The sequence below is a fragment of the Rhineura floridana genome, chromosome 6 (genome assembly GCF_030035675.1).
Source record: "Rhineura floridana isolate rRhiFlo1 chromosome 6, rRhiFlo1.hap2, whole genome shotgun sequence".
Taxonomy (NCBI): Eukaryota; Metazoa; Chordata; class Lepidosauria; order Squamata; family Rhineuridae; genus Rhineura; species Rhineura floridana.
Genome location: NC_084485.1, coordinates 269,113 through 407,237, shown reverse-complemented (window position 1 = coordinate 407,237; position 138,125 = coordinate 269,113). Strand labels below are relative to the sequence as shown.

The window sequence follows — 138,125 nt, the reverse complement described above, 5'->3', positions numbered from 1 at the left end:
AAAGGTCTTGCTCTTCGCCCACATCCCTCCCAAGGCACATTTCTGCAACTTACTCCTCAGCCCTGGCTACCAAACTGGCAGCCAATGACTCCAGTCTCAACGGCCTGGAGCTCAAGGGTCATCTTAAAGTGTCCCTTTTCAAAAACCACTGTGACATCAACTCTCCACCAGCTTCAAGGACCACTGCAAAATCCAGCAGCAGATGAAAGCAAAATGCCCCCCCACAGCCAACTTCAGCCCAGCTGGTCCATCACACCAACTGCCTTTCCGTGCATTGGCACATCTGCACGCAACATGCACAGCTGCCGACCCTAAGCCAAAGAAAGGTGCACACAGGGCAGAGAAGGATGGGTCCAGACATGAGGTGCCCCCACTGCCCCCCTACACAAGGCCAAGGGAGCACTCAGCATGGCACATTCAGCTTAGTTTCACAATCGGCACCAAGTGTGCTATCTGGGCCAGTCACGCCCCCTCAGTGCCTGCACCCCATTCCCTCTCCCCAAGCATCCTATGACCTGGCCCCCAAGACCCTTCCTGTAACACCAATTGTTTCAGCCTCTCCCCATCTTTCCTTTGGGACACTGCCCCACCATAAGCCCCACAGACCCCAGCATGAGCTCCCAGGCCACACAAGAGGGCTGCCACACTCCTGCCTTGTGATTGCCAGGCCCATCCAGGCTGAGCTGCTGGAGTGGTTCAGCGTTGGGGGAAACCCACGGGATCCTCTTGCTCCTGGCGATGCAGCAGCAGCAGCTCCAAGTCAGGGCTGGAGCCAGGCTCCTTGGGTTGATGAGTGCCCTTTTGCCCTGGGTAGAGAAGGAGGCATCTATCAGGTAAGCCCAAGCACCAGGCAGGACTCTGGAAGCAAATGGGCTTATTCCAGCAATCCCACCCCCTGCCACAAAAAAAGACTGGGTAGGCAGGGAGTACAAGACCAAAGAGGGTGCCCCACCCTGCCTTCCCACGCTCACCACACGTTACCTGTGGCACTGAGGGCCTTCAGGGCAACATGAAGGGAAAGACCCAGGAGGCACACGACAAAACCCAGCCAGTTCAAGAGGCTCAGGTGGTCTCCCATGAGATGTGTGGCCAGCAGCAGAGTGCAGACTTCCTGAGAACAAGGGAGTAGGAGAGGTCACAGCAACAGCAGCAGAGAGCATTTCCTAGATGAGAGTTCTCAGAAGCTAGCTAGATATTTTATATTGGGAAGGAAGTGGGTCAAATGCTTCCCACAGATGCATAAGAGACCTCAGACACTCTTAGGGCAACGGAGGATTTGCCAAGTATTTGTGCGCTCCCACCAAGGCCAAAGAAGCAGCTGAAGCCTTGGGCTGTCTAGACAGGCAACGCCCTAAGGAGGAAATGCTACCAAATACCTTGAAAATTCCAGAGATGGACAAGGCAAGGCTGGAGGTCTTTGACACCAAGAGAAACTCAGAGAAGCCCAGCCCAAACGCCAGCATCCCCCCAAGGGTGAGTTTTCCCAAGAGGACCAGCAGCAGCTCCACCTCGTAGAAGCGGAACATCTTCTCCGATGCAGACAAGGGCAGGCCTGGAGAAGAGGGGAAGGACTTGTGCTCCATCAAGGGCCAACGGGGGTCCCCCCATCTTCTAGGTTGGACTTCCTAGTTACGATGCTCAGAGCTACACCCAGAGCCCCTGGGCCCAACAGCGAGGCCAAAACACCCTCAGGGCTCCTCCTGCCTCCCAGGGGCCAAGGAAAGCAAAGCCCAGTTACAGGGATGTTGACGTAGATAAAATAAAAATACATGTGAAAATATTCTTTCCAAATGACCAGTAAAGTTATTTTATTAACTTAGGGGTTTGTCACTTCCGAGCTTTTTCTGTAGGACAATGAGCAACTCCTGTTACTGCATGACCATGATGAGGCCTACTAATGATTTCTGAGTCCAAATATCTACCTTTGGGTGCAGCTACTTTGTACGGCTCAGGCTCTGAATTTGTCATTGCTATTTGACTAGCACTAAAGAACTAACTAACAGCTTCTACTTCATTAAATATATTCAACTGATGCAATGTTTTTCTACTAGCTGTCCTCTTCCCTTATATCCTATGGCTTGTAACACTCAGAGCAGAGGTAGGGAAATTAAGGCAGCTAAGTTAGACAGCCACCTGTTGGGGATGCTTTAATTTGGATTCCTGCATTGAGCAGGGGGTTGGGCTCGACGGCCTTATAGGCTCCTTCCAACTCTACAATTCTATACCCATTTATTTATTTATTTATTTTAATGGGGCTGTTCTGAGCATGGCTTATACCTGCTACAACCCAATATGCTTACCTCCTTACTGTAACAAAGTCAAGGTCTGATCAACTGATTTTGTATATATTCCCATTTTCCACAGAATCTGTTGTTTTTTTTTTTTAATCATGACTTCCACCACCCTATAGCTCAGAACATGCCAGCCAAAAACTTCAGGGCTTGCATCCAAGCTGACACCCTGACGGTGGCAGCATTTTGGAACAGGAACCCCACAGATAAGCACACTTTGGGGGAACAGCGCAAGAGGGCAGTTTGCACCAGGATTCCCTCCTCCACAACCGCTCTCTCCCCACCCTTCCCCTTTCTGCTCAGGGACCACTTGCTTGCCCACCTTATCCAAGCAACTTACCCTCAAACGCAGCAAAGAGGGGAAAGAGGCCCAGGAACATGGCCGGCTGCAGGTGGAACATGGTGTCTATGGGATTCTGGAGCCCTGTGGGGTGAGAGAAAGGGGAGCCCGTCAAGAGGAAGGAGCTAAGGCTCCCCCCCAGCCCCCTAAGATGTGCACGCACCCAGCTCATCCTTCTGCAGAAGCATCTGTGTCAAGGTCCAGCGGATGCCTCCCAGGAAAGAGGCGCCTAGCACCATGGCAAAGCCTTCGGTGTCGAACTGGGTGGCCTTGTAGGTGAACAGGAAGAGCCCCCCGGCAATGAGCAGCACCACCACCACCAGCGCGGCTCTCTGGCAAGAAAAACACAGCACTGGTTGGCCGAGGCCACCTAGGCCCGATGCTTGGGCCCCATCGCTAGGCCCTGGGGAGGGGGTGGGGTTGGGAGTCTTACTGGCTCCTCCAGTTTGAAGATGAGAGAGAAGAACAAGATGAACAGGACGGCTGAGGACTTGGTCATGGTGTAGCTGCAAAGTCAGACAGGAAAGCGGCCGTTAGGCAGGGCGGGAGCAAGACAGGTAAACAGGCTGTCTACCTAGCAAACCCCCATTACTTACAGGGAGACAGTGATGTAGAGGAAGCTCCAGTTGCTGAGCCCCACATCCAAGGCTGTTGACAGTGCTAAGAGGCAAAGTGAGGAGGACATGAGAAGAGACCAACTAGAACATCAGCCAAGAAGCCTCCAGGAAGCCCCCAAGCAGAGGAGGAGCACAGCCATAGCCCTTCCAAATTGCCCCCCCCCGCCAGCAACTGGCATTCAGTGGTAGACTGCCTCTGCACACCGAGGCTCGTCAGTCAGTCAGTCATCCTGACTAGGAGCCCCCTTCCTCCTCTGTGACTACTACTACTAGCCATCACTGCCTCGTCTGCCAGGGAACTACAAAATTAAATTATACATTCTGTGAAAACATATTTTTCCTCCCTGTTTCCTGTATCTCCTTCTGGTTTTACTAGATGACTCCAAGTCTGAGGATTAGGAGGGGAAAAAGCTGTCAATTGCATTCTGTTGATCTCAATTTCTCCATCACCCAGAAAACATGATTAATTGGGCTGTGTATCAATGCCACTAAGCCAGCCAGGTCAGCAGAGATCCATCTTTGGATGCCTACTTTGTGGTGTCAACTTGGCTATGGAATGCTCCCTCAGGTGAGGCCACCCAGAGCCTACCCTGACACCATTTCTGTACCAGGCAAGACCTTTTTATTTTCCCAGGTTTTTTAATCTTGTACAAGCTATTTTAATACTAAGCAACATTTTCTACTGAGTACTCACCTGTTACAGCATATCAATGTTTTTGCTTGAATGTGTTTCATTGCAATTTGAAGTTTTTGCCAGACGCTACACTAGGAACCCGCTGAAGAGCAGGGCAGGCATCAAGGAGAGCCAGTGACCTTTCACCCTACTCCTCTCCTTGCTGATCCCAAGCAGCAGATCAGCCCTTTCACCGCTTCACCCGACCGACCCACGCATGGGAGAAAGGGAGCTGGGTGTCGCCAGCAGCAGCAGGCGGGCAGAGGCTGTCAGCCAAAGCCCGGCCGGTGCCCCCAGCAAGAGGCTCGCTCCTTACTTCCTCACCTGCGGGGGCCACCTGGCGCAGGTAGGCGGCCCAGGGGAGGAGGGGGCGGGCGGGCCGCTTGGCGCAGCGCCGGGCCAGGCCAGAGAGCAGGAAGATGACCAACAGGTGCAGGAGCGTCATGAAGAGCGGGAAGCCGAAACTCTGCCGAGAGAGAGAGAAGAAAGGTGGCGAGGCGAGGCGAGGCTGAGTGGGCCCGTGGCGGCCGCGCGGGCGTCTCCCTCCCTCCCTCCGCCCGCGGAGGCGCCCCTCTCTTTCTTCCCCTCCCCCACCTTCATGATCCACTTGTTGTAGAAGGTGATGCCGATGGAGAAGGCGTAGTAGAGAAGCACCAGCCCCGCCGCGAGGGCCACGGACGACGCGCCGGGGACGCGCCGGTGCTGCCGCTGCCGCCGGCCGGAGGAGGGAGAGAGCGAAGACGGCCGCATCCCGGCGGGCCCGAGAGGCCGCCTCTTCTCGCCGAAGGAGCGGAGCAAGCGGAGGGCCCTGGCCCCGCCCACCAAGCGAGTACTTCCGGAGTCCGGCCGTGCCTCTTCTCATTGGGCCACGCAGTCCCCGCCCCTCCTGCCGTTAGCCATGCGACCCTCCCCCGCGCGAGGCATCTTGGGAGGAGCGGCTTCCCCCCACGCCAGCACCCCTAGACTCACAGCACAAGAGTCGCGCGTTCCCTACCCACCTTCCGGGCCTCCGAGTACCACAGCCCTCGGCATCCCGGGAGGGACCGGGAAGCCCCTCGAGCCCCAGACCCGGCTTGCCCCGAGCTTCCTGCCGCCGTCGCCCGAGCAGCCAACACGCTGCCCGTCCCCCCCCAGCCTCTTGCAGCCGAAAGAGCGAACGGGGGAGAGATGGAGGGGGAGGAAAAACGCGCGGGGTGCCCTGGAGGCGCGCGGGACCCGAGGACCCCACACGGCCATGGGGGGGGGAGACCCGAGCCAGCCCCCGCCCCAACCCTCGCGGCTGCGGCTGGCCGTCCCTCAGGGCCGAATACGCTGAAGGTGCCGTCTGCGTACACTGGGTCCCGAGGATCCAGGGCGGTCCGCACACCGGCATTCTCCTGGCTCCAAAGCGCCCCGGCCCTGGCGCTGCCTGGAGCAGGAACAGGGCCTGTCAGCGGTCTCTCTTGAGACGTTGCCCTCTGCGGGCCTGCAAGAGCCAGCATGGGTTTGTCAAGAAAAAATCCTGTCAAACTAATCTCATCTCTTTTTTTGATCGGGTCACTAGGTTAGTAGATGGTGGAAATGCTGTAGATGTCATCTATCTAGATTTCAGCAAGGCGTTTGACAAAGTCCCCCATGACCTTTTGATTAGCAAACTAGTCAAATGCGGACTAGATGGAAATACTGTCAGGTGGATTCACAACTGGTTGGAAACCCGTACTCAAAGGGTGGTCGTTGGTGGCTCTGCTTCGGACTGGAAGGAGGTTTCGAGTGGAGTGCCACAGGGTTCTGTCCTGGGGCCGATACTCTTCAACACTTTATCAATGACTTAGATGATGGGGTGGAGGGAAGCCTTATGAAGTTTGTGGATGATACGAAACTGGGAGGGATAGCTAACACAATGGAAGACAGGAATAAAATCCAAAGGGACCTGGATAGACTAGAAAATTGGGCTGAAATTAATAAAATGAAATTCAATAAAGACAAACGCAAGATTCTGCATTTAGGCCACAAAAACAAAATGCATGGGTACAGGATGGGAAATACCCAGCTTAGCAGTAGTGCGTGTGAGAAGGACCTTGGAATTGTAGTGGATTGCAAGTTGAACATGACCCAGCAGTGTGATGCTGCGGCAAAAAAGGCAAACGCGGTTTTGGGCTGCATAAACAGAGCTATAGTTTCCAGGTCAAGAGAAGTAATAGTCCCACTATATTCTGCATTAGTCAGGCCTCATCTGGAATACTGCGTTCAGTTCTGGGCGCCTCATTTTAAGAAAGATACAGACAAGTTGGAGCGGGTTCAGAAGAGGATGATAGCCGGTATGGAGAACAAGTCTTATGAGGAAAGGTTGAAGGAACTTGGCATGTTCAGTCTGGTGAAGAGAAGGCTGAGGGGTGACATGATTGCACTCTTTAAGTACCTGAAGGTCTGTCACATAGAGAAGGGTACAGATTTGTTCACTGCTGCCCCAGAGGGTAGGACTCGGTCTAATGGTTTTAAGTTGCAGGAGCGTAGATTCAGATTGGACATTAGAAGGAACTTCTTGACAGTAAGGGCAGTTCGGCAATGGAACCGACTGCTTAAGGAGGTGGTGGGATCCCCTTCACTGGATGTCTTCAAGTAGAGGCTGGACAGCTATCTGCGGGAGATGCTCTAGCTGTGGATTTCCTGCTGTGAGCAGGGGGTTGGACTCGATGGCCTACAAGGCCCCTTCCAACTCTATGATTCTATGAATTCTAATTCGGTGTTCAGTGACAGACGAAGAGTCTTCCTCCAAGACGAGTCCTCCCAGACGGGGAAGACAGAGCCCGACAGAGGCTGCCGAGCCCCCCCTCCCCCAGAGAGAGCCCACCCGAGAGAGGTCTTCCATCACTTCCACGTGGGGTTTTAGAGTTGAAAGGGGCCACGCCATTCAGGGTTGTTTTTTTCAGTTTAATTACGGCTTTTTTAAATTCAATCCTGGGAAGGCGGCCAAGCTTGGAGGATGTAACATAAACAAGATAAGGTTGACAGCCCATACATGGCCTTCCTGCTTCAATTCCTTTTATGGCTTTTCCCGGCAATTGCTGACTGACACCTGCAAATGCTGTGTATCTCCGTGAGAATTTAGAGATGGCCAGACTGATACGTGGGAGAACTTCCCAGGGCACCATGTAATGTGCCCTGCAATTCCCTGTCATTTGTTCTTCAGTTCTTCTTATAAAAGAAGAGTGTTCAGCCTCCCAATTTACCAGTCTTTTTGGACTTGGTCCCTCACCCTTCACTTGCTGCTTCTGGAGAGTCCAAGACTTGTTTTGCCTTGGGACCTAGTAGATGAGGAACATTCATTCTTTCCCAGGTAGATGCTTAGGTTTTACAGGATGTCTAGACTCTATCATTATATAACATTATGCTCTAAAGCTTGAATGCTATCAAATATTTAGCAGAACAGACTTTGTGCAACAGCCTGACATATTCTATTATATTGCTTTACCTTAAAAATTGAACTCTGTTGATTGGTTAGAGCCAGGAATGTATGTTTCCTATGTAATTTTTTTTATTTTTTTAAGTGTGTATGCAACAAACATTATTAGTCATTCTGTTGTGAAGGTCCCACTATTTTGCTGATATCCCTAGTCCTCAGAGAATCCTTTGTGGGACTTTCTGCTTTTGATCTGTCCCTGTGGATATCTCCTATGTTCAGAGACAGTGCACACTTAGGTTAGCACAGCATTTGGCAAGTGGAGCTCTGCAGGGCCACAAGGTTAAAAGGGAATTTTTATGAATCCCGATCATGTGCATTCACTAGAGTGAAGTAGTCCTGGCTGTTTCATGGCAAATGGGAACAAAGCTCCAGGAATCCTGGGAACTGTAGCATGACACAACAGAGACCTGTGCTATGCTGCAGCTTCTGTTATAATGGAGAAAAGAAAACAGTAGAGTGGAGATGGAAGAACCAGTAGCCTGCACGAAGCTGAAAGAAGGATCGGGTCTGTCCTGTGATTTTCCAACCTGCCTGTTGAAAGAGAGATAACTAACTGTGCTCCCAGGCCTACTGAAGGGCTGAGCAGGAAGGAGGCACCCCAAAGCCTGAGGAGAACTGTAGCTGCCGGAGCCAGTTTTTGGACACAGGATGCTGAACACTAAATTGTACCACTTTGCCTTTGGAAAGAGTTCCTTGCTGACTAGGGCAAGAACAAAGTTTGGGTCTATAGGGATGCTTAGATAGGGACAGAATGGATACATTGTTTTATTGCTTTCTTTTAATCCATACGTTCTATTCAGCCACTTTAGTTGCTAATATTTTGTATAGCCTTTCAACCGAAAAGCTCCTTTCCCCAAGTATCAGATGAAAAAACATCAAGATTGCTGATGCAAAACCAACTCCCCTGTGGCACTGGCTAGCAGCAACGAACAGTTCACCACAACTACTACCTACAGTGGCTGTGCTAGCTGCTGTACCTCATGCACCACCTGCCAACACAGTGTTTGTAGCTATGTTCTCATTTGCACCTGCCGATGAACATCAGGAATCTACTGCTGCACCCACTACTGTCCCCATCAACAATTAGGAAGTTGGGCAAGCTCAGACTGCTGGAGATGCTGAAAGCACCAAGTCAAACCACATCTGGTTGAACACCTGGGACATAAGGGCGTTATGAAATCAAGGTGGCTTTCTCTGAAATGCTACCGGTTCCACGCGCAGGACCAGCCAGACAGGCCCAGCTTCGCAGTCTCAATGCCTGGATGAGACGATGGTGTCGGGTGGAAGGGTTTGGATTTGTTAGGCACTGGGGAACATTTTGGTACAAGCCGGGCCTGTACAAAAGGGACGGGCTCCACTTGAACCAGAATGGAACCAGACTGCTGGCACTTAAAATTAAATTAAAAAATTAAAAAGGTGGCAGAGCAGCTTTTAAACTGACTGAGGGGGGAAACCCGACAGGAGCTGAGAAAGGTCCGGTTCGGAATAAACCTCCCCCCTGGGATAAAAACCAAAGAAATGATGAAATTTTAAAAGGGGTAGGTCTAGAAGTAGGCATTGTGAGAGCAGGGGCACAGGATATAAATTCAGAAGAGCAAAATTACCACAGGCCTAACCACAAGTGCCAAAGACACTTGAAGAGAGACACTGCTTACAAGTGCCTGTACGCTAATGCTAGGAGCCTGCGAACCAAGATGGGAGAACTGGAGTGCCTTGTCTTAGAGAAGAGCATTGATATAGTGAGCATAACGGAGACCTGGTGGAATGGAGAAAACCAGTGGGATACGGTTATCCCTGGATATAAACTATATCGGAAGGACAGGGAAGGACGTATTGGTGGCGGAGTCGCTCTATACGTGAAAAAAGGCATTGAATCCAGCAAGCTCGAAACCCCAAAAGAGGCAGACTCCTCCACAGAATTGTTGTGGGTGGTGATACCATGCCCCAGGAGGGACTTAATACTGGGAATGATCTATCGTCCCCCTGATCAAAATGCTCAGGGAGACCTTGAGATGAGATATGAAATTGAGGAAGCATCCAAACTAGGAAATGTGGTAGTAATGGGTGACTTCAACTACCCGGACATAGACTGGCTGCATAGGTGTTCCAGTCATGACAAAGAAGCAAAGTTTCTAGATATTCTAAATGACTATTCCCTAGACCAGTTGGTCATGGAACCGACCAGAGGGACGGCAACCCTGGACTTAATCCTCAGTGGGGACCGGGACCTGGTGCGAGATGTAAGTGTTGTTGAACCGATTGGGAGCAGTGACCACAGTGCTATTAAATTAAACATACATGTAACTGGCTGTCGGAAGGCAGAGCTGGGGTCCCAATCCCGGGGAGCTGGATCCCGGAGAGTTGGGAGAAGAGTATTCGGATGGATGGCAGAGGGAAGGGGGAGGAACTTCCCCCCTTTGGAGCGAAGACGAAACAGAGGAACTGCCAGTGATAAGGTCGCTTAGCAATGGGGAGCCTGAGCCCTCCCTGGACATTCTCACAGCTCCCCCTCTTTCAGGCTCAGAGCAAGAGGGGAAAGAGGGAGGGCTGCTCACAGCCGAAAAGCAGGGAGGCAGTTTACCATCAGCCCCTCCCCTATCCCCCATCCTGGAATCGGAAACTTCAGAAGAGGAGGGGGTGATGCTTCCCCCCTCACCGCGCACACGCAGATAGCTGAAAAGACAGGAGAGAAGGGGGGAAGGCGGGCAGTACCTGAGGGGCAGTTAAGGAGGAGCGAAAGATTGCGCGCCCGTTTGGCCCCTTCTTAAAGAACAGGCGGGAAGAAGTCCCTTGCTCTGTCAACTTTCTCCCAATGCCGCAGGACCTGTATCCCTGTATTGCTTCATGAGAAAACGCAGCCTTTGTTTGGACATTACCCTAATAAAACACGAATTAACTACAGCCGTTGGTCTGGTTCCTGAGTCACATCCTGGGCCTGACAGCTTGACAGAGCCACCTAAATCACCCTCAACGCTCTCTTCACTTGACTGGGACAAGATGTCAAAGGGAGCAGTGGGGGGGACGAACCCCACTTCTGAGACGGAAGAAGTGGAACTCTTGAGGACTAAGGTAGCTGATTTGCAGACGGATGTTCAAGCCCTGCTAGCAGCAGTCAAGGCGCTGAAGACGGATAATCAAACCTTGAAGGCCACGATAGACCAGATGCGAACAGCCCCTCCAGCTGCCGTAGTAAAGGTTCCCATTGGATTGCCCCCAAAATACGCGGGACAAAGTGATCAGTTGGCAAACTTCGTGGCTCAATGTGAGTTATATCTGGATGTCAGGCACACGGAATTTCCAGACGTTGGGGCTAAAGTAGCTTTCGTGATTAGCCTCCTGGAGGGAGAAGCTGCAAAATGGGTGACTCCGTATCTCGTGAGAAAGGATACTGTCTTAGGAAGGTACAGAGGATTTATACAGGAGATGACCGAGATGTTTCAAGACCCGCAAAGGGCTGAAACAGTAGCGCGGCAACTAGGCGCTCTGAAGCAAGCTAAAGGGACTGTTTCCAAGTACACTAACGTTTTAAAATTCTGTCCCAGGAAACTGGTTACAATGATGCTGCCCTGATGTTTATGTACCGGAGTGGATTAAATGCTGAAATCCTGGATGAGTTGGCCAGAACCTCCCCCCCCGCTGACCTACCAGGGCTCATCCGGCTATGCCTACAGATAGATCACCGGATGGAAGGAAGGCGCCTGGAAAGGAAGCAGGAGGTCCCGAGATACTCAGTCTCGGCATCCCGCAACAAGACCCTTCCCACTGCAGGGATGGCAGGTAATGCAACTGAGGTACAGGGAGGGGCTAGGCCAAGACTGTCGGAAGAAGAAAAGGAAAGACGACGCCGGGAACGTTTATGCTTTTATTGTTCAAAGCCGGGCCATGTGGCCAGAGACTGTGGACTGAAAGGGGGGAAAGCCGAGCCGTCGGGAAACTAGAACACCCAGTCCACGTGCAGGCCGGTGGACTGGGGGCAGCATTGTATAAAGGCCCCCCAACGATCCAACCTCCCTCAAAGGGGGTGTTGGTCTTGCCTATTCGGATTACAACTTCCAGAGGAGTGGTGTTTAATTCCACTGCCTTAATTGACAGTGGAGCCTCCACAAATTTTATTGATGCAAAGTTAGTCAAGCGTCATGGAATTTCCCGGTGGAAACTGGACGCTCCCCTAGCTGTGGAGACTATCGATGGGAGACCCCTGAAGTCAGGAGGGGTGACACAAGCCACGGAGGAAGTGAAACTTCAAATCCCTGGGCACGAAGAGTTCATTTCGCTATACGTGTCAGATCTCTCGAACTTCGAGGTGATTCTGGGAATGCCCTGGCTAGCAAAGCATGAACCCAAAATAAGTTGGAAGGAGGCGGTGGTGTGGTTCACCTCACAGTATTGCCAGGAGAACTGTCAACCTGAAGGAATCAAGAACACCCTAGCGGGGGCAGTGCAACACATCGAGCAAGTGACCCTGCCGCCAAAGTATGAAGAATTCAAAGATGTGTTTGATGAAAAAGAGGCAGAGACTTTACCCCCCCACCGCCCTTACGACTGTACGATTGACCTAGTGCCAGGAGCCAGCATCCCATCAGGGAGAATCTACTCTCTCACAGAGAATGAGAGGGAGGCCCTGAAGGAATTCCTGGATAAAAACCTGAGGCGAGGATTCATACGCCCCTCACAATCCCCTGCTGGAGCGCCACTATTGTTTGTGAAAAAGAAGGGGGGGGGACTCAGACCCTGTAACGACTATCGCGCATTGAACCAGATCACCATCCCCAACAGCTACCCGCTGCCCCTGATCTCAGAGTTGCTGGACCGACTGCGCTCTGCAAAAATCTTCACGAAGTTGGATTTGAGAGGAGCGTACAATCTGATCAGAATGAAGGAGGGAGATGAATGGAAAACAGGATTCTTGACCGCTTACGGACAGTATGAATACCTGGTCATGCCGTTCGGGCTTTGTGAAAGTCCAGGAATTTTTCAAAAATTCATGAACGACGTGTTTAGAGACTTGTTGGACACGTATGTAATCTGTTACTTAGATGATATCCTGGTGTTCTCAAAGAACCAGGAAGACCACGACCAGCATGTGAAGACGGTGTTGAAGAGACTGAGAGAAAATCACCTGTATGCTGAATTAGAGAAATGTGGATTTGACCTCAAGTCTCTAGACTTCCTTGGATATCAAATCTCAGAGGAAGGCATGGAGATGGACCCAGGGAACGTAAGCTGCATATTGGACTGGGGCCAACCTGTCACCAAAAAGGATGTACAACGGTTTTTGGGGTTTGCCAATTATTACAGAAAGTTCATTCCAGGGTTTTCCAAATTAACAGCTCCTCTGACTGACTGTTTAAGGGGGAAGAAGAAGTTTCAATGGACAGAGAATGCCACCGAGGCCTTTGAGGAGCTGAAGAGAAGGTTTGCTACTGAGCCCATTCTGCGCTTTGCTGATCCGAACCGCCCTTTCGTAGTGGAAGCAGATGCTTCAGATTTTGCCATCGGGGGGGTCCTGCTACAATTAGACCAAGAAGGGAAGGAGCTGCACCCCTGTGCGTACTTCTCTCGGAAGTTAAAGCCTGCAGAGAAGAACTACACAGTTTGGGAGAAGGAGCTGCTGGCCATCAAGGACTCTTTTGAAAACTGGAGACAATACCTAGAGGGGACCTCTCATCGAATTGAAGTGCGCTCCGACCACAAGAATCTTGAAAGCCTCCAAACCGCCAGAAAGCTGAACCAGAGACAGATAAGATGGTCCCAGTTCTTCACTAGGTTTAACTTCCAGATTACTTACCATGCCCAAGCCAAAAACCAGAGAGCAGATGCCTTATCCAGACAGCCACAATACAAAGAAAGTGAATCCGAGGACCAGCCTCAGTACGTAATCCCGCCAGAGAAATTAACGTTGGGAGTATGCCAGCCTTCATGGGAAGAGGAACTCAAAAAGGCACAACAAGAAGATGCAGACATGCTAAAATATCAGCAGAAGACGGGACAAGGTCAAGACTCAGAAGTAACCTTTCACTGGAGAAATGGACTGTTATGGTTCAAAACCGCCAGATATGTGCCAGAAGGGGAATTAAGGCTCAGAATCCTACGCGCCAGTGTCATGATTCCATCACAGCGGGACACTTTGGGATTTATAAGACCATTCAGAACGTGGCCAAGGACTTCTGGTGGCCTAAAATGCGTCAGGATATTGAGAGTTATGTAAAGTCCTGCTCTGTCTGTCTGCGGACAAAAACACAAACAGGGACACCAGCAGGACTGTTACAACCGTTGCCTGTCTCACACGAACCCTGGAAGGACCTCTCCATGGATTTTATAACTGATCTACCCAAGTCCCAAGGAATGACAGCCATCTTAGTAGTGGTGGATCTACTTACCAAAATGGCACACTTTCTTCCTTGTGCAGGGGCCTTAGAGGCTAAAGAAACGGCCAAGTTATTCATAAAAGAAGTCTACCGGCTGCATGGATTGCCAAACAGCGTAGTCTCAGACCGAGGAACTCAGTTCACAGCCAAATTTTGGAGAGCAATGTGGAAACAGTTGCAGACGGAATTAAAACTCTCCTCCGCCCATCACCCCCAGACAGATGGGCAGACGGAACGCTTGAATGCCGTTTTGGAAAGATATTTACGAAGTTATGTGTCCTACCAACAGACTGACTGGGTATCATATTTGCATTTTGCAGAGTTCACCTACAACAATTCTTTGCACTCCAGCACTCAACAAACCCCGTTCTTCGCTAATTATGGATTCCATCCTAAAGTCTTTCCAAGCAGCTCAGAAGGAATGCTGGTACCGGCAGCTGAGAACTTCCTTAAGGAATTGCAAGCGGCGCAACAGACACTGAAACAGCAGTTAAACGAAGCCAAAACGGAGTACAAGCGAGTTGCTGACCTGCACAGGAAGGAGGGCCCCCCCTTCAACCGGGAGACCAGGTATGGCTGTCCACCCGCTTCCTCCAGATGCCGGGCAAATGTAGAAAATTACAAGACAAGAGGGTGGGTCCTTTCGAAATAGAAACTCAAATCAATCCCGTGGCGTACCGACTGAAGCTGCCTGACACGTTTAAAATACATCCTGTGTTCCATCGATCCCTCTTAACGAAAGCCGCCCCTCCCAGTGAGTTACGGCCGGAGGAACCTCCCGGAGCTCCACTCCTGGTAAATGAGCAGCTTGAGTTTGAAGTTGAGGAGATCTTAGATTCCAGGATCAGACGCCACAAGCTGCAGTACTTGATTCACTGGAAAGGCTATGGGGTGGCTGACAGATCATGGGAAGATGCAGCTGATGTGCATGCTCCAGAATTGGTAAAACGTTTCCATCAACGTTTGTCCCACCGTCCCAAGCCAGACAAGGGGAGGGGGGCACAGCCTGGGAGGGGGGATGGTGTCGGAAGGCAGAGCTGGGGTCCCAATCCTGGGGAGCTGGATCCCGGAGAGTTGGGAGAAGAGTATTCGGACGGATGGCAGAGGGAAGGGGGAGGAACTTCCCCCCTTTGGAGCGAAGACGAAACAGAGGAACTGCCAGTGATAAGGTCGCTTAGCAACGGGGAGCCTGAGCCCTCCCTGGACATTCTCACGCCTCCCCCTCTTTCAGGCTCAGAGCAAGAGGGGAAAGAGGGAGGGCTGCTCACAGCCGAAAAGCAGGGAGGCAGTTTACCATCAGCTCCTCCCCTATCCCCCATCCTGGAATCGGAAACTTCAGAAGAGGAGGGGGTGATGCTTCCCCCCTCACCGTGCACACGCAGACAGCTGAAAAGACAGGAGAGAAGGGGGGGAAGGCAGGCAGTACCTGAGGGGCAGTTAAGGAGGAGCGAAAGATTGCGCGCCCGTTTGGCCCCTTCTTAAAGAACAGGCGGGAAGAAGTCCCTTGCTCTGTCAACTTTCTCCCAATGCCGCAGGACCTGTATCCCTGTATTGCTTCATGAGAAAACGCAGTCTTTGTTTGGACATTACCCTAATAAAACACGAATTAACTACAGCCGTTGGTCTGGTTCCTGAGTCACATCCTGGGCCTGACACTGGCCAATTGCCAAGAAAATCCAACACGGTCACATTTGACTTCAAAAGAGGAAACTTCACAAAAATGAGTGGATTGGTAAATGAGGCACATTGCTAAGAACATAAAAACCAACAACAAAAAATTCTATAAATACATTCAAAGCAGGAGACCATCTAGGGAGGCGATTGGACCCTTGGATGATAAGGGAGTCAAAGGTGTACTAAAGAATGATAAGGAGATTGCAGAGAAGCTAAATGAATTCTTTGCATCTGTCTTCACAGTGGAAGATATAGGGCAGATCCCTGAACCTGAACTAACATTTGCAGGAAGGGATTCTGAGGAACTGAGACAAATAGTGGTAACGAGAGAGGAAGTTCTAGGCTTAATGGACAATATAAAAACTGACAAATCAGTGGGCCCGGATGGCATCCACCCGAGAGTTCTCAAAGAACTCAAAGGTGAAATTGCTGATCTGCTAACTAAAATATGTAACTTGTCCCTTGGGTCCTCCTCCGTGTCTGAGGACTGGAAAGTGGCAAATGTAACGCCAATCTTCAAAAAGGGATCCAGAGGGGATCCCGGAAATTACAGGCCAGTTAGCTTAACTTCTGTCCCTGGAAAACTGGTAGAAAGTATTATTAAAGCTAGATTAACTAAGCACATAGAAGAACAAGCCTTGCTGAAGCAGAGCCAGCATGGCTTCTGCAAGGGAAAGTCCTGTCTCAGTAACCTATTAGAATTCTTTGAGAGTGTCAACAAGCATATAGATAGAGGTGATCCAGTGGACATAGTGTACTTAGACTTTCAAAAAGCGTTTGACAAGGTACCTCACCAAAGGCTTCTGAGGAAGCTTAGCAGTCATGGAATAAGAGGAGAGGTCCTCTTGTGGATAAGAAATTGGTTAAGAAGCGGAAAGCAGAGAGTAGTAATAAACGGACAGTTCTCTCAATGGAGGGCTGTAGAAAGTGGAGTCCCTCAAGGATCGGTATTGGGACCTGTACTTTTCAACTTGTTCATTAATGACCTAGAATTAGGAGTGAGCAGTCAAGTGGCCAAGTTTGCTGACGACACTAAATTGTTCAGGGTTGTTAAAACAAAAAGGGATTGCGAAGAGCTCCAAAAAGACCTCTCCAACTGAGTGAATGGGCGGAAAAATGGCAAATGCAATTCAATATAAACAAGTGTAAAATTATCCATATTGGAGCAAAAAATCTTAATTTCACATATACGCTCATGGGGTCTGAACTGGTGGTGACCAACCAGGAGAGAGACCTCGGGGTTGTAGTGGACAGCACGATGAAAATGTCAACCCAGTGTGCGGCAGCTGTGAAAAAGGCAAATTCCATGCTAGCGATAATTAGGAAAGGTATTGAAAATAAAACAGCCGATATCATAATGCCGTTGTATAAATCTATGGTGCGGCCACATTTGGAATACTGTGTACAGTTCTGGTCGCCTCATCTCAAAAAGGATATTATAGAGTTGGAAAAGGTTCAGAAGAGGGCAACCAGAATGATCAAGGGGATGGAGCGACTCCCTTACGAGGAAAGGTTGCAGCATTTGGGGCTTTTTAGTTTAGAGAAAAGGCGGGTCAGAGGAGACATGATAGAAGTGTATAAAATTATGCATGGCATTGAGAAAGTGGATACAGAAAAGTTCTTCTCCCTCTCTCATAATACTAGAACTCGTGGACATTCAAAAAAGCTGAATGTTGGAAGATTCAGGACAGACAAAAGGAAGTACTTCTTTACTCAGCGCATAGTTAAACTATGGAATTTGCTCCCACAAGATGCAGTAATGGCCACCAGCTTGGATGGTTTTAAAAGAAGATTAGACAAATTCATGGAGGACAGGGCTATCAATGGCTACTAGCCATGATGGCTGTGCTGTGCCACCCTAGTCAGAGGCAGCATGCTTCTGAAAACCAGTTGCCGGAAGCCTCAGGAGGGGAGAGTGTTGTTGCACTCGGGTCCTGCTTGTGGGCTTCCCCCGGGCACCTGGTTGGCCACTGTGAGAACAGGATGCTGGACTAGATGGGCCACTGGCCTGATCCAGCAGGCTCTTCTTATGTTCTTAATGACCCACCTCCTTCTAGGGCCCAAGAACCTTTAATTAATTCTGTGAACACACAGCTGGGAAATGAATGGAACGTAGCACACCCTCTCTCTGCCAAACTGCACACGATCTTCCCAGCTGCCAAAAGCCTTGCTGAGGAGCTGCAGGACGCAGGTTTAAACTTCTCCTCGAGAGTAACAAACGAGCTGTCTTCAGAAATTAATTTAAACTTTTCCTTGAGTGTAACAAACGATGAGTTGCCTTCAGAAATCCTTACCATTGACTCTTACTGCCCTCTTAAAAGACAATCAATGACCTTACTTGAGAGCGAAAAGGAGAAGGAAGAACCCTCTTTATCAGATTCTGATCAAGACTGGCACCTCCTTCTGTTCGAGGAAATGAAACTGATCAAGGCATACATCTCAGAAACAAACAAATTACTTACCACGCTGGTGGAAGCGTTAGCGACTCCAAGAGCTGAAAAAATAGGAGTAGAAAATTCTACACACAGCTCTGAACCGCCTCGCATCGAGACTACAGCCATGGATAAGAACAGAGACAGAAGGAGGAAGAAAAAATCTTCAATAGCCCCAAACATTAACCAACCCAAGAAATCGAAAAATATCAAGAACAGTAAGCTCAACAAACCAAAAAAGATGAACTTTGAGCCTTTGTTTAGACAGTTGGAGGTTCCAATGAAGAAGAACCCTCCAGGAGTCTGCTGTCAGGTTGAGCAGGGAGGATCCTCCTCGCCGCTTACGGAGTCTTTTTCAGACTCTCAGAGTTCTGTTCCTGATGAGGACATGGCAGAGAGTGTGCGCACTCCGAGGAACTACTTAGAACACAGGACTGTGACAATTGAAAGGCATCCAATGAGGTGGAACTTAACATTGCAATCGAATAAATTGGTCATTTCCTATAAACACAATGCCGGGGAGCGGCGCCCCTCATTTCCGAGCATTTCGTTCTTGGACAACTGCTTTCATCAGTCCATGCACGCCCTGTGGCGACAAATTATATCAGATCAATGATTAATATTTCTAACAATCCACGTGACTGGCGTTTGATTATGACGTGTCACTCCAGTAAGGTAGCTAACCAAATTCTAAGAGCAAGGGACGGTCTAAATAGAAGGGGGATATCCGTACAAAGATATTATACCAACGCTGTAGCTCCAATGCCGTTAGCCAGTCTTCACACGCAAAATCTGTCTATTAGCACGGTTGTATCTGAAGCATCTTCAAGGACTAATAATTACAAGAACCCCGACCAGCCGGACCCTGATCCATCGAATTTGCAATACTCCTCTACAGTCATGACACCACTGATGCCTGCTCTTTTACAGGAATTAGAACCAGAGGAGGTACAACTTACGGAGCTTTATGTCCAACTCCCAGAGTCGGAGAGATTGGCACATGTCACTAAGTTGCGTCTTCTGATTCAACGACTCAGAGCTGCAGACTGTAACGAGACATCGATAGCTTCACCCGCTCCTTTAAATGATGCTGGAGGAAACCTTTGTACCACTAATACAGGAACCCCCATTAGGCAAAGTCCGACTCCAACAGAAGAAATGATTCCTAGTATTGTTAAATCCAATTGTTGCAAAAGCGGCGCAGTTTTTCAGGATGACATGGGAGTTTTAAATAGAATCTCAGAATCCAACTGACATGTACCTCCCGCTGCCCTGCATTTTCTTTCTTGGAACATAGCTGGCTGGAAAAGCAAACAAAGCGATCCAGAGCTGATCTCCTATTTTAACAACTTTGATGATTTGATAGTGGCAGCAAAATATCATTTTTTTGCTGCCCTCACTGCCCCTAAATACAGCTTACCATAGGCACTTACCAGTGTATAATTGCATCCATTAGGAGTTCGTCTCCATTTGCACTCAAGCCATTTCCAATATTGTTTCATTGCTCTCAGCTCTGGGGTATACCATGGAGCTGTACGAGCTCTACACAGGAGAGGGTGCTCAGGAGCAATCATGTCAACCGCCCGGGTCCCCCACCTTTGCAGAGGGGAAAAGACGCTGTAAGTCTAAACTTCAGCAAGCAGTGATCTGTCCATGACAGAGGGACTGATTTAAGCCCCCCCACATTCAGATCACCAACTCCATGTCCACATGCAAAAACTAAATCTAGAGCATGCCCTGCTACATGTGTTGGGCCAATGGCATATTGGGACAGTCCCATGGTTGTCATGGAGACCATGAAATCCTGAGCCGCCCCGGATAAGGTGGCCCCGGCATGGATGTTGACATCCCCCAGAACCAACAGTCTGGGGGATCTCAACAGTACACCCGAGACCACCTCCATCAGCTCAGCTAGGGAGTCTGTTGGGCAGCGGGGTGGGCGGTACACCAACAGAATCCCCAGTCTGTCCCGCTGACCCAACATAAGGTGCAAACACTCCAGACCAGTAGTCACATGGACAGGGTGCCTGCAGAGGAAGATGGAGCTCCTATAGACCACAGCAACCCCCCTCCCCGACCCTCAGGTCTACCCTGATGCTGGACCAGGTACCCTGGTGGACATAGCTGGGAGAGACTGACTCCCCCATGCTCACCCACCCAGGTCTCGGTTATACATGCCAGATCGGCTGCCTCATCCACAATTAAATTGTGAATGAGGGAGATCTTATTATGCATCGATCTGGCATTTAGCAGCAGCATCCGGAGGCCTGAGAGCTGGCTGATAGGGCAACCAACAAACCTGCGGGTGTGGGGAGGACCGGAACAAGGCACAGCCATTAACTGCCTGGGCCGCGTTCCCCTTACCTGGCAAGTCCTCCTCGCAATGCCATATCTCCCTCTACCCATCACTACACTAATTGGGGGCCCCTCAAATCTCCCCACTTGGCTCCGAGTCCTTTCTCCCAGGCACATGACTGAAGACCCAGAAAAAAACACACACATTGGCACTGCCCCTGACATGTGATGGCACTGGACCAAGTCAGAACTGACTAAATTTATGTAATGATGAAAGTCATTACAAATCTGTGATGAGCTGTACTTTCTAAGTGCCAGAGAAATCTGCAGTCATGGTACAAAGGAAGTACTGGATGCAGTTGAAGGTGCATGCAGCAAGAGTGTTGGCTCTGTGGTAGCTAGGCATATCTTCCTGCCTGCATCCTCCTAGATTGCACATGGAGTATCCATCAATATGGGCAAAAAGCCTGGTTTGTGGACTTTCTTCCAATCCAAAATGAGGAGTGATGATTAAAGTGTTCTGTCCCTCTGTTGAAGAGCTGGCATGGAGTCCACAGATCTAATCTTGCATGAAGGTCAACAAATAACTCAGTAAAGTTGGGCACATGTTCCAGCAGCTTGTAGAGCTGAGCACATATTTGTTGGGATAATGAATTAATGAATGGAATCTATTGGTCAGAGCCATAGGCTACCACAATTTGTTGGGATAAGCAAGCTTGCATGCCTTTAATAGGGAGATGTCCCTTCTAGCCAGAATTTGGGGACACCTCTATGCTTGTTTACTGTGATGTGACTTCCTACTTATAGGTGTTCATTTCCTTCTTCATTTCCACTTGTTTGTTAAGAGATCTCTTATTAGCACAATTCTCCATTAAGCCACAGGAGAGAGAAGCCTCTACAGGCTTCTCTGCCAGATGATCCCAATCATGGACTAAATCAACTACCTACTTCTGTCTTTTCTCTCCAAGCTAGAGCCTATGTTTGCTGAACATATGAAAGGTTGTGAGTAAACATTCTTAATACTTTTTACCAAAGAAGACTGTCTCTGTTCATTTATTCAGCTAGTCTGTATGAGGGGAAGGTGGGCTGGTTAATTCTCATTCCGCTTTTGCGAAATATATAGTTTGCTAAGAAATAGAACTACTATACTGTTTCCATTTCATTTAAACCAAATAGGTTATGGGTCCCAGAATAAGCTGAGAATTAAACCAGATTTTGGGGGGATTTTATTTTGTGTATTTTTAGCCTCTGTATCAGACACTAGCTTAAAGAAGCTTTTTTGCTGCTGTTTTTCTGAGTTGTTTTTGCAACCAAACACTTCTCAGTCCAGCAATAAAAAATGTATTTTCAAGCGGCTTTCGATACCATCGACCATGGTATCCTTCTGGGCCGCCTTGCTGGGATGGAACTTGGGGGCACTGTTTTGCAGTGGCTCTGTTCCTTCCTGGAGGGACGAACCCAGAAAGTGGTGCTGGGGGATTCCTGTTCGACTCCTTGGCCGTTGGTGTCCCTCAGGGCTCAGTTTTGTCCCCTGTGCTATTTAACATCTACATGAAACTGCTGGGAGAGGTTGTCCAGGGGTTTGGGGTTCGGTGCCATCAGTATGCTGATGACACCCAACTCTACTTCTCCTTTCCACCTAACTCCAAGGAAGCTGTCTTGGTTTTAAACCGGTGTCTGACATCAGTGGTGGACTGGATGAGGGCGAACAAATTGAAGCTTAATCCAGACAAGACAGAGGTGCTCCTGGTCAGTCGAAAGGCAAACCAGGGAATAGGGATTCAGCCTGTGCTGGATGGGTGTATTGGCCCATGGGCAAGTTCAGCAGCTATATTAGCAGAATAGCTGCCTGTAGGCAAGGGGGGGCTTGTATTCCCCCCCCCAGCCTTAGTTCTCTAGTTTAGCATTCAGTATCTAAGCATGAGGAAGATGGTTCAAGGAACGGTCCATAAATTAGCTCAGAGCCACCTGGAGTCTAATCTGGGGTTCCTACAACCATTCCGTGTGATGCTGTGCCAAGAGTGATTCTGGGATGCTAGGAAGGTGCCTCATGAAGTAGATAACATAGATTTTAGAGCAGTTAATGCCCTGCTAGGCAATTAGGGGCATGCAGCTTATCAGTTGTTGTTATGTAGCCTTTCCTAGTAATTAATGCTTGTTTGAAGTTGCCTTGTTATTAATAGAATAGATGCAATGATTTAATGCTTCATATTAATTAATGCTTATGTAACCTCATTATTGAGCTGGTAAACATGTATGCTATAAAAAGGGGTCTGGGCTGCTTGGTTCAGTGTTCAGCCTGGTCCATGTTCGTGCAGAGCCTGGCAGCCTGTCCCATTGTGTATTGGGTATACCTGTGGGTTGAAAGCTACTCAATAAACACTTTGTCTCCTTTTAAGTAAACCTGCGACTCAGTCTGCCTTCTTCATCTCTCTGGTGCCTTGAAAACCTGAATGCCCAGGAAGGGGGTATACAAAGGGGTTACACTCCCCCTGAAGACGCAGGTTCACAGTTTGGGTGTGCTCCTGGACTCAGCTTTAAATTTGGAGTCCCAGGTTTCTGCGGTGGCCAGGAGTGCTTTTGCACAATTAAGATTAGTGCATATTTTACCTGATCATAACAAAAGACCTCAGAAAGCAGGACCCAAAGGGAGCAATTTCCTTTTAACGCATAAGGGTCTAATTGCAAATAACTACAAGCCAAAATCAAGCAACTGCATAATTGACAGTGGCTGCACAAGCATTGTACTTTTACTGATGCTTTCCTTGATAACATAGACAGAAATACTCAAGGAGAAATCCAAACTGCAAATGGCCAACACATGGAGATTCATGGAGCTGGTGCCGTTGTTCTAAAATGCAAATTACCTGATAAAACTAGTAAACATAGCAAACAATGTTTTCTTTGTTCCTGAGTTGAGTTGCAACATGCTGAGTGTATCCACATTAGACAAGAAAGGATTCGCAATACATTTCCAGAATGGAAAGTGTACACTAACCCAAAATACTACTTTGTTTGCACAAGCTTTTGAAAATGATGGTGTTTATGAATTGAGTCTTTCAGCTGAACAAGCAAATGCAACCATAGTGCATAAGGATGAGACCAGCCAAGATCTGTGGCACCAGCGTCTGGGACATCGCAATCCAAAGGCAATCCTGCAACTACAAAAACCTTGCAACAGGTATCAAGGTAAACCAAGAGTACCATGATAGCACAAACAGGTGCGTAAACTGTATTGAAGAAAAGGGAGTTAGGCCCTCATTTCCACAAAGGACTGAAAAGAGAAGCACCAAGGTGCTAGATCTCATACACAATTACCTCTGTGGACCATTTAATGTACCCTCACTTGGGAAGAATAGATACGTTCTAATTTTTGTGGATGATTTTTTGAGGTATTGTGTCACCTACCTACTAAAGGAGAAGAAACACATGAGATGCTCAAGAAATACATTTCGATGGTCAGTACGAAGTTTGAGAGAAAACCAAAAGCTCTACAGACAATGGCAGTGAGTTTATATCGCACCACAGTTTTCTGGATGAGCAAGGCATTTTGCACAGGACTGTCAGCCATACTCCTGAGCAGAATGGAATTTCTGAAACACAGATCTCTTCTGGAAATAACTAAATTTGGGGACGCATCTCTATGCTTGTTTACTGTGATGTAACTTCCTATTTATAGGTGTTATTCTCTTCCTCTTCTTTAAGAAATCTTCTCTTATTAGCATAATTCTCCATTAAGCCACAGGAAAGAGGAGCATCCATAGGCTTCTCTCCCAGATGATCCCAATCATGGACTAAATCTACTGCCTATCATTTCTGTCCAAGTTAGATCCTATGTTTTTCTGAACATATGAAAGGTTGTGAGTAAACATTCTTAATACTTTTTACCAAAGAAGACTGTCTCTGTTGTTCTTTTATTCAGCTAGTCTGTATGAGGGGAAGGTGGGCTGGTTAATTCTCATTCCGCTTTTGCGAAATATATACTCTGCTAAAGAATAGAACAAGGTACCTCACCAAAGACTTCTGAGGAAGCTTAGCAGTCATGGAATAAGAGGAGAGGTCCTCTTGTGGATAAGGAATTGGTTAAGAAGCAGAAAGCAGAGAGTAGGAATAAACAGACAGTTCTCCCAATGGAGGGCTGTAGAAAGTGGAGTCCCTCAAGGATCGGTATTGGGACCTTTACTTTTCAACTTGTTCATTAATGACCTAGAATTAGGAGTGAGCAGTGAAGTGGCCAAGTTTGCTGACAACACTAAATTGTTCAGGGTTGTTAAAACAAAAAGGGATTGTGAAGAGCTCCAAAAAGATCTCTCCAAACTGAGTGAATGGGCAGAAAAATGGCAAATGCAATTCAATATAAACAAGTGTAAAATTATGCATATTGGATCAAAAAATCTGAATTTCACATATACGCTCATGGGGTCTGAACTGGCGGTGACCGACCAGGAGAGAGACCTCGGGGCTGTAGTGGACAGCACGATGAAAATGTCGACCCAGTGTGCGGCAGCTGTGAAAAAGGCAAATTCCATGCTAGCGATAATTAGGAAAGGTATTGAAAATAAAACAGCCGATATCATAATGCCGTTGTATAAATCTATGGTGCGGCCGCATTTGGAATACTGTGTACAGTTCTGGTCGCCTCATCTCAAAAAGGATATTATAGAGTTGGAAAAGGTTCAGAAGAGGGCAACCAGAATGATCAAGGGGATGGAGCGACTCCCTTATGAGGAAAGGTTGCAGCATTTGGGGCTTTTTAGTTTAGAGAAAAGGCGGGTCAGAGGAGACATGATAGAAGTGTATAAAATTATGCATGGCATTGAGAAAGTGGATAGAGAAAAGTTCTTCTCCCTCTCTCATAATACTAGAACTTGTGGACATTCAAAGAAGCTGAATGTTGGAAGATTCAGGACAGACAAAAGGAAGTACTTCTTTACTCAGCGCATAGTTAAACTGTGGAATTTGCTCCCACAAGATGCAGTAATGGCCACCAGCTTGGACGGCTTTAAAAGAAGATTAGACAAATTCATGGAGGACAGGGCTATCAATGGCTACTAGCCGTGATGGCTGTGCTGTGCCACCCTAGTCAGAGGCAGCATGCTTCTGAAAACCAGTTGCCGGAAGCCTCAGGAGGGGAGAGTGTTCTTGCACTCGGGTCCTGATTGCGGGCTTCCCCCAGGCACCTGGTTGGCCACTGTGAGAACAGGATGCTGGACTAGATGGGCCACTGGCCTGATCCAGCAGGCTCTTCTTATGTTCTTATGTACTAAACTGTTTCTATTTCATTTAAACCGAGTAATATCTCCACACATCAGGCCTGAGATCCAGAGGTACCAGAAACAGCTAAATGGAGATGGGATCATCATCCTTGATATAGAGAAACTGACTCCATCAGTAAAATCAAAGTTCTGAGCATTGAAAGAACAGCATTTGATTTGCGGGTGGGTCAGTGCTTTCAAGGATGAAGCCATTGCATAGCCATATGGAGCCGTGCTGCTGAAAGGAATTCTGCTGATGAGAAAGTGCACAAACCGATGCAAGGAACACCACTAGTATGTACATGATAGGAAAGATACTGGTGCTGTCTGTAATGATGTGATTGATTCTCTTGCTGAGTTTTTGAGTAAATGTTTTGAAGCTGATGCTGATATATTGCTCAGTATGAACCCTTTTGTTCACAAGGTGCTAGGTGCAGATCTTGATCTGGTAGAAATTTCACTAGAGAGTAGAGAGATACTTCAAGCTTGACAACATCAGTGATGTTTGCAAGATGGCATTGACCCATTTGGACCATTTTCTTTGATACATACAGAACACTCAATAGCACGTCTTCTGGCAGCTAAGCCTTAGTGCTGATGCTGAATGTCTCACCAGCACAAGTGTCACCTTCAAGTCTATCAACAGAAACAAACTCTTGATTCAGAAAATGAATCTCTATATCACAATGCGACACCATTCATTGAATAGGATCCTTGGGCATCAGTGCTCCTACGAATAAAAAAAATGAGAGCCCAAAACCAAAGACCTGGCTAAAGCAAGAGAGATGATGTGGTTTAAGGGAGTTTTTTCCAGAGGCTTTCAAGCGAAACACCTCACAACGCCCAGTCCCAGATGGAGACAATCTGACATCTAAAAGAGAAATTTTCACATGCTGAGCATGTGAGAGGAGGCACCACGGCACAACTGTGTAATATTCTGTGTTTGTTTTATACTTGTAACAATTGTATACAAACAGACTGTTGGGTTCAATATGAATCAATAAATGCCTTTGATTAATCAAGTAATTAGTCCCATAATATAGTATTAACATAGGGTTAGGAAAATTTGAACAGAATCAGTATTCATCTTCATTTTCTGTTTTTCATCTTTTCTCATCTATTTCTTTTTTAGAAACTATCTAGCTCCTTATTCTATGCCCAACTGCACAAATATCACACTGCACAATTCTTTTCGACACTACACAAAATGTGTCTAGTTGCATGTTAAGAATAAATCTTGGCCCAAGGCATTGCCTGTGCAGGAAATGCACTGCTGTAGTGCCCCTCCTTGTGATCTGGAGAGCCTGTCTTCCTAGTGCTGCAACATAATTAGCCCTTTTATGTTGGCGCATCATGTGGAACCCCTGGATCCCTTACACTGTTGCTGCAGCCAGCCAGATTTGTGCCTCTGACTCTTCCTACCAAGTGCAGAGCTTAATGTTTGTGTGTGTTGAACTTCCCCCTGGCAAGCTCATCTTAGGTCCTCTTTCTATTAAGGCAGATGGACAACCTATGGCCCTCCAGCCATTACTGTACTACCACCAGCCCTGTGCATTGGTCAAGCTGATGGGAAGTGGCGTACATCTGGAAGGTCCTAAGGATGTCAGCTAACTCACCTAGCTTGGTATCAATTGCAAATTCAGTGGAGCAATGGTTACCAATCTGTATGGCTTTAAACAAGAAGTAAGCCACAGTTGTGGAGGATAAGACTATCAATGGCAGCTAGTCACAATGGCCATGTTCTTTTCCCACTGTCAGAAGCACTATGCCTCTGAATACCAGTTGCTGGGAATCACAGGTGCAGTAAGAGGGATTCTGTTGTGTTCAGTTCCTGCTTGCGAGCCTCTCAGAAGAGGCATCTGGTTGGCCACCATGAGAAGAGGATGCTAGATTAGATGAGCCTTTAGTCTCATCACACAGGCCTCTTCGCTGTTATTATAGCAACGGGAATACTCAAGTCATTTATAAAGATGTTAAACAATACTGGACTTAGGACAGAACCACTTACCACTTCTTTCCAAGTTGGTGAGAAGCCACCGATTAGGACTCTTTGGTTCTGGGCTATCAACCAGCTACAAAGCTAGTCAAGCAGCATCACCGAGCCATTTCATATCAGTTTATGGCTGCAATGCTCTATCCACAGTATTTCCCTGAAGTACAAGATAGTCATTGTCCAAGCAGCTCAGTTTAGTCTGGCATGACTTGTTCTTGAGAAACCACTACTAGCTCTTTGCAAACACAGCATGCTTAGTGAACTATTCTAGAACCTTTTCCGGTATCTGCACTCAAGCTGAGCAGTCAATCCTCGCCTGGCTCCTCCTCTTTTTCAAGGTAGGGGGATGAGCAGATATCGCCTGTTCTCCAAGGGCTCGCTCAGAAGTATAGGCAGGAGAGCTTTGAGTGGAACCTTCTCTATGGACCACTTGGACACGGCCAAGGGTCCTGGCAGACCAATTAGACGACACTTCTGCCTGTTGCAGCAATGTAATGTCCTGTGCAAGACGCTGTAGGGTTTTGAATTGTATTTGCTTCTTTATTTCTTGTGTTTTATTCCTATCTGCACTCTTTAGGATCCAAACAGTTAACACAATAAAAATACAACAAAAGAAATAAAAGGAGGAATAAAAATACAATTAACATCAATATGGATATTTAACATAGGCATGCCATGGACCACCTGGATGAAGCTCGCTGAACGACATTCAGGAAGCCCTGGTATGCGGCATGTGCGTGCGCTCTGGCCGGCTAGGACTCCCGTTATTGGCAGGGCCGGCTTTCCGCTGGAATGCAACTGGCCGCCCGGGAGGGGAATTACTGCCTCTGCACCATGTCAGCTACAGAAAGAACACTCCCCCGCCAGGAGCTCCCTCCCTGCAATTTTAACCCTTTACGATGAGAAAAATTCATGGAGGAAAAGGCTATCAGTGGCTACTAGCCATGATGGCTGTGCTCTGCCACCCTAGTCAAAGGCAGCATGCTTCTGAAAACCAGTTGCCGGAAGCCCCAGGAGGGGAGAAATGGAGGGGTGGGTGGTAAGCACAAATCAGGGAGACAGACCACCCCCAAACTACAGTGCAGGCTCACGGGCACAGCTACAGGGAGAGAGAATGCATTTTTGACAGTCTTGTTTAATTCTTTTTTGTAAAGGGCACTAAGACTGAAAGGTGGTATAAAAACCATTCATAATAATCTCTGGCTGCCCCCTCCCTTCCACATGGGTGTAACATGAGGCTGCTGTGCCAAGGTGACACAAGCAACACTCTCTTGGGCACTGCATCTTCCTCCTCAAACCTGACAAACAAGGTTATGCTGCACTTAAAACTGCAGGGCAATTTTTCCATTGCTTACAACCTCACAAAATGCCCATGTTTACTGCTCACTTTCAGAAGAGGGGGACATGCTGTTGCCCACTCAACATCTGTACGGAAATCCTTGCATTGGGGCATTGTGTTCTGTGGGCGGCTCCATCTTCTGCCCTTTGCATCAGCAAGAAGCAGGACGTCCCTTCTCCCTCCAATGGGACGGTCCTGTTTCTGCTTCACCGCAGTCGGCAGCAGGCACTGCCTGGCCCCAAGCTGCACCTGCGCTGGCTGTACCATGCGCTGGCTGCCTGTGGGAGGAAAGAGGAAGCAGGAACCCCCCATAGGAGGAAAAGAGCCTTTAATGGAAAGAGTGTGTGTGTGTGTGTGTGTGTGTGCGCATGGGGGGTGGGTGACAGGTCCAGCCTGCGCCCTACTGCTGAGAGGCAGCAGCCCAATCCTGCCCTCCCCAGCCCCTCTCCCGAGAGACAGAGGCTGGCCAGGCAGCGTGCAGCTTTCCTTATGCCACAGAAGACATGGCAGAGGTGGGGGGTACTCAGTGCCCTCCTCCTCCAGCGGCGCACACTGGGGCCAAAGGCTCCAGGATCAGCTGCGTCCCACCTCCCACTCTGGGACCCACTCGGCCACTGCAGCTGTGGTCGCTGGCCCACAGGGGAAGCACCAGCTCTGAAGAAAGGGCTGCAAGTCTCCCTCAGAGGCCACCACAGGGAAGAGGAGGAACCTCCTTAGCTGCCTCAGGTCAAGCACAGTGGGGGGGGGGGGAGTGGCAAGCAAAGGCATGCCCAGGACTGCTCTGCCACACGCAACAGGAAAGGCCACACCCCTGGGGGGTGTCTGCAATGCTCAGGCTAACTCCGGGCACTGCCCTCGAGTGGCTTGTGGTTGCCTCTATGGGCCATACAAAGCAACGTGGGGGGAGGGCCTGCCACAGGGAGCAGGTCTCATGGCAAACAACAAAACAAACCAAAACACCCCCCCAGCATGGCAGGATTCTTCCCTGCAGTCCAAGAGGAGAATGGTTCCTTCCTCCCTCGCCAGCCAGCCAGCCAGGAATGGCCAGCTCAAGTCCTGCACCAGCGGGAGAGCAGGGGCTCCCGTCAGGCACTGCTGGGGTCAGCCGTAGTGGTAGACGAAATCGTAGCTGCTGGGCTCCTTGGGGACGGGCGGAGGCACCTCCGGGATCTGGATGTTCTCCAAGTCCAGCAGGCGCAGCTTCACCTCCATGCTCAGCAGTGTGTCGAGGTCACTCTTGGTTAGGTCGCTGGCCATGTCCTTCCCCAGGAGGGCGTTGAGGCCGTCAATCCAGACGCAGTACTGGGGGGAAGGGAGCCCTGAGATCAAGGAGGAGGTCATGCTGCCCCACCCCTTGCGTGCCATGGGGAGAACCCCAGCTGGCCTGCAGAGCCTTGCATCTCCCCTGGCAGCCCCTCTTCTTGGCTCCCCCGGCAGCCCCCTTCAAAGGAGGAAGGCAGGCGTGGCGGCCGTCCCACATTCCCGGCTCCCCGCTTTGGCCACTGAGAGGGGCTCCCCTGTCCCTCCATTGTGGCTCCTTCTCTGGCCCACTCAGGCCTCCTCCTGGCCTCTCTGCGGACTGAGCTAGCAGCTTATGTGCAACATGCATATATATGCATGGGGGGATTGAGTTGGTGAGCAGCTCTACGGCAGCCGTTGAGGGTTTGGAAAAAGCCACTTTATGTTGAGGTGGGGGACAAAGAAGCAGAGGGTAACCGAGGAAGGGATGAGGTTGGAAAAAGCAGGGTTAAAACAAATCAGGTGACTGGGCAGAAAGAGGAAGAGGAGAAACAGTGGAGAAAGCAGCCCAAATGGGTGAACAGAAACACAGGCCAGGCCGGCTCCGAGTCTCTCCAAGCGTCAGCCACAGGCCAGGGATGGCTCCCTTGCCTGGGCTACTAAAGCCCCTCTCCTTTCTTAATTGCAGGGCCAGGAAGCATCTCTTCCCCTCTCTGTGCCAAGGCAGGAGGAGAAAGTCCCAGAAACACTCCAATGGGGCTTGATTTGCACTGTCTTCCTTTTGCCACCTCTCAGGTTGTGTGGCTGCACTGACAGGGAGGCTGTTGCTTTCGGGTGACCAGGCTTGTTTATTTTACTACATTTATATGCCACCTTTTCTCAAAGGAGCTCAAAGAGGCACACCTCGTCCCCCTTCCATCTTATGCTCACAAGCCTGCGGTTTGTGAGGCTGAGTGACGGACACTGGCTTGCGGTCACCCAGTGAGTTTCACAGCAGGGTAAGCCCAGGTCTTCCTGGCCATGGACAGACACGCTGGGCCTGGCACCCCACTGGCTCTGTGCAGGCTCCCACCTTCCAAGGCTGCTGCACTTCCCGTGGGGATGTTTTATAAAGTAAGGGCCAAAGACTCGCCCTGCTGCCCATGTTCTCTGACGGCAGCAGAAGGCAGGCAGGCAACAGCTCAAGCTTCAGGGAGACTCACAACAGAGCCGAACGGGGCTCAACAGCACTGGGCGTTTGGCCCAGCACCATTCATTACCTGCTGGGATCAGAAGTGTCGCTGGCTCTGAACAGAGAGGCTCAGCGCTGAGGTGTCATGGAGAACCAGCCCCGGAATGACACCCCCCCCCCACACACACAGCATTTATCTAATCCCCCAGTAAAAACTACTGGCCACCTATTGGTCCCTGGCCATGGTCTGAAGGCACGTGAGGCCAGCTCCCTGCTGAAGCTAAGCAGGGCCAGGTCTGGTCAGCGCCTGGATGGGAGACCGCCTGGGAACCACATGTAAGCCGCCTTGGGTTTCTATCATGGGAACAAAGGCGGGGTAGAAATGTAATAAATAAATAATAAATAATCCACATTTTATCCCAGTTAGTTTCATAAGCTGATGATGTGCGATAGGAAGAAGCACAGCCTTTTGCCACCTTGAAGAATGCACTGCCAATCTATTTCACCAGACCAGCCCAAATTCAAGCATCATGAGAGGACTAATTTCTGTCTGTTCCTCCTGCAGCCCATCAACTTATTTTTTAAAGCCCCAAATGCCCTAGCCTTTCTTCAGAGAAGACAGCCTTGATCGTTTCAGTAATGATACTTTTCTATATCTTTCTCAGCTCTGTAGTGTCCTTTCTGAAATGGGGAGGCCAAAGGAACTTAGAATTTCCCATGTGGGCCCCCCAGAGACACAACTAGGACGAGGATGATCTCGTCTTAAGATGCAGCCTCAGCCTGGGGGAGCAGCCGAGTTAAGGGGCAAGAGCAGCAGCAGCAGCTCAGCACTCGGGAGGCAGAGGAGCACAGCGGTGAAGGGGAAAGCAGCCCACCCGCTCCGCTCCAGCCGCAGGAGGGAAGGGAGTTTGCACTGTGCTGCTCCCTCAGGAGACCTGGCAGGGGAGAAGTGGAACCGAAGGGGGGCGAGGTGAGCAGGGAGGCAATGCACTCAGGGAGAAAGGCTACTCCGCCAGCTCCTCCCAACCACCACCTTGCTCACCTCATATTTATTGGGTGCGATGAAGTTCAGGGTCTCATCTGGGTCATAGAGGATGGAGAAGGCCAACTCCAGGGCCTCCTACAGCAAAGAGAGAAGGAAAGAAGCTAGCTAGCAAGAGAGGCCAGGCCCCGCCCACAGGACAACCCCCCCTCCCCGCCAATGGCCCGCACCCCCCCCCCAAACACACATCCTTCCTCTGCGGCTACCTTGTTCTGCTTCAGGGCTCCCTTCTCTTTCATGTGGGGACAGTCTTTCCCAGTGACAACGGCCTTGATGTCTGCAACAGGGACTAGGGAACAAACAGGGTGGGGCTGCTGGTCAGGCTGGGTAAAAACAGCTAGGGAAGCCCCCTCCCCCCCTCCCTGGACAGAGAGAGCTCCTGCCTTTGGATTTCTTCTCAGTGGAGGCCCCGGAGGGCTGGTTGCTGTACTCTGCCCCCCACTCCCTCATGGGTCCAGCCTGAAACACCCTCCCACACACACACCACACACGTACTTTTCTCCTGCAGGGACTCCAAGGTCACCTCCCCTTGGGCGTTATCCTCCAGATCCCCGTAGTGGAGCATCTTGTGGTTCAAGGCCAGGCGGCAGTGCCAGAAGCGCTCTGCAACAACACACAGCCACAGCCCCCACCCCCAGGAGCAACTCAGGGGGTCTGGCCCACTGCTGCTCCCTCCCACCCGCTCGGTTGCCACGAGTCTTTCGAGGCCCCACCAGGAGCCTCCCTCTGGCACAGTCCATCCCTGGCAGCCAGCCACATGCTGCCGCCCCCGCCGCCCCCACCTCTCGCCCCGCTGCCCCCACCTTGCCTCCTCCGGTTCCCAATCTTGCGGAAGCTGCTCCCTTCACAGAGCCGGTTCAGACGCTGCTGCTTGATAAGCTCCACGATCTCGGGCTGGATCTTCTCCCGCAGTTCCCTGCGCAACGGCCACACAGCAGGAGAGTGACCATCAGCACCACCAGGAAGCCCCCCAAAAGAGAGCTCCTTGCTGCCTCCTCCCCCTCCCCGGAGGCACTCACATGATGGGCGGGGACTGGAAATCGTCCTGGCTCATCCGCTCCGACTGGCGTAAGCGCAGGATCTCCGAGTAGCTCAGGCCACGCAGTTTGCTCTTGAACTGGTCCAGGGAGCTGGGCTTGGAGGGCAGGGCCCGGGTGATCTGCTCCCGCACCACCTGCATCACCTGGCAGAGCAGCGGAGAGGAGGGGAGAGAGAGTGTCCCTGCTGGCCTGGACAGGAAGAGTGCAGGAGCCCGCAGGCGCAGGGGCCACACTGCAGCCAGCCCACAGCCCCCTTCCCTCCTGGTGCGTCCACCTTGTTGAAATCCTCGGCTGTGGCTCTCATCTCCTTCCACGTCTTGTTGAGGAGTTGGATGCAGATGGCAAAGAGCTCTTCAAAGGCGCGGTCGTGTGTGAAGAACATGGGGTGATAGTCGTCCCGGCCCTCGTTAGCTTTTCAGAGAAAGGAGGGTGGGGGAAGAGGGCAGTTAGAGCAGCCAAGGGGTGCAGCCTGCAATTCGGGGGAGGGGGGTGCCAGGGTGCAAGTGTCATCAAAATGCTTTGAAGAGACAGCAGCAGAAACATTAGCCACTTCAAACCTGTGTGTGAATTGAGAACTGCACAGAAATACCATGAAAATGGTTTTACCTATGATATTATATATGCATTAAACATTTTAGTACTAGGCCTAGAACTTTTTACATATAAAAAGTTACACATTTTAGTACTAGGCCTAGAATTCAACTTACTGAGAATTATAGAAAACTTTTTTTCTTTTTCTTTTAAGATCAAGGTTCTAGTCCTTTGGATCAGGATTCCAAAATACATGCTTATGTGGGCAATGCCTGTGCCACCTCAGAAGCCTGGAAGGTAGTTGGAAGACTTCTAAAAGGATGGCTCCAGTAACTTGCTGAGCTCCTGGCCTCACCATGGTGAGAAAACCAGAATACAATTACACAAAGCTAGATGAAGTAAAAGGGGCAAGATGAGAACCAGCAAGTGGAAACTGCAGGGAAACTTCTAAAAGGAAGAGATGTTGAAACGTGGAACAGATGGCTGCCTCAAGAGGTGGGACGGGCTCTCTTTTGCTGGAGGTATTTAAGCAGAGGCTCGCCTGCCCAACTTGGCAACGATGCTGTGGTTGCAAGATCCTGCACTGAGTGGGGGTTGGGCTAGATGACCTCCAGGGTACTCTACAACTTAGGATTCTGTTATAAAAATACAGGCCACAGAAGAGTTTGGATTGTGTCTGAATCCATGTTGGTACAGATTAAAAGGATGGATTAATTCTTCAGCAAGTTTTAAAAAAGCATTCCAATAAATGAAATTTACAAGCACAAATGAGTCCATACTGATGGCAGCCTGGTTAGAAATCAAAAGTCAAGGATACAACAAGGAGCACTCTTTTTACTGAAGTGGAAATCTCGACTCTTTTCTCTTTTTTTAAGGGCAGAAACTCTTGCAAGACAAGTGGCAACAAAACAAAGGAGGAATTGGAGGAGCAAATTCCTAAAAGACAACAAAGCATTTCTTTATAGAGAACTTCAAAAGCAGTTAAAGAGAATTCAGCCAGACATAATCACGAAAAGGTGGCAAGAGAGAAAGTTTTATAACTGACAACTAGAATCTGGACAGTTCCTGGGGCCAAAGGCCTAAAAAGGAAAAACCATTAATCTTTTCACTAAAAAGCATTCCCCCTCCCCTAAGAGCACAGCTCGGGGGGGGGCAGAAAAGGGGTACAGAACCTCCAGGTCCAGCAATAGAGAGATCCTGCAAATTGCGACCAACCCACCCACCTGCACCTCTGGGCTTCTCAAGGGCTGCTGCTGCTGCTGAGACCAGACTGGCCTTGGCTGAACCAAGCTTGCAATGAGCATTCTCTGCAAGCATGGAGAGCCTGTTTCAACCAATTGGCAACCTTCAGGGGCCACAATGCCGCTTCTGGAAAGGGCCAGAGGCAGGAGAGTTTGGAGCAACAGATGCCACGCTGTCTTTTGTATGGTAGGGGAAATTCCAGCCACACAGAAGTCAAAGGTTTTGACATACAGCCCACCCCCACAGCTCTCCACAAAGGCAAGCCATAGGCATTGCCACGGTTTAGTCTTAGATTCAGAGACGGTGTCTGGCTTCATCTTGTGGGAGTAAATTTCACATATGCCATTCGATTCTGCATCACTAGAGCATTAATTTTTGATATATTTTAAAATTTTTGGTAGCTTTTGGCAGATGCTAAATTGAGAAATCAGAAATGCACCACCAGTCTGCAACTTCATAAGAGTTTTGTATGTGAGCTTATGCGTGTCTGCTGCGTGGTAGTAATGCTTGCTTTGCAAAATACTGGAGATGGACCCTTCATCAGCAACCCGATTCTAAAAGCAGTTCTGGCAGTCTAGAATCATCGAAGCGTTTGCCAGTCATTTCCATTGTATGGGGTCCTCCAAGGTTTAGAACTACAGGCTGAAATTGTTCAGGATGCTTCCACACAATTTTGGCTGCTTTTGCATAAATAGGTTGATCAACAGTAACGACTACTGAGTTGTGTTCTGATTTTTCTTTGATGGCTACTGATTGGTGGAGCATTTCTAATTTCTCAATTTAGCATCTGCCATATTTGTGACATCACACAAACTGCCCTTCCTCCCAGTAGGAGCCCAGATATGGACTCAGATAATGAGTAAAGTGGTAAAATGCCTGTTATGCAGAACTGTTTGTGCAGTCACCATTTTCTATCACTGTTAACTCTCATTTCCTTACTTTTTTCAGTACAATGATTGCTGTAACCGTTTCTTATTTTTTCCTCAAAATATTATTTAATAAAGTAACTTTTAAACAAAAGAACAAAATAAAAATATTGTTATTACCAGATGTGTAAGAAATATATTTTCCCCCCGATATATTTTCTGGGAAATATTTTGGGAAGTCCATTTCTTTTTTCATTCCAAAAATAAACCACTTACCCAAGCTAATGGTAAATGAAATGTCAAAATCAGTGCAAAACAACCCAAACATTTGCAATGACATCTCACTTGACATGTTTTGAAAAAACCCCAAATATCCCCCTCCCCCCCTTATCTTGGGAATTTGTGCAACGTTTTCTGCATTCCACTAGGCTGTTAAAAAGTTCCCATGTGAAAACTATTTGTCAGAACAGTTAGCAAGTAAAACAAATGAGATGCTTTCTAATTTCTTTGTTTAGCATCTGCCATATTTGTGATGTCACACAAACCAAAAGCTACCAAAATTAAAGTAGTATCATAACAAAAATTAATGTTCTAGTGAAGCAGAATCAAATGGCATATGTGAAATTTACTCCCTTGAGATAAAACTGACCCCTCCCCCCCTGTCTTCAGCTGTCTGGCTCTAGGACCGAGTTGGAAAGACACACTCCAGCCAGGGGAATGCACTCAGAGAGGCATGAAGCGCGGCTGAGAGGGCCAGGCACAGCAACGTCTCGGCCTTCAGGCCCAAAATTCTGTCCCCCATCACCACCCCTGTTCTAATGCTCAAGAACAGCTCTCCAGCAGTCCTGAAAGCAGCAGGATCTTTGTAAGCCCAGGGAGAAGCCTGGGCCCAGTCTTAGCGAACAGGAGGGCCCTCTTCCTGGAACTGGTTCCAGCTTCCAAGATGAGAGTCAGCTCCCCCCTTCACTTACGAAGTTCTCCGACCTGCAGGATCTCACAAAGCATCTTGGTGAGCTCGATGGCGCTGCGTCCAAAGGGGCACTCGTGCTTGTCCTCCCGGCTGGAGTTCTCCAGGACAATCTGCCAGCAGGAAGAGGAGACCGTGAGGGAGGGCAGGGGACTGGCACAGAAGGCTTGCCCTCAATGGGGAGAGAGGCCCCTTCCTTCCCCACTTACCCTGACATAGGTATCCCGGTGGCATTTGGCCAGGTATAGCATGTTGTCCAAGGCCAGCATCCCTGGTGGGGTCTGGGTGAAGTCCAGAGCAGGGTTGACGTGGTTCTGTGCACGAAAGAAGCCACACAGATCAGCCCTGTCCTCTGGCCTCCAATACATCCTCTGGCCTGGGTTCATCCTCACGGGCAAGGGTGTCCCTACCGTGAAGCCAAGCATCTTGTAGTCCTTGGTGTACATGGCTTTGCGCTTCTCTGTCCCGCCCCCAGCAATGCTGCTGCCCTCCGACTCGGCATCAAAGGCGATTCTTCGCAGCTCAAAAATGATGTCTCTTTGGGCCTGGCAAACAGGAAGTGGGGGGCAGAGAAAGGGCAGAGAGTGAGCCCAACAGGCAGGCAGCTGCTGTGCACCCAGCGCAGGAAGGAGCAGCCCCTCCAGTCACCTGATCACTGGGGTCCATCTTGGTCATCATCCGCTCTTCCAGGAGGTTAAAGGTCAGGACCTGAAGCACATACAGCTGATGGGCCATCTCCGTTTTGATTGGGCGGTTACCTCTGATTACATGCTGTGGGATGAGGGTAGGGAAAGTGACAAGGGAGAAGAGCCCCTCCCCTCCCCACTCTGACACAGCTAATACCCCCTTGCAGCCACTGACCAAGGTTGGATGTGTTTGGCCAGGGGAAAACAGAAGGTCCTCTGCACCCAGCACAAGCCACTCCTTGCACCAGTGTGTCATCTGCCTTGCTGGGCCAGAGATCAGGCAACGGGAGGGCTATTGAGACTGAGCTCCCTGATGGGTCTACCGAGGTAACGTATGTGGATCGCTTCAAATGCCCCCGTTCTGCTACATAAATGCCAACTATTGGTCGCACCTTTGGCCCAGAGTCCGATACTCACTGCCAAGATGATGGAGCGCAGGTGCTTCTGGGCAAAGATGTTTGCCATCTCCTGTTAGGAATGTACAGACAAAAGGACAAGCTGATGAGAGACAGACAGACAGCCATCCAATCTTGCCCCGTCTCCAGGAGGCAGAGGTGTGCTGAGCAGGACAGCCATTCCTGGTGAGTCTGCTCCAAGCACAGCCAACTCTGCCTTCCAGCCAGCCTGCCCAGTCAAGGGGCCAGTCCTACCTCGAGCATTCTGGCTGCCTATTACCTGCAGGAGGAGAAAAGCCACACCAGTGGGTACCACTGGGCACACTTAGAAGCACCACATGGAGGCCTGAACCCTCACTGAGGAGCCCAGGCCTTCTCCACTCCCGTAGAAGCAGCGCTCTAGCAAAAGGCTGTTTCTGGGCTCTTCTGTCTCGTACCCCCCTCCTGTGTGCCTGCAGAGCACCGTCCTGCTACCTCCCAAACACGACGCAGCAGCGACAAAGCAAAGAAGGGGTGGGGAGAAACAGTGACTTGGTTCACATGCCACGCTAAGCCAAACCATGGTTTAGCTCTCTCAGGACTAACTATGAGCTGTAATCATGGTTTGCCCTATGGTTTACCGCCCATGGTTTGTCTGGGAGAACTAAACCACGGGGCAGAGTTCAGAAAACACCCTAAGCCAAACCACAGCTTAGCCGAGTGTCACGTAGCAGCAACGCGCCCACGATCTCCTCTCCCAGAGTCCACGTGCTGGTCGTGCTATGCCACAGCTGGGCTTAGCACCACGGCGAGCTGGGCCCCGGAAAGGCAGAGTGGGAGGGAGCGGGAAACAGCTGGTCCACTCCGCCACTCCCGGGGAGGAGCAGGGCTGCCTCCAGGGCACTCATTTATTCATAGAAGACCACCATTCCTTCACCTTCTCTAGCAGAGGAAGGTTTACTTACAGTGCAAGGCAGGTCTAGTGGGTGAAGAAGCTTCTCCTGCTGCTGACAGAAAGCACAAAGGCAGGAAGAGAAGCAGACAGCAGAGTTAGCAACGAGCCCCTTGGGGGGGCGCATGGGCAGACGGGCAGACAGAGAGAAGCAGCACCACACGGCACATCAAGGGACTGGCCAGCTACCAACACAGCGGCAGCATCAGCTGGGAAGGCAGGCCTTCTCTCTCCCCACTTGGGGCCCCACACAACAGTGAAGGCCTCCAACAGCTGGTGCCCTTCCCCGTGCCCAGCCACAGCACCAGCTGGCCAGTGCAGGGGGCTTGCCACCAACCTGTCTCTTGTCCTCAGGTGCCTTCAGAAAGAGGGCGTTGATCAAGGCAATGGCATACGTCTGGATCTCCTGGTTTGAACTGCAGGAGGAGGGCAAAGACAGAGAAAGAGGGCAGGGACGAGGTGACTGACAGGCCGCTTCCATCGCCCTCTTAGCTCAGAGGTCCTTTGTGCCAACAGGAGGTCCAGCGCTCAGAGCCACAGGGACACGCAGAGGGCTGCAAAGGGGAACCGCAAGGATTGCGATACTCACACCTGCAGGTGGGAGATAAGCTGCCCCACAGTGATCTCTTCTGCAATCTTCTGGTACAGGCTCTGGCTGTTCAGCACCACGCTTTCCAGGATGGCCAAGGAGCGCTGCAAGATGGAGACATCCACCGTTGGCTGGCTCACATACCCTGCAATCTGCAGGTGGAGAGAGAAGGTGTTGAGAGCAGAGCCTAGAGTCTACAAAACTCCCACTGCAACCCCCAAACACTACCACTTTGCCTGCCATTTACTCCCAAGGAGACTGTACCTGTCTGATGAAGGTGAGGGGCACCATATCCCAAGAGATAATGCCATGGTCCATGAGCTCCAGGAAGGCTGTCAGGGTGAATGCCAGCATCTCACTGTAGCTGCAAGGGGCGGGGAGGGTGGAGGGGGAGACAGACAACCTGAGCAGCAGGAGAGTTCAGCCAGGGGGAGGCATCCTGAGGACTCCCTTCCCCACTTGCCAGCTCCCAACCACAGAATCATTCCACAGGAATACCAGCTGTGGCCCAACAATGTCTTGGCAACTCCACATCAGCCCAAAGTGGGCAATGAGAAAGGAAGGTTCCTCGTGCCTCCTCAGACCTCAAAGGCCAGAGGCAGACCTTTGCCGCTCTGCTGTGGCTTCATGAGCCACCTGCAGGAAGTGGCACAGAATGTGGAACCCAAACGTCTGTGGTCTGAGGAAGCCAGGGAGGGGCTGCGAAAAACTTCCAAGTGGTCAGGAGACGAGGGCCCTGCCTGGACTCCCCTGCTGAAATCTGTTGCTTCTCCTACTTCATCTCTGCACCATTCCTTCCTTGCCAGGAAGTTCCACTTTCTGTGAAAGTCCAAATATTGATGAAAAAAATATACAAGTGTGTTTGCTTCTACAATTGAAATTGGCACACTGCCCTGGCGAAGGGCAAGTCACCCACGGCGCTCAGAACAATCGAAAAAACAATGAATGGCAGAAACGGAGGATTCATTCACATCACCGACAAGCTCGCTGGGATAATCACCAGAACTCCCAGCTATGCTAGCTCAAGCCCTCTCACCAAAAGCCAACGTGAATTTTTATATATTTTATCATTTAGAAAAATGTTATGTGCCTTCAAGTCAATTACAACTTATGGCAACCCTATGCATCTGTGACCTCCAAGAGCATCTGTTGTGAACCACCCTGTCCAGATCTTGTAAGTTTAAGTCTGTGGCTTCCTTGATGGAATCAATCCATCTCTTGTTTGGCCTTCCTCTTTTTCTACTCCCTTCTGTTTTCCCCTGCATCATTGTCTTTTATAGTGAATCATGTCTTCTCATGATGTGTCCAAAGTAGGATAACCTCAGTTTCATCATTTTAGCTTCTAGTGACAGTTCTGGTTTAATTTGTTCTAACACCCAATTATTTGTCTTTTTTGCAGTCCATGGTATCTTCAAAGCTCTCCTCCAACACTACATTTCAAATGTTGATCTTTCTCTTATCCTTTTTTCACTGTCCTCACATCCATACATAGAGATCGGGAATACCATGGTCTGATCCTGACTTTAGTGTTCAATGATACATCTTTGCATTTGAGGATCTTTTCTAGTTCTCTCACAGCTGCCCTCCCCAGTCCTAGCCTTCTGATTTCTTGACTATTCTCTCCATTGTGGTTAATGACTATGCCAAGGTATTGATAATCCTTAACAAGTTCAATGTCCTCATTGTCAACTTTAAAGTTACATAAATCTTCTGTTGTCATTATTTTAGTCTTCTTGACATTCAGCTGTAGTCCTGCTTTTGTGCTTTCCTCTTGAACTTTCATCAGCATTCGTTTCAAATCATTACTGGTTTCTGCTGAGAGTATGGTATCGTCTGCATATCTTAAATTAAAATGTATATACCACTTAATAAAAAAACCTTAGGCAATTTACATAATACAATAAAATATTAATTAAAATAGCAATAAAACAGACTTTAAAAAAATTAAACATAATAACATTACCAAAATATTTAAGAAATCAACAATTTAAAAAACATAATAAAATTACAAGCCTGGGTTGGCTTGCCTAAACAAAAATGTTTTTAGCAGGTACTGAAAACAATGCAGCAAAGGCACTTGCTTCATATGAATGGGTTGGGAGTTCCAGAGTTTCCGTGAGGACACGCCAAAGGAACGGCTCCTTCCTGGTGCAGAACAAGCTTGACGTGGCACTTCTGAAGTGCCCAGTTTGAAGACTGAAGTGGCCACATTTGGAGCAAGGCGATCCTTCAGGTCAGCTTGTCCCAAGCTGTTAAGGATTGTATATACGAAAAGTAACACCTTGAATTTGTCCCAGAAATGAACTGGCAGGCAGCGCACATCTTTTGAGCAGGGGTGTCACATGCTGAGAGGATCTTACAGCCACTTGCAATCATGCTGCAGCATTCTGCACTAACCAGACACAAGGGAAGCCCCATGTAGAATGCACTGCAGTAGTCCAATCCGGAAGTCTATTATAAAATAGTTTATAATTTTTTATAATTATATTTTATAACAATTTAAAATGTCATAATGTTTATGTTATCAAAATGAGTTATTAGGATTACTTTATATTTTGAAGTGATGTTGTGTTTGAGTGACAGTTATCGTAATTATTGTAATGATATTTCAATTTTTGTTGTGTTGAGAACCGTTTCAGGGATATTTACATGGAAAAGCAGCATACAAATTGAAATAATAAGTAATAGCAAATAAATAAGTCATCAATGCCTAAAGTCTTGCGATCAGGCTATCCTGGCCCAGGAATGGCTGTGGTTGTTGCACCAGTTTCAGCTGGCAGAAGGCACTCCTAGCCACAGGCCTCCAGTGACAAAGCTGGACGCAGAAGCACCCCCCCACCGGGACTGTTCACCTGCTCCTCCACAGAATGCACAACCCCATCTGGGGCAGGCAACAGGCCTTCTCTTCTCTTTTCTGCAACATGGGAATTACGCACCTGTCTTGCAGTCTATTTAACCCTAATCCAGCCCCCACCACATCCATGGACCAGTCCACAGCCTGGGTGGGTTCTCCTAACTCAGCTCTATTTCTCCATAACCTCTGAGTGCCATCAGCATACTGATGACAGCCTGCCCCAAATCTTTTACATGACTGCTCCCAGCAGCCTCAGACAGTAAATAGTACCAGGATAAAACAGTAGCCTACCTGCCAGGGACTGAAGAGCCCTCTCCCAGTCCTCCTCTCTGACTTGGCCACGTAGGTAAGGCCAAAGTGGCTGTAAACTCACACAGGGCCCCCAACTCCCGTTCCATGGAGATGGCCCAGGAGGATGCCACGGTGGATGGATTAACTTGGATTTCTGCACTGAGCAGGGGGCTGGAATCGATTGCCTTATAGGCCCCTTCCAACACTACTCTTCTACAATTCTATGGCTTCAAACGCTAACAAGAATGTTCTGCACCACTTCCGGAAGACCCCAAAGAGATCCGAGTGTGGTTTCTGACATTTGCTAATGTTGCTGCACTGAGTAATGAAGAGAATCCCCAGCCCCGCAAGGACTGCCTTCGGGGTGACATCCTCTTTTCTATCTGCAGGCCTTTCACTTCCCTGAACATCCCAGACAGTGAACAGTCTCAGATCCCAACTGCCTGCTGCTAACTCTGCCCCCCGGAGGAGGAGCAAAGCACTCAAATGGGGCTGTGGAAGAGGAGAAGCTGCAGCTGAAGAGAAAAGGGTGGAGCGGACAGAGCGGCAGGGCCCAACTGCCTTCTCCACTCAGCGGTCGGCTCCGCACTGCAATAGCCCCTGCCCAAGGAGGACAGGCCACCAGGCCCAACAAACGGCTGGGGAGGGACCCACCTGCCTCCAGATGGAAGGCCACTGGAATGCCCAGGCGTGAGGGGAACACAAAGCAACCACCCCCTTCTGCCCCCCAAAAAGATGGCATGTGCTGCTGCTGCACGTCCCGCTTCAGGGGCAGCCGGGCACTTACTGGGAGAGGAGCTTGGTGCCACTTTCCATGAGGCGGGTGAGCACTGCGATGCCATCCATGTTGATGAACTCGGTGGCAAAGGTCACATCCGCAGAGAGTTTGGCCAGCTCCTTCATGGCCTCCAGTCGGGCCTCCATGCTGTGCGACTGGGTCCGATCCATCAACTGCCGGGCAGCCCTGGACTGGGAGACGGGCAAGAGCTAATCCCCTGTAGACACACACACACCCAGCACCCCCACCTCAGCCTGGCAGAAGGCTGGTTGCCAGGGAGTAAGGGGTGGTGATCTCATTCCACTAACCCCAGCCAGCCGGGCCAAACCCCAAGAAAGGAGGTTCCCCCCAAGGAAACAAGCAGGCAGCCCTGCCCACACCTACCGGGGAAACCGCCAGCTGAAGGATGGTCCCATTTCTGATGTCACATCGAGTCTGTTAGTCAAAAAAGAGAGGCTCCTCTCAGCATCACCGGGAGGGGGGGGAGTGGAGATGGGCAGGACTCCTGGACTGCTCCGCCTCCTTAGCAGGCCTCCCGTGTACTTCCTTACCCCCACCCACAAGCCATGGAGTCCTGCTGTCCCCTCTCCACTGCCAGCACACACCAACCTGCTCCGTGATGTACAGCTGCGGCCCATCAGCATAGCGGAGCGTGTAGTACGCAGGGTTGGGCAGTGACCACCTAGAAGCGGGGAAAGACCACACCAGCCTTCTCACCCAGGAATCACGCATGTGTGCGTGCATGCGTGTACGTGGGGTGGGGACAAGCAGCGACACCCAGGAGCAGCAAGACGGTTGAAGGGCCTCTAGAGGCACAGCAGGGCCAGGACTCTCTTTGGACCCCAGCCAAGGGGGGTTATTTGGTAGGAGGCAGGCAGGGAGGGACAGGCCAGCCAGCATTCACTCAGACTCACCCATCGCACACTTCCTTGATGATGGACGACAGGGGCCGCTTCTGAGAGGTCGGGGGGCAAGAAAGAAAAAGAGAACCCTGAACTGCAACACACACTTGGACCGAGTTCTACCTATCCTCCCCCCCAACTCCAGGACGTTCCTCCCAAAGGCTCCCGTTGGGTCCACAGCAAAGCTCCGGCCCACACTTCGCCCACTCACCATTCAAGGCCTGCCTGTAACCTCACCTGATCTATCTCCAGCAGCTGGGCATTGGCACCAGGCCACTCCACGGCCACCTTGACAATGTCTGAGGGAGGTGGCATCTCCCCAGACTTTTGAGTATCTCACAGATGGGGAGAGGAGTGGGCCTCCCAAACCTGTCAAGAGGGCAAAGGACTGTGAGCCTTTGGGAACCGGCTCTGCCAGAGACCAGTCCACTCAAGCGGGCACTCCACCTTTCCCTGTGCCATGATCCAAGCAGCAGCAGCAGCCACTGCTGGAGCCCCCTCCCAAGGGCAAGGAAGGGCCTGAGGCACTCCACTCCTCGCTCATATTGGCCGCTCATGTCAAGACCTCCCCAGCAAGGGAGAGACCAGGCTCCAGGTCCCAGGTCCCCTCCATCATCCCTGGGCTCAGCAGCGGTGAGGGCTGCTCAAGATGAGCCACGCACCACCTCTTGGTGCACTCGCAGGTCCGATTCAGAGCAACCCTCCTTAACCCAGGAGAGCAAAGAACGTCACAGCCTGTGGGGTCCCCGTATAGAGAGGGTAGAACACCTGCCTTCCCCAAGGACCAGCGGATGCCAGAAGTAAGGACGCTGCCTGACTCACGGCCAGAACAGTCGGAAGCTCAGAGCAAGCCACAGCTCGCCCAATGAATGACAGCCCCACCTTCCTACTACAGGACCCAACTGGCAAGGGCCTGAGAACAAGGCAGGGCAGAGCTGCCCAGATGCCCCAGCTCTGCTATTTTGTTCCTGGTGCCAAGGCGAAAGCGCGGAGCAGGAAAGTCCCCTCCTCTCCCCACTCTGGGAACCTGCAACACACCTAGCCATGGAGTGTCCCTACCAAGAGATGCCAACCACCTGGACAATCCAGCAATAACAATAGATCCAGGCAGATAGCCCTGCCTGGCTCCAAGGCCAGAAGATGTGGCCCCGGCAACTCTTTGCCTTGGAGGGGCTGCAGCAGCAACGGCCGCCGCCACTGCACTACCAGCCTGCTATTCAAGGCCAGGCTGCTTTAATCCTCTCACGGGCGGTGGCTGCTCTGAGAGGGGAGGATGCAGCCATAGGATGCCACTGCCTTCCTCTCTGCTCAGAATGACAACCACAATACAGGGTTTTCCAGGACAGTCCCTGCTGCTCCAACTTGTCGGAGATCTGAGTTACCCGTTCATCTGATGAACTTTCATAGCTTTGCTACTAGACGTATGCCGTTGTGTGCTGTTTACGTTTTTGAACAATTTTTCCAGCAGCCAGAAGCAGTTTGAAATATGTGACCATTGTTGTTATGTGCCTTTAAGTCGATTATGACTTATGACAACCCTATGAATCATTGACCTCCAATAGCGTCTGTTATAAACCACCCTGTCCAGATCCTGTAAATGCACACTCTGGCTTATATAGGACACCCAAACAAAACTGCTTGTACCTGAATAATGGAAAATATTTTAAATATCAGGGCACTAAAACTGTTCACATACTAATTTTAGTGTGCCTACACAGCTACACACGTTTCCCAGACAGTGTCACCTAAAGAGTCAACTGCAGTTTCAACTTTAGATTTAATTAGTACTGTATCTATTCCAATTGCCTAGTTTCATAAATTCTGTTCGCTCATTAGCTGTCACGTATTTTTTTTTAAAGAATGCATTTCTTAAAGTGGAAAATGTTCCACCCTGTAACATTAGACAGAGTATTCCATCAGACAAGGCAAGACACCAAACAAGGTTACTGGTCGTGGTGCTGCCAAATCCACAAGTGCTCTCAGGAGCACGGAGGCAGCTCACACAACCATCTGGCCCAAGGGGCAGCCATGGGGCCCAGAGGCTGCAGCTGCGGCCACCAGTCCCTGCTACGCAATTTCCCCATCCCAAACCAGACGCTCCCCTCCAACATTACACCCCCAAAGCTGAGAAATGTTCCACACCTGCAACTCCTCTTCTTCCTCCTCCACAGGCTGTCCTGTGGAGATGTGCAGCAACCTAAGCAAGGAGAGCTGGCATTTGGAGACAGTAACAGGCAGGCATTAACATTCCTAGAACCATCAAACAAACCCAGCAGTGGGATGAGCTGAAGCCTCTACTAAGTAAACGCTGAGCCAGTTTCCCTTTTCCTTTGCCCCCACCAGACCACGAAGGGAGGTCCTCCCACTGCCCTGGTCACATCCCTGCAGCTGACTTTTGAGAATCAGTTCCACACCTGTCACAAGTCTCCTGGCAACATTCACCCTTGTCTACAGTGATGAGGGGAGAAATGAGCTCAGGGGGCAATAGGGGACTGTAGACTCCAGCCTGCCTCTTCTACCAAGGTTAAGGGGAGGTAGGTTTGCAGCTGCCCTTCCGTGCTCCCACGCAGCAGAGAAACAGCAACACGGCCACAAGTCTGGCAAGTTCACACCCCAAGCAGAAGCTGGCTGTCATAAGCAGAGAGTGCCAAACCCTACGAGGAACCAGCATTATTCTGGGAAGGGAAGTACAGAAAATGGAGATTTGAAACCAAGGGAAATTCTCAAAGATGTTTATGGTCAGCCTATTTATGCAGTCCTAGCCCGCAGCACTGCCCAGGAAGCCATCAGCAACGACAGCGGTCTTCCCTGTAGGAAGAAGTATGCTTCAAAGCATTGTGCAGGGACACAGAATCACTCCCAGTGTGAGCAACACAGAGGGTCTGCATGTGAGGGAGAGGAGCCTCCAGAGTGAACACAGAGATTGAGCGGGTCCAGAATATGCAGCAAGGTGCCCTTTGTTGTTCACAGGAAAAGCAGAAAGAGGCAGCAATTCCTTCATTGCAGGCCAAGCCACTTGCAAATAGTTTTGGGGCATGAGTAGGAGACTCCCCCACTGCGACTAAAGAGAGGCTGCTGCCCCACAGAAAGCGAGAGATGCATTCTGGGGAGTTGCACTTCTCTTGGGCTGCAGAGGAGGCCTGAGCCACTCTGCCCCACGAGCCCCCCCCCCCGACTTGAGCAGGTGCAGAAGACCAAGAGATCCTCCTCGTCAAAGGAGTCCAACTCAAGGGCCATTTCCTCTCCACGACGCCCGCCTGGCGTGCCGCAGAAATAAAGCCCAGAGGAACCAACTGACCGGTGCCAGGGAGGGGCTCTGTGTAGACACGCAGGGCAGAGGGCCGGACAGGAGGTCCAACGGGGGGGCCGACATTTGGGCCGCCGGGGGTGGCACTTCTGGCAGCCGCCTCCCGAGGTTCTCCACTCGGGCCTTATAAACGCGGCCGGCGGCTCTGGGTTCTTGACAAGAGGAAAGCAGCACCCAGGTGAAAGGCAGGGCCGAAGAACCCCCGAGACCCCGCCAGTATCCCGGAGGAGGAGAGCACTGGGGCCGGATCAGGCCCAAAGTCCGCCCAGACCGGGACCTTCTTCACGCAGGAGCCACCCGGGGCCCCCCATGGACGGACGGACAACGGACGGGGAAGGGGAGCTCAGCGCCGCCTCGGCGCTCCTCTCCGCCCGCTTCCCAGCAGCCGAGCGCGGGAGGGACGGAGCGAGCCCCTCGGCAGAGAGCCGGGCCAGGCCAGGCTAGGCTACGCTAAGGGCCCGCTGCCCCGCGGCGCGTCCGGATGACCCCAATAGCGGGATGGGTCGGGGCGCAGGGAGAGAGTCAGAGAGGCCAGCCAGTCGGCCCGGAGCCGCAGCCAGCCGCGAAGGCGAGAGGAGCGTGCCAAGGCCCTCCTGTGGGCGGCCGGGGGGAGGGTCCGGCCCCCCGCTCGAGGAGCCCCACATGGCCTCCGCCCCCTTGCGGCCCCCGGCACCTGGGAGGGCAGGACGGGGCGGGCCTCGCGTCGCAGGCAGGTCCTCGAGCGGGCAGGCGAGCCAGGCCGGAGGAGAGCGAAGCCGAAGAGGACTCCGCCCCGCGCTGCTCACCCGACTGCCTGGCCGGCCGGGACGCTCCACTCCGCCGTCGCCAAACTCCTTCCCTGCTTTGTCCCGCCTCCGAGCCATGGCCGCACACCCATTGGAGCATGTTACCTGCCACTCAAGAGCGGCCCCCGCGCCCGTTGGCTGCTACTCAGCTCCATCTCTTTAGCAGGGGGGGTGTAGCCTTGTCGCCGAGCACTGGGTGCCATGGAGACCGCAGAGCTCGGGAGTTGCCTGGGCAACACGCCCCGCCTCCGAGGGAGAGGGCAGTTCCGCTTGTGCCGGAAGTGTTGGCGGAGGAGCGTCTTGCCGACTGGCGCTTCCGGTTCCGCTTACTAGAGGCCGCGCGTCTTTGGTTTGTCAAGCGGCAGCGGGAAGCGGAGCGAAGGAAGCCGAGAGGCTCGAAGCGGCAGAGAGAAGGGAAGAGAAAGGAAAACCGCCGCCATGGTGAGCGAGCGGGGGAGGGGGCTTGCCGTGGGGCTGATGTGGCGGTCCTCCCCCCTTCACTGCCCCTTCACTGCTCCCTCGGCCTTTCTCTCCCTCAGACGGTGGGCAAGAGCAGCAAGATGCTTCAGCACATCGACTACCGCATGCGGTGCATCCTGCAGGACGGGCGCGTCTTCATCGGCACCTTCAAGGCCTTCGACAAGCACATGAACCTCATCCTCTGCGACTGCGACGAGTTCCGAAAGATCAAGTGAGCGGCGGAGGGAGGAGGAGGAAGGCCTGGATTCCTCCTTCCGGAACCGCGGAGGGCCGCCTGCCCTTTTGCGCTCATCCAACTCTCTCCCTTCCGGAGGCACAGGCCAGGTGTTGGGGGGGCGGACAGGGGCCCGCGGAAAAGAAGGCGAAGAATAAGACTCGCCCAGCTAAGCTAAAGAATTTCCAGGCAGAAGCGTTGAGGGCAGGCCTGGGCCATAATAGTTGCCTAAATATCTCAGTCCGTCATGCCAAAGGGTTGCAGTGGTGGCTGTGCTTCTGCTGCACCGTAATCTGGAGGCCCTGCACCGCTCCCCCATTTGTGCCCTGTTCCAGGCTGCATGCTAGCTAGTTTCCCTGCCTTCAAGTTTCTCCTGTTCTCTCTGTGTGGCATGAGGTGCCACTCCTGTGAGGTGCCAACAGGTCACCCCTGAAACTGGGGGACTGCAAGATCCCTTTGTAGGTTATGGGGGCGCCTGGGCTCAGTGACACAGAGTGTGTTGTTTGTGTCTTCCTTTCTCCCAGGCCCAAGAACTCCAAGCAGCCAGAACGTGAGGAGAAACGAGTCTTGGGGCTGGTGTTGCTGCGAGGAGAGAATCTGGTTTCCATGACAGTTGAGGGGCCACCCCCAAAAGACGTAAGGGGAGCGAGATTAGGGAATCTTAGTAAGCGGGTAGTGATGGCCCTGTTTGAAATCCCAAGGTGTTACCTAAATCTGGTTTGCTTGTTTTGTTCTAAAATACTTGCATTCTCGTTTTCAATCTGAGAGGATCAACAAGGCAGTTCAGCAATATTTTTATATTGAAAAATATGTCGGTGATATCTTGCTCTATCTATTGGGAATAGCATAGAATCAAAAATCAAACCCTGGAGAACTTAAACTGACTTAGGGAAGGCAGAAGAGGAGGAGGATCTGCACTAGAAATGTTGAAAGAATTGTCTGTTTACTAGAAAAAAGAACGCGCTGTGAAGACTAAGGCCTAACAAGCCAAGCTAGAAAGGTGGGCTGGTGGCAGCAGATAGGAGGGCAAAATGGTCCTTGGTGTGGCAGTAGGAAGAAAGCAACTGCAGCAGAGGGAGGTGCAAGGGAGCGTAGAGAACGGAAGCCAGGACTGGAGGTTGGGAAGGTGCTGGAGGAAAAGAAAGTTGAGGCGGTAATTCTTTCTGGTTCATGGTGGAGCATGGCAGTTTTGTGCCAAGATGCACCTTGAAAATGTGCTCTTTCTGCAGTAACTCTTTGGCTCTTTCAGACTGGCATTGCTCGTGTGCCCCTGGCTGGAGCAGCAGGAGGACCTGGTGTTGGCAGAGCTGCCGGGAGAGGTGTACCCGCAGGAGCTCCCATGCCCCAGGCACCTGCAGGCTTAGCTGGCCCTGTGCGGGGTGTTGGTGGACCATCCCAACAGGTACGTAGGAGAGGTATCTTCTAATAACGGGTTTGAGAGGGTTGCTTCTGCAACGGTTCAGGCCGTACGCATGGGATGTTTGTGGAGGAAGCCATCGCTTGGGACCTCATTTTCAGGAGCTCTCTGAAGCCTTTTTTCCCTCCCAGGTGATGACCCCTCAGAGTCGAGGGACTGTTGCTGCGGCAGCAGCTGCTGCAACCGCCAGCATTGCAGGAGCCCCCACTCAGTATGCGCCAGGCCGTGGAGGCCCTCCTCCACCTATGGGCAGGGGCACTCCGCCTCCAGGTAAGCAAGCCTCCCACCAACACCATCCTCGTGCTGGTGGGGCCTGTGATGAAGTGGCAATAACTGAGCACTGTGAAGAGATGGTGTCAAAGCAGGATTACTCTGAGGTTCCCTTGGGGACTAATGCGGGGGGGGTGCAGCTGGAGGGGAACTGAAGCTGTTTCCTTTTCATTGCAGGAATGATGGGACCCCCTCCTGGCATGAGGCCCCCCATGGGCCCCCCCATGGGCATGCCCCCAGGCCGAGGCTCACCAATGGGCATGCCACCTCCTGGAATGAGGCCTCCTCCCCCCGGCATGAGAGGTGAGTTGGTTTGGGGCCTGACTGACAGGCATACAGCCGACTTGGTTTGGTTGTCTTTGGCCAACCAACTTCGCTGCTCGCCTGCCCGTTGGCTTTTCTGTGAAAAAACGTCCTGCTTGAGGACAGCAAAAGCCCTCGGCCAGCCCCTCCAGGCAGAGGCAAGGTTCCCCTTGAGGTGCAAGGGCTGAAGACTGTCATTTCTGAAGCTGATGGTGCCTCTGCTCTGTCCTTTCTAGGTCCCCCTCCTCCTGGTATGCGCCCACCTAGGCCCTGAGATGAGCTGTGTGAAGGGAGCAGAATGCCGGCATCTGGAGTCTGTCTTGCGCGCCCTGAGGGGAACTCGGGGGAGGGACTGTGTATGTTTTCTATTTTGCGGGGGCGGGGGGGTTATTATGTTCTTTTTAATAAAAGTTGAGAAATTTGCTGCTCTCGTGTTGTAGTTCTTTCTCAGCTTGAGGAAAGTAAGCAAGCCTGCCTGGGCTTCCAAAGGGATCTGGCTGGCCACTGTGGACTGCTGGGCCAGATGGTTTCCTTGTGGTCTGATCCATCTGCCGCAGGGCTCTTGTGCTCCTGGCTGGCCAAGCCACCATCACTGAATACAGTGCCTTGCAAAAGTAATCAGAACCCTGACCAATGCTCTCGTATTACTAAATTACAAATGGTACATGGTAATTTCGTTCTGTACGATATTGTATTTTGAAACACTGAAACTCACAATTATTGTAAAGTGACATTGGTTTTATGTTGGGAAACGTTTGTGAGAAACATAACAAACTGAAACATGTTGCTTGCATAAGTATTCAACCCCTGTGCTGTGGAAGCTCCCAGGTTCTACCTGTGAACCATTAAAGTTGCTATCACATTGTCAGGATAAAAGCCCCACTGTTGAAGGATCATTGGTCAGTCTGTGGATCTGAAGGAAAATTGAAGACTAAAGAGCATTCTACATAAGTGAGAGATAATGTAATACAAATGCATGGATTAGGAAAAGGGTACAAAATAATATCCAAGTGTTCGGATATCCTAGTAAGCACAGTTGGATCAATAATCAGGAAGTGGAAGTTGCATCACACCGACTGCCAAGAAAAGGCCAGCAATCACTTAGAAGGCGCTACAGAGTTCATTGGCTGGGAGTGAAGTAATGGTGCACATTACTCTGTGTAACTGTGTAACACTGGCCTGTGGGGGGGGTGGCAAGAAAAGCCATTACTCAAAAAGTAACATCTGAAAGCACGTCTGGAGTTTGCCAGAAAACATGAGAATGCCCCAGCTGTGATGTGGGAAAAGGTTTTGTGGTCTGATGAGACCAAGATAGAGCTTTTTGGCCAAAACTCAAAAGCGCTATGTATGGCACAAACCTAACACTGCCCATGCCTCAAGACACACCATCCCTACAGTGAAGTGTGGTGGTGGTAGCATCATGCTGTGGGGATGCTTATCATCAGGGACTGGGCATCTTGTCAGAATGGAAGGAATAATGGATGGAGCAAAATACAGGGAAATGCTGCAAGAGAACCTGCTTCAGTCCACTAAAAAACTGAAGCTTGGGAGGAAATTCACTTTTCAGCAGGACAGTGTTCCCAAGCACAAGGCCAAAGCAACTTTGGAGTGGCTCAAGAACAAAAAGGTGAATGTCCTACAGTGGCCCATTCCTGATGTCAATCCCATTGAGAATCTGTAGTGCTCTTTGAAAATTGCTGTCCACAAGCGATGTACAACCAACCTGAATGACCTGGAACGAATCTGCCAAGAATGGGCCAAAATCCCTCCAACACTGTGTGCAAAGCTGGTACATACCTACCCCAAATGACCTATAGCTGTTATTGCAGTGAAAGGTGGCTCTGCCAAATATTAATGTGCGGGGGTTGAATACTTATGCAAGCAACATTTGTCTTTTGTTTCTTACATTTCCCAACATAAAACCAATGTCACCTTACAATAATTGATTTTGAGTTTGTGTTTCAACATAAAATATGCAGAATGAAATCACTATGTACCATTTTGTAATTCAGTAATATCAGAATATTAGTCAGGGCTCTGATTACTTTTGCAAAGCACTGTAGTAGGGCTGAAAGGACCCTATAGGGCCACCAAGTCCTACCCCCTGCCCAATGTAGAAATCCAGCTTAAGCCTATATTTAACAGATGGCTATCCAGCTGCCTCTTGAATGCCTCCAGGGTTGGAGAGCCCACCACTTCCTTTGATAACCATTGTTGTAGGACCCTCTGTGGCGCAGAGTGGTAAGCGGCAGTAACGCAGCCGAAGCTCTGCTCACGGCCGGAGTTCGATTCCAACGGAAGGAGGAAGTCAAATCTCTGGTAAAAGGGGTCGAGGTCCACTCAGCCTTCCATCCATCTGTGGTCGGTAAAATGAGTACCCGGCCTATGCTGGGGGGGTAAAGAAAGGCCGGGGAAGGAACTGGAAATCCCACCCCATATATACGGTCTGCCTAGTAAATGTCACAAGACGTCGCCCTAAGAGTCAGAAACGACTTGCACTATAAGTGTGGGGACACCTTTACCTTTTTTACCATTGTTGTACCCCTCTAATAGTTGGACGTTTTTCCTAAGCTGAAATCTGACTTCTTGTAACTTGAGCCCATTATTTTGGGTCCTGCACTGGGATGATTGAGAAGAGATTCTGGATCTCCTCTGTGTGGCAAATGTAACGCCAATCTTCAAAAAGGGATCCAGAGGGGATCCCGGAAATTACAGGCCAGTTAGCTTAATTTCTGTCCCTGGAAAACTGGTAGAAAGTATTATTAAAGCTAGATTAACTAAGCACATAGAAGAACAAGCCTTGCTGAAGCAGAGCCAGCATGGCTTCTGCAAGGGAAAGTCCTGTCTCAGTAACCTATTAGAATTCTTTGAGAGTGTCAACAAGCATATAGATAGAGGTGATCCAGTGGACATAGTGTACTTAGACTTTCAAAAAGCGTTTGACAAGGTACCTCACCAAAGGCTTCTGAGGAAGCTTAGCAGTCATGGAATAAGAGAGGTCCTCTTGTGGATAAGGAATTGGTTAAGAAGCAGAAAGCAGAGAGTAGGAATAAACGGACAGTTCTCCCAATGGAGGGCTGTAGAAAGTGGAGTCCCTCAAGGATCGGTATTGGGACCTCTACTTTTCAACTTGTTCATTAATGACCTAGAATTAGGAGTGAGCAGTCAAGTGGCCAAGTTTGCTGACGACACTAAATTGTTCAGGGTTGTTAAAACAAAAAGGGATTGCAAAGAGCTCCAAAAAGACCTCTCCAAACTGAGTGAATGGGCAGAAAAATGGCAAATGCAATTCAATATAAACAAGTGTAAAATTATGCATATTGGAGCAAAAAATCTGAATTTCACATATACGCTCATGGGGTCTGAACTGGCGGTGACCGACCAGGAGAGAGACCTCGGGGTTGTAGTGGACAGCACGATGAAAATGTCGACCCAGTGTGCGGCAGCTGTGAAAAAGGCAAATTCCATGCTAGCGATAATTAGGAAAGGTATTGAAAATAAAACAGCCGATCTCATAATGCCGTTGTATAAATCTATGGTGCGGCCGCATTTGGAATACTGTGTACAGTTCTGGTCGCCTCATCTCAAAAAGGATATTATAGAGTTGGAAAAAGTTCAGAAGAGGGCAACCAGAATGATCAAGGGGATGGAGCGACTCCCTTACGAGGAAAGGTTGCAGCATTTGGGGCTTTTTAGTTTAGAGAAAAGGCGGGTCAGAGGAGACATGATAGAAGTGTATAAAATTATGCATGGCATTGAGAAAGTGGATAGAGAAAAGTTCTTCTCCCTCTCTCATAATACTAGAACTCGTGGACATTCAAAGAAGCTGAATGTTGGAAGATTCAGGACAGACAAAAGGAAGTACTTCTTTACTCAGCGCATAGTTAAACTATGGAATTTGCTCCCACAAGATGCAGTAATGGCCACCAGCTTGGACGGCTTTAAAAGAAGATTAGACAAATTCATGGAGGACAGGGCTATCAATGGCTACTAGCCGTGATGGCTGTGCTCTGCCACCCTAGTCAGAGGCAGCATGCTTCTGAAAACCAGTTGCCGGAAGCCTCAGGAGGGGAGAGTGTTCTTACACTCGGGTCCTGCTTGCGGGCTTCCCCCAGGCACCTGGTTGGCCACTGTGAGAACAGGATGCTGGACTAGATGGGCCACTGGCCTGATCCAGCAGGCTCTTCTTATGTTCTTAAGTACTTGAAGAGTCTTATATCCCCTCCGTCTTCTCCAGGCTGAACATGCCCAGTTCTTTCAGTCTCTCCTCAGGGCGTCTGTTTCCAGTCCCCTGATCATCCTTGTTGCCCTCCTCTGAACCTGTTCCACTTTGTCTGTGAAATAGTCTGGACTACCTCATTCTTACACCCTTGAATGTGGCCACCCACCGTTCCAGGCCCCTCACGTTTTCTTCCAACAGTGCCACCAGCTTGCATTTGTTGCACATGTACGCCTTGTTCCCAGGCAAGAAAACAAACATTGTATATGTGTTTTTAGGTACTGTAAACTGCCCAGAGAGCCTCGGCTACGGGGCGGTATATAAATACAATAAATAAATAAATAAATTGCACACACCTTGCTGGTCACTAACATTGGAGTGTCCTTTCCATCCCTTTTTGTTTCTATCTTTCTACCTGTGCTTTGTCCTGTCCTCTTTGAAGGTGAACAGATGAGCCCCACTGGTATGTGGTGCGCGCTACAGGACAATTCTTTGCTGGGGGCCTCCCCTGCTGCCAAACTCCCGTTAGCTCTCCCTGGTCACTTGCATACCCTCAAAACCAGCTGAGGCGGTTCCCTCTGCTCTGCTCAGGAGTAGGGAAACACAATGAAACTCTCAGCACACACAGCAAGTTGCACTCAGCAGCTGTTGGGACACACACACATCCCTTCCACTCAAGCTGCTGTGGAGCCATTCAGCCTTTCCACTTACCCAGCTTCTTGCTCTTTTCCTCACTTGCAGTGGGAAGGTCCTCTCCTGGGCAGCAGCGAAGCATGCCCTACACCCTGCCTCCTCGAGCGCAGGGGAGGGGATGCAGGTTTGGCCCTATTATGCGCTGCCAAGCATCAAACTACTCCCAGCATTCCTTTCCATTCAACCCTAAACTGCATGGGCTGCTGTTCTGAACTGTGTGTGTGTGGGATCCTGCACAAATGGAGCTTTACCTTACACAAGATTCTTCTGGCTCCTATCCCACTGCAGCCCCCCCCATCAAACTCCCTGGTTAGGACAGCTGGGGGACCTGCCTTCTCACACAACCCACTGGATATAATAGCAGTCTTTTAAAAAGGGACATAGCACCTGGGAAATTACAGGGTCATTAGCTCAATATGTTTTGGTTAAAAACAGAATAAACCCAGTGGGTACTGAAGCAGAACCAGCATGGCTTCTGCAAGGCCAAGTCCTGTCTCACTAATCTTTTGGAACTGCATGTGGCAACAAGCGTGTGGATAGGGTTATCGACTAGTCACTTGTGTACTTTGCAGACCAGGGGCACAGAACCTCTTTTGGTAGCCTGAGGACCACATACCGGGGGGGGGGGGAAGAGCAACCAATCCAATTCTTGTACAAGAAGCTGCACACTCACACCCTGTTCTCCACCTAGGCAAAAGCACTCAAAGTGAGCGGGGGCATCGCCTGTGCACATTCCAGGAGGCCAGAGGAGAGAGGTTGCTAGTCAGACCTGCACCTGAAGACTCTACACTCCTTTCAAAAAGCTTTGGACAAAGTATCTCGCTGGCTTGAGTGTTAAATACCACCAGTTGCACCCCATATCTTTGGAGGACCCAGCTGAACTGATTATTCCTGATTTGTAATACAATTGTTGCCATGCAGCTCCAGCCTGACTCTTGAAAGTTTTAGCTTTAAGAGCTTTTTGGAAATCCAGGCATATGATGTTCCCCTCTAGCAATTTGCAGAGGAACAAGAGAGAAGCCCTGCTGGATATTCCACAGCAAACTTGTGAGGCATAGTTTCAGGATTCGACATCTTTCTCTCTTTGTTTTTAAGTGTTACAAGAGGCCTGCATCCAATTCAGAAAGGTTATTTTTAATGATACAGTAAAGCGTTTTGTTGAATTATCCAGTATTCCAAACCTTTGCACTCAGAAGAAACTAAGCACATTACAAACCTCAATTCTAGTCAATACGTTTAGACTGAGTATTTCTTTTTGTAGTAGCACAACAAAGTCCAAAGGGTGCAGGAAGCAGAAAAAGAAGGCAACAAGGTGACTGCCCACCGCAGCCATTGGGCAGATAATGTCACAGGTTTCCTTCTGCATGAGGAATGTGAGGACATGAATGAAGCCACCATAGGCAGGCAGGCAAGACAACCGACTGGCATATTAATATCCACACAGAAAGCACAGGACAACTGACGTCCACTCATGCTTCCTGCTTTCAGGCTAAGCAAAGAAGCAACAGCCGGGCTTGTTCTTCCCACGCCAAAGCTGCTTCCAGCTGCTGGTGCTGTTGGCTATCAAGCGTCACTTGGATTCCCTTAAGAGCCCTGTGAAGTCAGCCAGGAGCTTCTGCCTCACTTTCTCTTGTATCTGCACAAGAACAAGGAAGGAGCACATCAGTTTTCCATTTGGGGGGGTGGGGGAGGGAGACAGGCAGGCAACAGGAGCTTCACCAATGGGAAGGACTGGAGAACAAGCCTCACCTGGACCTGGATTTGAAATTCCCTCCCTTCCTCCGAGGGGTGAGACCCAGGCGCTTTCGGTCTTCGAATGAAGGCCTGCAGAACAGAATTGTCAGAATCATGGCCAGGCAGAGCCTCCGTTTCCAAGAGTGTAATCTTACATAAGCCTGTGATTTCCAGACAGGGCCAAATCTGGCCTGCCTGGCTTTCCCCTAGACCACACTCCTCTGCCCCACACCAGGCATGTGTGATGCTGAGTGTGGGGCACATATTGCCATGCCTACAAAGGACCTTTCAACAGCTTAAAGTGAGCTTCTGATAGTTCCTTGGCCAGAGCACAGTACGCTCCCCCGCTTCATCAGCTGATGGGTAGGGGAAGCGTGTCTTGTGGTCTGCACTGGAACAACAGCTAAAAGGGAGGGACAAAGCCTTGTCTCAGCAACAGCGTTGATGCAAACCGCCTGGTGGTGCTGGAGCAAGTGCCCAACAACCAGCTAACTCTCAGGTGCCTGGGAAGCTCTCTGCAAGAGATTTTGTCAACCCACACATCAGTCACCTGACGTCATAATGTTGTCCGGCCCACCAGTCAAATTAGCCGAAAAGGTTCCCTCCTGCCCCGGTCTAGGAGCCTCTTCCAGGTAGGGAAAGGCTCCTGCACTGGCCAGCCAGGCTTCCTCCACAGGCCTAGCACAGCAGCCTGGAGGCCATTCCTACCCTTGGGAGGAGGCTCACCAGGAGCAGGAAGGGAGCACAAGACCCCTCTGCTCTCTCTCCCCCCTCCCCAATATTCACCCGGCACGATACTCCTTCAATGCCTTCCGGCTGGTGTTCGTGAGCTCCTCGTCAAACACTGATGATTTCTTCTTGCGTTGCTGCTTGAGCCCTTTAAGAACATAACAGCTAGGTTGAAACCCAGGACTGTGGTGCCCACTGCACCACCACTGGAGAAGGAAACCTGCCCTTCCACAAGGCCCTCTGCACCCCAAACATTCACTTGTGCAGGCCCAGTGCTGCTCTCCCCACCCTGAGAAAAGGAGAGTCCTTTCCTACCTCCCAGGGCTGCTGCCGACGGAGCATCGTCTTCAGGCATGGCCCTGGCCCGCTTCACTCGGCGATTCCTCTTGGCCAGGCGCTCAGCGTACATCTGGGCCTTCAGGATCTCAAACTGTGACCGCTCCTCAGGCTGCAGAGATAGCACAGCCAAGGCTAGCAGTGCCCCCTCCCCGCCACTCACCCCCATGTTCGGCAGGGCCAGCACCCCAACTCTCAGCCTCCCTGCCCATCCAGCGATTGCTCACCGTCAGCTGGGCCTTCTTCTGAGACGCCTTCATAAACTTCTTCCTCTTCTTCTTGCCCCGCAGCGCCAAGTCAAACTCCTGAAGGGCCTTTGCAACTTGGGGGAAGAAACCAGGAAGGAGGTGGTGAGGGACAAACAAAGAAGTCTTGGAGAGGGTGAGGGGCCCTTCAAGGGCCAGGGCTGCTGCTGCCACCTCCCCCTCCATCCCCCTGTCAGGCCAGGCCCAGGTCCTTACGCTTCTCCTTCTTCCTCTCCTCCTGACTCTGGAACCAGCTGCGGGGGGCGCCCTCCACTCCTTCCTGAGCTCCGCCTTCCAGTTTCCGCTTGGCAGTGTTGATCTAGCAAGAGAGCAAGAGCAAGGCGGTGCTGGACGGAGCGTACCAAGGGCCACAGCTCCAAAGCTCCAGCTTTCTCACTGAGCCAAACAGGCGCTCTCCTTCACACTTCCTTCTGGGAGACAGGACAAGGGAGTAAAGATGAAGAAATAGGCCGGGGAGGAGACGTCTCGGGCCAGGATCTCTTCTCAATCGTCTCCGAGTGCAAGACACGGAATAATGGGCTCAAGTTACAGGAAGCCAGATTTCAGGTAAACATCAGGGAAAAACTTCCTAACTATTAGAGGGATATGACAATGGAACCCATGACCTAGGGAGGTGGTGGGCTCTCCAACGCTGGAGGCCTTCAAGAGGCAGCCGGACAGCCACCTGTCTGGGATGCTTTAACTTGGATTCCTGCACTGAGCAGAGGGTTGGACTAGATGGCCTTATAGGCCCCCTCCAACTCTACTATTCTATGATTCTGTCAAACCCTCATCCTCCAGAGGAGCAGCACAATCCACAGGGAAAGTTGCCACAAAGCTAGCCGACTAAAGGGGAATCCTGTTGAGTCAAAGCAGGTGGCAATTCAAACCAAGTCGCTCTGCAGGAACGAACTTGCTCAGTCCCTCTACTTCAACATTTTAAGGGGTTAAAGAAGCCAGGGCCTGCACTAAGGGGTGGCCAAGTCAGAGAGGGGTGCCTGAGGGGACCCTCTCTAGGGTGGGTCGTGCTCCCATTCTGCGATCCGCAGCAGCGCTGGCTCCCGACCCTGCCACAGAGAGAGAATTCCCAGGCACTCCCCCCCCCATACAGTCAGTGTGGGCTTCAAGTCTGCCTGCACATCCCATCTATCTCTCCCATCCGTGAATGGCATATGCGCATGCCTGCCATTAGCCAAGATGACAGTGGAGGCTTCCCTAAAGGGCTGATGGCCCCACTGCCATCTTAGTTGATGGCAGGCATGCACGCATAGCGTGCACGTCATTTGCAGGAATTATAAAGGTAGGCGGGATGGGTTTATTAGCCTCATGCCACCTGTATGGAGGGAGTGGACCATGGTGCCGTAGGTCCAGGGCAGGCTGATGCCCAAGCATGCCTGGTACTAGCTCTGAAAGTAGCCCATGAACGGCTCCTAAGCATTGCCCAAAGACATGTGCCACTTAGCTAAAAGCGCCCAACTTGCTCCTCCCCTTCCCTCCGCCGCCTGGCCTGCTCTCATCCACAGCCACTTCCCCGTCGTCTCATTATCTCAGCACCCTGCCGCCGCCTCCTCCTCCTCACCTGTGCCTCCGAGTGCTGCAACTCCCGTTCCTCTCGCTCCAGGCGCAGCACTGCATACACATCTGGCTCCAGCTTCTCAATCTTCTCCCGGAAACGCAGGATCACATCTGGGGGAGGGAGCCAACGAAGGGCAGCCACTGAGCCTCCCTGCACCACAGCAACCATCTGCCTCAGGTAGCAAATGGGCCTCACTTTCCACACCCCACACCCCTTTTCTGTTACCCTGGGGAAGGACTCTGGCCTTGACTGGTGCTTTGGCAGCTTTGACAATCTCCTTCAGCATCTTGCGCTCTTCCTCACCCACCAGAGATACGGAGCGGCCAGCACGTCCGGCCCGAGCTGTGCGCCCCACACGGTGCACATAATGCTTGGTCGTGTTGGGCATTGTGAAATTGATCACCTGTGAGCAGAGGCAAGAAAGAAAGCTGAGAGGCGGGGACCAAGCAGTGGTCAATGGAGAGGAAAAAAACTGCCAACTGACCGTTTTGACACCTTCAATATCAAGTCCTCGTGCTGCAACATCTGTGGCCACCAACACGTCGATCTGCTCGTCCTTAAAGCGCCTACAACAGCAGGCAGGCAACGCGTCAGATGTGGCCACTCTCCTCCCCCTCCCTGCTGACTATCCTGCCCTGCCCACGGCCCCAGCCTACCGGAGCGCCTCTAGGCGCTGTGCCTGCGAAAGGTCACCATGCAGCTCGCCGACACGGAGGCCCATCAGGCCCAAAAGGATGTGCAAACGGTGAGCCTGCTTTTTGGTCTGGGTGAAAAGCATCACATGATCTGGGAATGTCCGAGTCAGCAGGGCTGGAAAGGAAAGGGATAGTGGTCAGTGATGATGTGGACCCCAGCCTGGAAGCTACCACTGAGGGCCACTGGACCCCCACCCAACTCCCACCTGCCACAATTGCCTCCCTGTCTCCCTCCCGGCTGGGCCGGATGCGGACAAATTCCTGGCGCAGAAACGGAGCCACATCCGTGTTGCTGTTCACAAAGACCCGGACGGGGTTCTTCAGGGAAACAGAAGCCAAGTCCTTCACCTGCCAAAGAGGAAGAAGCTTCATTAGCCCGGCCATGGAGGTCCCCCTACCTGCCCTTGCCCCCAAACAGGAGCAGGACACAACTTTCCAATACAGTGCAGCCTGGGAGGGTCTCCATCACAGAAATTACACCCCACATCATGCTCAAGAGCCCCCCCAAGACTACCATCCCCACTTTTCCCTGCCCACCAAACCCACTGCCCTGCCACAACTAAGCCTGCCCCTCTTGGCCTCCCTTGGCACCTCGTCTGTCATGGTGGCAGAAAAGAGCATCGTCTGGCGATGTCGGGCACACAGCCGAATGATCTCCTTCATCTGCTCCTCAAAGTACTCATCCAGCATCCTGGGGGTTGGGAGAGAGGCAGCATGTGAGCAGGCAGGCGGCGGGGGGAGAGCACCTCACCCAGGCACAAAGACCACGCAGAACTGTCCTGGGATGGAGGAACTCTCCATAGCAGAGGATGCAACACTTGTGCCTTTTTTTTTTTTTTAAAGGCAAGTAAGATGAGACTTGGCAGAATCGCATAAAATTATGTATGAGATGGAGAAAGTGCAGACAGAAAAGCCTTCCTCCCTCTCTCATAACTCTAAAACTCACAGACATCCAACGAAGCTATATGTTGGAAGATTCAGGCCAGACAAAAGAAAGTCCTTCTTCACGCAACACATAGTTAAACTGTGGAACTCGCTCCCACAAGAAGCAGCGATGGCCACCAACTTGAATGATTTTAAAAGAGGGTTAGACAAACTGATGGAAGGCTAACCCTAGCTGTGATGGAAGCTGTCAGAGGCAGCAGTGGGCTTCTGCATAGCAGCTGCTGGGAATCCCATGCAGGGAGTTTCTCTCAATGGGCATCTGGTTGACCACTTTGAGAACAGGACACTGGACTAGATGGGCCCCCTTTGGCCTGACCCAGCAGCCAGGCTCTGTTTATGTTCTGCTGACATCTCCCACCCCTGGAACATGCCAAGTGGCTCCCCTCACCGGTCAGCTTCGTCAAGGATGAGAACCTCAATGCTGCTCAGGTGGAAGGACGGACAGTTGTGCAGGTGGTCAATGAGGCGGCCTGGAGTGGCAATTAGAACATCGGGGCCCGAGCGAAGTGCTGCCTCCTGGGTCTTCAGGTCCAGGCCCCCTGCAATGGCACAAACCAGTGGGGAGGCATCAGTACCCAGAATGCATTGCAGCTGCTCTTGCTAGGCAGGACTGATGTAAAACAGCTAGACAACAGAGGGGGCCGGATGGCAGCCTTCCCCATCCCAGACTACGGAGCCTGGGGAAACCTCACCGTCCAGCTCACTCACCCACTGCCAAGCAAGCTGTGATGGTGGTGAACTGTGACAGATGCTTGGTGACAGAGTGCACCTGAATGCCCAGCTCCCGGGTTGGCACCAGAACCAGCACACGAGTCACTGGGGCTTGGCGTGGTTTGTAGATCAAGCGTTCCAGGACAGGTAGGATGAAGGCTGCTGTCTTCCCTGGAAGGCAAACACCACGAAAAATATCAACATTGAGCCCCAGGCAGGCATCCAGCTCCCAAGCCTTTCACCACCTCGCATGTGGTGCTTACCTGTCCCTGTGGCTGCACAAGCACAGATATCCTTCCCCAGGAGCCCCACAGGGATGCAGGCCTTCTGGATGGGAGTCGGCTGCTTGAATCCTAGGGTGGTTATTGCCTGTAAATCACAGCAGTCAGGAAGAAGCCAGCATGAACTAGTGCAGGTCTCTGCCTTAAACTATCCTACTATTTAACTTGGATTTCTGATCAAAATGCTGCTCTCTGACCTCTCAGTGGGAAGTAGGAACCATCACTAACACAACAGCAGCACAAGACAATTTAGTTATTTGCAAGACCCTGATGTGGTGAAAAGCAGAGTATACGTTTTAAAAACAACATAAAATAAAAGACTGGGTCTCCAAACTGAAGATTTACAAAGTTTTCTAAAAGACTTTCACAGGATTTAATCATTACTAATGCTGTATTTTTTCTTAAATTATGAAGCATCAACTAACCACTTGCAATGGAGGAGAGCTCAACAATCCCTAGACTTTTCTATCTGCCCAGGGTGTAGGAAGTGTCATAAACTGTATGGTCCTTTCATGTGCAGCAATCCCATTATTTGATCATTTCATGGTGGATAGTTTGGAAAGTAACCATTTCCCACTTAGACTTCTTTTCTGTTGCCCAGTTAAGACTGAGGCCACCTTCATGAAAGTAAGACTGACTGTCTCACCAGAGGCTCTGGGCATGTTTGTCGGTCTGGTAGTGCCTAAGGATGAGACACTGATCTAAGGATTACATTTTATCATCCCATGGCAATATTTTAGACAACTTTGTTGACATCCTAAAGAACTTTAAAGCCAGTCTTTCTGCAGTCTAATCCTTCCCAGACAGTAAAATATTTTAATGGTAACTGGTTTGATTCTGAATATAGGAAAGCTAAGCACTCTCTACAAAAATAATCAAAATTTTTAGAAGAGGAAAATTATCCATTAGCAAAGAACTAATTGTACAATGCAAGCATTGTAAGAACTTAAAAATAAGTAAGAACTTCCTCTTTTACCTTTGGGTAGAATCATATAATAGTAGACTTGGAAGGGTCCTATAAGGTCATCGAATCTAACCCCCCGCTCAATGCAGGAATCCAACTTAAAGCATACCAGACAGGTGGCTGTCCAGCTGCCTCTTGAATGCCTCCAGTGTCAGAGAGCCCACCACCTCCCTAGGCCATTGGTTTCATTGTCGTACCACTCTAATAGGAAGTTTTTCCTGATGTTCAGTCGAAATCTGGCTTCCTGTAACTTGAGCCCATTATTCTGTGTCCTGCACTAGGGATGACTGAGAAGAGATCCTGGTCCTCCTCTGTGTGACAACCTTTCAAATACTTCAGGAGTGCTAGTGGACAGTTAGATCATTTGGTAATGGAGAAAAATTCAGCTGGAACGTGGAGCATGGCATGATGTGTAGAATGAGGGGAAATGCAGATATCAAGGGAAAGAGCATTTCTAGTGTACATTTTGTTATTCTTACAGTGGTTTGGTGATAAGGTGCCTTCCAGAAACTTTCCCCAATATTAACTATACACCTTTATGGCCACCGGTTTCAGAGGATGAAGTTGGAAAGCTTATCCAGAATCTTGCCAATAATAAGGCTCAATTGAGGACATGGTGGCTGGTGGGCCCCAGGTACTTGCAAAGTTTATTTTTATTCAGTGATTCTGGTAAGATTCTATCTGGATGGGAATCAAGTATCATACTACCTATTCCTAAAAAGGGCTCTAACAGTATAGTCCATTGAATTATCAAATTTATAAGTCTATTTGAATGTGGTACCTAAAATTTACACCCATTACCTACTGCTAAAATTCGAGACAAACAAACGAGCAGGATATTATAACAGAAGAACAAGCTGGATTGCTGACAATAGATGATGGCTTTGATTGCTAACTATGCATCTAAAAAGGGCCAACACAACAACTTTTTTTTAGCATTTATAGATCTACCCTCAGCTTTTGATTTGGTAGACAAGAGTTTGGTTTAAGCTGTCCAATACAACCATTGATACACAAGAGAGAGATTTTAATTTTAAATTCTGATTCTTAAACTCACTGTTAGACTGGGGTTAAAAGGCCATCTTACTAACGATGTTTAACAAATAAATTTGACTGACTGAATACTTTCTTCTACATTCCATCCTCTGACGACACCCAGCTACAGGAGCCTTGAGCACCATAATACTTTGACAAGTGCACAAATCTTAATTCTGCTCCCAAACTGTGACTTTGTTTATTCTGATGTACAGTATTTCCAAAGAACAGATAAGCACTTCTACAGACTGGCCCAGTGTCGGCTGGGATTTGCCCATTGAGGAGAGATTAGGCAACCATCCTCACCACCTCCTTCTGGAAGGAATCAGTAACTGGATACCTTCAGCAAGGGCCGGGAGAGGTTCATATCTTGGAATGACAGACTGTCATCATACTGTGAAGCATCTTCTTCAAAGAACTGCTTGACTTCCTACAAAGCAAGGTGATAAAGAAGGAACCTGGAACACAGATCCGCTGTGCTAGAGAAGGAGTAATGTTTCTGCAAGGATTCTTTCCCGCTCCTGGTGCAGATGGGCTGCAGTGGGGACAATGCTGGCCACCATGACACGCACCACCAAATGGCTCACCTCCTCTCCACTATGTTTCCATCGCTGCTTCACCTTGAGCGTATCTACAGAAAAAAAGACCCAAGAGGATGATCAGATCTTTAGGTCACAAGATCCTGCAAGAGTATCCACAGGCAATTCTATTTACATTCCACAAATGGGATAAAAAAAGGCCTGTGACACCTTAAACAGCAACACTTGCTGCATCATGGGATTTTGTGGACTATGCTCCATTTCATTAGATGCATAAACTAGCATCCTACGTTTACACCAGTGTGGTAGTGGTTAAGGTGTTCGACTACAACCTGGGAGACCAGGGTTCGAATCCCCAGACAGCCATGAAGCTCACTGGGTGACCTTGGGCCATTCGCTGCCTCTCAGCCTCAGAGGGAGGCAATGGTAAGCCCTCTCTGAATACTGCTTGCCATGAACACCCTATTCATAGGGTCGCTATAAGTTGGAATTGACTTGAAGGCAGTCCATACATATACATAAGTTTACACTGCACAGGAGAGGAAATGGCAAGAAATGGAACAACAAGCCATGAAACGCAAAACGTAGCACAACGTAAGAACAGCCAAAGGCCTTCTAGGCCAGTCCCATTTCCTACAGTAGCCAGTTGCCCCGGGAAGCCCACAAGCTGGCAGACATGAGCCAATAGCTCTCTTCCTGCTCCCATTCCCGATGACTGGCGTTCGGAGACCTGCTCCCTCTCATCCTGGAGATTATACACAGCAGGGGTGGGCAGACTTCAAGCTTGTGGGATCTTCTTTTTCACTAGAACCCCGAGGACCACCAGCCAGAGCCAGGCACAAAATAGTGGCTCAGCAGAATTAAGGTGCTTCTATGCACAGGCATTTCTGATCCACACCAAAACCAAGCTCAAACGTCTCCAAACCTACTCCCTGTTTCTCACCCCAGCATTCTTTTTTTGTTGGGGTGGTGGTGGTTGTCATTGCTATTGTTAGATAATTGAGAGTCAGAAACCCTTGCTTTATTACCAATCACCAAGAGATCTATCAGTAGATCCCAATCTACCTTCTGTCTATCCCATGCAGCAATCATCACTAATAGCCAATCTTAATGCATCTATCTAATCCTCTTTTAAATCAGACCAAGTTAATGGCTGCCACCATCACCGCTCATCGTGTGGTAGCAAATGCCGCAGTATAGCTTCTGCGCTGCAGGAAGGAACACCTCCCTTCTCTCTCTCCTGAACCGCTACTCAACTTTATTGGGCAATCCTGTACTCTAGCATTCTATCTGTATCCACTTCTCCACACTATGCAAAAATTTATAAACCTCTCTCATGTCTCCCCACTTCCCCCCAGCTTCTTGTGATTTTCCAAAACCAGGGTTGGGGAGCTTTTTCTGGTCCAAGGGCCGCATTTCCTCTCTGCCAATCCTGTGGGGCTGCATGAGAGCAGTAGATATGATGGAGATGAAAGCGGCCATGGTCACCTCCCACACACAGACCATGCGCTGTTCATGCAGCCCATGTTATACACACACGCATGCAATCAAACACAATGACCTTTCCTTAACCCCAGGATTAAGCTTGGAAAAAACACTTTAGCCTTTCCCTCCCAAGTCTAATTGCCTGAGCAGGCATGATTTTCCTGGAGACCGCAGAGGGGGTGGGGAGGATGAACCTTCCCTAACTGCATTCCGCAGAAGGATTCCCTTCCCCCACATCAATTAGACTTGGGGTGGAAATCTTTCTAGCTGTTTTTTCACACCTGTGCAAGGGTGGGTGTTGCAGCACATGGGGAGGTTAGCAGGAAGCATGAAGAGGGGATGCCGCACACCAGACGGGGGTCCCCCACAGGTCCCACCTGGCCCATGGGCTGGCACTTCTATCACCCCTGTTGTGAAGCAAAACGACAACAACAAAGGAACACCCTTGCAATCTTTCCTCAGAGGCAAGTTGTTCCAGTCCCAAACATTCAGACTGCTCTTTTCTATATCTCCTCCATTAGTTTGTTTCTGCAGAAAAAATGCATAGCTATTTCAATGGAATGTCCCCACAGGCAGAGATGCCTTCAATTCAGATACCAGCACCTCCTATTGAACCCTCTATGCAACTCCTCACAAAATGTGTGCCAACTGCCCCACCTGAAGGCCCTGCAGATGTGCTCTTGTTGTCTTCCTTGCCAGTATCTGAGCAGCACACCCATCAGCATAATTACCAGCTTTTGTGAAAATGCTCTCATCTGCAGAGGAGTACTCGGACTCCAGATCTTCCTCCTCCTCCTCTCCTCTGGTGTTTGCCTTGCCCACATTCTCATCTGCAGCCTCTCCAGTACGCCTCTTTGCTGGTCCTCGCTCTGTCTCCTTCTCCTAGAAAAAACCCTTTAAGTGGGACATTTTTTTTCTGCCCAGACTCCTGTAAGATTCCTGGATCAACGCTACAACCACAGACCCAGGGCAGAAAAACCGCTTGATGCAATGACACTGTGAGTACCTCGAGCACAAAGCACAACTCCCCATGGTGCTCCCCATGCTTTCATGGTCCCCACATCTGGGGCCTGATCCTACATTAAACAAGAAAACCTTCCAGGTTCCTTCCAACTGTATGTTTCTACGACTGGCCACCTGCCACCAACCTCTAGGGGCTGAAGGGAGAGAGAGCAGGAACTTCCCCAGAGCACCTTGCCCTTACTCGCAAAGCCTTCCATGCCCCCCATATCTCTCTGCCCTTATGTTGCTTTATGTTTCTACCTACAATCTTTGTTTCTCAAGCTCCACCACTGAAGGTCTCCCGTTTCCCCCCAAAAGAGGCACTGTCTTTCCACCCTTGCTGTTCTGTGTGCTTAAGGCTGCCTCCCAGAACTTCTGTGTGATGTCTTACTTCCTTCAAATCTCTCCTCAGAGCCCACCTTTTCCATGAAGCTGTGGGCATAAATCTCTAGTTCCCATGCTCCACCATACCTTGGCCCGCAAGACAGCCTGAGCATGTAGAAACAGCACATTATGCATTAGTTTCCTGTTTACTACTGTCTTCTCTGTTGAACTTTAATCTCCCTGGGGTAAAGACCAGTCCTCTTTTCCTCTATAAAGTACCACACATATTGGAAGTGCTATATAAATGCCTCCCTGCTGTCTCCTGCCGCCCCACAACTCCATTCCATGTAAAGAAACAGCCCACAAGAACTACTGCATCTAGGAGTTGTATCCATTGAAAGCATTGCATGTGCAGAACAACTTCCATGAGTGCAACAGCACTTCTCCTACCGCTCCTTTCCCTATCTCCAAATTTGCTCCAAAGGCTTAGGGTAACCCCCACAACAGATATGGAAAAGAGAGGAAGTTCTGTTGCACTCAGAGAAGTCAGTTTGTACTCACAGAAATCATCCTCCACATGCAGCAATTCAGCCAGATAGAACCGCAAGTCCTCCTGTTTCTGAAGATACAAAAAAAAAAAGGGCGCCACACAGGTGCAAGAGTCCAAAAGACCACACGCAGGGAGATTTCTAACCTGAGTTTTCCTTTTCCTTCTTACAGTTGCAATCTTCTCATCCAGACTAGTGGCAGATCTCTACACAGAGAAAACAAGACATAAGAATAGGAGAGAAAATCCACAGGTTAGGCGGCTCCACCAGGATGAAGTCATGGGAGTTCTGAGGTGATGAGCAACCTTCCCATCTTGATCTATGACCAGCAATGACTACAAAATGATGGGGAGAGTGTGTGCGTGATGGGGGAGAGAAATGATCCAGGAACCTTTGAGGGCGGTGTGAAGAAACTGTCCAGGTCAGGTTCCACAAGAGGTACAGAAGGGAAGAGGCTCACTGCAGGCTCATGCCAAAAGGCGGCAGCAGCAGCAGCTAGTAGCAGCGGGTACCCCGCCCCGCTTTTAGGCGCCTCCAGGAAGTTCGCAAGTTCTCCACGAGGAGAGCCAGCAGCTTATTCGGCTCGGAAAGCAACGGCCGACCCGCCTCTGCCGCGGGTCGAGAGCAGCGGCGGCGACTCCTCCAGCTCCGGCTTACCTTGCCCTTGACCTGGCCCAGCACCTCTGCCCACGTCCCGCTGCCCGGCCCCGCGGCCTCCTTCTCAGCGAACACAAACCCGGCAGCGAAGTCTCCGCCGCGGCCCCCGCGGCCCGGGGCAACAGCCAGCTCCTGCGAGGGAAGGAGAGGTGAGAGAGAAGGAGGGAGGGAGGCAGACCGTCCTGCCTGCCTGCCTGTCTCCCTGGCTGTCTGTCTGGCGGTCGCTTGTTCACCTCCGCCTCGGAGCCGGTCTCCTCTTCCTCCTCTTCGTCGTCGAGGCTCCGCTTTAGCCCTCCGTCGAGCTCCATCGCGGCCGCCCCACGCGCGCACGGAGACTGCGAGAGCTCCGGTGCCGAAGGTCCGCCGGCCTCTCCTTCCGGCCAGGAACGCGGGCGCAGAGAGCGGGTTCCTGCCGCGGGCGCAGCAGAGCCAGGCGGGAGGCCCTGCCCCCTGGGTGGAGCCGGCCCGCCCGGCTTCTCTCCCGCCTGCCCGCTTGGACGGCGCGAAAGAAGGAACGAGAGAGAGAGACGAGTGGGAGGAGACGGGGGCCGGGCGAGACAAGCAAGCGGGCCACTCGGGGGAGGGAGGAAGGCGGGCTGTTCTAGGAACTGGAAAGCAAAAGTGGCAGGGGCCGCCGCGCAAACGAAACTCGTCCGAGATCCGCAGCGAGAGGGAGACGCGGAGACGCCCGGACGGGACTGGACGTCGTCCTTCTCCTCCTCGCCTGACCTGAAGGCTCCATCCGAAAAAGCGGCGGCCGGTACTGGCAAAAGGGCCCGCCGGTGGGTCTGCAGTGGGTGCGCCCCTGCCTGCCATGGACGGGCGCGGGGGGCAGCAGCGAAGGGCGCAACGGCAGCCCCGCGGGGCCGGCGGCGGGCGAGGTGAGAGCGTCGCCGGGCAGTTACCCGGCAAGGCTGAAGAACCCGGCGCGGTGTGGGGCAAGGCGTCGGATCTCTGCCCAGGGAGGATCTCCCGAACCAGCCGGTGGTGGGCCGAGGCAGAAGGGGCGCGAAGAGAGACGGGGGCGGCGAGGGGTAGGTAGGGCAAGCGACGCTGTGAGGGAAAGGGGGAAGGCTGCGGGGGCCACTTTTGAAAGCCTGGGCGCTTCTCCCGTGGCTGGAGGAAGGCCGGCCCTGCCCTCGAGGGCCTCTCCAGAACCACTGCAGGCGCCAAGGCTCGGGCAAGAGAAGATGTCGAGGGAGGAGAGGGAGAAACCCTTTGTACTTCAGGAGAGGATTCGTCCGCCCGAACTGCATGCCGGACACAGCTTTGCGGTTCTGGCCCTTTCCCGCAGAAGGTTCCTGTTTCCTTACATTAGCCTCCCCCCCACACACATCTTTGGGGCATTTTGGTAGGGAGACTGTTGGGGGGCAGGGTGGGAGCTCCAGATTGCCTTCTCTCTGCACTAAGCCAGGGACTCTCATCAGTCCTCCTCCGTCTTCTTGGTTTTGCAGCTTATTCAGAGGAAAGAACTCACCAACAAGGCTCTGGCCATGGAAACGTGGGGCCCCGCCACCCTCCCACAGGCTGGTCCCAGCCAAGGGAGGAGAGGAGGGTAGGCTCTGGCAGGATCCTCCTCCAGGAGGATGGGCCAGAGCAGGGCCGGCCGACTCAGGCCAGACAGAGAAGGCAAGGGAGAGAGGCCCAAGGCCCAAGCGCTGGCTGCAGCAGAAGGCTCCCTTGGAGTCCTGGGCCAGGAGGCTCCCTGCACCACACACAGAATCGGGCCCAGAGGATTGGATTCGGGTTCCTGAAGGATCTCCTTCAGAAAGACCCATCAGAAGTGGCCATCACACTTGCTTCCTGTGCGGGGCTGAAGGAGGTGCTCTCTCAAACGGCCATGCAGCCACGCTTCCTCCAGCTGCTCTGCCAAGTCCTCTGCAAGGCCTGCTGCTCCAGGATCGACCGGCAGAGCATCCAGCAGCTCATGGATGCTGTGAAGGAGTCCAGCTTCCTCAAGATCTGCTTGCCCCAGTATGTGGCGGACATGCTGACTGAGGCCACGGCAGAGGTGCGGCACCAGTACCCAGAGCACCTCGGCAACATTGTGACGCTGGTCCAGGAGCTGGTCAGCATTTTCCCAGCCAGCTCCATACAAAAAGTGGCTGTGGTGATGTCTCTCCTGCCAGGCTCTGTAAATGCCCTGAGAGCGCTGGGGGTGGACTTTACGGAAGAGATGGACAAGAGGTTGGAGAAGGTCCAGGCTTTCATCAAGCACCTGCAGGAGAGGAGGCGAGAGGGTACCTTGAAGGTAGACAGCTGTACCCTTGTGCAGCCCCTGGTTCCCGGAGAGGAAGAGGACTATCGCTCCATGTCTGTCTATCCCACCTACAAGGAGGTCCACCATGGCGAGAAGCCTTTCCTACGCCCGAACATCATCTCCCAGCCCTACGAGAGCCCTGCTGTCTACCTGGACACCCACTTCCGGCTTCTGAGGGAGGACTTTGTCCGGCCGTTGAGGGAAGGTATCCTACAGCTCCTCCACAGCTTTGAGGACACAAACCTAAAGAAGAAAAGATTTGATGACATCCGGGTTTACTTTGATACCCGGATCCTGGTTCCCCTTTGCTCTAGGACTGGCATTGACTACAAAGTGCAGTTCAACCCCAAGCCCCTCAGTTTTGTCTGCTGGGAGAACTCCAAACGCCTCCTCTACGGCTCCTTGGTCTGCATGTCCAAAGACAACTTTGAGACCTTCCTCTTTGCCACTGTCTCACAGCGGGACACGCTGGACTTGCAGAAGGGCGTCATTCACCTTGCCTTCAGCAAGGACAGCCAGGCCCTGCTGGCTGAAGTGCAGCCCTCTGACTCCTTCCTCATGGTGGAGACGACGGCCTACTTCGAAGCCTACCGGCATGTGCTGCAAGGCCTGCAGGAGATGCAGGAGGAAGACGTCCCTTTTCAGAAATACATTGTCTGCTGTGAGGCAGATGTGAGGGAACCAGCTTACCTGGGAGAAGGTGGCGGCAGCATCTATGACCTCACATGTCTGATGAAAGCGCCGGATGCTGCTGCTGTCCCTCCTCCTCCTCCTCAGATGGAAGATGCCCCAGTAGCACCCAGAGGCCTGGGAGGGAGCTGGGTGGACATCCTTGACCCCTGCCAGTGGCCAGAAAAGGAAGCCTTGGGCCTAGACGAGTCTCAGCTGCAAGCCCTACAGCTCGCTTTCACCAAGGAGCTGGCCATCATCCAGGGGCCTCCTGGGACAGGTGAGTCAGTGTGCTCTGCATAGAGATGACATATTAAAAATAAAGTATACTCAGAGAATAATTACCAACTGAACTTAGTTTTTATATTGTTTTGTTACAAATTGAGCTACAGGCTGCTGAACTGTAAGGAACCAAGCAGCATCTCTTTAGTTTTGCCAGTCCGTGAGGAGCAGGCAAAAAGCAATAAATATATTTGTTTGTTTTTAATTACATTTATATCTCGCCCTTTCTCCTAAAGGAACCCAGGGCAGCAAGCGTACAAGCGATAAAACATCTAGAAACATATATATATATATGCATTCAGAACATTTTATCCTTTCCAGTCTTCCAGCATAAAGCAGATATAACTGCTCTCTTTTCCATAGTAAGAACCGAGAAAGGGGGGCATGCAGGGAACCAAGACACCGTGAAGACGGCGTGAAATTTAATCTGTCTCATTTTCGGAGCCATCACTATCACTTTCTGCTTCTTTGCGCTGCTCCCAGACGATTGAGGCCCAGTCAGGAAACAGATCCACCCACTATGCCAGCAAGAGGAAGCACAGAGGCACTTGCTTCTCTTGCATCAATGGCAGAGCCTCCTAGAGGCAGAAATGCATCTTGCTCTTGCATTGGAGAATTGTACTCTCAGCGTGCAACCGAGGACTTGATTTGGATTCCTGCATTGAGCAGGGGGTTAGACTTGATGGCCTTATAGGTCCCTTCCAACTCTACTATTCTATGATTCTATGACTTGCTTGTTCTGTGCACAAGAATTATAATGATCTATACTGTACATAGTCTTAATTAAAAGTCTTCCTGTTATGGCCTTGTGAGCTAAATTAGACGCATGAGTTGGTCACACACTCTCTTCTACTTGCTGGCCTGAAAAAAGATCTTGCGGCACGTTCCCCCAGGACGACTGAGGCTGAGGCATTGGGATCCATTGGGTGCTGGTTTGTAGGTGCTTCCTGCTCTGATGAGGCTTTTGCCATCTTTGACAGGGAAGACCTATGTTGGACTGAAGATTGTGGAAGCATTGCTGAGCAATAAATCAGTCCGGGGGAAGTCTCCCATCCTCATCGTCTGCTACACCAACCACGCCCTGGACCAGTTCCTAGAAGGTGGGGGCCTGCGCTTGCTACCTTCCCCTCTGCAGCATTGGAACCAGTGGGAGGCAGAGACTGCATGGCTGGGGGGCGCGTCGCTTCTTGGCTGTTCCCCGGGGAGTGGGGAGGATGGGGGACTCCTGGTCAGAGTCTGCACATTCCTGTTTGCACTTCCTCCCAAGGAATCTGCATGTTCCAGAAGGAGGAGATTGTGCGTGTTGGTGGGAGGAGCAACAGTGAGACCCTGAAGCGGTTCACGCTCCAGGAGCATCGGAGCAAACGCAGATTTTGGGAAAGCTTTCCCCGTCATCTCAACCGGGCCTACAGTGAAGTACGTGCAGGGAAGGACATAGGGGCCATGAGCCGGCTGTTTGGAGGGGATGCTTGTTCCGGAGGCCCAGGTTTGCTGTGCTTTTCCTCCTGAGCACAGGAAATAAGCGCTGGAGTGGCTGAGGGCCAGTGTGTCAGCCAGATGAGCACAATGCATGTACGGGGTGGGGGTGGGGTGGAGTCCCCATTTGGGGTGGGGTCCCCATTTGGGGTGGGGTCCCCATTTGGGGTGGGGTCCCCATTTGGGGTGGGATCCCCATCTAGAGCAGAGGACACAGAGCTGAGGGCTGCTTTGCCATCTGAACGTATCGCCTGTGGAAATGCTGCCCTGGTGCAGAAGGGGGTCTGTCTTCAAGGTCACTCTGCAAATCAGAGGCCAAAGGTTAAGGAGAGGAGAGGAATTGGGCAAAATTTGGCTTTCTGTAATGAGGTGGCTCTTGGGGCCCTGAGCGGAGCGCCCCACTGCCTGCACCCTCCACCCCTCTGGCCCAGACACACACAGAGGTGCCCTCTGTTGGAGGCAGTGCTCTGGGTCTAGGCTGCCTTGCTGGGCTCTGAGGGGCTGACCTTGTCTCTTTCCCGAGGGCAGCTCACCTGCCAGATGCGAGAGGCAGAGGTTGAACTGCACAAATGGGGGTCTCTCCTGGAGTGTGGACAGCGAGGGGTCTTGCGCGACCGTCAACTGAGGAAGTGCATTGCCAGACAGCACTGGGACAGCCTCACACGCGGCTTGGTGAGAAGGGGATGGCCTCTGCAAGAAATGGGGCTTGCTGTGTCCTGGGGTGGGGAGGAGGGGAACTGGGCAGAGCCAATACTACAAGAAGCCATCCCAGTTCTCTACATCTTGAGAGCCAAACTCCCCGTAAAGACATCTATGGGAGCAGAGTGGGAGGTCCTTCGGCCTTATCAGAGACGGGATAGGAAAGCTTTCTGTTTCCCACAGCGAATCAAGTGCTGCTCTGCCAGAAGCAACACCTTTGGCAAAAGCTGGGTGTGTGCGTGCACACTGTTGGAGGATCATCTGGCCAGCGATGCTTCCTCCCTCAATGGTGGTGGCTATAGCTGTGCCCCCCATTCATGGGAAACCGGGTCCCCCATGAAAGGCCCATCGCTCTAGAGGCAGGTAGAGGGCATTTTTCCAGGTGAAGAATAACCTCAACCAGAAGGGAAACCTGTCAGCACAAGGCAATTACAAGGGCTCCCCCTTGCTGCCCCCCCATGCACCGCTTGTTCCTAGTTTGCTCCTGCTGGAGCAAATGTGGGGCGCTAGGAGTGTCTGAACTGCTCCTTATTGCCCTAGGTGAAGCAATGGATGGATCCGAACGACTCTGTGATCCTGGAGTGGCTGGGGCTTGGCATCCTCCCAACTGCCTGCAATGCTGTGGATCTAGATGGGCCAGAAAATGCAGGTAGGGGAGGGGCTCTCCTTGAGGGCTGCAGCTGGTGCTTTTGCAGATGGCAACAGCACCCACTGGGTGGGACAGGAGGGCAAGGGAGGGGTGCCTGCTGAGGGTCTGGGAGAGCCCCCCTGCCTTCTGCCTCCACCTAGTGGTCTTTTCTGGATCCTGCAGGCGCTGAGGAAGAGGGAGGAGGGCAGGAGCTGGAGGTGGAGTTGCTGCTGCCTGTCGTGCAGGAGGCAGACCTGATTCAGGCAGAGCGACTGCTTGACTACGATGAGGCCAGGTGGCCCCAATTCCATACGAAGAACCTCAGGCAGGATAAGGCTCGGCTGGATGATCTCTTTTTGGCCCTGAATTTGGAGGAAAAACAGGACGAGGTGAAGGGGCAGGGAGGCCGAGATGGCACAGAGGATGCTGCCTGGGAGGTACGACTCTGCCCGTTTGCCTTGCAGGGTGGGGGTGTGGAAAACGTGGCCCATTTATTCCTCTGTTTACTGCATTAGATGGCCGTAGGCAGCACCAGTCAAAGCCAATGTGAAATAAACTTATTCAAGAGCAGACAGGCAGTGAATATACATATACATGAAAAGAATGTCATTAAATGAAATGCATAAAGGATTGTACATAAATGAAACAGAAGGGTACCAAGAGAAAAATACACAACAACTGCGCGACATAAGGCCCCAGGTAATTATTATACAACCACAAGAGTGGCTGTATACTATAGCCAGCAGGGATTTTTCACATTCCGCAATGTTAAATTGAAAATACCCCCCCCCCAATTTATTTACTTATTTATTATACTTGTATACCACCCCATAGCCAAAGCTGTCTGGGCGGTTTACAGTAACTAAAAACATTAAAACAGATACAATTCAGACACATATCTTAAAAACAATTTAAAATACAATTTAAAATTTAAAACAATATGAAACACATACTAAAACACCTGGGAGAAGAGGAAAGTTTTGACCTGGCGCCGAAAAGATAACAGTGTTGGCACCAGGCGCACTTCATCAAAGAAATAATTCCATAATTCGGGGGCCACCACTGAGAAGGCCCTCCCCTTGTTGCCATCCTCTGAGCTTCCCTTGGAGTAGGCACCCGGAGGAGGGCCTTTGATCTTGAACGTAGTGTACGGGTGGGTTCGTACCATGCCATTCTGAGGGTTCCTATAAGCTCATTTCAAAACAAAACCTTACAAAACTTATAGTCCTGAACTCAGAAATGCTGGCTTAACAATGCTGTCAGTTTTCATGGTGATACACAAAACAGTCAGAGAGAATAGACAGTTCAAAGTGTAAAAAAGAAAAAAAACCTCAGCGCTGTTTTGGACTTTTTTCTCTGAGAGTTCTCATAATCTGTTGAAATTCATTAAAAATCAGCTATGTTCACAGAGTACCTGTAATCCTAATACTGATGTTGCCCCATACTCTGACCTTCATCTACTGCAGTTTAAAAGTTGAAAAAATGCCTGGCTGATTTTTAATTAATTTAATAAATTTTGGCTGTGGCCCTTCGATAATGCGGAGCGTGCTCAGTAAGGACCGACTGTCAGTGTTCTAAAAGCCTCCCAGCTGCTGGGCTTGCCTAATCGGGGCCACACCCACATCAGACTTTGATTTCATGTGAGACAGTCATGGCTTCCCTCAGAGAACCCTGGGAAGTGTAGTTTATGAAGGGTGCTGAGAGGAGACTCCTGTTCCACTGAGGGAGCTCCACAGGCCAGACTGGTTTGTCAGTCACTCTGATTGAAGTCTGTGAGGGGAACAGGGTGTCTCCTAGCAACTCTCAGCACCCTTCACTAACTACACTTCCCAGTATTCTTTGAGAGAAGTCATGACTGTCCAAAGCAAAATAAAGGCCTGGTGTGGATGTGGCTTTGGTTTAAATGTTGGTGGGAGGCTACATGTGCCTGCGGTACAATAAAAAGGTGGAGGAAAGCCTTTAAAAGAACGATACTGTTTACAATGTTTTCCTTTTGGAAAGGAAAGAGGCTTCCCTTCTGCTCAGTGCCCACACACCCAATCTCCTCCCCCTCCTCCCTGCCTCTTCCCTGGGTCAGTGTTGGACTACGACCTGGGAGACCAGGGTTCGAATCTCCACACAGCCATGAAACTGACTGGGTGACCTTGGGCCGGTCACTGCCTCTCAACCTCAGAGGAAGGCAATGGTGAAACCACCTCTGAATACCTTTTACCATGAAAACCCTATTCAAAGGGTCGCCATAGGTGGGGATTGACTTGAAGGCAGTCCATTTCCATTTTCAAACATGATTGCATAGAAATAAATCCCATTGAACTCAAAAAGTATGCAAATGATCAAACCCACCCTCCTGTCTCCTCCCTCCTATCCCCTCCCTCTTGCCCCTTCCCTTCCTTTGTCCCTCCTTCCCCATCCCCTTCCAATCCCCTCCTCCCCCCTCCTCCCCATCCCCTTCCTCTTCCCCATGGTCAGTTTTACCTATCTTAAGCATGATTGCACAGAAGTGAATACCACTGAACTCTATAAGCATGCAAATGATCGAACCTGCCCTCCCCTCCCCCTTCCTTTGCCCCCCTCCAATATGTTCCTTCCCCTTCCCACTCCCCCATGGTCAGTTTTTCCTATCCAAGATTGCATAGGAGTAAATCCCATTGAACTCAATAAGCATGCAAACGATCAGACCTGCTTTACCCCTCCTTCTCCTCTCTTCCCCTCTCCCTTCCTTCTCCCCTCCCCTCTTCCTTCTTCCTCCTCCCCTGCCCACTCCAGCCCTCCCTTCCTCCCCCCAGTCAGTTTTACCTACCCTAAGCATGATTGCACGGGAGTAAATTCAATAAACATGCAAATGATCAAACTTGTCCTTCTGCACCCCTCCTGCCCGCTCCCATCCCAGTCCTCCCCTCTGCATCTCCTCTCCTCACCATTGTCTGTGGTCAGTTTCACCTATCCTAAGCATGATTGCAGTGGAGTAAATCCCATTGAACTCAATAAGCATGCAAATGGTCAATCCATTCTCAGCAAACTTGGACAGGATCCCATTTCTTACCTGCCAGATTAAAAAGCAGGGAAATTCACTCAACGGCAAAAAACCTTGTGGTTTAAGAATGTACCTATAGCCCACAGCTATTTCTATCAAACTTTAAAAAGCAGGGAAATTGGGCAGCTATAGTGAATGCACCAGGGGAGCAGGAGACCTGAACTCCTCTCTGACATACTGTACTGCCCTACAAATTGGTCAAAATGCAAACACTATTTGGGTTGGTCTTTCACAGTCCAATCCACTTGCTGTGTAGCTTGGAAGAATATGGTAACATCTGCCTCTGACCATATGGTGAGTGGTGGCAACACCTGCAATCAGTCCAAATAACAGAAAGAAGACATGTGCTGTGCTGATCTTGTTTTAGCAGGGAGGAAGCAACATTAAGACAGTTGATATAGTTGAGATGGTCACTTTGAATATGTCTGATTTCCTTTGCAATTTTAGTGAAGTTTCCTATAGGAAATCATTTTCTTTTGTTTCTGTTTCTGTGAATATGTGAAGTACAGCAACTCTTTGCAAAATTTAGACTAAAAAAACTCCAAACGTAATTATGGAATAATGGCACTGACTTCTGCAGAATAGTCTCCAGTCGACCTCAGGAGTGTCTCAATTTGCACAAGATAAAACTGGTAGATGAAATATATTCTAGCAAAATGCTAGGTGCACTCTATGTTTTTAATTGACTGTGCCCACCTTGCCTTAAATGAAGTGGTTTAAACATAGCAGGCTGAAAACATGCATCCTCTTTTTTCCAACAGCTAGAGTCATTGCTGAAGTAGCAACATAGTGGAATCAGTCTGATTTTTCATCAAACTGCAGTTGCAGATTCCACCGTTAACGCACCCAAAATAGAAATAGAACATAGCTTCCAATTTGAAACACAAAAGACTGCCTTCACCATGATATGCCACTGACCAATAAAAAGGCTTTGAAATTAATAAAAATAAATTTGACACAGATTTCTGGGATGAATAATGAGGGAAATAAAATTTTCTAGTTTAGTGCCTGTACACTAATGCTAGGAGCCTGCGAACCAAGATGGGAGAACTGGAGTGCTTGGTCTTAGAGGAGAGCATTGATATAGTGAGCATAACGGAGACCTGGTGGAATGGAGAAAACCAGTGGGATACGGTTATCCCTGGATATAAACTATATCAGAAGGACAGGGAAGGACGTATTGGTGGCGGAGTCGCTCTATACGTGAAAGAAGGCATTGAATCCAGCAAGCTCGAAACCCCAAAAGAGGCAGACTCCTCCACTGAATCATTGTGGGTGGTGATACCATGCCCCAGGAGGGACTTAATACTGGGAACGATCTATCGTCCCCCTGATCAAAATGCTCAGGGAGACCTTGAGATGAGATATGAAATTGAGGAAGCATCCAAACTAGGAAATGTGGTAGTAATGGGTGACTTCAACTACCCGGACATAGACTGGCTGCATATGTGTTCCAGTCATGACAAAGAAGCAAAGTTTCTAGATATTCTATTTTTTTTTTTTACAATAATTTTTATTCAAATTTTCATAAAACATACAAAACAAAATCATAAAACATTCAAAGACAAGAAACAAAACAAAACAAAAATGATTAAACAAAAAAATAAAATGTTGACTTCCCATTTGTCGCAGATCAAATCAGTTATAGGTCTACAATATATAATAATCCTGTCTCTTAAATTATATTATAAGATCACTTTCCTCCAGTAGTTATCTTAATTAATCATCAAATCTCATAAACATTACTTTATTCTTTCCACAAAAAGTCAAAGAGAGGTTTCAATTCTTTAAGAAATATATCTATCAATTTTTCTCCAAATAAACATGTCGATTAATCCATCTCAATAATAATAATAATAATCTTATTGTCATAACCATAGTCCAAATAAACATATCGATTAATCCATCTCATCAAAATCTGTTAGGTCCAATAATTTCAATAGCCATTATTCCATTATCCATATTAATTCCATCTTCCATCTTCAATAGTCCTGTTAAGTACAGTAATTTCAGTGTCCAATCTTCCATTATCAGTATTCCATAATAATCTTGCTGTCATAGCCATAGTCATATAATAAGAGTCTGATGGGAATTTCCTCTATCCCAAATATTTTCTTGCCATCAATTCTGAATAAGTTGCTGAAATATTGTTGTAAAGTCATATCTCTGTTCTTTTTTACAAAATGCACTGGCTCATCTCTTGAGAGTTTTTCCATTGTCACATGGCTGCAGTTAATTCCATAGATTTTCTCTATATCAAGCTCCATCACGTCATTCCAGTCCAGAAGATTATCCAAGCCATTGATAACTTTATCTCTAATATCTTCATTAATTTCTTCAGAGATAACGTTAAATTCCAAACAGCAGATTTTATTTCTAATATCCATAAACTCCAGATCTTTTTCCAATTCCACATTTGTTCCAATCTCCAGGGCTTGTATCTTCCCTTTATTTTTTCTTTTCTCATCTCTGATCTCATTCTCCTCTCTCACAGGATCCCCTATTTCTTTAAGCTCCTGCGTCATTTTGCTCAGTTCAATTTTCAGCTCCTTACTGCCCTGTCGCAGGGTTTGTTTCGTTATCTCAATCTCATCCATTATTTTCTGAAACATAATTACTTCCAGATTCTCAGCCACTTTCTTGATTGCCATTTTTAAAACCACGAAAACAAAACAGAACAAAAATAAAGAAGAACCACTTCTTATTTCAGCAACAATTGAGTTAATATTCCAGGCTTGATGACATCACAGTATAAACAGAGCAGCCTGCCTTATCTGTCTATGTTCAAGAATACAAAACAAATTTAGTTCCCAGCATCAAAACAGTTAGTGGCGTCGTGAAGAAGCAGATTCGTCAAAATAAAATAGACCAAAAAGAGAATAGTCCCAGACAATATAATGTTCCTCGGAATAGAAATCCCTCTTCTGTTTATATCTTTAGAATGCACTTCCAGGACAGCTTTTTGCAATAGAAACAGAGATAAGCTGTTAATTTCGTGAATAACAGAGAAGAGTTATAGCTCACCCAGAAGTTCTTTAAAGCTGATTCATTTGACAAATCTCTTTTTGCTGCAACAATTTAAACCAAGTAAAAAAAATAATAGAAAGAAGGGTGCTTGCCTGTTAGTCCGTTTTCTCTTTGAAGAAAAGATAAACGTATCGCATTAATCAGATAGAGCTTGTTCGGAAGTCCGTCCGGCATTGCTGGCTGGACCTTTTCTCATAAATTAATGAAATCCAGTCCTCCCAACAAAAACAGGCTTTTGAGGTTGATCTCTACGTTTCTCCCTGCCCGGGAGAAATTTCATCAGTCAAAAAAAAAAATGTTCTGACTGATTTATATCTGAATAAGCTTCTTTTGAGGCGTGAGCCCGTCTCAAAAGCAGGCACAAGCGAAGTCACCCTTCCCGGAAGTCCAGTTTCTAGATATTCTAAATGACTATTCCCTAGACCAGTTGGTCATGGAACCGACCAGAGGGACGGCAACCCTGGACTTAATCCTCAGTGGGGACCAGGACCTGGTGCGAGATGTAAGTGTTGTTGAACCGATTGGGAGCAGTGACCACAGTGCTATTAAATTAAACATACATGTAACTGGCCAATTGCCAAGAAAATCCAACACGGTCACATTTGACTTCAAAAGAGGAAACTTCACAAAAATGAGGGGATTGGTAAAAAGAAAGCTGAAAAACAAAGTCCAGAGGGTCACATCACTCGAAAATGCTTGGAAGTTGTTTAAAAACACTATATTAGAAGCTCAACTGGAGTGCATACCGCAGATCAGAAAAGGTACCGCCAGGGCCAAGAAGATGCCAGCATGGTTAACGAGCAAAGTCAAGGAAGCTCTTAGAGGCAAAAAGTCTTCCTTCAAAAAATGGAAGTCTTGTCCAAATGAAGAAAATAAAAAAGAACACAAACTCTGGCAAAAGAAATGCAAGAAGACAATAAGGGATGCTAAAAAAGAATTTGAGGAGCACATTGCTAAGAACATAAAAACCAACAACAAAAAATTCTATAAATACATTCAAAGCAGGAGACCATGTAGGGAGACAATTGGACCCTTGGATGATAAGGGAGTCAAAGGTGTACTAAAGAACGATAAGGAGATTGCAGAGAAGCTAAATGAATTCTTTGCATCTGTCTTCACAGTGGAAGATACAGGGCAGATCCCTGAACCTGAACTAACATTTGCAGGAAGGGATTCTGAGGAACTGAGACAAATAGTGGTAACGAGAGAGGAAGTTCTAAGCTTAATGGACAATATAAAAACTGACAAATCACCGGGCCCGCATGGCATCCACCCGAGAGTTCTCAAAGAACTCAAATGTGAAATTGCTGATCTGCTAACTAAAATATGTAACTTGTCCCTTGGGTCCTCCTCCATGCCTGAGGACTGGAAAGTGGCAAATGTAACGCCAATCTTCAAAAAGGGATCCAGAGGGGATCCCGGAAATTACAGGCCAGTTAGCTTAACTTCTGTCCCTGGAAAACTGGTAGAAAGTATTATTAAAGCTAGATTAACTAAGCACATAGAAGAACAAGCCTTGCTGAAGCAGAGCCAGCATGGCTTCTGCAAGGGAAAGTCCTGTCTCAGTAACCTATTAGAATTCTTTGAGAGTGTCAACAAGCATATAGATAGAGGTGATCCAGTGGACATAGTGTACTTAGACTTTCAAAAAGCGTTTGACAAGGTACCTCACCAAAGGCTTCTGAGGAAGCTTAGCAGTCATGGAATAAGAGGAGAGGTCCCCTTGTGGGTAAGAAATTGGTTAAGAAGCAGAAAGCAGAGAGTAGGAATAAACGGACAGTTCTCCCAATGGAGGGCTGTAGAAAGTGGAGTCCCTCAAGGATCGGTATTGGGACCTGTACTTTTCAACTTGTTCATTAATGACCTAGAATTAGGAGTGAGCAGTGAAGTGGCCAAGTTTGCTGATGACACTAAATTGTTCAGGGTTGTTAAAACAAAAAGGGATTGCGAAGAGCTCCAAAAAGACCTCTCCAAACTGAGTGAATGGGCGGAAAAATGGCAAATGCAATTCAATATAAACAAGTGTAGAATTATGCATATTGGAGCAAAAAATCTTAATTTCACATATACGCTCATGGGGTCTGAACTGGCGGTGACCGACCAGGAGAGAGACCTCGGGGTTGTAGTGGACAGCACGATGAAAATGTCGACTCAGTGTGCGGCAGCTGTGAAAAAGGCAAATTCCATGCTAGCGATAATTAGGAAAGGTATTGAAAATAAAACAGCTGATATCATAATGCCATTGTATAAATCTATGGTGCGGCCGCATTTGGAATACTGTGTACAGTTCTGGTCGCCTCATCTCAAAAAGGATATTATAGAGTTGGAAAAGGTTCAGAAGAGGGCAACCAGAATGATCAAGGGGATGGAGCGACTCCCTTACGAGGAAAGGTTGTAGCATTTGGGGCTTTCTAGTTTAGAGAAAAGGCGGGTCAGAGGAGACATGATAGAAGTGTATAAAATTATGCATGGCATTGAGAAAGTGGATAGAGAAAAGTTCTTCTCCCTCTCTCATAATACTAGAACTCGTGGACATTCAAAGAAGCTGAATGTTGGAAGATTCAGGACAGACAAAAGGAAGTCCTTCTTTACTCAGCGCATAGTTAAACTATGGAATTTGCTCCCACAAGATGCAGTAATGGCCACCAGCTTGGACGGCTTTAAAAGAAGATTAGACAAATTCATGGAGGACAGGGCTATCAATGGCTACTAGCCATGATGGCTGTGCTGTGCCACCCTAGTCAGAGGCAGCATGCTTCTGAAAACCAGTTGCTGGAAGCCTCAGGAGGGGAGAGTGTTCTTGCACTCGGGTCCTGCTTGCGGGCTTCCCCCAGGCACCTGGTTGGCCACTGTGAGAACAGGATGCTGGACTAGATGGGCCACTGGCCTGATCCAGCAGGCTCTTCTTATGTTCTTATGTTATGTTCTTATGTTCTTATTCTCAGTAGAAACATTAGTAAGACAGGAAAGAAGCAAAGTAAGAAGAACACCAACAAACATACAAAAATATAATTATCTTTGGAGATGGCAGGTGTTGCAACCACTCACCATATGCTCAGAGGCACATGTTACCAAATTCTTACAAGCTACACTGCAAGTGGATTGGACTGTGAAAGACCAACCCAAATTGTGTTTGCATTTTGACAACTTTGTAGGGCAGTACAATATCTCAGAGAGGAGTTCAGGTCTCCTGCTCCCCTGCAGGAGGAGTGCATTCACTATAGCTGCCCAATTTCCCTGCTTTTTAAAGTTTGGTAGAAATAGCTGTGGGCTATAGGTACATTCATAAACTGCAAGGTTTTTTGCCTATGAGTGAATTAAGGCATAGGGTTACCTGTACAGAGCCCATAAACAAGTCAGTGAGGTATTGTAATGGAGACTTTATAAACGTGTGTAAAATAGCTGCACAGTTTAAAGTGTTCTGTATCTCTGCATTGCACTCTAGCTCTCCTGTTCCACTTGTTAAAGCTTTCAAATTTCAGCTACGTAAACGTTTTAACCTATAACAAAAATCAAGAAAACAGTTTTATCTGTCTTCAGATCAAAAGGGGAAATAATTCATATAGGAAATGATATTCTGGTGTATATTGGCAAACAATTAGTACAGTAGTATTTAATGTATTACTTGTTTTCAACACCAAGTCTCAAAGAGGCTTACTGAAAATATTGTAGAAGGAAAAAGGATGTTAAACAAATATCAAGAGGCAATTAATGGGAAATAATGCCAGAAGCACGAGATTTGAATTCACACTTGCAAAACTTCAAAGAAAGAAAGCGTAAAAATCCCTCCCCTTAAATATTAGACAGGTACCATCTCTGTTATCTTTTCAGCGCCTATTGAAGACCTTCCTCTTTCAACAAGCCTTTTAAGTTGAGACCTTATCCCAGTCTGCTTGTGTTGGAATTGCTTTCTAATATGCTTTTAAACTTTTAAAAAACAATGCTTTTTAACCTTTTTTTAAAAAAAGTCTTCAAAACTTTTTTTAAAACATGTTTTTAAAGTTGTTTTGTTTTAATGTATTTTAAGGTCTGTTTTTATGATGTTTTAAAGTGTTTTAGTGGTTTTGTTTGCTGCCCTGGGCTCCTGCCGGGAGGAAGGATGGGATATAAATCAAATAATAAATAAACAAATAAAATTCAAACAGAAATTTCTTCTTCATCTCTCAAAAGAAGGGCAAGGCAAAACTTGAAATAGAGGCTGACTTAAGTAAATAGATGCCAGGTCTGATGAAAAACTGCAGCAATAAAAATGAAGTGAGGAAAGCGCCCACAGTAAAAAAACAGCAAAGAGAACAAACATGTAAAAAGTATTTGCAGACTCCAATGAAATGTTTCTGTTTACTTTTTGAAGCGTTCAGTTTTTCTCACTGCTTTGTTTAGGCACCATCCTGATCCCCCCCCCCAACAAACTCTACATTGTTCACCAATCAAACAAGGCAGCTCAAAAACAAGCTTTCCTTTTGACAATCAATTTAAAACAGGGACGATAACATCTCTTTGGGGAGGATTTTATAAGCCTTCAGGCCCAAAAATATTGGGAATCAGCCAGTCTTTCCTTGCTTCTGACACCACTGCATTTATAGTTTAATGGCCAGGGCCTCAAGACAGACATTGGCAGCCTTGACTCAGTGGCCTTATAGGTCCTTCCAATACTGCTGTTCTGTGGACAAACGAAAAATCCGCCTTGCCTTTTTGAAACTAGCTTTCAGAGAACAGAAAAATCCAGGCTGCTTTGGGCTGTATTATTATTATTATTATTAATTATTATTATTATTATTATTTAGAATTTGTTACCCGCCCTTCACCCAGAGGTCCCAGGGCAGGCTACAATAATTTTAAAAAACATAATTAAAAACAGTCAAAAAGAACCTAAACATCACAGAAAATAGGCTGGTTCCTAAAAATATACAACTCAGGTGTCGAAGGCCAGGGTAAAGAGGTGCGTCTTCAGCATTCGCTGAAAGTTGTACAATGAAGTGCCAGTGGGAGGGAGTTCCACAGGTTAGGGGTTGGCTACAGAGAATGCCCTCTCCCGGGCCACCCCCCCCCCAAGCTTCCAAGGGTGGCGGAACTGCCAAAAGGGCTCCCTCTGCTGAAGTGGTCTTTCTCCCTTATTCCCAATTATGCCAGAGACCAGAAAATGGGGAGGGGTCATTTGCCTACTGACATGCTAAGCTGTCAGAGTGGCAGCAATCTAGACAGGAAAGCAACGAAGCAAAGCCGCCACCTCTGGGGAGGGAGATCTGTTGAGATTGCCTTGAGATGGGCAGGGCAGGCATAACCCCACCTCCTCTGCCCTCTGTGCTTGCCTTAGCTCCAGCAGCACCACAAGAAGAAGATGAAGAAGAAGGCGAAGGCTGAGCTGCACAAGGTGGAGGCGATGACCAAGGCAGAGGCTGGGGCTGTCCTGGATGTGTGGCGCCTGGATCTCAACTCTCGCTGGAAGCTGTACAGGTAGGTCTGTCTCTCTTGCCAGGAATTGGGCTGGGAGGCCCCAGCACGAGCTAGTGGCGCTCACACCCTCTCCCTTCTTCTCCCCGCTGCAGGTACTGGCTGCAGGAGCACCAGGCTGAGATCCGGCGCCAGATCCTGCGGCACGAGCAGACGTACCAGGCGGCAGCAGACAGGTTAGCTGAGCTGCGCCTGCAGCAGGACCTCTGCATCCTGAAGGCGGCCAAGATTGTGGGCATGACGACCACAGGTGAGAGGGGAAGGAGCAGCTGGTGTTCCCCACACCCCGAGGGCCTGCGCCTGGCCGAGCATAAGATTCCATCCTTCGTGGGGGGGCTCTCGGGCGCCCCGATTAACGTAGTGATGGGTAATGGGAGGTATGGCGTTAGGAGGAGAACAGGCCAGGTAAGGGGAACTCGTCCCAGACAAATTGTGCCTGTGCCTTGTTCCGGTTCTCCTCATATCCACAGGATTGTTGGTTGTCCTATCAGCCAGCTCTCGGATCTCCAAGTGCTGCTTTTGAATGCCAGGTTGGTACATAATAAAACCTCACTTGTCCATGATTTAATTCTGGAGGAGGGTGCCGACCTGGCATGTATAACCGAGACCTGGGTGGCTGATCAGGGAGGAGTTGCTCTTTCCCAGCTTTGCCCACCCGGGTATTTGGTTCAGCACTGTGGTAGATCTGAGGGCCGGGGAGGGGGGGTCGCTGTGGTCTATAGGAGTTCTTTCCCTCTCACCAAGCACCCTGTCCAGACGGCGACTGGTTTGGAATGTCTCCACCTTGTGTTGGGCCAGGGAGACAGACTAGGAATACTGTTGGTGTACCGTCCACCTTGCTGCCCAACAGCTTCCTTAGCTGAGCTGACAGAGATAGTCTCGGAGGTCCTTTTGAGGTCCCCTAGACTTTTGGTACTGGGGGATTTCAACGTCCATGCCGAGGCTGTCTTATCTGGTGCAGCTCAGGACTTCATTGCCTCCATGACAACAATGGGGCTGTCTCAATTTTCTACTGGCCCAACACGTGTCGGGACATACTCTCGATTTGATCTTCGCCACTGGACATGGAGATGGTGATCTGATGGTGGGGTGTTTTTCATCTACCCCGTTGTCATGGACAGATCACCGCTTGCTGAGATTTAGACTTACAGCGGCTCTTTCCCTCTGCAAAGGTGGAGGATCTATTAAGTTGATCCGCTCCCAGAGCCGGATGGATCCTGTAGGTTTTCAGAGGGCTCTGGGAGATTTTCCGGCTGATAGGACTGGTGCTCCTGTCGAGGCCCTGGTCACACTGTGGAATACGGAAATGACCCGGGCTATTGACATGATCGCTCCCGCGCGCCCCCTTCGCTGTAGAGCTCATACAGCTCCGTGGTATACCCCGGAGCTGAGAGCGATGAAACATGAGAGGAGGAGGCTGGAGTGCAGATGGAGGAAAACTCCCAGTGGATACAATCATGCCTTGGTAAGTGCCACCAATAAGTTGTATACAAAAGCGGTAAGGACAGCAAAGAAGCTCTATTTTGCTGCCTCTATTAGATCATCTTTAAGCCGCCCAGCGGAGCTTTTTAAAGTCGTGCGAGGGCTCTTACACTCTGGCCCCCACGATACTATGGAAACATCTGAGACCCGCTGTAATGAAATTGCTGGACACTTTCAAGATAAGATTGCATGTATCCGCAGGGACCTTGACTCTGATGTTGTGACAGATGAATCCATTGAAGTGTCCGGAGCACGGCCTTGTCTTTCTTTATTGGATGAGTTTCAGTTGGTGCAGCTCGAGGAAGTGGACAAGGTGCTTGGAATGGTTCGGGCGACCACGTCTGTTCTGGATCCTTGCCCATCTTGGCTAGTGAAAGCTGGCAGGGCTGGAACCACCGGTTGGGCCAAGGAGGTGGTTAATGCCTCCTTGAGGGAGGGAGTGGTCCCTGGTAGCCTCAAGGAGGCAGTAGTGAGACCTCTTTTAAAGAAACCCTCCTTGGACCCAGATAATTTAAACAACTATAGACCGGTGGCGAATGTCCCTTTTCTGGGCAAGGTTTTGGAGCGGGTGGTTGCCAGCCAACTCCAGGCACTCTTGGATGAAACTGATTATCTAGATCCGTTTCAATCCGGTTTCAGGCCCGGTTTTGGCACCGAAACAGCCTTGGTCGCCCTGTATGATGACCTGTGTTGGGAGAGGGACAGGGGGAGTGTGACTCTGTTGATTCTCCTTGATCTCTCAGCGGCGTTTGATACCATCGACCATGGTATCCTTCTGAGGAGACTCGCGGAGTTGGGTGTCGGGGGCACTGCTTGGCAGTGGTTCCGCTCCTACTTCGCGGATCATCACCAGAAGGTAGTGCTTGGGGAACATCACTCGACACCATGGACTCTCCATTGCGGAGTCCCTCAGGGGTCAGTTTTGTCCCCCATGCTTTTCAACATCTACATGCAGCCGCTGGGTGCAGTCATCAGGAGTTTTGGAGTGCGTTGCCATCAGTATGCTGATGACACGCAGCTCTATTTCTCCTTTTCATCTTCTTCAGGTGAGTCTGTTGATGTGCTGAACCGTTGCCTGACCGCGATAATGGACTGGATGAGAGCTAATAAACTGAGACTCAATCCAGACAAGACCGAGACATTGTCGGTGAATGCCTTCCCTGCTCAGATGGTGGATGTTAACCCTGTTCTGGATGAGGTTACACTCCCCCTGAAGGAACAGGTACGTAGTTTGGGGGTTCTTCTCGACTCTTCCCTGTCTCTCGAGGCCCAAGTGGCCTCGGTGGCACGGAATGCGTTTTACCATCTTCGTCTGGTAGCCCAACTACGCCCCTATCTGGACAGGGACGACCTCGCCTCCGTTGTTCACGCTCTGGTAACTTCAAGATTGGATTACTGTAATGCGCTCTACGTAGGGCTGCCCCTGAAGACAATTCGGAAGCTTCAGCTGGTGCAGAACGCAGCTGCCAGACTACTGACGAGGACCAGTCGGTCTTCGCATATAACACCTGTCTTGGCGCGCCTGCACTGGCTTCCTATTTGCTTCCAGGCGAGATTCAAGGTGCTGGTTCTTACCTATAAAGCCTTACACGGCGTGGGACCTCAATACCTTGTGGAACGCCTCTCTCGATACGAACCTACCCGTTCACTTCGTTCAGAATCTAAGGCCCTCCTCCGGGTACCAACCCATCGGGAAGCCCGGAGGGTGGTTACTAGATCTAGGGCCTTTTCTGTGGTGGCCCCTGAGTTGTGGAACAGCCTCCCCGAAGAGGTATGCCTGGCGCCTACACTTTTATCTTTTCGGCGCCAGGTAAAGACCTTTTTATGCTCCCAGGCATTTTAATTTTCTTAACCATTTTAATCTTTTAATCCGTATTTTTAATTTTTGTCGTATTGTGTTTTTGTAGTGTTTTTTGTTGTTTGTTTGTATATGTTTTTATGATTTTTATTATGATGTATTGTATTTTATCTTGTTTGTTCACCGCCCTGAGAGCTATTCTGCTAAGGGCGGTCTATAAGTTGAAATAATAATACTAATAATAATGTGGTACACCTGCCTCCCCTCAGGAGCCGCCAGGTACCGCCAAGTGCTGCAGCAGGTGGCTCCTTGCGTGGTTGTCGTGGAGGAGGCGGCAGAAGTCCTGGAGGCCCACACCATCACCACCCTGAGCAAGGCCTGCCAGCACCTCATCCTCATTGGAGACCACCAGCAGGTAGGCAGGCACCGCAGGGGAGCAGCTGGGTTTGGGCCCTGCCTCTTCTCTTCTCCCCCTCCCTCTGGGACCTACATGGCTGCCTCTTCTGTTGCAGCTGCGTCCCAGTGCCAATGTGCACGACCTGGCCAAGAACTTCAACCTGGAGGTCTCGCTCTTTGAAAGGCTGGTGCAGGTCGGCCTCCCGTTCATTCGCCTCGGTTTCCAGGTGAGGAGTAAGCATGTGGCTGCTTTCCCCTCGGTCGCTCTTATTTGCAAGCAAGTGAAAAGGAATGGCCGAGGGAGCGAGAAGGGAAGGCTCTGCTCCTGCTGTCGCTGTAGGCAGCGTAGCTGTGGGCCCGCTCTGCAGGGTGAGTCCAATGGCAGCCTGCATCACCCGTTTTCGCTGGTCTGGGAGGATGCTGCCTCAGACCTTGAAGCACAGAAGGGAGGCCTCCTGAGGCAGCTTTCTCATTTTTGAGGAGTGCTCTTTCCCTGTAGCCCACTGTCATCGCCTTGTACTCTCTACTTGGCTTTACAGCACCGCATGCGGCCAGAGATTGCCCAGCTCCTCACACCCCACGTCTACCAGGGCCTGGAGAACCACCCCTCGGTGCTGCACTATGAAAACATCCAGGTGAGCTTCCTCACCCCCAGCTTCAAAGCTTGGGCCGGGGCTCCTCCCCTCCCCCGGTAGCCTCTGGACCAAGAGCTGACTTGCCCGGCGGCTGCTAGTAGCATTGTCTGCCATTTCTTTTCCAGGGAGTCTCGTCCAACCTATTTTTTGTGGAGCACAACTACCCAGAGGAGGAGATCCAAGAAGGGAAGAGCCACCAGAACCCGCATGAGGCCCAGTTTGTGGTTGCACTGTGCAGATACCTCCTGTGCCAGGACTACCTGCCCTCCCAGATCACCATCCTCACTACCTACACCGGGCAGCTTTTCTGCCTGCGGAAGCTCTTGCCGGCGAAGACCTTCCAGGGCGTGAAGGTCCACGTGGTGGACAAGTACCAAGGGGAGGAGAATGACATAATCCTCCTCTCACTGGTGCGGAGCAACCCAGAGGGGCGAGTGGGCTTCCTGCAGACCTCCAGCCGTGTCTGTGTGGCCCTTTCCCGGGCCAAGAAGGGCCTGTACTGCATTGGCAACATGATGATGCTGAGCAAGGTCCCACTGTGGAGCAAGATCCTGCATACCTTGCGGGAGAAGGGCTGCATCGGCCAAGCCCTGCAGCTCTCCTGTCAGAACCATCCGCAGACCAAGACGGAGGTGGCCCAGGCGGCAGACTTCAGCAAGGTTCCCGAGGGGGGCTGCAGCCTCCCCTGCGACGCCCGGCTGAACTGTGGCCACGTCTGCCCACGGGCGTGCCACCCCTACGACCCGCAGCACCAGAAGATCCAGTGCATGAAGCCTTGCCAGAAGGTGCTCTGCGAAGACGGGCACCGCTGCCCCCAACTGTGCTTTGAGGCTTGCGGAAAGTGCCTCGTGAAGGTGCCCAAGACCATGTCCAAGTGCGGCCACCACCAGCAGGTCCCCTGCTCAACTCCCCCCCAGGCCTTCTGCTGCCAGGAGCCATGTGGGAGAGTTCTGAAATGTGGGCACATCTGTCAGATGGCCTGTGGCCAAGAGTGCACCAGGCGCTGCCCAGAGCTACTTCCAGTGACGCTGAAGTGTGGGCACAGTCAGGAGGTGCTGTGCTCCACTGCAGCAGAGATGGAGGTTGGGAGGCCTGTGCCCTGCAAGACCAAATGCCACAGCGTCTTGGATTGTGGCCACCCGTGCCCTGGCTCTTGTCAGTCCTGCTTTGGTGGCCGCTTTCACGAGCCGTGTAGGAGCCCTTGCAAGCGCTTCCTGGTCTGTTCCCACAAGTGCCTGCAGCCGTGCACCAGCGATTGCCCCCCTTGCCAGCAGCCCTGCCAGAACCGCTGCATCCACAGCCGCTGCCAGAAAAAGTGTGGTGAGCCATGCTGCCCCTGCGTGGAGCCGTGCGAGTGGCGCTGCCAGCACCACCAGTGCAGCAAGCTGTGCTCGGAGCCATGCGACAGGCCCCGCTGTAATGTGCCATGCCCGAAGCACCTGTTGTGTGGGCACCCTTGCGCTGGGCTGTGCGGTGAGCCATGCCCAGAGAAGTGCCTTGTATGCAACCAGGAAGAGCTGACGGAGATCTTCTTTGGCTGTGAGGATGAGCCTGACGCCCGCTTTGTGCAGCTCGAGGACTGCAGCCACATCTTTGAAACTCAGGGCATGGACTGTTACATGGAGGGGGAGGAGGGGGAGGCTGTCAAGCTGAAGGTTTGTCCCAGGTGCCAGACGCCCATCCGGAAGAACCTGCGCTATGGCACGATGGTGAAGAGGAGTCTGGCAGAGGTAGAGGTGGTGAAGGGGCGGATCCAAGGCAGCCCTGCTGAGATATCATCCAGCAGCCAGAGGCTGAAGGCTGCTTTGCTGGGGGAAGCCACTCTGAAGCGCCATCTGCCAGTGCAATTCCAGCATCTGAAGCAGGAGCTGGAGAAGCCTGCCGCCCTCTCCACCAGGAGCCTTGGGCTGGTGGAGAACCTCTTGGGCTTCTACGTGCAGCTGGCCAACCTAACTGAGGCCGGGAGCAAGGTGGCACCCAGCGAGCAGAAGGGAGTGAGGAGGCGCCTGGCAGAGGTGACCAGCTGGCTGGAGCGGCCCCGCTGTAGCTTCACTGGGCAGGAAGTGTCTGAACTCCAGTGTGAGTTCCAGCGGCTGACTTACCTGGTGGAGCTCTTGGCCAAGTGCAGGGCTGTGGCAGGGACGATGAATGATGCCTCTGTGGTGGCAGCAGAGCTGGTCAGCACAACCCGGGAAATCCTGGAGGGGCCTGGCAGGTTCACCCCCGAGGATGAGAGCCTGGTGAAGGCAAAGATGGAGGCGCTGAAGGAAGCCCTGCCCACCTCCGGCCTGGGCATCTCTGACGTGGAGAGGAGGCAGATTGTCACTGCTGTCACTGGGACAACACGTGGGCACTGGTTCAAGTGCCCAAATGGGCACATCTACGCCATAGGTGAATGTGGGGGGGCCATGCAGAGGGGGTGCTGTCCTGAGTGCCAGGAAGTCATTGGGGGCAGCAACCACAGGCTGGAGCCCAGCAACCAGCTGGCCTCTGAGATGGACGGGGCAACTCACGCCGCCTGGTCGGAGACGGCCAACAACCTGCTCAACGTGGCTGAGCTCTGGCAGTAGGAAGGCTCTGGCCCTCCTTAGCTCCTCCCTCCCTGCAGATGTTCCTGTTTTAACACCACCACCAGCCAGATTTTACTATAGCAAATAAATGTTTCAGAACAGATAATGAATTTGTTGTGCTTCTGAGCATGTTTTCCACCGGAGGCCAGCACCTGCCTGCACTGGCCAGTGAGGGGCTTGCATCTCCTCCATGCTAAGTGGGGATGGGGGCAGCTCCTACCTGAGCACTACCTGGGGGGGCGGGGGACGTTGGACAACTGTGTGCTTTATGTGGTAGTAGCCATGTGGGGGCAGAGGAGGTGAGGCTGGGAATGCGTGTGACTTAGGGGTTCTGCCTCTGGGGTTGGTTTGCTCATGAGGAGAGCCCCTGCTGAGCCAGACCGCAGGGGGGTGGGGGACGTCCCTGATGTCCAGCATTCTTCTTCCCAGTGGCCAGACACATCCAGGAGCGTCACCAGCAAGGTGGGTGTGACGGCAACACTCCTCTGCTGCTGTTCCAGAAGCGTACTCGAAGAGGTAGACTGCCGCTGAACCAGGAGGTTCTTTGTAGCCATTACGTCTAATCAGTCTCTTCCTCCTGCCCGAAGTTGTCTAATCCAGGGGTTCCCAAACTTTCTTCCCCCATGGGCCACTTGAAAATTGCTGAGGGTGTTGGCAGACCACTGTATGACCTCTGCCACTGAATGATTCTTAATTGTATTTTATTGCTGCTTGTATTTCTTACTTTGTCTTTTATTCTTTTGCAAATTGTAACAATAAAATACAAGGTGCGAGGTAGACGAAGCCATAAAACCACAGTGAAACCAGTAGGAATGTTTAATACAGGCAGCGGCGGCGGGCCGCCTGAATGGCGTCGAGTCCTCCGACCGCAGGCTGGGAGGCCCGGCCTCGCCCCTTGAAGAGCTACCCGGCCTCCGTGGGCGTCGCCACTCCTGGCTGCAGTGACTTAGGCCGGTAGGGCCAGGGCAAGCAGGCCCTCCTCCCTACTGCACGATGGCAGTTCTGGGCCACCAGCGCAGCCGGGGGGACGGTAACTGATTTCTGCCCAGAGGCGGCTCCTCCCGGGAAGGGTGGCCCTTTGTTCGCCCTGGCGCTGTCCCGGTCCCCCACGTGGGCCCCGGAAATGCCTTCACTTCTGAGCGGGAACAGTTAAGGGCTGCAGCTGTATTGCGTCTTCAAAACGATTTCCGGCTCCTTGCCGGAGGCGGTAGATTGTTCCATGTGCGGGGCAAGAGAGAGAACTACTTGGGAGCTCCCGTTCGCGTCAAAACTCACCCTAGACGGGCGGCTTCTCCTCCTTCCGCCGTCCTGGTCCAAAGGACGAGAAGACGTCCGCAGAACAGCCCTGCTGGGTCGGACTGTCGTCTCCGTCTCCTACAACAGCCAGCCAAGCAGATGCTTCCAGGAAGGCCCCGAAACGGAGCCTGCAGAGGCCTGCCCGCCGGAGGAAGCATCCGCCACCAGAAGAAGCAGCTGGTATACAGAGCCAGGGCGGCCCCCGGGCTTGAAAGGACAGACACACGCGCCCCGTCGCCGCCGCCTGTCTTTGCTTTCGTCCGGGAAGCCCCTCCGCCCCCGCGCTGCTCTGATTCAGATGAAGCTTCGTGGCAGGCAGAAGTCCAACAGATGGAGGTGTACCGAGGAGGAACCCCGGCAGGCGCCTAAAAGTTTTATGCAAGGGCGCAACAAGCGTGTCACTTGCCGCCCAAGACAGGCGCACACACTTTTTTTGTGACGTTCGCGTCAGGGGCAGCCCTGCAAAAGAGAAAACTGAAAACTGCATCAGGTGATGTGTGTTCACTTTCCGTCTTCCCCGCGCGTGTATCGTAAGGCGACGTACAAAAGATTGCTCGGTTGCAGCTACATTTCCGTATTTCGTTTGGCAGTAGAAAATGTCTTAAGTGTTTAGCAACTTGTAAGCGGTGGCGAAAACTACTCGGAAACAATGGAAAGCAGCAGCCACAAAATCTACAGAAGGTGGATTTAAAAATAAGAGAAAAAGAAGCAAGTACTGCTTTCAAGGAGCAGGAATTCATCTGGCGTTATTGTTTATTTTTATTATACTTATTTGTCGCTTATCATAATTTGTGTTCTGTCTCAAAGCAACGTACAGTGTTTAAAAAGCATTCACTACCGAAATGTAAAATGCGTCCAAAGATAAAAGGAGTATTGCCTAAAGTGCTCACCTTACAATAACAAAAAAGGGCCCGTCCTCCCCTTCCCGGCTAAAAGCTGAACCTCAAATGGGGGCCCAAACCCTGGGCGAACAGAAACGTCTGCACCAGGCATGGCCTAAAGACAGGTGGCGATGGCGCCAAGGGGGCCTCCCCAGCTGGGGAGCCACCCGTGAAAAGGCCCCGTCCTCTTGCCACACTCTGCCCCTCCCTCGGAAGGGCCTCAGAGACGACGAACGCGACCCTCCGCGGCCGCCAAGAGGAAGCTTTGCGGGTTGAATGGCTGCCTGCTATCCAGCCTGTCAAAAGCACAGGACTCCTCCCCAGCCGAAGCCCCACCCGCTATCAGTCGCCTCGCCTGTCCGTTGGGCTTCCCAGCGAGCGGCGCGTGGGGATCGGAAGTGCCCGGCGATCCGCTCCGTGATCGGCCGGCCAGCCGGCAGGCGGAGATTGCAATGGCGGCTGAAGCTCCCCCAGCCGCCGGTGCTCCTCCTGCTCGGCCCCTTGCGGGGTTGCAGCGGGTGCGGGAGGCTCTGCGCGCGGCCCTGGCCGGCCTGCGAGGTGAGCGGGGCCTTTCTTCCCGGCGGGGGCGGCGGCGGCGGGACTCTGCACACGCTTAGAGACATGCTTCTGTTGCAGGTGGCGAAGGCCGGGACGGCGCCGGAGGAGACTTCGAGCCGAGCCGCTTCTGGGGCTCCCTCGGTACGTACCGCCAAAGGGGCCGCGGGGTGAGCGGGAGGCCCCGCAACCCGCCCCGGGGAGGTGCCGGCCGCCCTCCGAGGCTGGAAAGGGGCAGGAATGCTGCCCTATGGAGGACCCCCGCCTGCGAGAAAAAAGGGGGGCAGGGGGGCCGCAGCCCTGCTGAGAAGGCCGCCGCTCTTCCCGCTGCTGCGCTACGCGGTGGTGGCGGGACTCTGGGGGCCCTGGCGCGCTCGGGCCGGCTCTTATCTCCCTGCCGGTCTCGGTTCCTTCGATGTTCGCTGCAGCGCAAGCCTTCCAGGCCGCCTCCCACGAAGCCACGAAGCTGACCCTGGCATTCTCCAGACCTCCGCTGCCCTCTCTCGAGGTGGGTGGGGTGGGGGTGTTTTCCTGGAGGCCGCAGCTTATCCCCCTCTCCCCTTTCGTGCCTGCCGTATCCTGAGGGTGCCTCCTTTTAGGTTTTCTTTCAAGCATGTTAGGGGGCGGGGTGGGGTGACCACGGAGCGGGTCTGGGGAGAGCCCCCCTGGGGGCAGCGGGGCAGGGCACTTCTCCCCCTGAGAGGTGCCAGGCGCTGCTGCCTTAGCATCAGGTGCTGTCCTGGTCCTGCCTGGTTCCCAGCTATCCTTCCTTTCCAGCCCCCGCCCCAGAACCACCATCCAAGGAGGTTGGTTTGCTCTAGGGCAACCGCAGGCGCAGGGGGGGGAGGTGGCGCAGTGAGACAATGAGGGTTGATCCCTTTGCAGGAGCGAGAGAGCCTGGCCGAGGGGGTGCGCCATGCTGTGCTGGCAGCTGTCTCCGTGTATTACCAGCTCCCGAAGGACCAAGGTAAGGAGGAGGAAAAGGGGGTTTCTCTTTGGGGTGATGCAGCAACAGGCAAGCAGGTGAGGATGGATGCTGGCTTGGTGCCGTCAGGGCGGCTTCTCTGGGGCAGCCCTGCACCTGTCTGTGTCTGGCGGGGGCAGGGAGGCTCCTCAGTTTCTGCCCAGAGGGGGCGTGATGGAGTCCGCTGTGACGGGGCTCCCTTTGCCTCTCTCAGGGACCACCCTACGCAAAACCGTGCATGATGCCACTGTGGAAGTGGTGGAGGGAATGATCCAGCTCACAGAGGTTATTCTCCGGACCCCGCTGCAGAGGTGGGCTGTTCTGTGCCAGGTGGTGGGGGGGATGGGCTGCGGGGCAGAGCAGGGCGTCCTCCTTGCCTGGGGTGGCCCATCATGGCCAAGGGCCCCTTTGCCTGAAGCCTGCTCTCCTCTCCCTTGCAGCCTCTCTCGGGAGCAGCTCAACTCCACGGGGGGCATTTGGGAGGCCTGTGGCCGCATTTCCTGCTTGCCCCGAGGTGAGTGAGGGGTGGTGGGCAGGAGGAGGCAGGGTCCATCCCTGAACGCCAAAAGGGAGGGGGACGTCTGGACAGCTTCCATGGGGCTGGCCCTGCTCCCTCTCTCCTCCCTTCTGTCTCTCTTTCCACACAGATAACCAGGCAGCTGTTGCACTGGCCATTTCCTGCTCTCTGGGGGTTGTCAGAGATGCGCTGGAGGAGATGGAACAGGTAGGGGGAGATGAGAACTGTCCTTGCTGCAGGAGGCAGGCAATCTGCACGTGCCCTGGATTTGAGCGGCCAATGGCCAACATCCAGTATCTGAGCATGGAATCATTTCGCCAATGGGGTGCTTGCTAAATGGGAGAGAAGAGTTGAGCCTTACTGACCTTTTGGGCTGAGCTTTCGGAGGGGTCTGGGAGCTCCGATGTGGGGGAAGGCACCTCCTAGTCTTCTTCTGATTGCTAAGCCTCTAAAGCGTTTAACTCAATTGATGGGTGCAAACAAAATGTTAACAAAGCTTTGGAGGTGTTTGTTTCCTTCGGCCCTTTGGTTTCTAGGCTGCCGTAAATCAGGCCTCTTGGAAAAGCTGGATTTTGCCCATCTGCCACCATTTTTCTGCAGTTTTGGAGGGGGGGCTCTTTAGCTCTCAGACACTTCCAAATTTCATCAGTAGTTTTTTTTTTTAACTGACTAGAGTCACCTTTTTTTCTGCTAGCTTTCCTTTGTCCGGTGCCCTCCAGATGTTTCGGTTACAATTCCCATCTGCTGTTGCTGTTAGAAAGTTGCTCATAATGTTCAGCCACAGTCTGCTTCCCTGCACTTTCCTCCCCTGGAGGAGATAAAGACTAAGGATGCAATCCAATACACACTTACCGGGCAGTAGGTCCCACTGAATCCAGTGGAGCTGACTTCTGAGTAGACATATATTGGATTGGAGCTTGATCTGCCCTTGAGCAGTATCACGTCTTCCCCTCATCTTCCCTTTGGACTAAACCATTGCCTAGCTTTTCTGGCCCCGTTCGTGGTTTCCAGGCCCCTCACGAATCCTAGGCGTACTTTCCTGGATACAGGTCAGTTTGTTGGTGACCCCAGAATGGGCCCGGAATGGGACACTGTGTTTCAGATGCACACACTGGACTGGGACTGTTACTTCCTTTGATGCGGATACGATATTCAGGTTCACGCAGCCTATGATTGCGGTAACTCTTTTAGACACCGCATTGCTGGCTAAACATTGGTTTAGCTTGCGCTCACAATGTTAAAATGCAGATTAAAAAGCGGTTCATTTGCCTAAATGTAAAGTTCTCCAAAATGGAAGGAAGGGGAAATGAAACGATGGCTGCATCTGACACACTTGGGTCTGGGTTCCTGTTCCCTCCTTCATGAGCACCCCCACTCCCTTTCTCTGCTACACAAGGCCCGCCTGCTGTTGCTGCTTCAGGTGTGAGGGGTCCCGCATTGGATTGCAGCTGGAAGCTAGTAGGCAGCAGTACAGATTGCCGGCAGGTGTCTGGATGCGGTCCTCTCTCTTGGCAAGAATGGCTTCCCCTTACATGGTTTCACTACGTGTCCAGCACAGATAAAGGGCACCACCTTTCCAGCTGCTAGAGCTGATAGGGGGCCCCTTCTTGCCTGTGCCTGCCCTGATAGCGCCTGAGTGGCGCCTTCCCCCCCTGCACTTGGCTGGGCTCAGAGTGTTCCCCCTTTAATTTCCTCTGTCGCTGGAGCAGCTGCCACGAGGAGCTGCCTTTGGCTTAAACCTGCCCAGCTGGGCCAGATGGACCGTGGGACCAAGAGGCGGTTTGTCCAGGTTCCCTACTCCCCCTGTGAGTGCCATTTCCTCCATCGTGGTTCCCAGATTCACTATGTCTGCCTGGAGGAACCTGTATGGTGCCCCCTTCCCTCCTCCTCCCTCTCCTGCTGAGACGATGTGGCTTTCCCTCTGTAGTCAGCAAGGGGGCGGGGACTGCCAGGCAGACCCTTTGATGCCACCCCCTTGTGGCTTTGCCACCCTTGTGCCCCAGTTCCAGCATCACCTTCCTCCTTGCTTGAAACTGATCTCCGCTTGCCTGTGCAGTGGTCTGTGTGTGTGTGCCTTTGTACCCAGGCGCAGAGAGAAGGCGGAGACCCTTATGGTGACCTGGAGGATGAAGACTTGGGCTCCCGGGGGAACAGGGACATCTACTGGTCAGAGGCTGACCGGCAGCTGCTTGGCCCCTGCACGGGGCTGGTGAAAGCTGCCAAAGCATGCCTGAAGAAAGTGGCAGGGGCCGTGAGATCCCACGGCAAAGCGGGCACGATGGCGCAGGTGGCTCAGCTGGACGACATTGCAGACGTTGCTGCTGACGTGAGTCCTAGGTGAGGCAGCCGGCCAAGCCTTTTAGCAGCAGTTGTTGGGAAGGAAGAGGTTGCAGGCCCTGCTCTGGGGTGCCGAGGGGGGTTCCTGCATGGCCTGGAAAGTGGGTCGGGGGGCTCCGTCCTGGAAAGCACAATTGACCCCCGCTCCCTTACCAAAGGAGTTCATGATGGGGCTGCTCCACTCTCCTCCTAACGAGCCCTGGGAGGCGGCAGAGGCCAGTCCCCATCCAGCACACCCTCACGCTGGGCGGTCTCAGCAGGCCTCATGCCACCCCCACTGACACCTCCCTCGGTACCTGCTTTTGTTCTTGTAGCGTGGATGAGCTGGTGCTGAGCACATACCCACCTGTGAACCAGCTGACTCTCCGGCTGACTGTGAGTAGCCCGTCTGGGAAGGAAACCTCGGGGAGGGGGGCTCTGTTTCCTTCCAGGATTGCCCATTCAGTGGAGGCCTGGCCCATCCGAGCTTCCTCCTGGGAACTGGAAGGAGCCTGGGAAATGCTGTTTCCTATATTTCCAGTAGCCCGTCTGGGAGAAGGTCCAGCCCGTGGTGAGACAGTTCCTCGATGTTCTTCTGCCTGCCCGAGTATAGTGGTCCTGGAAATCTCCAGGGCAGAGTGGCTGAGGGACAAGTGCGTGGGAGTGTGTTGCCTGGCAAAGAGCTGCCTTTGGGACGCGACGCTTCTGCTGCTGCTCCTGCGCCTCCTGGCACCGCTCAGCACCTCCTCTGTGAAGAGCGCCTGGTGCTTGATGCCTCCACGACCCCGTGCGAGTTCATCATTCCTCTTCTGTGGAACTGGCCTCCCCTTTTCCAGCTGCGGCAAACGCAGCCGCAGTTTCTGTGATGTCAGAATATAGGAAGTGGCCCTTTTGCCAAGTCTGGCCGTTGGTCCATCTGGCTCAGTGTTGCCTGCACTGACTGGCAGTGACTCTGCAGGGTTGCAAGTGGGAGTTCCTCTTTCCCACCCCTACCTGGAGCTGCTGCCAGGATTGAACCCGGGGCCTTCTGTGTGCAAGGCAGATGATCCACCACTGAGCTGTGGCCCTCCCCCTCGGTTTTAATGGCAAAGAAGGATCCATCAGAGGGTTGTACGGCACCAGCCTGACATGCAGAGAGGAGCCCTCAGAAGTGCTCTTCTGGCACAGCTGCACTTAGTGCTAGCGTGGGTGGGACAACAGCCCCAAAGGTGTTGCCTCATTGCAGCTATGGGATGAAAAACCTTCTGTACGCTTGTTACAGGTTTGTTTCTGTAAAAGGTAAAATGCTTTTGTCTTGGTCCCTTGGTTCTCTCTAGGCTGGGAAGCTGGCGGCTGTCTTGAAGAAGATGCTAGAAGTTACCAGGTGAGTCGGGGGGGGGGTCCCTGAAGCTGAAGGCCTGGAGTCCAGGCAGGTTCACTACGTCCAGCCTAGGAAGCCTGTTTCCCTGAGGGCTGGGGGACAGAGCACCCCTCCGAAGGCTCGCCGCAATGCGAACCCTCCTGGTGCTGGGGAGGGAGGTGTTGGGTGTCATGCCAGGGAGTTGCACCCACCCCTGTCTGGTGGTTCTTACGTGCCCCTCTTTCTCCTCTGCAGGGCCAGCCATGTTTGCCCTCCCGCAGAAGAGAGCTGGGTGCTCTTTCTTGCTGGGGCAGTGGATCACAACATGGACAGAGTCAGAGGCTTCACCCAGGGACTGCTTTGATGAGCCTTGCCTGCTGGATCAGCTGGTGGCTCTGTGGCTGCTTGCAGGCGAGGGCAAGCACTCTAGAGGAGGAAGGACAAAGACTCCTGCGTGAAGCGGCTGCCCCCGCCCCCTTGGCAGGAGGAGGGGAGGGAGTCTTGCTGCCCTTGCCTGGGCAATAAAGTCCTCCCATGCTCATGGTGGCCTTGATTCTGCCCATAGGGAAGCCTTGTGTGTTGCTAATCTCCAGGGCGTTGTTGCTTATATAGCAGCAAAAGGAGGAGAGGTTTCTGCCCTGAGGAACTTGCAGTCTAAGATCTGACAAGGGGAGGCACCTGCTGTTGCTCCTGCTACAGCTGCTTAGGCTGAGCTGCAGGCAGCACACGGAGGCAGCCAGCTTGCTCTGGGGAAGGGAGCCCCACAGCTTTTGGGCATTATTTACCCCAGCTCCACCCTCCCCCATTCCCTTAAGAAGAAGGAGCAGCAGTCAAGGGTGTCATTCAGGGGCCTTTAATGGTAGGGGGGCTGCTGCCGTCGTCCAGTCTGCCTCGTCCGGTGCTTGCTGCTCTCCTAAGTCCTGAGCTGCTGCCACCTGAATAGTCCTGCAGGCCTTGAGAGGCTGGAGCAGGCCTCTCTCGAGGTGCACCGTGAGCCTGCGGGGCCCTGCCTGGGTCGGTGTGAATGGGACGCTCAGGGCCGCAGTGGTGCCTGCTTCGATGGCTCCCAGCCTGGAAGGCACAAGAGGAGGGGGAGGCGTTCTGTGTAAAAGGGAGCTGCTGCTCAGAGGAGAGGTGCCTGCCTGCTGTGGGGTGAGGACAGTCAGCTGCTCACTCAAAGAAAGGCCTCTGAGCCACGCGCGCTGCCCCTGGGGTGCTTGCCACTGGCCAGGTCACCCTCCCAAGGGGCCTGCCCCCTCTCCGTCTTGACAGAGTGGCGGGGGTGGAGGCCAGAACAGCTCCCCTCTGAGGAAAAGCATTTGGGAACACAGCAAGGAGCAGTGCAGGGAATATCATGACAGAGGAGTATAAAATTATGCGGGGGGGGAGATTCAGGCAGACCCAGCAAGGTCCTCCTTCACTCAGCCTGTGATGAAGCTGTGGCATTCACTGCCATCAGAGGGATTCACCCGAGGCTCGTTGGGGTTGGGGTACCCCCTGGGTTTCAGAGCTACCCTGCCCCTCAGTACCATTGGATGGGGGTGTCTGTGTGTTTATTACATTTATATCCTGCTCTTCCTCCCCAGAGGAGGAGTTCTGCTGCCCTGTTTGTGGGCTTCTTCCCGATGGGGCACCTGGTTGGCCATCGTGGGATGTGGATGCTGGACCAAATGAGCCCCTTTGCCCTGATGCAGCTCTAGCTGGGCTCCTCCCCCCTGCAGGATAGGGAGCCTTCTCTGCCCCCCCCAGAGCAGCCTTGCTTCAGCAGCCCCCCTCCCTCCCTCCCCTCGCCTCACCTGTAGCTCTTTGTCTTGTAGACGAGTCCCCGTCCAGATACAGCCACGACGTGGCCAGTGAGGGGCTGGGGCAGGGGGTTGCGCAGATGGATCTCTACCTCCATGGGCTGGAACTGGGCCACCCGCCCTGGGACCTTTAGGAGAGAGCATGGCTGGCTGAGCACTTTGGGACATGGCTGCCCTGCTGAGCCATAAAGCTGCCCTGCCTGCTACCGGAGGGGGGGGCAACTGGAAATGCAGCCCCAGAGGTTGGCGAGGGGGGCTGCTGTCTACTTTCCAGCTCAAAGGAGACAGGCCCAGCCCAGCCTGCTTGGCTGACAGTTGTGAAGAAGCCAGTCAGCCACCCTATGCTGAGTGAGGCCGTTGCTTTCTCTAGCCCACAATTATCTGCACGGGCTGGCAGCAGCAGCAGCAGCTCTCCTGGGTCTGAGGCAGCAAGTCTCTTCCAGCCTTGCCTGGGAGTGCCATTGGGGGCGTGGAGCGGGGCCCTTCTGCCCACCAGACAGGAGCTCTTGCGCTGCGCTGCCCCTTCCCCACCTGGGAGGTGGATGCATTCAGCCTGCAGCTCACACCCTTGAGAAGAGGGAAATGGGCTCCACCACCACCCCTCTCCCTTTAGGCAGTCAGGCCCAGCCCAAGACATTTGCCTGCTTGCGGCAGAGGAGAAGGAAGAAGGTGCCTCTTCCCCGCCCCTCATTATTTATTTATTATTTATTTATTACAACTATTTATAAGCTGCTCTATTTTCACAGAAACTCAGAGCGACGAACAACATAATAAAACATGTAGATAAAAGCACAAATACAGCAATAAAATTACAATCTCTATATTTAGAGGTCACAGTAAGCCCAATCCAATACTTAAAAACTCTAATTATTCATTTAAATTAAATGCAATCCGGAATAAAAACGTTTTAACCAGGCGGGGAAATGACAAAAGCGAAGAGGCAGAACGTATGTCCACAGGTAACGCGTTCCAGAGTCTAGGAGCGACAGCTGAGAATGCTCTATCTCTAGTCCCTGAAAGATGAACTAGTGAAACTGGCGGAATTGTAAGAAGAAAATCATAAGCGGATCTCGGGACGGGGGGGTTCGTAAACAGACAATCGATCGGACAGATAGACAGGGCCCAAGCCGTGAAGGGCTTTAAAGGACATCACCAGCACCTTGAATTGGGTCTGGAAGCAAATCGGCAACCAATGAAGTTGCTGTAACGGGAGTCGTGTGAACATGAAAACTAGCCCCGGTCAGCAACCTAGCTGTAGCACGTTGACCCAATTTTAGCTTCCGAACAGTCTTCAAGGGCAGCCCAACGTAGAGTGCGTTGCAGTAGTCCATCTGGGATGTAACCAGGGCGTGTGCCACCATAGTCAATTCAGGCGTCTCCAGAAACGGACGCAGCTGGCGGACCAGCCTTAGCTGGGCGAAGGCGCTTCTGGAGACTGCCGAGACCTGGGCTTCCAGATTCAAGGCAGAGTCCAGGAGCACCCCCAAGCTGCGAACCTGGGTCTTCAGGGGGACATATACAACACCCAACAGGATTGGCAGTTAATTCTTGCTTTAATGCTGGAACGGGGGGGGGGAGCACAGAACAGTCTCCAATGTGGGAGCTCCTGCCTCTTCCCCCCTCCCACCACACTGCCCAATGGTAGGGCCAGCCCAGTGGGCAGCTTCCCAGCCCCAGCATGTCTGGGAGGAGGCATTTAATCTGCCAGAGAGCCCCTGCCTAGGGCGGAATGAGGGTGGGGGTGCTCTGGGTCCCTGCTGACCTGGAGGGTGAGTTCTGGAGCACGGATGTGGGTCTCCTGCCAGGCCAGGTACGTGCAGGCAGAGGTCTTGTCCCTCAGCAGGGCTGTGAGCTTCAGCAAGAGGCCGCTGGCCAGGAGGGCTGGGCCATACTCCCAGTAAGGCAGCATGGTGCTCAGGGCTTCCTCTGGAACACAGAGCCAGGTGGGGCTGACACCAAGGAGGGAGGTTGGCCAAGGAAGGCAACATGGGGTGGCTGGGTGTGTGTGGGGGGGAAGAGTTGACTTGGACCCGTGAAGTAGCCGTGAGCATGTGGGGATTATTGGGATTGGGACAGGAAGAGGAAGCTCCCTTGCACTGAGACAGACCAGTGGTCTATCTAGCTCAGTATTGACAACACTGACTGGCAGCAGCTCTCCAAGGTGTCAGGCAGGAACCTTTTCCGCAGCCTGCTGGGGGTCCAGTCCAGCAGAAGGTCAGCCCAGGGGAGTGGGGTGAAACCTCCATTCATAATCTCTTCATGTCTGTGTTAAACTGTCCCCTTCCCAGAACAATCCACTTCCTCAGTTCATTGTGACCCATCCCAACCCGAGTTTGGGCCAGGAATTGTGAGCAGCCCCCCCACACACACTGTTAGCTGCTGGAGGAAATGGGGGGGAGTCTGTTATCTTGGAATGCTGGCTGTTAACACTGGGCCTTCGGGGGAAGGAGAGGAAGGGCTGGGTTGGCAGTTGTGCCCCCCAAAAAACTTGGGCTCATTTCCTTGTTTCTGGATGGTGGCTCTAATCCTGGGGGGGGGGTCGTCTATGTGTATGGGCCTGCAGGCACATTTGCAAAGCAGAGACACCATCACAGGCACCACATACATCACAACAAGGTGATGCTTCTTTCAAGCCTGATTTCAGTGGGGGCTGGGGACCCTGTGGGTGCATTATGCAAACATGCCTGTGGCCACCATGTGGGCAACCCCTAATCTAGCCAATGGCTCCCATCCTGCTATTTTCTTCCCAAACACTGGTTGGTTCAAGAGCTCCAGAGCATTTGGCCCCGTGTGTGTGGGGGTCTCACTAAGCTATGGGAGGGTGCATCTTAACGGTGCTGCCTGTCCCTCCGTGGGGCTGGTGGCAGCAGTAGCAGCAGCACCTTTGGCCTGGGGGCCTGGGTGTGTCCTGTCCTTTTTAACGGGGGAGGAGAGTGCAGCCTCCGCTTACCATGCCCGCCTGGAGGATGAGATGAAACTCCTTCCAGAACTGGGCCAGGGCCCTGCCATTGTGCTGCAGCTCCTCTTCCTGGGCCAGGGGAGTGAGGGCCAGCGGTGGCAGCAGTGGGCGATCCTCGACGCAGCGACTCTGGTCTCTGCGCTCCTCCAGTGTCTGGCCGGCCTTCTTGAGCACAGCCGTCTCCGCAGCAGACCCTGCAGTTGCAGAAGGGGAGAGCAGTGGGGAGGGCATCCTTTCAACGTGGGTCCCCACAGACATGGGCCCTGTCCTTGTTTGGGGTGGGGGAGAGAGTTTCTGCCTTGGCCAAGAGATGCTGCTAGAAGGGGATCCACATTTTGCCCTCTGGGACAGGGCAGGGGTTGGGGGGGGGAGAGAGCTCCCCCTTACCGTCGGGATACTTGTAGTTCTGAGTGAGGTCCTCGAAGCGCTCGCTGCCCACGCCCTTTGTGCTGATATTGTTGCCAACGTACTTGATGCTAGAAAAGGCTTGTTCCAAGTCTCCATTTTCCTGCAGTATCCAGGCGGTGCAGGTGGCATTGGTGGCTACATAGAAGGTGGCGACATCGTAGGCCAGATCCAGGCGGCCCTCCTTGATGGCCCTGACTGGCGCTGGCCCACAGCAGGATGACCCTGCAGGAAGGAGGAGTCAAAGAGCCTGCCCACCTTCACCTCCCACCTTGGTGCGAAGCAGCCACATCTCCACCCCACCCCCCCACCCGCTTCTCAGCACCTTTTGCGCAGGATCTGGCTCTGCTGGGGGACGGAGCATCCTTGCTGAGCATCCAGGCTACCTCCGTTGGCCAGGCAGGGCCCCCAGAAGGCTGCTGGAAGGCAGCAGCCCAGGGCATTGTGGCCAAGAGGGACTCCTATGAACCCCCTGGCCAAATCTGATCTCTGTCACAAAGGCCCCAGCCGCTGTTCCCCCAGACCCCCAGCCTGCCCCTGGCCTCTCTACATTGCAGAAGGGGGTTAATCCTCCTGCCCCCACCGTACCGCTGCCCTCTTCTTGAGGTGTGGCATCCAAGGCTTGCCATCGGTCATAGCCTGGGGGCAGATCCACACGTGCGAGCCAGCATTCATTCCAGGCATGGAAAGGCCTGCATGAGACAATGGGCGTGGTTACATGAATTTGAAGCGCGTTGCTCTTCTCCCACCTACCCCCCACGGCTGGGCAGGGAGGGGCCTGCTTCTGTGGGCACGCCTCGGGTGGGGGATGAGGGTGTCCTCACCAGATGGTGGTCATTGAGCTCCCACGGATCAGCACTCCGCTTCCATCAAAGTACTCGTCCACTTGCAGGCGGCCACCCGTGTCCTGGGCTGAGGTAAAGCTGGTGACGACCCGCGTGGGGATCCCCAGGCTTCTCAGCCCTGCTTGGAAGAGAGCAAAGGGCTGGGCGAGGGAGGGACGGAGGGAGGCCCAAACCTGCTGGTGAGGAAGGGGAAAGCAGAGGCTGATGGCCTTGGGAGATGAAAGTGAGGAGAGGGATTCCTCAGCTCAGCTAGGGAAGAGCAGCTGCCTTGTAAAATAGAATGTATGAGAATGTCATTTCCATTCTGAGCTGAGATGCACAGTTATAAAAATCCAGCCTCTCAGAGCTGCTATTATTTGGAGGGGAGGAGAAGAGGGGATGTACCCTGTTCCTCCTGTGCTACAGTGAGGCAACCACCTCAGGCAGCAGATGCGGGCGGGGGGGGGAGGACAGCCCTGGCTATTCCTTTCCATTGTAGGATAGAGCCGTGTGTGCTCCATAGCCTGCCCTGGAAGATGCCCCATCCTCACCCCATGTGAAAGGAAGAGTCAGATGCATGGCCGGTTGGCTTTGTGTGGAGAATTGGAGAGCACCATCACGTCCTGTGCCTCAGGCAGCAAAAGGTTTGTGTCTGGGCCTGCCACCCCTCCCAGCAAAATCTTCAGACGAGGGATCTACTTCAGGGCTGCAGGAAGGAAGGAAAGACTTGCATCCGCCTCCACAGCTGCCCTGATCCAATGAATGTCAAGCCCTGCCCCTCCAGAGGGGCTCTTCCGATTTTTAAAGCCTCTGCTTTTGAAACAAAGAGGCAGGTGCCAAAGGGCAGCTGGCAGTTCCTGGCAGCCATGAGGCTCAAGGCAGCCTAGTCACAGATGAGGGCCTGCTGTGGCCGGCTGGCCAGCCAGCCAACCTCCCGTCTTGACTGGGACTGGTCACAGTGTTGCTGGGCACTGTACCTGTGCATAGGACTGCAGCAAAGACCCAGCATTGCCCATAGTGGACAGGAAGGCACCGCACTGCCAGCCACTGACGTAGGATGGGGGCACTGCCTGGCCACTTGGAAGGGGGTGTTCCATCGCTGTAGTCCCCCATCCAGCATCCCTCCAGGATCGCTCGGTGCACGTTGCTGTTCATCTGGAGGGGATGCAAAGGGCTGAGCACCACTTGGAAGGTAGCCTTGGGAACCTCCCACAGGCATCCAATCACCAACAGGGGGCGTGAGTGGCCACACCAGTGTGTAACGCCCACAAAGAGGGCAGGATGCCAGCCAAGTCTGCCTTGTGCTGCTGCTCCTTCTCCTCCTCCTCACGTACCATAGCACTGACCAGGCGGCCGACGTGGACAGGGTTGCTGCGCTGGGCACGGGCTGCATCCTGCAGCAAGAGCAGGCTGATGTCAGGCAGGGCCAGGCTGAGGTTGACAATATCCTCTTCAAACTGAAAAGAGTGCAGGAGACCTCCAGGCTGGAACAGGAAGCCTTGCCCACCTGCCTGCCTGCCCCAATGCGTCTGCCACAGGAGAGCTCTGGCCAGGGAAGGAACAGGCCTGCAGGCTGTCTGAGCCACGATGGGCACAGTTACTGAGCCAGCAGGGGCATCCGTCTCAATGCAGCTGCAACCGCCCACCGGACACAAGTGGATCGGCCTAATCCCAGCCAGGAGAAGAGTAGGCCCATCTGGCACCTCAGCTGAGCAGGGAGCAGCGGGGGGGAGGAGCTCTCTCACCTGGCCGTAGTCCCCCCTCCAGCCCCCAGTAGATGGTCCCGTCCTCATTGCAGACGTATTCCTGGCGCTCGGCCTCGTTGGGGAGGAAGACGCTGTCGCCTACAAGACAGGAGGGGCCACCCTCAGGGGGGCATTGCAGCCTCTGGCACAGTTGGGAGGGGCGAGGGCTGCTTGGGCTGGGTCCTGTATTACCCCCTCCCAGGGAAGGGGGTCAGCACCCCACCCTCTGCCCTGGAGTCACGTGTCAAAGGAGGTGGTGGAGGCTGTGTCTCTCTTTTTCCCCCCGGCTGGTAACCTACCTTGGCACCAGGGGTTGAAGAGCAGCGTGAAGGTGCCCAGGGGGTGCTGAGCCCTTTGGCCCTTGCCTGGTACACGCAGCAGCAGGGTGTAGTGGCCGATGGCAGCGTTGGCTGGAGAGGTCACCGTCAGCATCCAAGAGACGGCCTCTGGGGCTTCTACCGTAGCCTTCCACCCACTTGGGTTGTCCGGCCAGGAGATGGGGAACTGGGCCACAGACCCATCTGCTTGTGATGGCTGCTGTCCTGAAGCCAGAAAAGCAAGATGGGCAGAAGGGGAGGAAGGAAGAGGCCTGGCTGGGGGGGGGGGATGCCAGCTGGTTGGGGAAATGGAGGGGCGCTGCAGGAGAAGCCGCAGAAGAAGGCCAGGCTGGCTCCTCCCTGGCACAAGAGTGACCAACTTTGCTACTCTCTGCCATGCAGGAGTCTCTGGCCACAAGCAGCCTCCTCTCCGCAGTGGTCCATTCAGGCAGGGGAGGACCGTTCTCCACCTCCCTTGTGCCAGATTAAGGGCTCTACTCTTCCTGCCTTCATCTTGCTGGTGGTGGTGGCCTGTCCTCTTGGGGTGCATTTGTGCAGTTGGGGCTCGCCAGCTCCCACGGTGGAAATCCCTCGGAGCTGCCCCTCCCCACTACATGCAACTGCTGAGCGCTCTCCTCACCTTCTGCCCAATTGTGAAGCCACCACTGTTCTTCAGCCCCTTTTACCCATTTCCACCTTCACCTTAATATCCACGGCTCCCGTTTCACAAACCCTCTTTGCCCGCCCTGCATTTGAATTTCCAATGTTATTGTTGGTTTTTAACTGTTTTAATGGTTATGTTTTAACTGGTTTGCTTTACTGTATATTTTAATTAGGGAAGTATTGATGTTTTATTTATAATTTGGTATTTTAATTGTACGTATTTCATAACTGATGTTATGCTGTAAAACACTTAGAAGCCATTTTGGCATATAAGTGGTACATAAATAAATTAATAGCAATTTTCACCTTCACCCCTTTTTCTTCTCCTTGCTCATTTTCTCAACTCCCCAATGGGCACAGACCACCCCCATATCCATACTTCCTATTCTGCAGGCACCTTTGCACACACCCTCCCTTTTAAACAATGGGAGAGATAGGAGTAAAGCAGGGGCGAAGTACATGAGAGGAAAATAATATTGGTTTTAAACAATGGCCAGTGTGGCTCAGTTTAAACAGAGAGCCAGTGTGGCGTAGTGGTTAGAGTGTTGGACTACGGAGACCAGGGTTCGAATCCACACACAGCCATGAAGCCCACTGGGTGACCTTGGGCCATCCACTGCCTCTCAGCCTCAGAGGAAGGCAATGGGAAACCACCTCTGAACACCGCTTACCATGAACACCCTATTCATAAGGTCGCCATAAGTCGGAATCAATTTGAAGGCAGTCCATTTCTATTTTTCAAAAAATGGAAATGAGTTTCAGTAGCAGAGATGTGTTGGAAGTGGGGCAACAGCAACTCCTGTCTTGTTCTTTTTGTGCGTCGTTTGGACAGCAAGAGGAACTGCTTGATATGCTGTCAAGGATAAAGAAGACAGAGGAGACATCTTTGTTTTTGCTCTCTCTCCTGAGCCATGAGGGCAATTCCCAAGCCTGGGCGTTGCGCCTCCAACTTAGTTAGTTAGTTAGAACTAGGTGTGCCTTTCCTATCTACTATGTATTTCTATCAATAAAGTAGCTTTTCTTATTTTACTAAGTCTTAAATCTCAGTGATCTAAAAGCAGGGTTAAGGCCTGCCACTTAGGTAAACGCACACACTGGCACACATGCATCTCAGACCATTGATGATCTCTGCTCATTTATACAAATTTACATAACACCAATGACCTAGGGAGGTGATGGGCTCTCCAGCACTGGAAGCATTCAAGAGGCAGCTGGACAGCCTCCTGTTGTATATGCTTTAATTTGGATTCCTGCAATGAGCAGGGGGTTGGACTCGATGGCCTTACAGGCTCCTTCTAAGTCTATGATTCTGGGATCCCTGCCTCCCTACCCTCTCCCCACCCACCTGGTGCAATGCAACTGTCTAAAGTGGTCAGCTGTAAGACTGGTTCAATTGCATCCATAATGTGGCCTTAAACACCCTTTCTCTCAGCCACATGCATGCCATCTGCAATATGGGTAGCAAGACTAGCCTGCTTTACGGGACTGCTGTCAGGACTGCTGAGGTTAATGTGAAAGAAGGGTTTGGGTAACCCTGGAAATGCACTACCTCAGGCAAGCAGGAACAGAAGTTTCTTGGCTGCGGATGCCAGTTCTGCTTTTGGTCCTGGATGCTCTGGTTGCTGAAATTTACTGGTCATGACCATCTGGATATTTAATTGTTCTTTTTACTGATATTTTACTGATGAGGTGCGCCTGGTGCCAACACTGTTATCTTTTCAGCGCCAGGTCAAGACTTTCCTCTTCTCCCAGGCATTTTAGCATGTGTTCTTAAATTATTATTTTTAAAGTGTTTTTAAATTTGTATATTTGTATATTTGTTTTTAATGTTTTTAATTGTTGTAAACCGCCCAGAGAGCTTTGGCTATGGGGCGGTATACAAATGTAATTAATAATAATAATAATAATAATAATATAATGGTTTGTGTGTGTGTGTGTGAACTGCTTTGAAAAGTGGCATGTAAGTAAAAATAAAATAAAATAGTAGTGCTAAGGATTAATAAAAGTAATAACGGCTAAAGGGCAGTAAATAACAGGATTACTTTCAGCAGCCTCCCAGCACCCCAAGCCAGGGACCATTGCTGATTCACCCCTTTCTTTTTCCATGTCGAGATTGTTGCCAGATTTCAGCGTCCGCATTCCTAAAAACCCTCAGAAATGAATCCCTGGGATGCTCCCCTTCCCCACCGAGGCCCCGCACACTCTCGCCCGCGGGGTCTTCCGCTCGCTGGAGCGGCTCCCTCTCCGTTTCCCTCCTCGCGAGCATCTCTGGCACAGCCGCCGCCTCGCACCGTGCTAACTTAGCTGCAGCTGCGTCCCCTACCACCCCCTCCCTCCCGCAGCAACTGCCGACGGTGCAGCTCTCGGCGGGCTCTTCCTCCCCCAGCCTCCTTCTCCCCCGACCCGGCTCCGGGTTCTACATCTTGTTCCCGGCAGGGCTCGCAGCCCTGGTAAGGAGGGGCGGTTCAGGGCCCAGTGAGGGCGCCCACTACCGAGAGGGCGGCGGCGGCGCTCTGATGGCCTGCCTGTGCGTCGCCCGCGCACCCTCTGGCGGCCGCTTACTGGTCTGGGCGAGCAGCGAGGTCTTGCGCAGCCACCGTCGCGGGTCTCCTTGCAGCGGGCCGAGAAGTGGGAAGTGATGGCGTAGGGCTGCCCCCGCCGCACCACCAGGCGCTCGGTGCTGACAGCGGCCGTGCGGTGCGCCCGATTGTTCCTCGACGGCTGCAAGTCGCACCTCGCCACCTGCAGGGCTGCCGCGCCTGGCAAGAGAAGGACGGGGAGGGGGCGCGAGGGGCCGAGCCGTCCCCCCCCCAATGTCTGGTGACTGCCAGCCCTGACCAGATGAGCCAGAGAGCAGGCAGGTGTTAGGAAATATTTTATTGCTAGACCCCAAAAGTTGTTCAGAGATGCTAAGTTGTAGTCAGAGCCAGTTTCGTTTCTTCCCATGAGAAATAACACCCAAAGGCGCCTCTCTGGCTGGAATAATAATAATCTTGGAAAGAAGATAAAGTGTACCCCCTCTGGAATGTTATTATTTTCTCTTGCCTTGTTCTACTTTATACACCATGTACACTGTAACTTTATGTCATACCCAGCACAAAGAACGAAGGCTTCCCAAATACCTTCCTTATTCATAAGTTTTACGTCACACAACTGAGTAAATAACTTTTACTAGCCCCATGTTTATCTTTCACCAAGTGTCAAAGTAACGCTAATACTCGCTTTTCCTCAGTTCTTATCTCACATTATGTTTCTTAGATTGACAAGTGTATGAATTCCTTATCACCTCCTCGCCTTTTAGAATTATGAGTAATGTAACAGAGATGAAGATGCGCTTGCTTTATCTATGTAACACTGTATTCCCTTCTTGTTATGATTTTGCAACAATACCTTGTTTTGCTTATGAACCCTATTTAATGAACCTGCAATCAATAAACGTTGCTCTTTGCCCTGACAGACCCCTGTCTGTGCAGAGCAGAGACCCCTCTTGATCAAGCAGCTGTGTGTGTGTGTCTATTTTATGTTTATTTTATGTTTATTGGTATCTGGCTGAACCACTGAAACAGGCAAATTAAATTGCTAAAGCTCGCACTCCTATTTTAAGGCTGAGGGGTGCGCTAACTCTCCCTTCTTGGGGAGGGGGCTTAAATTTGAACCTTACACAGGCGAAGAGGGGCGGCTGGCTAGCGACGGGCAAGTTGCGGAAACCCCTAGCCCCCAACCTCCCCCCCAAAGGGGCATGCCTCCGGCTCCAGCTGCGGCCTCGACCTGGCTCTGGCGTCCCACTCCGGGGCGAAGCATCCTGCTCTGGTAGGCGGCGGGGCGGCGTCCTAAGCCTGGGGGCGCCCCTCCCCTTCTTCAGTGCCATGATTCTGGGCCTAGTGCCTCTGGGGGGCACCTCAGGACCTCCCAGGATCCTTTGGGGTGGGAGTCTGCAGGGGTCTTAAGGCGGGTTTAAAATCCCTCCTTCCTCCCTGGAGGGAGGTTGCTGCGGGGGAGGGGGTGGCCCTTGCCTGAGAGACCTGGACGTGGCATGGCAATGACCTCGCCGCCGCGGATGCCTCCCAAAGTGGCTGCCGGACGCCGGGCAACTGATGTCAAGGGGAACCGGGGCTGGCTGCATAGTGCTGGTGGTGTCTGGAACCACAGCCACTGGAGCTCCCCCCAGCCCCAGTTCCCAAGAGGGGAGGGGAGAGACACAGCCCCACCCCTGCTGCGCCTGCTTCACTCCATCATAGGGGCAGCTCACCCAGGCCCCCCAGTCCAGCCAGGCGGGGGGAGGTCTCCTCAGCCCCTCTCCCACATCTTCTTCAGCTGCCCTCCTTGCAGTGGAAGGAAGCGGTCCTGCCTCGTCCACCCCCCACCATCAGTCATAAGAACATAAGAAGAGCCTGCTGGATCAGGCCAGTGGCCCATCTAGTCCAGCTTCCTGTTCTCACAGTGGCCAACCAGGTGCCCCGGGGAAGCCCACAAGCAGGACCCGAGTGCAAGAACACTCTCCCCTCCTGAGGCTTCCGGCAACTGGTTTTCAGAAGCATGCCGCCTCTGACTAGGGTGGCAGAGCACAGCCATCATGGCTAGTAGCCATTGATAGCCCTGTCCTCCATGAATTTGTCTAATCTTCTTTTAAAGCCGTCCAAGCTGGTGGCCATTACTGCATCTTGTGGGAGCAAATTCCATAGTTTAACTATGCGCTGAGTAAAGAAGTACTTCCTTTTGTCTGCCCTGAATAAGAACATAAGAACATAAGAAGATCCTGCTGGATCAGGCCAGTGGCCCATCTAGTCCAGCATGCTGTTCTCACAGTGGCCAACCAGGTGCCTGAGGGAAGCCCGCAAGCAGGACCCGAGTGCAAGAACACTCTCCCCTCCTGAGGCTTCCGGTAACTGGTTTTCAGAAGCATGCTGCCTCTGACTTGGGTGGCAGAGCACAGCCATCACGGCTAGTAGCCATTGATAGCCCTGTCCTCCATGAATTTGTCTAATCTTCTTTTAAAGCCATCCAAGCTGGTGGCCATTACTGCATCTTGTGGGAGCAAATTCCATAGTTTAACTATGCTCTGAGTAAAGAAGGACTTCCTTTTGTCTGTCCTGAATCTTCCAACATTCAGCTTCTTTGAATGTCCACGAGTTCTAGTATTATGAGAGAGGGAGAAGAACTTTTCTCTATCCACTTTCTCAATGCCATGCATAATTTTATACACTTCTATCATGTCTCCTCTGACCCGCCTTTTCTCTAAACTAAAAAGCCCCAAATGCTGCAACCTTTCCTCATAAGGGAGTCGCTCCATCCCCTTGATCATTCTGGTTGCCCTCTTCTGAACCTTTTCCAACTCTATAATATCCTTTTTGAGATGAGGCGACCAGAACTGTACACAGTATTCCAAATGCGGCCGCACCATAGATTTATACAACGGCATTATGAGATCGGCTGTTTTATTTTCAATACCTTTCCTAATTATCGCTAGCATGGAATTTGCCTTTTTCACAGCTGCCGCACACTGGGTCGACATTTTCATCGTGCTGTCCACTACAACCCCGAGGTCTCTCTCCTGGTCGGTCACCGCCAGTTCAGACTCCATGAGTGTATATGTGAAATTCAGATTTTTTGCTGCACTATGCATAATTTTACACTTGTTTATATTGAATTGCATTTGCCATTTTTCCGCCCATTCACTCAATTTGGAGAGGTTTTTTTTGGAGTTCTTCGCAATCCCTTTTTGTTTTAACAACCCTGAACAATTTAGTGTCGTCAGCAAACTTGGCCACTTCACTGCTCACTCCTAATTCTAGGTCATTAATGAACAAGTTGAAAAGTACAGGTCCCAATACCGATCCTTGAGGGACTCCACTTTCTACAGCCCTCCATTGGGAATCTTCCAACATTCAGCTTCTTTGAATGTCCATGAGTTCTAGTATTATGAGGGAGAAGAACTTTTCTCTATCCACTTTCTCAATGCCATGCATAATTTTATACACTTCTGTCATGTCTCCTCTGACCCGCCTTTTCTCTAAACTAAAAAGCCCCAAATGCTACAACCTTTCCTCGTAAGGCAGTCGCTCCATCCCCTTGATCATTCTGGTTGCCCTCTTCTGAACCTTTTCCAACTCTATAATATCTGGCCTGGAGGGCCTCCATGTAACGCACCAGGCCTGCACCAAGCCCCCACTGCCATCATGGCTCATGCCTGTCCCAGCAGCTGCCTGCAGGGCGGGGGAGGGGGTGCCCTGGCGGTGTTGCAGCCGCCATTGCCAAGCAGCCTGCCATCTCCCCCTGGCGCGGGCATGGCGCCCTTAGCCAAGCGGTTCAGGTTGCCAGGGCTCTGCCCAGGGAAGTCCCAGGAGAGGCCTGCCAGGATCACCTTGGCCCATGTTGCCTGCTGGGCTGCCGCCTGCCTGCCCGCTTGCCTTTCCTCCCTCCTCTGGCCTCCGGGCGGCTGCTGGTTGGCTGGCGATTGCCTCTGCCAGCTGGGCTGAAGTCATGGGCTGCCTCCCCCCCCCCCCCGTCTTTATCTCTGCATGCTGGCCTGGGAGGCTGGGAACTGGTAGGCAATCAGACGCCTTGGAAGACTTTCTCGTGTCAACAGCCCTTTTTGGCTGGATGCCTTTTCTGTGATGGGCCAGTTCCTCATGATGTTTCCTTTTACATTTACTTCTTCACGCAGCACATAGTTAAACTCCGGGATTCACTCCCACAAGAGGCAGCGATGACCACCAGCTTGGATGGCTTTAGCAGGGGATTGGACAGATTCATGGAGGAAAAGCAATCAGTGGCTGCTAGCCTTGGGGCTGTGCTCCACCATCACACGCTGAGGCAGCAGGCTTCTGAAACCAGTTGCTGGAAGCCACTGGAGGGGAGAGTGCTTTTGCTGTCTGGTCCTGCTTGCGAGTTTCCCATGAGAATACGATGTTGGACTAGTTGGGCTACTGGCCTGATCCACCAGGCTGTTCTTATGTTTCTTTGTGATTTTATATATGCTGTACACCACTTAGATGTGTTCTGTGAGAATTAGAGGTGAATATAAAATGTATGTGTGTGTGATGCAGAGGGGAGAGGGAGGATTCCTCTCCTGACTGACTGGCTGGCTGACTGCCAGCTACGTTTCAAACCACCTTCCTGGGCAAGAGATAGGTGCAGATACACAGGGAGGGATCTTGTTGCTCCAGAAATAACCAGCGATTCAGAGCTGTTGGGAGTGGGGCAAGAGCAACTCATTTTGTTCTTCTGTTTGTGTTCCAGAAGGGAGATAGAGCTAGGGTCCTTTACCTGTGATGCTCTGACTTCCTTCCGTTGCAGACTAACCTCCTTCCTTGTAAACTGCTACTCACAGGGAAGCTTACCTGCCCCTCCAACTTAGTTACAACTAGGTATGCCTTTCTTTCTACTATGTATTTCTATCAATAAAGTAGCTTTTCTTCTTTTACTGTCTTAAGTCTCAGTGATCTCAATGCAGGGTAAAAGCCTGCCACTTAGGCGAACGCACACACTGGCACCCACACATCTCAGACTGTTGATGATCTCTGCTCATTTATACAAATTTACAAAAGAAGAGCCATGGGTGAGAATGCAAGCATTTATTATGGGGTGGGGAGCACAGCAGTCCTTGCCCTTGAGGTGCAAGCAGGGCTGCCAGTTTCTGAGCATCAGGTGCCATCAAGCCTTCATCTCCACCCTGAGCTGGGGGCCACCTGCAGCTGTGTATGCCCCTTGATGGGTGGGAACTGGCCACTCTTGAGGGTGACCTGCAGCTGCCTCAGTCCGCTCTTGTATGGAATCAGCTGAAACCTGACGCTGGCCTGTTTCCAGGGACCGAGGGGGCCCAACCTGTGAACAGAAAAACATCAGAAGAGCCTGGGTGCTAGATCGGGCCAAAGGGGTCCCATCTAGTCCACCATCCTGTTCTCACAGTGGCCATCCAGCCTTGGCCACTTTGGCCAAATGTGGGAAATATTAGCAGCCCAGGTGGATAAAAATGTGTTCATACAAGAGATCCAAAGAATAAGAACGTAAGAAGAGCCTGCTGGGTCAGGCCAAAGGGGGCCCATCTAGTCCAGCATCCTGTTCTCACAGTGGCCAACCAAAGGCCCATTATGGGAAGCCCACAAGCAAGCAGGACCTGGGTGCAAAGAGCACTGTCCCCTCCTGCAGTTGCCAGCAACTGGATGATGAAGCTGACCAGCCCCCATCAGTCTAAGGGGCAGCACTCTGCACCCAAAGAGGCCAGGGGCACTTTTTCGGGAGGGCAGAGCCCGTGCAGTTGTCCCACAGGAGCAGCTTCCTCCCTTACTAGCTTCCTGGCAATTGTAAGCCATAAAATGGGCGGTGGACCTCAGCACTTCTTGCCAAGAGCAGAAACCTTTTCGCTGAAGAAAAGATACTGGGCTGCTTTGTCCTGATAACATTCTTTAGAGCTGTCATGGGCTAAAATAAATAATCAAATCAAATGCTCTTTAAATACACAGTTTCTGCTTTTTGTCTCTATTGGAAATGAACCAAGAATCAGCATCCAGACATTGCCTTTCCCTCCCCCCCCCTCCCCATGTGAAATGGTGTCTCTGCTTAAAGTACCCCAAGAGGTGATGTTCCCTCCCCCCCCCGTGCCCACACCCCAAAGATGTCCTAACAAAGTCACCACTGGTGACTTTGGAAGGGCTTGGCTGGGGGGTGGGACAGGGAGGCGCTGAAGCCCTCCCACTTGGCCCTTGGAGAAGAGGCTGCACGCCTGAGAGCTCTGTTCCCTCCCCACCTCCGTCCCTTCCTGGAAGCAAAGGCCACGAAGCCACCCAGCCAGCTGAAGGCAGAGCCAGTTCCTGACTTTCAGGGGTGCTCCAGCTCAGACACAATTCCTGAGCTGATACTGGAGGGGGGCGCAGACACAGACAGTGAGAATCTCCCCCTAAGAGCCCTCAGACTCACATTCGCTGGGTTGCCCCATCATCATCATCATCATCATCACTTTTAATATAAATTTAATTAAATTTCTATTCCGCCCTTCCTCCCAGGAGGAGCCCAGGGTGGCAAACAAGTGACAAAACACTAAAAACATCTTAAAAATATATTCTTTAAAAAATCTTAAAAAGCAACTCCAACACAAACACAGACTGGGATAAGGTCTCTGCTTAAAAGGCTTGTTGAAAAAGGAAGGTCTTCAGGAGGCACCAAAAAGATAACAGAGATAGTGGGAAGGGAATTCCATATTGTATGTGCCACAATGGTCCAGAAACGGCTGGAGCTGTCTTACCAGCCAAAGCTGATAAAAGGCACTCCTAGCCCCTGAGGTCACCTGGGCCTCTAGTGACAAAGATGGATCTAGGAGCACCCCCAGGTTACGGACCTGCTCTTTCAGAGGGAGTACGACCCCATCCAAAGCAGGCAACTGACCAATTATCGGGAACCACCAACCCACAGTGCCTCCGTCTTGCTAGGATTCAGACTCAGTTTAGGTTGGGATAAGCAAGCTTGCATGCCTTTAATAGGGAGATGCCCCTTCTAGCCAGAATTTGGGGACACCTCTATGCTTGTTTGCTGTGACGTAACTTCCTATTTATAGGTGTTTGTTCTCTTATTCTCTTCCTCTTCTTTGTTAAGAAATCTTCTCTTATTAGCATAATTCTCCATTAAGCCACAGGAAAGAGAAGCATCCATAGGCTTCTCTGCCAGATGATCCCAATCATGGACTAAATCTTCTACCTACTTCTATATTTTCTCTCCAAGCTAGAGCCTATGTTTCCTGAACATATCAAAGGTCGTGAGTAAACATTCTTAATACTTTTTACCAAAGACGGCGGTATCTTGCTTTCATTCACTGAGTCTGTATGAGGGGAAGGTGGGCTGGTTAATTCTCATTCCGCTTTGCAAAATGTATACTCTGCTAAGAAATAGAACTACCAAACTGTTTCTATTTCATTTTAAACCAAATAGTTTATTGGCCCTCATCCAGCCCACCACAAAATCCAGGCACTGGTCCAGAGCTTGCACGGCCTTTCCCAATTCAGATGTTACAGAGAAACAGAGCTGAGTATCATCAGTGTACTACTGACATATTGCCCCAAATCTCCCGATGACTGCTCCTAAGGGCTTCATATAGATGTTAAACAGCATTGGGGACTAGATGGTACCCTGCGGCACCCCACAGCACAACTGCCAGGCGGCCAAGAGAAAATCACCCAATGCTGTTCTCTGAAAATGACCCTGGAGATAGGATCGGAACCACTGTAAGACAGTGCCTCTGATATCCATCTCACCAAGTCAGCTCAGAAGAATACCATGGTTAATGGTGTCAAAAGCCACTGAGGGATCAAGTAAGAACAAGGTGTTGGAATGTATGAGGTTCAACTCCAACTTGGTGGGTTGAGGCTGCCTGGGGTTAATAAGGGTAGCTAGGGAGCTAGACCTCTTGCTGGTTGAGGCTATACCTATCCCTTTGATCCTCTGCCGTCTCTCTCCTTCCTGCTAGGCTGATAAGCAACAGGATGTTTGATCCCAGTTCCTTCCTGCCTTTCTCTGTGTTCTCTTTCTCTCGAGATGGGAGCAGACATCTTCTCTTTGTCTCTCCTCTCAGCCAGAATGAGGGCAAGTACTGGGACCAGTGCAGGTTGCTCCGGCATAGCTAGTTAGCTAGATATAGAACTCTTTCCTATCAAGCATGTACTTCCGGAATAAAGTAGTTGTTTCTTATTTTAAAGCTTAAAGTCTCTGTCTGACTAATTTGCAGGGAAGGTAGAATCTTAGCAAAGATTTGAACACACACACACTAAGCTTGCTCAATACTCTCCATTCCACAGCACTACACAACTCTGCTACGCATCTCACTACAGAAATTCCGACACAAGGACAATTCAACCCTATAACCAGGCCTGAACCCAGATTGGAATGTATCAAGATGTGTTGCTCTCATGTTTGCACTTGTAGTGTTCTAATTGTTTGATCTCTGCTTATGGAAGAGTTTGTGCCGTCACTTTGGATGCTGCAACACCCCGCCCGGCCATTAGCTCTGCTGGGGGATGAAGTGCTTGGAGGATCCTCACTGGGGAGGGAGAGAGAGAGAGAGGAGCTCCACCATTTGCAGAGCAAAAGCCCTATATGCGCACACACACCCCTCATAAGAACATAAGAACATAAGAAGAGCCTGCTGCATCAGGCCAGTGGCCCATCTAGTCCAGCATTCTGTTCTCACAGTGGCCAACCAGGTGCCTGGGGGAAGCCCGCAAGCGGGACCCGAGTGCAAGAACACTCTCCCCTCCTGAGGCTTCCGGCAACTGGTTTTCAGAAGCATGCTGCCTCTGACTAGGGTGGCACAGCACAGCCATCACGGCTAGTAGCCATTGATAGCCCTGTCCTCCATGAATTTGTCTAATCTTCTTTTAAAGCCGTCCAAGCTGGTGGCCATTACTGCATCTTGTGGGAGCAAATTCCATAGTTTAACTATGCGCTGAGTAAAGAAGGACTTCCTTTTGTCTGTCCTGAATCTTCCAACATTCAGCTTCTTTGAATGTCCACGAGTTCTAGTATTATGAGAGAGGGAGAAGAACTTTTCTCTATCCACTTTCTCAATGCCATGCATAATTTTATACACTTCTATCATGTCTCCTCTGACCCGCCTTTTCTCTAAACTAAAAAGCCCCAAATGCTGCAACCTTTCCTCGTAAGGGAGTCGCTCAATCCCCTTGATCATTCTGGTTGCCCTCTTCTGAACCTTTTCCAACTCTATAATATCCTTTTTGAGATGAGGCGACCAGAACTGTACACAGTATTCCAAATGCGGCCGCACCATAGATTTATACAACGGCATTATGAGATCGGCTGTTTTATTTTCAATACCTTTCCTAATTATCGCTAGCATGGAATTTGCCTTTTTCACAGCTGCCGCACACTGGGTCGACATTTTCATCGTGCTGTCCACTACAACCCCGAGGTCTCTCTCCTGGTCGGTCACCACCAGTTCAGACCCCATGAGCGTATATGTGAAATTAAGATTTTTTGATCCAATATGCATAATTTTACACTTGTTTATATTGAATTGCATTTGCCATTTTTCCGCCCATTCACTCAGTTTGGAGAGGTCTTTTTGGAGCTCTTCGCAATCCCTTTTTGTTTTAACAACCCTGAACAATTTAGTGTCATCAGCAAACTTGGCCACTTCACTGCTCACTCCTAAGTCTAGGTCATTAATGAACAAGTTGAAAAGTACAGGTCCCAATACCGATCCTTGAGGGACTCCACTTTCTACAGCCCTCCATTGGGAGAACTGTCCGTTTATTCCTACTCTCTGCTTTCTGCTTCTTAACCAATTCCTTATCCACAAGAGGACCTCTCCTCTTATTCCATGACTGCTAAGCTTCCTCAGAAGCCTTTGGTGAGGTACCTTGTCAAACGCTTTTTGAAAGTCTAAGTACACTATGTCCACTGGATCACCTCTATCTATATGCTTGTTGACACTCTCAAAGAATTCTAATACGTTACTGAGACAGGACTTTCCCTTGCAGAAGCCATGCTGGCTCTGCTTCAGCAAGGCTTGTTCTTCTATATGCTTAGTTAATCTAGCTTTAATAATACTTTCTACCAGTTTTCCAGGGACAGAAGTTAAGCTAACTGGCCTGTAATTTCCGGGATCCCCTCTGGATCCCTTTTTGAAGATTGGCGTTACATTTGCCACTTTCCAGTCCTCAGGCACGGAGGAGGACCCAAGGGACAAGTTACATATTTTAGTTAGCAGATCAGCAATTTCACCTTTGAGTTCTTTGAGAACTCTCGGGTGGATGCCATCCGGGCCCGGTGATTTGTCAGTTTTTATATTGTCCATTAAGCTTAGAACTTCCTCTCTCGTTACCACTATTTGTCTCAGTTCCTCAGAATCCCTTCCTGCAAATGTTAGTTCAGGTTCAGGGATCTGCCCTATATCTTCCACTGTGAAGACAGATGCAAAGAATTCATTTAGCTTCTCTGCAATCTCCTTATCGTTCTTTAGTACACCTTTGACTCCCTTATCATCCAAGGGTCCAATTGTCTCCCTACATGGTCTCCTGCTTTGAATGTATTTATAGAATTTTTTGTTGTTGGTTTTTATGTTCTTAGCAATGTGCTCCTCAAATTCTTTTTTAGCATCCCTTATTGTCTTCTTGCATTTCTTTTGCCAGAGTTTGTGTTCTTTTTTATTTTCTTCATTTGGACAAGACTTCCATTTTTTGAAGGAAGACTTTTTGCCTCTAAGAGCTTCCTTGACTTTGCTCGTTAACCATGCTGGCATCTTCTTGGCCCTGGCGGTACCTTTTCTGATCTGCGGTATGCACTCCAGTTGAGCTTCTAATATAGTGTTTTTAAACAACTTCCAAGCATTTTCGAGTGATGTGACCCTCTGGACTTTGTTTTTCAGCTTTCTTTTTACCAATCCCCTCATTTTTGTGAAGTTTCCTCTTTTGAAGTCAAATGTGACCGTGTTGGATTTTCGTGGCAATTGGCCAGTTACAAGTATGTTTAATTTAATAGCACTGTGGTCACTGCTCCCAATCGGTTCAACAACACTTACATCTCGCACCAGGTCCCGGTCCCCACTGAGGATTAAGTCCAGGGTTGCCGTCCCTCTGGTCGGTTCCATGACCAACTGGTCTAGGGAATAGTCATTTAGAATATCTAGAAACTTTGCTTCTTTGTCATGACTGGAACACATATGCAGCCAGTCTATGTCTGGGTAGTTGAAGTCACCCATTACTACCACATTTCCTAGTTTGGATGCTTCCTCAATTTCATATCTCATCTCAAGGTCTCCCTGAGCATTTTGATCAGGGGGACGATAGATCGTTCCCAGTATTAAGTCCCTCCTGGGGCATGGTATCACCACCCACAATGATTCAGTGGAGGAGTCTGCCTCTTTTGGGGTTTCGAGCTTGCTGGATTCAATGCCTTCTTTCACGTATAGAGCGACTCCGCCACCAATACGTCCTTCCCTGTCCTTCCGATATAGTTTATATCCAGGGATAACCGTATCCCACTGGTTTTCTCCATTCCACCAGGTCTCCGTTATGCTCAGTCAATGCTCTCCTCTAAGACCAAGCACTCCAGTTCTCCCATCTTGGTTCGCAGGCTCCTAGCATTAGCGTACAGGCACTTGTAAGCAGTGACTTTGGCACTTGTGGTTAGGCCTGTGGTAATTTTGCTCTTCTGAATTTATATCCTGTGCCCCTGCTCTCACAATGCCTACTTCTAGGCCTACCCCTTTTAAAAGTTCATCATTTCTTTGGTTTTTATCCCAGGGGGGAGGTTTATTCCGAACCGGACCTTTCTCAGCTCCTGTCGGGTTTCCCCCCTCAGTCAGTTTAAAAGCTGCTCTGCCACCTTTTAAATTTTAAGTGCTAGCAGTCTGGTTCCATTCTGGTTCAAGTGGAGCCCGTCCCTTTTGTACAGGCCCGGCTTGTCCCAAAATGTTCCCCAGTGCCTAACAAATCCAAACCCTTCCACCGGACACCATCGTCTCATCCACGCATTGAGACTGCGAAGCTGGGCCTGTCTGGCTGGTCCTGCGCGTGGAACCGGTAGCATTTCAGAGAAAGCCACCTTGGAGGTCCTGGCTTTCAGCACCCTCCTCCTCCTCCCTCTGTGCCACAAGCCTCCCATTCCCCCTTTACTCACTCTATCTGGGGCTGGCCCTTTACCAGCCCGCTGCCTTCCATGGTCAAGACGCAGCTGCCCACAGGCTCCGAGAGGGGGTTGGCAAATTCCACTTGCAACGGGAAGGGCTGGTTCACCACCACGGGGGCCAACACCTGCATCAAAGGACCAAGCCGTGAGGAGAGCAGGCGGCGGAGGCTGGCTCTGTTGGCCACCTGCACCGAGGGTTGGGGGAGGGCAGGAGTGCTCGTTCTCCGCTTTGGAAAAGGCCAAAATGCTCCTCTCCGGGGTGCTTCATGGCTTTAGCACGTCCACACCAAAACTGTTCAAGGTGTGAGAGGGAGATAGAAAAGTGTTCTGCAAGGCACAAGGGGCAGCCAGGGAGCGAGCCAGTGATGCTTCATGGCTCCCTGCCACCTTCAGAGCCTTAAGACACCTGCACATCTCCCACCAGGTGTGAATTGGCTCCCCCAGGAGCTCCCCCCCTCACACACAGAGGTGATCCGCATACATTGATGAGAAGGGTAGGGCTGGCCACAGTAATGGTCTTTTCTGCCAGGATCTTCTGCCAGGTGGTGTTCTCCTCCCCCAGGGCAATGACGCAGAACTGCTTGCCTTCGCCCAGGTGCTTGCCGTACTGCTCATAGGAGATCCGCCAGGGAATGGTCTTCTCTGCAAAGCAAGTCCTGTGTCAGAGCCGGCCAGTGCAAGCTGAGAGGGAAGGCTGGTTCCCTTCCGCGTACCTTACCTTCCTTGGGGCTGAGGGAGAGGTACAGTGTGTCCTGCCAGAAAGGAGGCAACGGACTGCCATTATGCAGCACTGGCTGGGCACTGAGACTCAGCTTGAGCTCCTTGTAGGCCGGCTCCAGGTTACATGCGAGGAGAGTCAGGTTGATGTCCTGGCCCACTTCAGGACTCTCCACCAGCCTCAGCTTCAGGGAGGTTTGGGCCAACACTGGGGGCTCCAGGGAGCTGCCATCTGCAGGGGTAGAAAACCCTGCCGGAAGGACTCCTGCCCTGACCCGCACGGCACTGAGTGGCTGCCTGTGACCAAGAGCCTTCAGGAACACCCGGCGCTCCTCCAGGGACCCTGTTGGGAGAGAGAAAGGCAATGCGAGGCCGAGCCAAAGGTGGGCAGAGGGCCAGCACGCATGGAGAAGAGACCCCTGAGGGCCCTGTGATCAGCTTAGGCCAGGGGCAGGCAGCTGGCGAAGTTTGGGAGCCATCAGAGACACCAGACTTCTGCTGGTTTGTCTGACGTTTGCAAGGGTGGTGGGTGCTGATCTTTAGAGTACAGCCCAGAGTGGTAGGGAAGGGCCTCCAAGTTGGTGCTGAGGATGCCAGTTGCCCAGAGGTTTCCTGTGATGGCACCTTCTGCCCTGTGGCACTGCTCCCATGTCTGAGATCACCCAATCTTAAGAACAATTTTGCACCAGGAAGGCCAAGCACCAGACTCATCTCAGCAAGGCTTCTCCCGTGATGCAGCAGCCAATGGAGGAGCCAGCAGTGCTGGTGGGAGGGGCGGGTTGGGGCGCCAAGGCGACCCGCGAGATGCTTGTGGCATCCACTGCCAGGCCAGGAGAATCCAGACTTCCTGCATTTCACCATGCGTCAGCCTCAAACAGCTACCCCTGTCACAAGCAGGATCAGACCTGCAGGTTGAGAATTTCACAACCATTAGATCAGGGAGTAGTGTCCTGCCATTAAGGAGTCTGCTGTTCCGCTCCCTGTGTAACAGCCTTGCACAAAAAGGATGAATCCCAGAGGACACCTGGGGGCTTCTGTGGCTCCCTACCTTCCAGGGGCTTGTAGGTGCTGGTGATGTCCTCCCGCTCGTCACTCCCGACGCGTTTGGTGCTGATGTTGTTCCCAACAGCACTCGTGTCCCACTGCAGCTTTTCCTTCTTCGTCCCGTCAAGCAGCCAAGCCACACGGTCGGCATTTACCATCGAGAACACGAAAGGGGCATCGTGGCGGAGGTGCACGTCTCCTTCCCGGATGGCTGTGACGGGGGCTGGGCCACAGCAGTACAGCCCTGCCAGGAGTGAAGAGAAGGGAAGGAAGACATGGGGAATCAGCCAGGCCAGGCCAGGCCAAGCCAAAGCGGACGTAACGGGGGACATTTACCGTTGCTGCGCTCCTGCGGTGTTGCGTCCAGGACCTGCCAGCCATCGTTCCCTGGGGGAAGGTCTCTCCGTGCCATCCAGCACTCATTCCACACGTGGAAGTTCCTGCAAGAGAAGCAGACCCCACAGAGATGGTCTCTCTAGCTGGGAGGGGGTCTTCGTTTAGCTGAGGGAAGGGGCAGTGGAAGCTCAGCATGGCCCCACAGCCAAGCAGCAGAGGGAGGGAGAGCCCAGTCTGGGCATGCAGAAGGTCTCATGCTCAATCTGAGGCCGAGGGTGTGGTTGAAGGATCCATCAGGTCAGGGCTGGGAACGGAGAAGATACTCCCCCTCCCTGCACCTGCTTCCTATGGAGAGAGGAAGGAGCCCTAGTGGGCTCTGGGGGCCCAGAGGGATCTCAGTAGAACCCCCCTCCCTGGAGTTGTGAGGAGGAGGAGGAGGAGGCAGCGGAGGCAGCCAGCCCATCTCACCAGATGCTGTCACTGCTCTCCGTGGGCAGGAGCCGCCCTGTCTTGTCATAGAACATGTCAATGATCAGGTTCCCGTCCTTCTCATGTCCTGAATCGAAGTTAGTCACCACACGGGTTGGGATCCCGAGGCATCGCATCACTGGGGAGAGGCAACGAGGGAGCCATGGGCTGCTGCTGGCATGACCACCCTGGGCAACTCAGACACCTGCCCCCGCCTCTCCACTGCCCGCCCCTCGCTTCAGCCGCTGCTGCCTCAATTCTGCCAGCCTCCTGCAGCCTTCCTAACTAGCCTCTGAGCATATGAACAGGCGAGAGGCAGCAGCTGCAGCTTCCAGAAACAGCAGCCGGGGGGGGGCTTTTTCAGAGACCCCAATATCTGCCCCACTCCGCACAGGGTCAATTTCTGGGCACCAAGAACAAACTGCTCTCTAATGAAGTAAGAGAGAGAGTGTGTGTGTTATGTATCATGGGTGACCCCTTTCTCCAGCACAGCCACTGGGAACCCAACTAATCAGACCTCGCTGTGTATTTATTTTTAAGGAGAAATTGGGCCAGCTGCGTCTCTGTTTGGTCCAGAATAGCCACTTGCCTTCATTGACAGTACTTGAAAGTGCCTGATGTTTTGCTGTCTGCTCTCCCTCGACAGTGTGCCCACATCCCCAAATACAGCCTTCTACCAGTTAGTAATCAGGAAAAAATGTTGCATGCAAAGTGGGAATTGTTATGGTCCCAAAGACTGTCTATCATTTTCCTGTTCAAAATGTTCAAAGCTATGCATAATTACTCAATCGTATTAAAAACAGGAGCAAGGCACCCCACCCACCTCTCCCCTCCCACAGTCTGGCTCTGCAGGGACATGGAGCCTCAGCGGTTTTATCCTGGGCACTTGCTCCCAGCATGCCTTGCCCCCCTTGCCCCCCTGTACCTGTACACATCACAGCTGCAAAGACCCAACACTGCCCGTACTTGACCGGCTGGCCTCCAGTGCGGTCCCACTGGGTCAGGATGGCGATGCTGCCGCTCCACTCGGTCGGACGGACACCGCCAGAGTAGTCCTCGCTCCAGTTGCCCAGGAGGACCCCGTTGTCATCATTGCTGTTGATCTGGAAAGAAGTGGAGGGGCAGAAAGGGAAGCCGCCCTGTCACTGTTGCAGGGGCCCCAGTGCCAACAAAGCCAGCCATACAACCACTCTGCTGAGCCTCCCCAAATACTTATAACCTGTCCTTCAGCTGTGCAGATACCAGGCCGCAGTGCAACACGGAAAATAAACAAAGTCATATAATACCCAGCAATGCAGCAGTATAGATACCTCAGAAAACCACAAAAGAGCAACTAAAACCACAGATTAAAACCAGCACCAGCTAACTAAAATAGGTCTTAACCTGGCACCAAAATGATAACAATCACACACCTAAAGGGAGGGCATTCCACAAAGAGGCCACCACTGCAGGGAAGGCTCTCTTCCATGTCCACCACATTCACATGAAACACGGAGAAGAAGGGATGGTATAGGGAGAAGCAATCCTTTGGGCATCTGGGCCCCACACTGTTTGGCACTTTATAAGCAGGCACCAGCACCCTGAACTTGGCCCAGAATCAAATAGGCAGCCACTGTGACTCCTTCAGAATTGGCGCAATGTGACTCCATCTGGCTGTACCGGTTGACGTTCTGGCAGTTGCATTCTGCACTAACTGAAGCTTCCAGACAGCCTTCAGGGGCAGCCCCACATGCAATGCATTGCAGTAATCCAAACAGGAGGTTACCAGAGCATGGGGTACTGGGGCAAGGCTATCTCTGTCCCGGACCAGGTACAGCTGATGAACCAGCCAAAGCTGGGAAAAGGCACTCTGCACCACCAAGGCCACTTGAGCCTCTGATGACCCAGGAGAACCCCATTCCACATACCTGCTCTTTCAAGGGGTGTACAAATTGTTTTTATATAGTTGTAATTGTTTTGGTTGTTTTTATGTGTAATTAATTTTAATTGTTTTTATTGTATGGTGGGAACACTTCAAAATGCTTCCTGGGAGTCAATTTACGTACGACACCAAGAAGACCATGCAGAACCCCCATCTAGAACCAGCTGTACACCGAGTTGTGCCTTTGGGGTGTGCATGTGTGCGGGGGCTGGTGGCCTGGCCCAGCCTTTGATCCTGGGGCCGGGCACTGGCCTCTCACTCTCCTGGCTGACAGCAAGTGCAGCCTCGGCAGGTCCCTTGTCGCAGGGGTCCCAGCCAGCCCCATCCTGAGCCATCAGGAGCTGTTCTCTCTGTGTGCACAGCACTGGGTGGCACCAGCACCTCTTACCATAGCACTCAGCACCCGGCTGACATAGACAGGGCTGCTGCGCAAGGAGCAATCCTTGGCTGGGTCATGCAAGAAGTGCAAGCTCTTGTCCAGCAGTTTCAAGCAGATCCCCACAATGTCCTCCTCAAACTGCAGAGGAAGAAAAGGGAAGACAGTGGCTGACTGCAGGCTCAGATGGCGCTCCTGCATGCCCTGCTTGTGAGCACCTGATCAGCTGCCATCAGCAAGCTGCCCTCTGGCTCTGGCCTGGCCTGGTCCGGCAGGGCTTCTCTTACAGCTGGTGAGTCGCATGTCTGGGCAGGGGCAAAGGGAGCGGGGCTGGAAGCGCAGACCTGGCTGGGGCGGGACACCTCCTGTGTGGCCTTCCATGTTGGACTGGAGTTCCCAGCGGCCAGCTGGGCCAATGGCCAGAGATGGTGGGAACTGGGAGTCCAACACCACTTGATGGGCCACAGGCCAGCTAGACCACGCAGTGCCCGAGGCTTCATGCCCAAGGGTTCAGCAAGCTGTAGCTCCGGATGCAGGGCGGTGGGTTTGCTGGGCCCTGACGGCAGCTGCCCCTCCCTCTGTGTCAGCAGCCCCCCCCAAACCTCACAGGAAGGGGCCTCCATTTCCTCTGATGATCCTGCCCCCATGGACAGAGGCAGGGGCCAGAGAAGGCTGAAATCCATGGGGGGGGGGAAGGAGGGTGGTCGGGAGGATGCCTGCCTGCCAGAGGAAGCGGCAGGAGCTCCAGGGCGGATACCTGTCCGAAGTTCCAGGGAATGGAGCGGATCCAGTTCCTGTTTCCTTGGTAGATGAGGCCTTGTTCGTTCAAGAGGTACTCTTGCCTGGCCAGCTCGTTCTCCAGATACACGGCATCATCTGAGGGTATGGAGGAAAGGGAAGGGGGAGAGGGTTGCCGGGGCACCTTGCCCTCCCTGGGGGCACACAGGGCCTCCTCCCGCTGAAGAGAAGCCCAGGACCCCCGCCAAGCTCCAAGGCCCCAGGGAGATGCCGCCACCGTGCCCAGGCTGCCGGGGGCACCAGCGGCTCCCAGGCGCCCCCCTTGAAGAGGAGCCCTTCCCTGGCCCAGCAGGGCCCCCACTCGCTGGACAGGCCCCTTGGGCATCGCACAGCTCAGCCCCCCGGCCATCAAACCTCCGGAGCCCCCCAGAAATGCAGCCCCCCGGCTTCCATGTGTGCTCGTGGGGGCGGAGGACCGCCCTGCTCTGCTCCCCCGCCACGACCCCCTTCACATTTCCAGCTCCCCAGGAGGGCTGCTGCCGTCGCTGCCCTAGCCTGCCCGAGCGAGGCCAAGCCCTGGAGCCTCCGCGGGAGCACCGCTCGTTTATGTAGCGCTTTCAGGGGCGGGGGGGTGTTAGAGCTCTCCCTGCCCGGCCGCCGGCAGAGTTGCTCCCAGGGCAAAGGTTGGCCCCCTCGCGCACCTGGGCACCACGCGTTGAAGAGCAGGATGAACTCGCCCAGGTAGTAGAAGGAGGAGGAGCGGCCGGCGGAGTCAACGCGGATCTTCAGCCGGTAGCGGCCAATGGGGGCCCCGGCGGGAGCCGACACGGCAACGTCCGTGGCTTGGGGCCCGCTGGAGACGGAGGCGGCCCGCCAGACGCCCGTCGAGTCCGGCTGGCCCGGTCCCACCGGGAAGATGGATCGGGTCCCGGCCTGCACCTCCGGCTGAGGGCCTGTCCGGGAGTGGGGGAAGAGAGAGAGGGTCGAAGGTCAGGCAAGACCAGGGCGGGCGCCAGGCAGGCCCTGGGGGACGCACTGGAGGCAGCCCGATCCTGAACCGGCGGCGGAGCTGCGTCCTTGCCTACCGAGCTAGTCAGCCCTCCCCTCCCCCCCCTCAGTGGCCATCCAGGCTCCAGCATCGTTTACTCTGGACTGCAGGCAGGGGGGAGCCGGTCGTCCCTTCGGAGGAAAGGGCGCACATTGTGGGCTTTTCAGAGGCGACATGACAGGAGTGCATAAAATGAGGCATGGCGTGGAGAAAGCGCATCAAGGCAAGCGTGGCTCCCTCTCTCCTAACACTGGGACTCCTTGACATTCAATGACGCTGAACGTTGGAGGGTTCAGGAAAGAAAGTCCTTCATGGAGCGCATGGCTAAACTGCGGGATTCACTCCCGGAGGAGGCAGTGACGGCCACCAACTTGGAGGGCTCTTTAATTATGTTTTTTGAAATTGTTGTCACCTGCCCTGGGACCTCTGGGTGAAGGGTGGGTAATAAATTAAAATGAAGTATAGAAGACAAATTCATGGCGAATAAGGCTACCCATGGCTACTAGCCACGATGGCTACACTCTGCTTCCTCTCCCCAGCTGAAGGCGGGAAGACCAATTGCTGGAAACCGCAGGAGGGGAGCAATCCTGCTTGTGGCCTTCTTCCCTTTGGGGGATGTATGGCTGGCCACTGTAAGAACAGGATGGGCCCCCTTGGCCTGATCTAGCCGCTGCTGCTGCTGCAGGACTCTTCTGAGGTCCTGAGGCCCTTTCTTCCTTAGGCCCCTGCTGCTCCTATTCCCGCTCCTGATAGTAAGTGAACCCGGTCAGGGCTCCACCTCCCTGGCGGTACGGTGCGCTCTCTCGTGGCGCTTCGCTTCGTGGCAGGCAGAGCTCCATATCATGCTCAAAAGGCTCCAACTCAATTAGCCTTTTCTCTGCCCTGGAAAATGCCGGATTCCTCAACATGGAAGTAACATTATGCACGGTAGGGATGGGTGAGAAATTCAATTCAGTTCACATTTCAAGCTGGATCTATCAAACTTGCACTTTCTGAAACAGTAGAACTGAAACGCAGCCATCCCTTGAAATTCGCACTGACTTGAATTTTGCAATGCAGTTTGCCAAACAAACAATGTTTACAAAAATGCACGTTAGGGGAAAGTGTGCATAAAAATGAATCTATGAGTGAAAAATAATATGCAAAAAGCATTATATGATGAACAATTGCTTGCAAAAATGTGTACATTGGTCAAAACTGCCTGCAAAAATGTGTCTTATTAGGAGACATTCACACTAAAATCCTGGAGAATTTTCATGAGGATTTTTTTTTAATTGCTAATTGCTGCAGAAATGTGGAAAACTGAATTTAAAACGGAAAAATGAGGAATGGAGAGAGCTGAAATGGGCAGACCTTTTTGTCCCAGTTGCACAGTGAGCTCAGCGTCTCTCCACACCGCTCCCCCTTACCGGTTTGGATTTGCCTGTTGTTTGCTGCTCCTGGGAAGTGGGAAGCTATTCTGCAGGGCCAAGGAAGTACAAGCCCCACTGCAAATGCTGCCCCCCTCCCCAACCCTCCAGGGAGTAAGATTTCAGGTCAGGGCTAGGCCGAACCTGTTTTGTGAAGGGTGGGGAAACCCCCAGGGATCCCTGGACCCCCAAAGAGACCCCAGGCAGGATTGGGGCCAGGCTGCCCTGAAGGGGCACCAGTGATGGGCACATAGTCGGTCTCTTGTTGTGGGCCCCCTGCAGAGATCAGAGAGTGAGTACCACCTTTGCCTGCAGAAAGCCCCACTCTCAGCCCCCCCATCCTCAAGAACATGGAGAAAGACCCTTGCCTGAACTCCTGCAGCACTGATTCCCCTCAGGGCAGGCCACAGAGAGCCAGATGGACCCCCGTGGCCTGATCTGGAGTTGGGGCTCCCTGCCCCCCATACACACAGACATGGAGCATTTGGCAGGGTTGCTGGTGTGGGACAGGCCAGGGAGGCAGATACACCTGATGGGACATCAGCACTGGGCCCCCAAAAGGACCCCCATCCTAATGGAAGGTCACCTGCTGCTGCTCCCTGCCCCACAGTTCTCCTTGGAGGAAGGTCAGTGCTGCTCTCAATGTCGAGAGGGGTCAAGGCCAGGGTGGCCCTCACCTCCTGGGAGGGGGGTCAAGCCCTGGGGCTCCCAGCTGCAGCCCCTCTGCCCACCTCCCCTCCTCCTGCACGCCTGCTTACCGGTCTCTGCAATCAGGTGCAAGGAGTCCCGCCCAGGCTGGTAGCCTCGGGAGTAGAAGTGGAGGGTGATGGTGAACGGCTGTCCCCGCCTCACAACCAGCTGCCGAGTGCCCATCTCTGCCGTGTGGTGCTGCACGTTGTTCTTGGGACTCTGCCAGCTGATGAACGCCAGCTGCAGTTCTAGGGAGGGCAGGATGTGCAGAACCACTGGTATCCCTCTGCTTGCCCCAGCCTGGGAGCCCCTCAGACCCACGCTCTCCCTTGGCTCACCCCTGCCCCATCCTCCCTCCCTCCCTCCCTCTCTCTCTCACACACAGAGGGCCTTTCTTTTTCACATCCCCATGCAGAGCGACAGAGATCCCCCCTCCGCGTTCCCTCTGGGACTTACCTCCGGCCATGATCCTGCTCCTCCAAGGAGCCTCTTCTCTTGAATGCCTCCAGGCTGCTGCAGGAGTTCTCCTCGGCTGGCAGGAGCCAGAGAGGCGTAGGTGTGGCCACAGCCACGGCATGAACGATTCACCTTCCTGCTCAGTCACCAACTTTCCTGGCACAGCAGCCAGCTCCAAGGGCACTCCAGGTGTGGGTGGAACTCACACTTGCTGAGAGAGAATTTCACTCCACCCGTCCTGCAGCCCCCCCCCGCTGTTGGAGGGCCAGCAGAAATGGGGCCGGGGGCTTCCTTGCAGCAGGGCATGAGCTCAAGTGCAGGGAAGGTGGCCTCCCAAAGGACATGGCACCATTTGTCTGAGAAGGGGGCAGCAGCAGGAGCAATTGTGTATTATGGCCCTAAATGCCCCGAGGGTAGGAGCAGGTCCTACCTCTGTTCAGACAGAAGTCTCACTGCCCGTCAAGGCCACCAGCCTCCTATTTGGTGGCCATCAAGTGGTGCTGTCAATGGCTCAGCCTTGCAGGGCACAGCTGCCACCACTGCTCTGCTGGGTGACAATCCAAAGAGGTCGCTTCGCTTTTGCTTCTTCACCTGGCAATTGGCAGCAGGGAAGGAGCAGCCTTATACTGGACCAGCCCCTTCCTCCATCCAAGTTAGTATTGTCTCCACGGGCTGGCAGTGCTTCTCTCTGGGGTTGCAGACAGAGAGTCTCTCCTAGACCTACCTCAAGGTGCTGAGGACTGAACCTGGGGCGTTCTGCATACAAAGCAGGTACTCTGCCACTGAGCTACAGCCCTTCCCCTAAAATAAAGATTCCGGTCCTCAAGATTAAGAAGAAGAGCTGCTGGATCCATCTAGGCCAGCTTCCTGTTCTCACAGTGGCCAACCAGATGCCTCGATGGGACGCTTACAAGCAAGACCTGAGGGCAACAGCGGGGTCCCCACCTGCGGTTTCCAGCAACTGGTGTTGAGAAGCATGCTGCCTCTGAATGTGGAGGCAGAGCAGAGCCATCAGGGCTAGTAGCATCAGGGCTAGTAGCCATGGATAGCCTGATCCTCCATGATTTTATCTAATCCTCTTCTAAAGTCATCCGAGTCAGTGGCTGTCACTGCCTCCTATGGGAGCAAATTCCATGTGCTTTCAAAAGGACTTTCTTTTGTCTGGCCTGACTTCCACCATTCAGCTTCATTGAACGTCCACGACTTCTAGTGTTATGAGAGAGGGAGAGAGGCTTTTCTCTCTGCACTTTCTCCACACCATGCATAATTTTACACATTTGTATCATGTCGCCTCTGACTCGCCTTTTCTCTAAACAGCCCCAAATGCTGCACCCTTTCTTCATAGGGGAGTTGCTCCATCCACCTGATCATTCTGGTGGCCCTTTCCTGAACCTTTTCCAACTCTACATTATCCTTTTTGAGGTGAGGCGACCAGAACCGTACTCAGTATTCCAAATGTGGCCACACCATAGATTTATGTAACAGCATTATATCAACAATTTAATATGTGGTCTGTGACCATAATAAAATGATTCATTCATTCATTCATTCATATCAACAATTTTATTTTCAACAGCTTTCCTAATGATCCCTAGCATGGAATTTGCCTTTCTCACAGCTGCCGCACACTGGGTCAACATCTTCATCGAGCTATCCACTGCAGCCCCAAGGTCTCATTCCTGTTCAGTCACCCCCAGTTCAGACTCCATGAGCATATATGTGGATTAAGTGGGGGTTGCCCCAATGTGCATCACTTTAGACTTGTTTGCATTGAATTTGCGATTTCACCATCCATTGACTCAGTTTGAAGAGATTTTTTTGGAGCTCTTTGTAATACCTTTTTTGTTTTAATAACCTTGAATAATTTTGTATCATCAGCAAACCTGGCCACCTCATTGCTCACCCCTAACTCTAGATTGTTGATGAACATGTTAAAAAGCACAGGTCCCTCTCAGTATCGATCCTTGGGGGACTCCACTTTCTACAGCCCTCCATTGCGAGAACTGTCCATTTATTCCTACTCTCTGCTTCTACTGATCCACAAGAGGACCTCTCATAAGAACATAAGAAGATCCTGCTGGATCAGGCCAGTGGCCCATCTAGTCCAGCATCCTGTTCTCACAGTGGCCAACCAGGTGCCTGGGGGAAGCCCGCAAGCAGGACCCGAGTGCAAGAACACTCTCCCCTCCTGAGGCTTCCGGCAACTGGTTTTCAGAAGCATGCTGCCTCTGACTAGGGTGGCAGAGCACAGCCATCATGGCTAGTAGCCATTGATAGCCCTGTCCTCCATGAATTTGTCTAATCTTCTTTTAAAGCCGTCCAAGCTGGTGGCCATTACTGCATCTTGTGAGAGCAAATTCCATAGTTTAACTATGCGCTGAGTAAAGAAGTACTTCCTTTTGTCTGTCCTGAATCTTCCAACATTCAGCTTCTTTGAATGTCCACGAGTTCTAGTATTATGAGAGAGGGAGAAGAACTTTTCTCTATCCACTTTCTCAATGCCATGCATAATTTTATACACTTCTATCATGTCTCCTCTGACCCGCCTTTTCTCTAAACTAAAAAGCCCCAAATGCTGCAACCTTTCCTCGTAAGGGAGTCGCTCCATCCCCTTGATCATTCTGGTTGCCCTCTTCTGAACCTTTTCCAACTCTATAATATCCTTTTTGAGATGAGGCGACCAGAACTGTACACAGTATTCCAAATGCGGCCGCACCATAGATTTATACAACGGCATTATGAGATCGGCTGTTTTATTTTCAATACCTTTCCTAATTATCGCTAGCATGGAATTTGCCTTTTTCACAGCTGCCGCACACTGGGTCGACATTTTCATCGTGCTGTCCACTACAACCCCGAGGTCTCTCTCCTGGTCGGTCACCGCCAGTTCAGACCCCATGAGCGTATATGTGAAATTAAGGTTTTTTGCTCCAATATGCATAATTTTACACTTGTTTATATTGAATTGCATTTGCCATTTTTCCGCCCATTCACTCAGTTTGGAGAGGTCTTTTTGGAGCTCTTCGAAATCCCTTTTTGTTTTAACAACCCTGAACAATTTAGTGTCATCAGCAAACTTGGCCACTTCACTGCTCACTCCTAATTCTAGGTCATTAATGAACAAGTTGAAAAGTACAGGTCCCAATACCAATCCTTGAAGGACTCCACTTTCTACAGCCCTCCATTGGGAGAACTGTCCGTTTATTCCTACTCTCTGCTTTCTGCTTCTTAACCAATTCCTTATCCACAAGAGGACCTCTCCTCTTATTCCATGACTGCTAAGCTTCCTCAGAAGTCTTTGGTGAGGTACCTTGTCAAATGGTTTTTGAAAGTCTAAGTACACTATGTCCACTGGAGCACCTCTATCTATATGCTTGTTGACACTCTCAAAGAATTCTAATAGGTTACTGAGACAGGACTTTCCCTTGCAGAAGCCATGCTGGCTCTGCTTCAGCAAGGCTTGTTCTTCTATGTGCTTAGTTAATCTAGCTTTACTAATACTTTCTACCAGTTTTCCAGGGACAGAAGTTAAGCTAACTGGCCTGTAATTTCCGGGATCCC

At 51.5% G+C, this 138,125-nt stretch overlaps 7 protein-coding genes across 20 annotated transcripts in view; 3 read left to right on the top strand and 4 right to left on the bottom strand.

Annotated features, from left to right (window-relative positions):
- Positions 1–4,754, bottom strand: part of SLC35C2 (solute carrier family 35 member C2) — a 7,417-nt gene extending 2,663 nt beyond the window's left edge. The window contains exons 1-9 of the mRNA XM_061630685.1: positions 4,516–4,754; positions 4,246–4,387; positions 3,228–3,291; positions 3,065–3,137; positions 2,795–2,963; positions 2,632–2,715; positions 1,377–1,552; positions 982–1,111; positions 1–806 (exon numbers count right to left, since the gene is read on the bottom strand). The exon at positions 1–806 is cut by the window's left edge and continues 2,663 nt beyond it. Of these exons, the coding sequence (XP_061486669.1) occupies positions 697–806; positions 982–1,111; positions 1,377–1,552; positions 2,632–2,715; positions 2,795–2,963; positions 3,065–3,137; positions 3,228–3,291; positions 4,246–4,387; positions 4,516–4,671 (1,104 nt within the window). The 5' untranslated portion in view covers positions 4,672–4,754 and the 3' untranslated portion in view covers positions 1–696. The remainder of the gene's footprint in view (positions 807–981; positions 1,112–1,376; positions 1,553–2,631; positions 2,716–2,794; positions 2,964–3,064; positions 3,138–3,227; positions 3,292–4,245; positions 4,388–4,515) is intronic.
- Positions 4,755–27,899: 23,145 nt separating this feature from the next.
- Positions 27,900–48,413, bottom strand: ELMO2 (engulfment and cell motility 2). Of its 13 annotated transcripts, none has more exons than XM_061630680.1 (23): positions 47,542–48,314; positions 46,658–46,918; positions 44,481–44,612; positions 44,256–44,296; positions 43,951–44,023; positions 43,726–43,776; positions 43,351–43,532; positions 39,683–39,782; positions 39,419–39,570; positions 39,167–39,245; positions 38,843–38,884; positions 37,921–37,971; positions 37,466–37,588; positions 37,228–37,362; positions 37,027–37,131; positions 36,822–36,930; positions 33,486–33,622; positions 33,191–33,354; positions 32,975–33,087; positions 32,667–32,774; positions 32,378–32,460; positions 32,172–32,249; positions 27,900–30,021 (listed from the first exon to the last, which is right to left on the bottom strand). In XM_061630680.1, the coding sequence occupies exons 3-23, from the start codon at positions 44,556–44,558 to the stop codon at positions 29,821–29,823; spliced, it is 2,205 nt and encodes a 734-aa protein (XP_061486664.1). In that variant the 5' UTR covers positions 44,559–44,612; positions 46,658–46,918; positions 47,542–48,314; the 3' UTR covers positions 27,900–29,820. The 13 variants fall into 13 exon arrangements, with proteins under 13 accessions (XP_061486664.1, XP_061486665.1, XP_061486662.1 ...); XM_061630681.1 differs by having other exon boundaries at positions 48,224–48,296; XM_061630678.1 differs by lacking the exons at positions 46,658–46,918; positions 47,542–48,314 and adding an exon at positions 48,336–48,401.
- Positions 48,414–48,577: 164 nt separating this feature from the next.
- Positions 48,578–51,411, top strand: SNRPB (small nuclear ribonucleoprotein polypeptides B and B1). Its single transcript, XM_061630170.1, has 7 exons — positions 48,578–48,776; positions 48,875–49,026; positions 49,554–49,665; positions 50,279–50,431; positions 50,578–50,716; positions 50,894–51,019; positions 51,256–51,411. The coding sequence occupies exons 1-7, from the start codon at positions 48,774–48,776 to the stop codon at positions 51,291–51,293; spliced, it is 723 nt and encodes a 240-aa protein (XP_061486154.1). The 5' UTR covers positions 48,578–48,773; the 3' UTR covers positions 51,294–51,411.
- A 7,036-nt stretch (positions 51,412–58,447) lies between these two features.
- DDX27 (DEAD-box helicase 27) lies at positions 58,448–70,553 on the bottom strand. Its single transcript, XM_061630135.1, has 21 exons — positions 70,547–70,553; positions 69,971–70,500; positions 69,738–69,869; positions 69,227–69,286; positions 67,938–68,088; positions 67,488–67,613; positions 65,770–65,813; positions 65,523–65,612; positions 63,166–63,271; positions 62,900–63,073; positions 62,580–62,730; positions 61,838–61,937; positions 61,453–61,594; positions 61,208–61,361; positions 61,036–61,117; positions 60,777–60,954; positions 60,555–60,661; positions 59,192–59,294; positions 58,958–59,052; positions 58,710–58,842; positions 58,448–58,542 (listed from the first exon to the last, which is right to left on the bottom strand). Exons 1-21 carry the CDS (start codon positions 70,551–70,553, stop codon positions 58,448–58,450), a joined length of 2,760 nt encoding a protein of 919 aa, XP_061486119.1.
- Positions 70,199–94,274, top strand: ZNFX1 (zinc finger NFX1-type containing 1). 2 transcript variants are annotated; one of them, XM_061630669.1, is made up of 13 exons: positions 70,199–70,618; positions 71,192–72,946; positions 73,929–74,048; positions 74,216–74,364; positions 74,953–75,096; positions 75,664–75,772; positions 75,935–76,188; positions 87,127–87,266; positions 87,359–87,513; positions 90,813–90,958; positions 91,056–91,166; positions 91,479–91,574; positions 91,700–94,274. In XM_061630669.1, exons 1-13 carry the CDS (start codon positions 70,552–70,554, stop codon positions 94,142–94,144), a joined length of 5,691 nt encoding a protein of 1,896 aa, XP_061486653.1. In that variant the 5' UTR covers positions 70,199–70,551; the 3' UTR covers positions 94,145–94,274. The 2 variants fall into 2 exon arrangements, with proteins under 2 accessions (XP_061486653.1, XP_061486652.1); XM_061630668.1 differs by having other exon boundaries at positions 70,199–70,771.
- Positions 94,275–95,956: 1,682 nt separating this feature from the next.
- Positions 95,957–102,553, top strand: CCNDBP1 (cyclin D1 binding protein 1). The gene is made up of 11 exons (XM_061630670.1): positions 95,957–96,879; positions 96,958–97,020; positions 97,305–97,384; positions 97,762–97,843; positions 98,055–98,151; positions 98,281–98,354; positions 98,488–98,564; positions 100,444–100,694; positions 101,009–101,069; positions 101,990–102,036; positions 102,268–102,553. Exons 1-11 carry the CDS (start codon positions 96,774–96,776, stop codon positions 102,374–102,376), a joined length of 1,047 nt encoding a protein of 348 aa, XP_061486654.1. The 5' UTR covers positions 95,957–96,773; the 3' UTR covers positions 102,377–102,553.
- A 236-nt stretch (positions 102,554–102,789) lies between these two features.
- Positions 102,790–134,613, bottom strand: LOC133386476 (uncharacterized). The gene is made up of 26 exons (XM_061630133.1): positions 134,565–134,613; positions 134,177–134,356; positions 131,663–131,914; positions 130,981–131,099; positions 130,236–130,364; positions 128,852–129,029; positions 127,927–128,065; positions 127,459–127,562; positions 127,127–127,366; positions 126,080–126,421; positions 125,843–126,003; positions 125,353–125,486; positions 118,416–118,551; positions 114,741–114,864; positions 113,290–113,486; positions 113,051–113,174; positions 110,047–110,289; positions 109,748–109,846; positions 109,337–109,602; positions 108,980–109,157; positions 108,003–108,141; positions 107,767–107,870; positions 107,161–107,403; positions 106,765–106,967; positions 103,809–103,942; positions 102,790–103,083 (listed from the first exon to the last, which is right to left on the bottom strand). The coding sequence occupies exons 1-26, from the start codon at positions 134,572–134,574 to the stop codon at positions 102,852–102,854; spliced, it is 4,410 nt and encodes a 1,469-aa protein (XP_061486117.1). The 5' UTR covers positions 134,575–134,613; the 3' UTR covers positions 102,790–102,851.
- Between the last annotated feature and the right edge of the window lie 3,512 nt (positions 134,614–138,125).

Coding starts and splice junctions, on each gene's coding strand:
- ELMO2 (XM_061630678.1), bottom strand. CDS start 44,558: ATGCCACCTCCCTCAGACATTGTCAAGGTGGCCGTGGAGTGGCCTGGT. Junction 43,777..43,950: donor AGCTGTACATCACGGAGCAG/GTTGGTGTGTGC, acceptor TTTGACTAACAG/ACTCGATGTGACATCAGAAA. Junction 37,972..38,842: donor CACTAGACCTGCCTTGCACT/GTAAGTAAACCT, acceptor CATTCCTAACAG/GAGATGGCAAACATCTTTGC.
- SNRPB (XM_061630170.1), top strand. Junction 49,027..49,553: donor GACGAGTTCCGAAAGATCAA/GTGAGCGGCGGA, acceptor CCTTTCTCCCAG/GCCCAAGAACTCCAAGCAGC. Junction 49,666..50,278: donor AGGGGCCACCCCCAAAAGAC/GTAAGGGGAGCG, acceptor TGGCTCTTTCAG/ACTGGCATTGCTCGTGTGCC.
- ZNFX1 (XM_061630668.1), top strand. CDS start 70,552: ATGGACGGGCGCGGGGGGCAGCAGCGAAGGGCGCAACGGCAGCCCCGC. Junction 75,097..75,663: donor ACAGCCTCACACGCGGCTTG/GTGAGAAGGGGA, acceptor TTATTGCCCTAG/GTGAAGCAATGGATGGATCC. Junction 75,773..75,934: donor AGATGGGCCAGAAAATGCAG/GTAGGGGAGGGG, acceptor TGGATCCTGCAG/GCGCTGAGGAAGAGGGAGGA.
- DDX27 (XM_061630135.1), bottom strand. Junction 63,272..65,522: donor TCTCCCGGCCCTTGCTGAAG/GTATCCAGTTAC, acceptor TGTGATTTACAG/GCAATAACCACCCTAGGATT. Junction 61,938..62,579: donor ATCCTTGACGAAGCTGACCG/GTGAGGGGAGCC, acceptor CCCAACCCCCAG/GATGCTGGATGAGTACTTTG.
- CCNDBP1 (XM_061630670.1), top strand. CDS start 96,774: ATGGCGGCTGAAGCTCCCCCAGCCGCCGGTGCTCCTCCTGCTCGGCCC. Junction 98,152..98,280: donor CTCCGGACCCCGCTGCAGAG/GTGGGCTGTTCT, acceptor TCTCCCTTGCAG/CCTCTCTCGGGAGCAGCTCA. Junction 98,565..100,443: donor CGCTGGAGGAGATGGAACAG/GTAGGGGGAGAT, acceptor CTTTGTACCCAG/GCGCAGAGAGAAGGCGGAGA.
- LOC133386476 (XM_061630133.1), bottom strand. Junction 128,066..128,851: donor TGCAGCTGTGATGTGTACAG/GTACAGGGGGGC, acceptor GCCTCTCCCCAG/TGATGCGATGCCTCGGGATC. Junction 126,422..127,126: donor CACCTACAAGCCCCTGGAAG/GTAGGGAGCCAC, acceptor CTCTCCCAACAG/GGTCCCTGGAGGAGCGCCGG.